This window comes from Abramis brama, assembly GCF_963993115.1.
Source record: "Abramis brama genome assembly, chromosome: 8".
Lineage (NCBI taxonomy): Eukaryota > Metazoa > Chordata > Actinopteri > Cypriniformes > Leuciscidae > Abramis > Abramis brama.
The window spans coordinates 15,286,574-15,430,752 of record NC_139970.1 but is presented as its reverse complement, the minus strand read 5'-3'; the positions used below and the strand labels follow the sequence as shown (position 1 = coordinate 15,430,752).

General features: G+C 40.1%; 1 protein-coding gene across 1 annotated transcript; it reads right to left on the bottom strand.

Moving 5' to 3' along the window:
• Positions 1 to 40,083: 40,083 nt before the first annotated feature.
• On the bottom strand, positions 40,084 to 94,136 carry LOC311087845 (coiled-coil domain-containing protein 148-like; the record flags this gene model as incomplete). Its single annotated transcript, XM_084121315.1, has 13 exons — positions 40,084 to 40,381; positions 46,450 to 46,584; positions 46,742 to 46,859; positions 47,471 to 47,589; positions 48,179 to 48,319; positions 70,599 to 70,805; positions 78,176 to 78,314; positions 79,464 to 79,651; positions 83,075 to 83,170; positions 84,147 to 84,292; positions 84,601 to 84,695; positions 90,977 to 91,714; positions 94,072 to 94,136. The coding sequence occupies 13 exons, from the start codon at positions 94,134 to 94,136 to the stop codon at positions 40,235 to 40,237; spliced, it is 2,334 nt and encodes a 777-aa protein (XP_083977441.1). The 3' UTR covers positions 40,084 to 40,234.
• Between the last annotated feature and the right edge of the window lie 50,043 nt (positions 94,137 to 144,179).

The following is a 144,179-nucleotide window of genomic DNA, read 5'->3' as shown; positions in this document are numbered from 1 at the left end:
ATGTGTCCAGGACAGAACGCTTATCAAAAGTGTGAAGTTTGGGGCAGATTGGACATTCCATGCCTGAGTTACAGCAAATTCATATTTAATTGCAGTAATATCATTCTTTAGCACTTAGCTAAGTGTTTGCTAGTATGTTTTAGCATGTCTCTAGTATGTTGGTAGGATGTTTAGCACCTACTGGCATTTTTTTATGTTATTAGGAGTCAAGAACAGTGTGAAACGTCACTTCCTGTTGCCAGCAGGTGGCGCTATGACTATAACTAAATATTAGCATGGACATGTGTTCAAGAGATAACTCTTATCAAACGTGTGAAGTTTGGGGTAGATTGTACATTGCCTTCTTGAGTAACAACAAAGTCCTGTTTCATTGAATTAGCATGCTTTAGCAGTTAGCTAAGTATTGCTAGCATGTTTTAACATGTTTCTAGCATGTTTAGAACTCAATGGCATTTTTAACATGTTGCTAGAACGGCATCAACGTGTTAAACATGTCACTTCCTGTTGCCAGTAGGTGGCGCTATTACTATAACTGAATTTGAGCATAGACATGTGTTCAGGCCATGATTCTTATCAAACGTGTGAAGTTTGGGGCAGATTGGACATTCCATGCCTGAGTTACAGCAAATTCCTATTTAATTGCAGTAATAGCATGCTTTAGCACTTAGCTAAGTGTTTGCTAGCATGTTTCTAGTATGTTGCTAACCTGCTTAGCACTTGCTGGCTCTTTTTTATATGTTATTAGGAGACCACAACACTGTTAAACATGTCACTTCCTGTTGACAGCAGGTGGCGCTATTACTATAACTGAATATTCTCATGTAGATGTGTTCAGGCCATGACTCTTATCAAACGTGTGAAGTTTGGGGCAGATTGGACATTCCATGCCTGTGTTACAGCAAATTCCTATTTAATTGCAGCAATAGCATGCTTTAGCACTTAGCTAAGTGTTTGCTAGCATGTTTTAGCATGTTTCTAGTATGTTGTTAGCATGTTTAGCACTTGCTGGCACTTTTTTTATATGTTTTTATATGTCCACAACAGTGTTTAACATGTCACTTCCTGTTCCCAGCAGGTGGCACTATGACTGTAACTGAATATGAGCATGGTCATGTGTTCAGGACAGAACGTTTATTAAAAGTGTGAAGTTTGGCGCAGATTGGACATTGCCTTCTTGAGTAACAACAACATTGTTCATTGAATTAGCATGCTTTAGCACTTAGCTAAGTATTGCTAGCATGTTTTAACATGTTTCTAGCATGTTTAGAAGTCAATGGCATTTTTAACATGTTGCTAGAATGGCATCAACGTGTTAAACATGACACTTCCTGTTACCAGTAGGTGGCGCTATTACTATAACTGAATATTCTCATGTAGATGTGTTCAGGACAGAACGCTTATCAAAAGTGTGAAGTTTGGGGCAGATTGGACATTCCATGCCTGAGTTACAGCAAATTCCTATTTAATTGCAATAATAGCATGCTTTAGCACTTAGCTAAGAGTTTGCTAGCATGTTTTAGCATGCTTCTAGTATGTTGTTAGCATGTTTAGCACTTGCTGGCACTTTTTTATATGTTATTAGGAGTCCATAACAGTGTTAAACATGTCACTTCCTGTTGCCAGTAGGTGGCGCTATGGCTATAACTGAATATGAGCATGGTCATGTGTTCAGGACAGAACTCTTATCAAACGTGTGAAGTTTGGGGCAGATTGGACATTCCATGCCTGAGTTACAGCAACTTCCTGTTTCATGGCGAAACATCAAAATTTGTCAGGCCGCCGAGGACCCGCCCTTCGACGAAAACTCAAGATCTTCGCAATTTAACGTCGCAAAGGCCTTAAGATTACACTCACCAAATTTGAAGATGATCAGATTAAAACTGTAGGAGGAGTTCGTTAAAGTACGAGGCCTGAAAATGGCAAAAACTGCACAAAAATCTGAGAGGAAGTTCAAAATGGCTGACTTCCTGTTGGGTTTAGGGCTATGCTCCAAGAGACTTTTTTGTAGGTATTAGGTCATTACATGTATGTACCGAATTTCGTGCACGTACGTGGAACGTTGCGGGAGGCGCACTCCGTTGAACTTTTATAGGTGGCGCTATCGGGCCATTTTGCCCCGTCCAATTCTGAAACCTATATCAGATGTAAATTTTCGCCAGTTCTGACGCGTGTGCAAAGTTTTGTGAGTTTTCGAGCATGTTTAGGCCCTCAAAAATGCAATTAAATGCGGAGAAGAATAATAATAATAATTAAAGCTGCAAGCAGCGATGAAAGGGCCCTCGCACCCGTGCCATCAACACTCGGTGGCTTTAGGAAGACAGAGCATGGTTGGGAAATGTACATTTAAGGAGGTATATATAGTAAGAGTATGTCAAAGTCAGTTACAAAATGTTTTGTATAATGGTGATAATAGCATGCTTCATGACTCAGCTAAGTGTTGCTAGCATGTTTAGTCTGTTTCTAGCATGCTCAGTACACAATAATTATGTGGTTAGTACTGCATTACTGTGTTAACCATGTCAGTTTCTGTTGCCAGTAGGTTGTGTTATGACTATAACTGAATATGAGCATGGATGTGTGTTCAGGACAGAACTCTTATCAAACGTGTGAAGTTTGGTGCAAATTGGACATTGCCTTCTTGAGTAACAACAAAGTCATGTTTCATTGAATTATATTCTTTAGCACGTAGCTAAGCATTGTTAGCATGTTTTAACATGTTTCTAGCATGTTTAGAACTCAATGGCATTTTTAACATGTTGCTAGAACGGCATAAACGTGTTAAACATGTCACTTCCTGTTGCCAGTAGGTGGCGCTATTACTATAACTGAACATTCTCATGTAGATGTGTTCAGGCCATGACTCTTATCAAAAGTGTGAAGTTTGGGGCAGACTGGACATTCCATGCCTGAGTTACAGCAAATTCCTATTTAATTGCAATAATAGCATGATTTAGCACTTAGCTAAGAGTTTGCTAGCATGTTTTAGCATGTTTCTAGTATGTTGTTAGCATGTTTAACACTTGCTGGCACTTTTTTATATGTTATTAGGAGTCCATAACAGTGTTAAACATGTCACTTCCTGTTGCCAGCAGGTGGCGCTATGACTGTAACTGAATATAAGCATGGTCATGTGTCCAGGACAGAACGCTTATCAAAAGTGTGAAGTTTGGGGCAGATTGGACATTCCATGCCTGAGTTACAGCAAATTCCTATTTAATTGCAGTAATAGCATGCTTTAGCACTTAGCTAAGTGTTTGCTAGCATGTTTCTAGTATGTTGCTAACCTGCTTAGCACTTGCTGGCTCTTTTTTATATGTTATTAGGAGACCACAACACTGTTAAACATGTCACTTCCTGTTGACAGCAGGTGGCGCTATTACTATAACTGAATATTCTCATGTAGATGTGTTCAGGCCATGACTCTTATCAAACGTGTGAAGTTTGGGGCAGATTGGACATTCCATGCCTGTGTTACAGCAAATTCCTATTTAATTGCAATAATAGCATGCTTTAGCACTTAGCTAAGAGTTTGCTAGCATGTTTTAGCATGCTTCTAGTATGTTGTTAGCATGTTTAGCACTTGCTGGCACTTTTTTTATATGTTTTTATATGTCCACAACAGTGTTTAACATGTCACTTCCTGTTCCCAGCAGGTGGCACTATGACTGTAACTGAATATGAGCATGGTCATGTGTTCAGGACAGAACGTTTATTAAAAGTGTGAAGTTTGGCGCAGATTGGACATTGCCTTCTTGAGTAACAACAACATTGTTCATTGAATTAGCATGCTTTAGCACTTAGCTAAGTATTGCTAGCATGTTTTAACATGTTTCTAGCATGTTTAGAAGTCAATGGCATTTTTAACATGTTGCTAGAATGGCATCAACGTGTTAAACATGACACTTCCTGTTACCAGTAGGTGGCGCTATTACTATAACTGAATATTCTCATGTAGATGTGTTCAGGACAGAACGCTTATCAAAAGTGTGAAGTTTGGGGCAGATTGGACATTCCATGCCTGAGTTACAGCAAATTCCTATTTAATTGCAATAATAGCATGCTAAGAGCATGCTAAGAGTTTGCTAGCATGTTTTAGCATGCTTCTAGTATGTTGTTAGCATGTTTAGCACTTGCTGGCACTTTTTTATATGTTATTAGGAGTCCATAACAGTGTTAAACATGTCACTTCCTGTTGCCAGTAGGTGGCGCTATGGCTATAACTGAATATGAGCATGGTCATGTGTTCAGGACAGAACTCTTATCAAACGTGTGAAGTTTGGGGCAGATTGGACATTCCATGCCTGAGTTACAGCAACTTCCTGTTTCATGGCGAAACATCAAAATTTGTCAGGCCGCCGAGGACCCGCCCTTCGACGAAAACTCAAGATCTTCGCAATTTAACGTCGCAAAGGCCTTAAGATTACACTCACCACATTTGAAGATGATCAGATTAAAACTGTAGGAGGAGTTCGTTAAAGTACGAGGCCTGAAAATGGCAAAAACTGCACAAAAATCTGAGAGGAAGTTCAAAATGGCTGACTTCCTGTTGGGTTTAGGGCTATGCTCCAAGAGACTTTTTTGTAGGTATTAGGTCATTACATGTATGTACCGAATTTCGTGCACGTACGTGGAACGTTGCGGGAGGCGCACTCCGTTGAACTTTTATAGGTGGCGCTATCGGGCCATTTTGCCCCGTCCAATTCTGAAACCTATATCAGATGTAAATTTTCGCCAGTTCTGACGCGTGTGCAAAGTTTTGTGAGTTTTCGAGCATGTTTAGGCCCTCAAAAATGCAATTAAATGCGGAGAAGAATAATAATAATAATAATAATAATAAACAGAGCAATTCCAAGAGGGTCCTCACACCATCGGTGCTCGGGCCCTAATAATAAACAGAGCAATTCCAAGAGGGTCCTCACACCATCGGTGCTCGGGCCCTAATTAAAGCTGCAAGCAGCGATGAAAGGGCCCTCGCACCCGTGCCATCAACACTCGGTGGCTTTAGGAAGACAGAGCATGGTTGGGAAATGTACATTTAAGGAGGTATATATAGTAAGAGTATGTCAAAGTCAGTTACAAAATGTTTTGTATAATGGTGATAATAGCATGCTTCATGACTCAGCTAAGTGTTGCTAGCATGTTTAGTCTGTTTCTAGCATGCTTAGTACACAATAATTATGTGGTTAGTACTGCATTACTGTGTTAACCATGTCAGTTTCTGTTGCCAGTAGGTGGCGTTATGACTATAACTGAATATGAGCATGGATGTGTGTTCAGGACAGAACTCTTATCAAACGTGTGAAGTTTGGTGCAAATTGGACATTGCCTTCTTGAGTAACAACAAAGTCATGTTTCATTGAATTAGCATTCTTTAGCACTTAGCTAAGCATTGTTAGCATGTTTTAACATGTTTCTAGCATGTTTAGAACTCAATGGCATTTTTAACATGTTGCTAGAACGGCATCAACGTGTTAAACATGTCACTTCCTGTTGCCAGTAGGTGGCGCTATTACTATAACTGAACATTCTCATGTAGATGTGTTCAGGCCATGATTCTTATCAAAAGTGTGAAGTTTGGGGCAGATTGGACATTCCATGCCTGAGTTACAGCAAATTCATATTTAATTGCAGTAATATCATTCTTTAGCACTTAGCTAAGTGTTTGCTAGTATGTTTTAGCATGTCTCTAGTATGTTGGTAGGATGTTTAGCACCTACTGGCATTTTTTTATATGTTATTAGGAGTCAAGAACAGTGTTAAACGTCACTTCCTGTTGCCAGCAGGTGGCGCTATGACTATAACTAAATATGAGCATGGACATGTGTTCAAGAGATAACTCTTATCAAACGTGTGAAGTTTGGGGTAGATTGTACATTGCCTTCTTGAGTAACAACAAAGTCCTGTTTCATTGAATTAGCATGCTTTAGCACTTAGCTAAGTATTGCTAGCATGTTTTAACATGTTTCTAGCATGTTTAGAACTCAATGGCATTTTTAACATGTTGCTAGAACGGCATCAACGTGTTAAACATGTCACTTCCTGTTGCCAGTAGGTGGCGCTATTACTGTAACTGAATTTGAGCATAGACATGTGTTCAGGCCATGATTCTTATCAAACGTGTGAAGTTTGGGGCAGATTGGACATTCCGTGCCTGAGTTACAGCAAATTCCTATTTAATTGCAGTAATAGCATGCTTTAGCACTTAGCTAAGTGTTTGCTAGCATGTTTCTAGTATGTTGATAACCTGTTTAGCACTTGCTGGCTCTTTTTTATATGTTATTAGGAGACCACAACACTGTTAAACATGTCACTTCCTGTTGACAGCAGGTGGCGCTATTACTATAACTGAATATTCTCATGTAGATGTGTTCAGGCCATGACTCTTATCAAACGTGTGAAGTTTGGGGCAGATTGGACATTCCATGCCTGTGTTACAGCAAATTCCTATTAAATTGCAGCAATAGCATGCTTTAGCACTTAGCTAAGTGTTTGCTAGCATGTTTTAGCATGTTTCTAGTATGTTGTTAGCATGTTTAGCACTTGCTGGCACTTTTTTATATGTTTTTATATGTCCACAACAGTGTTTAACATGTCACTTCCTGTTGCCAGCAGGTGGCACTATGACTGTAACTGAATATGAGCATGGTCATGTGTTCAGGACAGAATGTTTATTAAAAGTGTGAAGTTTGGCGCAGATTGGACATTGCCTTCTTGAGTAACAACAACATCCTGTTTCATTGAATTAGCATGCTTTAGCACTTAGCTAAGTATTGCTAGCATGTTTTAACATGTTTCTAGCATGTTTAGAAGTCAATGGCATTTTTAACATGTTGCTAGAATGGCATCAACGTGTTAAACATGACACTTCCTGTTACCAGTAGGTGGCGCTATTACTATAACTGAATATTCTCATGTAGATGTGTTCAGGACAGAACGCTTATCAAAAGTGTGAAGTTTGGGGCAGATTGGACATTCCATGCCTGAGTTACAGCAAATTCCTATTTAATTGCAATAATAGCATGCTTTAGCACTTAGCTAAGAGTTTGCTAGTATGTTTTAGCATGCTTCTAGTATGTTGTTAGCATGTTTAGCACTTGCTGGCACTTTTTTATATGTTATTAGGAGTCCATAACAGTGTTAAACATGTCACTTCCTGTTGCCAGCAGGTGGCGCTATGACTATAACTGAATATGAGCATGGTCATGTGTTCAGGACAGAACTCTTATCAAACGTGTGAAGTTTGGGGCAGATTGGACATTCCATGCCTGAGTTACAGCAACTTCCTGTTTCATGGCGAAACATCGAAATTTGTCAGGCCGCCGAGTACCCGCCCTTCGACGAAAACTCAAGATCTTCGCAATTTAACGTCGCAAAGGCCTTAAGATTACACTCACCAAATTTGAAGATGATCAGATTAAAACTGTAGGAGGAGTTCGTTAAAGTATGAGGCCTGAAAATGGCAAAAACTGCACAAAAATCTGAGAGGAAGTTCAAAATGGCTGACTTCCTGTTGTGTTTAGGGCTACGCTCCAAGAGACTTTTTGGTAGGTATTAGGTCATTACATGTATGTACCGAATTTCGTGCACATACGTGGAACGTTGCGGGAGGCGCACTCCGTTGAACTTTTATAGGTGGCGCTATCGAGCCATTTTGCCCTGTCCAATTCTGAAACCTATATCAGATGTAAATTTTCGCCAGTTCTGACGCGTGTGCAAAGTTTCGTGAGTTTTCGAGCATGTTTAGGCCCTCAAAAATGCAATTAAATGCGGAGAAGAATAATAATAATAATAATAATAATAATAATAATAATAAACAGAGCAATTCCAAGAGGGTCCTCACACCATCGGTGCTCGGGCCCTAATTAAAGCTGCAAGCAGCGATGAAAGGGCCCTCGCACCCGTGCCATCGTCACTCGGTGGCTTTAGGAAGACAGAGCATGGTTGGGCAATGTGCATTTAAGGAGGTATATATAGTAGTTGCTAGCATGTTTAGTATGTTTCTAGCATGCTTAGTACACAATAGTTATGTGGTTAGTTCTGCATTACTGTGTTAACCATGTCAGTTTTTGTTGCCAGTAGGTGGGGCTATGTCTATATCTGAATATCGCTATTTAGATGTGTTCAGTGCAGGACTTTTATCAAACATGTGAAGTTTGGGGCAGATTGGACATTGTATACTTGAGTTACAACAACTTCCTTTAGCATTTCTAGCATGTTTTAGAACTTAGCTATGTGTTGCTAGCATGGTTCTTGCATGTTACATATTAAGTTTGGGGCAGATTGGACATTCCATGCCTGAGTTACAGCAAATTCCTATTTAATTGCAGTAATAGCATGCTTTAGCACTTAGCTAAGTGTTTGCTAGCATATTTTAGCATGTTTCTAGTATGTTGTTAGCATGTTTAGCACTTGCTGGCACTTTTTTATATGTTATCAGGAGTTCACAACAGTGTTAAACATGCCACTTCCTGTTGCCAGCAGGCGGCACTATGACTGTAACTGAATATGAGCATGGTCATGTGTTTAGGACAGAACGTTTATCAAAAGTGTGAAGTTTGGCGCAGATTAGACATTGCCTTCTTGAGTAACAACAACATCCTGTTTCATTGAATTAGCATGCTTTAGCACTTAGCTAAGTATTGCTAGCATGTTTTAACATGTTTCTAGCATGTTTAGAAGTCAATGGCATTTTTAACATGTTGCTAGAACAGCATCAACGTGTTAAACATGTCACTTCCTGTTGCCAGTAGGTGGCGCTATTACTATAACTGAATTTGAGCATGGACATGTGTTCAGGCCATGATTCTTATCAAATGTGTGAAGTTTGGGGCAGATTGGACATTCCATGCCTGAGTTACAGCAAATTCCTATTTAATTGCAGTAATAGCATGCTTTAGCACTTAGCTAAGTGTTTGCTAGCATGTTTTAGCATGTTTCTAGTATGTTGTTAGCATGTTTAGCACTTGCTGGCACTTTTTTATATGTTATTAGGAGTCCACAACAGTGTTAAACATGTCACTTCCTGTTGCCAGCAGGTGGCGCTATGACTGTAACTGAATATAAGCATGGTCATGTGTTCAGGACAGAACGCTTATCAAAAGTGTGAAGTTTGGGGCAGATTGGACATTCCATGCCTGAGTTACAGCAAATTCATATTTAATTGCAGTAATATCATTCTTTAGCACTTAGCTAAGTGTTTGCTAGTATGTTTTAGCATGTCTCTAGTATGTTGGTAGGATGTTTAGCACCTACTGGCATTTTTTTATATGTTTTTAGGAGTCAAGAACAGTGTTAAATGTCACTTCCTGTTGCCAGCAGGTGGTCCTATGACTATAACTAAATATGAGCATGGACATGTGTTCAAGAGATAACTCTTATCAAAAGTGTGAAGTTTGGGGTAGATTGTACATTGCCTTCTTGAGTAACAACAAAGTCCTGTTTCATTGAATTAGCATGCTTTAGCACTTAGCTAAGTATTGCTAGCATGTTTTAATATGTTTCTAGCATGTTTAGAACTCAATGGCATTTTTAACATGTTGCTAGAACGGCATCAACGTGTTAAACATGTCACTTCCTGTTGCCAGTAGGTGGCGCTATTACTATAACTGAATTTGAGCATAGACATGTGTTCAGGCCATGATTCTTATCAAACGTGTGAAGTTTGGGGCAGATTGGACATTCCATGCCTGAGTTACAGCAAATTCCTATTTAATTGCAGTAATAGCATGCTTTAGCACTTAGCTAAGTGTTTGCTAGCATGTTTCTAGTATGTTGCTAACCTGTTTAGCACTTGCTGGCTCTTTTTTATATGTTATTAGGAGACCACAACAGTGTTAAACATGTCACTTCCTGTTGACAGTAGGTGGCGCTATTACTATAACTGAATATTCTCATGTAGATGTGTTCAGGCCATGACTCTTATCAAACGTGTGAAGTTTGGGGCAGATTGGACATTCCATGCCTGTGTTACAGCAAATTCCTATTTAATTGCAGCAATAGCATGCTTTAGCACTTAGCTAAGAGTTTGCTAGCATGTTTTAGCATGCTTCTAGTATGTTGTTAGCATGTTTAGCACTTGTTGGCACTTTTTTATATGTTATTAGGAGTCCATAACAGTGTTAAACATGTCACTTCCTGTTGCCAGCAGGTGGCGCTATGACTATAACTGAATATGAGCATGGTCATGTGTTCAGGACAGAACTCTTATCATATGTGTGAAGTTTGGGGCAGATTGGACATTCCATGCCTGAGTTACAGCAACTTCCTGTTTCATGGCGAAACATCGAAATTTGTCAGGCCGCCGAGGACCCGCCCTTCGACGAAAACTCAAGATCTTCGCAATTTAACGTTGCAAAGGCCTTAAGATTACACTCACCAAATTTGAAGATGATCAGATTAAAACTGTAGGAGGAGTTCGTTAAAGTACGAGGCCTGAAAATGGCAAGAACTGCACAAAAATCTGAGAGGAAGTTCAAAATGGCTGACTTCCTGTTGTGTTTAGGGCTATGCTCCAAGAGACTTTTTTGTAGGTATTAGGTCATTACATGTATGTACCGAATTTCGTGCACGTACGTGGAACGTTGCGGGAGGCGCACTCCGTTGAACTTTTATAGGTGGCGCTATCGAGCCATTTTGCCCCGTCCAATTCTGAAACCTATATCAGATGTAAATTTTCGCCAGTTCTGACGCGTGTGCAAAGTTTTGTGAGTTTTCGAGCATGTTTAGGCCTTCAAAAATGCAATTAAATGCGGAGAAGAATAATAATAATAATTAAAGCTGCAAGCAGCGATGAAAGGGCCCTCGCACCCGTGCCATCGTCACTCGGTGGCTTTAGGAAGACAGAGCATGGTTCGGCAATGTGCATTTAAGGAGGTATAGTTGTTGCTAGCATGTTTAGTATGTTTCTAGCATGCTTAGTACACAATAGTTATGTGGTTAGTTCTGCATTACTGTGTTAACCATGTCAGTTTTTGTTGCCAGTAGGTGGGGCTATGTCTATATCTGAATATCGCTATGTAGATGTGTTCAGTGCAGGACTTTTATCAAACGTGTGAAGTTTGGGCCAGATTGGACATTGTATGCTTGAGTTACAGCAGTTCCTATTTAATTGCAGTAATAGCATGCTTAGCACTTAGCTAAGTGTTTGCTAGCATGTTTTAGCATGTTTCTAGTATGTTGTTAGCATGTTTAGCACTTGCTGGCACTTTTTTATATGTTATCAGGAGTTCACAACAGGGTTAAACATGCCACTTCCTGTTGCCAGCAGGTGGCGCTATGACTGTAACTGAATATGTGCATGGTCATGAGTTCAGGACAAAACGCTTATCAAAAGTGTGAAGTTTGGCGCAGATTGGACATTGCCTTCTTGAGTAACAACAACATCCTGTTTCATTGAATTAGCATGCTTTAGCACTTAGCTAAGTATTGCTAGCATGTTTTAACATGTTTCTAGCATGTTTATAAGACAATGGCATTTTTAACATGTTGCTAGAACGGCATCAACGTGTTAAACATGACACTTCCTGTTACCAGTAGGTGGCGCTATTACTATAACTGAATATTCTCATGTAGATGTGTTCAGGCCATGACTCTTATCAAACGTGTGAAGTTTGGGGCAGATTGGACATTCCGTGCCTGAGTTACAGCAAATTCCTATTTAATTGCAGTAATAGCATGCTTTAGCACTTAGTTAAGTGTTTGCTAGCATGTTTTAGCTTCTAGTATGTTGTTAGCATGTTTAGCACTTGCTGGCACTTTTATATATGTTATCAGGAGTCCACAACAGTGTTTAACATGTCACTTCCTGTTGCCAGCAGGTGGCGCTATAAATGTAACTGAATATGAGCATGGTCATGTGTTCAGGACAGAACGCTTATCAAAAGTGTGAAGTTTGACGCAGATTGGAAACGTGTTAAACATGACACTTCCTGTTACCCAGGGCCGTGCACAGACATTTTGAGGGGCAGTGGCTTAAACCAAAAAAGGGGGCACTGTAAGGAGTTTGAATGAGGCAGTATCATCTTAATACAGAAAATTAAAAACAACTATTTTATATGGGCAATAAGATTACAATTAGGATTTAGTGCAAAATCAAGTTATGTTGTTATAATTACTCTTCCAATTAAATAATTCAATGTCAATGCCAGTTTAACTGTCTGATGCTCAGTGGGTTCTCACTCTCTGAGCTGCCTCATCCTATGGAAGTAGTATAGACATTTAATTTAATATTATACACTTAAAGTATAAATTGAAATGATATACAGGTTACAACAGTTATAAAGTCACACCGGGGTAAAATGAGCATTTGACTTAATTCTCTTTTATACCACTCAATGGCACAAATTCTGCTCAGCACTTTTTTTCATAAACGCTTTTGATGATGGACTTGGAAATTTGGCTGATCATTGACTTGATCAAAGTTGATTCTGTGCTAATTTAATCTACTATTTTATGTATATTTTTTTATGTTTTAGACTTATGTAGCAATTTAAATACAAAGATCTCAAGAATCTTGTTTCTGTATTTTTAAAATGAAAATTATGACAGATAGCCTATATTTATTGAACAAACATTTATTATTTAATTTATCAAAATAACTCCAAAATTGTTATAAACTTTACTAAAGTGATTGGTTTGAACAAGTATCAACTTAGACATTATTAAAAGCATATTAATTTAGCTTAAGTATTTTTATCAATACTGTGTGTCTTACCATGCTGGTTTTACCCCGTGTGTACCTCCTTGCCACCTCATACATTAATAAGATTTTTAAACAAACCACCTTTCTGATTTATTTTCACACAAAATCTGTTGCTCCATAAATTTTCAAACATTGTTCTGCAGTCATACACTGGGAGTAGTGAAAATTAGAATTCTTGTTCAATCAAATTATTTACTGATCTAATCTAATATAAATAACACTAATAAATAAATCACAAATAAATAAATAACATTTTCTGTTGTTTGCAGATTTTGTAGACAAAAAAACAATGCCTTCACAAAATTAGAAGAACAGAGTGAGAAAGAGCAAAGACAAAGCCTATTCAACATGGCAAAAATTGAATCAAAGTTCTAGAAAGCCAGAGGGTAAATCATTATGTATAGAATATTTAGCAGACAGTTTTTCACACTTTAACTCCTGTAAATATATTTCCCATTATAATCAGTTGCCTTAGTTGATATAGTATCTATCTATAACATACATCATATTTATAATATTTTAATGAGACCATATTAACATTATACATAATAAAAAGATAATATACTATATATTATCTAAATGTGTTCTAATCTAAATTAATAGTACTTTAGTATAGTAGGTTACAAGGTGGCTAACGGCACAAAACACATTTGCTTTTCTTCCAAGAACATGGATGTTGCACGAGTTGTAACTTGTTAGCACTATTTGAAGACCAGGAGCAAAACATTTTGCGACAGAAATACAAAAACATATTACCAAAATACTAATTTTGTGGATCGATTACTATCTGTAATGTGGATTGTAATTTGTAATCGACCTGTGAATGGGACGAAATTCTATTCTGAAACTGTCGTCGGAGAGCGGGCACATGCTTGTCTACGAGTGACGCTGCGGAGCGAGCAGGAAAACACGGAGCGGATTAGCGGAATCAGTGGATCTTTAGCGGAGCGATAACAGAACGTTTTTATGGGAATCTTCTGGAGGGTTAGGGAGGGGTCGAGAGGGGCACCTCAGCTGATGAGGGCAGAAGGGCAGTGGCTCTAGCCACCGGGCCACCCCCCTGTGCACGGCCCTGCTGTTACCAGTAGGTGGCGCTATTACTATAACTGAATATTCTCATGTAGATGTGTTCAGGCCATGACTCTTATCAAACGTGTGAAGTTTGGGGCAGATTGGACATTCCGTGCCTGAGTTACAGCAAATTCCTATTTAATTGCAGTAATAGCATGCTTTAGCACTTAGTTAAGTGTTTGCTAGCATGTTTTAGCTTCTAGTATGTTGTTAGCATGTTTAGCACTTGCTGGCACTTTTATATATGTTATCAGGAGTCCACAACAGTGTTTAACATGTCACTTCCTGTTGCCAGCAGGTGGCGCTATAAATGTAACTGAATATGAGCATGGTCATGTGTTCAGGACAGAACGCTTATCAAAAGTGTGAAGTTTGACGCAGATTGGAAACGTGTTAAACATGACACTTCCTGTTACCAGTAGGTGGCGCTATTACTATAACTGAATATTCTCATGTAGATGTGTTCAGGCCATGACTCTTATCAAACGTGTGAAGTTTGGGGCAGATTGGACATTCCGTGCCTGAGTTACAGCAAATTCCTATTTAATTGCAGTAATAGCATGCTTTAGCACTTAGTTAAGTGTTTGCTAGCATGTTTTAGCTTCTAGTATGTTGTTAGCATGTTTAGCACTTGCTGGCACTTTTTTATATGTTATCAGGAGTCCACAACAGTGTTTAACATGTCACTTCCTGTTGCCAGCAGGTGGCGCTATAAATGTAACTGAATATGAGCATGGTCATGTGTTTAGGACAGAACGCTTATCAAAAGTGTGAAGTTTGACGCAGATTGGACATTGCCTTCTTGAGTAACAACAACATCCTGTTTCATTGAATTAGCATGCTTTAGCACTTAGCTAAGTATTGCTAGCATGTTTTAACATGTTTCTAGCATGTTTAGAACTCAATGGCATTTTTAACATGTTGCTAGAACAGCATCAACGTGTTAAACATGTCACTTCCTGTTGTCAGTAGGTGGCGCTATTACTATAACTGAATTTGAGCATGGACATGTGTTCAGGCCATGATTCTTATCAAACGTGTGAAGTTTTGGGCAGATTGGACATTCCATGCCTGAGTTACAGCAAATTCCTATTCAATTGCAGTAATAGCATGCTTTAGCACTTAGCTAAGAGTTTGCTAGCATGTTTTAGCATGCTTCTAGTATGTTGTTAGCATGTTTAGCACTTGCTGGCACTTTTTTATATGTTATTAGGAGTCCATAACAGTGTTAAACATGTCACTTCCTGTTGCCAGCAGGTGGCGCTATGACTGTAACTGAATATGAGCATGGTCATGTGTTCAGGACAGAACTCTTATCAAACGTGTGAAGTTTGGGGCAGATTGGACATTCCATGCCTGAGTTACAGCAACTTCCTGTTTCATGGCGAAACATCGAAATTTGTCAGGCCGCCGAGGACCCGCCCTTCGACGAAAACTCAAGATCTTCGCAATTTAACGTCGCAAAGGCCTTAAGATTACACTCACCAAATTTGAAGATGATCAGATTAAAACTGTAGGAGGAGTTCGTTAAAGTACGAGGCCTGAAAATGGCAAAAACTGCACAAAAATCTGAGAGGAAGTTCAAAATGGCTGACTTCCTGTTGTGTTTAGGGCTATGCTCCAAGAGACTTTTTTGTAGGTATTAGGTCATTACATGTATGTACCGAATTTCATGCACGTACGTGGAACGTTGCGGGAGGCGCACTCCGTTGAACTTTTATAGGTGGCGCTATCGAGCCATTTTGCCCCGTCCAATTCTGAAACCTATATCAGATGTAAATTTTCGCCAGTTCTGACGCGTGTGCAAAGTTTTGTGAGTTTTCAAACATGTTTAGGCCCTCAAAAATGCAATTAAATGCGGAGAAGAATAATAATAATAATAATAATAATAATAAATATAGCTGCGAGCAGCGATTACGGGCCCAAGCCGGTGGCACCGCAACCCCGGTGCCTTTAGTTACCTAAAGGCACCGGGGTGGCGGTACCGCCGGCTTTGGCCCTCCATCGCTGCTCGCAGCTATATTTATATATATATATATATATATATATATACACACACATACATATATATATATATATATATATATATATATATATATACACACACATACATATATATATATATATATATATATATATATATATATATATATATATTATTGTTCAAAAGTTTGGGGTCAGTAAGATTTTTAATGTTTTTAGGAGAAGTCTCTTCTGCTCACCAAGGCTGCATTTATTGATTAAAAATACAAACAAAAACAGTAATATTGTGAAATATTATTCCAATTTAAAACAGCTGTTTTCAATTTTTAAATATTTTACATAGTAATTCATTTCTGTGATCAAAGTTGAGTTTTCAGCATCATTACTCCACTCTTCAGTGTCACATGATCCTTCAGAAATCATACTAATATGATGATTGATGCTCAATAAATATTCATTATTATTTTCAATGTTGAAAACAGTTGTGTACAGATTTTTTTTTTTTTCAAAATGCTTTGATGAATGTAAAGTTCAAAAGAACAGCATATATTTCAAATATATATATTTTTAACATTATAAATGTCTTTACTGTAACTGTTGATCAGTTTAACTCATCCTTCATAAATAAAAGTACTGATTTATTTTATTTATTTCCCCAAAAAATAAAATTTTAATTATTACTAACCCAAAACTTTTGAGCGGTAGTGTTTAACGTTACAAAAGCTTTAGATTTCAGATAAATGCTGTTCTTTTGAACTTTCTATTCATCAAAGACTGTACACAACTGTTTTCGACATTTAAAATAATAATGAATGTTTCTTGAGTATCAATCATCATATTAGAATAATTTCTGAAGGATCATGTGACAGTGACGACTGGAGTAATGATGCTGAAAACTCAGCTTTGATCACAGGAATAAATAACAGTTTAAAATATATTAAAATAGAAAGCAGCTGTTTTAAATTGGAATAATATTTTACAATATTACTGTTTTTGTTTGTATTTTTAATCAAATAAATGCAGCCTTGGTGAGCAGAAGAAACTTCTCTGTTATGTGCGCGCCACAGACTGCACGCACGTCCGCTTAGAGTTCCGCCTTTTGCCTTCCGTCAATATTACGTTATTAGAAAAATATTTTTTTAGAGAATCGATTTTTTGACATTTGTGAATCGATTCAGAATCGTCCACGTCCGCATCGCGATGCATCTAAGAATAAATTTTTTCTCCCACCCCTAGATTTCATACAACAGGTTAATAAACAGTTACAATTAAGTCACTTACATTTTAGATGCAATGTTGACTGTTTTTGTTCTGTTTCAGCAGCGAAAATAGTTAAACAAAGATCACGGCAGAACCATCACGCATCACGTGTTTTCTCATAACTGAACGATTCAGCATTTTTAACGAATCGGTTGACTCAAAGATTGAATGATCAATCCATAAACATCTGTCTTAATCATGATCGACTCATTCGAACGAATCGTTTGAACGAATGAATCAATGACTCGCTTATTAAGATGGATGCCTGGCGACACCTAATGGCGGTTTAGTGTTGTTTAAAAGCATCATTCTTTCCCACATGTGTGTGATTTGTGTGTGCAACATTATCATTATTTTTCTTACACTATTATATTAGCGATTTAAAAGCACCCACTCGTGTCACACGTCGATTAACCGGTGGGAAAATATCCTCAGACACATACCTAATACATGTATATTTAAATACAATATTGGCCTACCTGGTAAAAAGTTTTATATACTATTTTGATGTCCTTTTGGACACAAGAGGGCAGTATAGCCCTATGTTTGCTTTTTTGTTGAACCAAATAGCACTAAATAGCCTGTTTTAACTTTTTCATTCTTCTTGAATTGCAAAAACAGAATAAAATGGGTTTAGTTGTGATATTTGTATACTTTTATATAGAAATAAATGGTATATAATTACATTTTTAGAAGATTTTTAGTGTTTCCTTTTTGGACATTATTTAATCCCTCGCCATAGCAAAACCGTTTGAGATATTTATTATCCATTCACAATTTAGCATATTTAATGTAGTTTCATCATGTTGAAAAAGTTTGGTACGAATAAAATAAATAGTTTAAGAGGAGTGGCTAAAAATTCAGAGGCTGATTTTGCAAAAAAATCCACATTCAGACCAAAATATCTGACTTCCTGATGGCCAGAGCTATTGAATGTAAATTAGAAAGTTGTCCGGCTTGATGAGAACAATATACAAACTATTTTTTCTTTACTGTAGTTAAAACTAACCCCCCCACTTTTGTCAAAAGCATGTTGAAAGTGACACACTTCCTGCTGCCAGTTGGTGGCGCTATAACTTTGACTCACAATAGCTACATCCATCTGATCGGCCTCTTACCACGAACACACTGCTGAAGTTTCATCAAGATCAGTTAATGTATGCAGAAGTTATTCCACTTCCGTGTTTCTCTTTTCTCGCCATAAATTCGATTCCTCGCCACAGCCAAACCGTTCGAGATATCAAAAATCCGTCCGCAATTTAGCATCCTCAATGTCTTGACTACATCCACACCGAGTTTGAAGGGGGCACGGTGAATTTTCTAGGAGGAGTATTTCACATTCCACAGCAAGCGTTTTCCAAACAACCCATAATAGCCGACTTCCTGTTGGGCTGGCGTAAAACTTGACCGGGGTAAAGTTGTTCGGCCCGATGAGATCTATATGTGTACCGAGTTTCATATTAATTCATGCGAGCGTGTTTGATATATGGATCAAGTTTTAGAACCCCGTTCAAGGGGGCGCTGTTGAGCCCCCCAGCCACGCCCGGGTCCCAGCTTCAGCCCGGCCCTGATGGCCGTGGGTTCTGACCTGTGTGCAAAGTTTCAAGAGTTTTTGAGCACGTTAAGGACCCCAAAAGCCCCTGAAACCTTGATTAACAATATAAAAGCAATAGTCAAATCCCCCCCTCCCCTCACACACACACAGACACAGAGAGTGAGAGAAAATTCTTCAGAAAATCCACATTCAAACCAAAATATCTCTCTTCCTGTTGGTCAGAGATGGTTCATGTAAATTAGAAAGTTGTCCGTCTTGATGAGAACAATACACATACCAAGTTTTGTTACTGTTGATAAAACTAACACCCCCACTTATGACTAAAGGTGGCGCTACTGAGCCCCTCACCACGCCCGTTTCTGAAACTTTGCACATGTCTACTGGATAATAAATGTGATGTGTCTGTCGAGTTTCATGCAATTTCAAGTATGTTAAGAGTCTCAAAAGCATAAAAAAAGAATATTAAAGTTTGATGCGTTGCCACGGCAACAGTATCTAAGATATCAATAATCCTTTCACAGGTTTACATCTGCCGTGTGTCTACATTGTACACATAAAGTTTGAAGCAAATCTGGTAAAAATAAGACAGTGATTTCAAAGCATTTTAATAGTGATGTACTTCCTGCTGCCTGTTGGTGGCGCTATAACTTTGACTCACAATAGTCACATCTGTGCGATCGGCCTCTTACAACGAACACACTGCTGAAGTTTCATCAAGATCAGTTAATGTATGCAGAAGTTATAACACACTTCCTGTTTCATTTTTTCGCCATAAATTCGTTTCCTCGCCACGGCCAAACCGTTCGAGATATCAAAAATCCGTCCGCAATTTAGCATCCTCAATGTCTTGACTTCATGCACACCGAGTTTGGAGGCGAATCGATGAATTCCCTAGGAGGAGTACATTAAATTCCACAGCATGCGTTTCCAAACAACCCTAAATAGCCGACTTCCTGTTGGGCTGGCGTAAAACTTAGAGCACGAAAGTTGTTCGGCCCGATGAGTTCTATATGTGTACCGAGTTTCATATTATTACATGCAAGCGTGTCTGATTTATGGACAAGTGTTCGGATCCCGTTCCAGGGGGCGCTGTCGAGCCCCCCTGCCACGCCCGGGTACCAGCTTCAGTCCGGCCCTGATGGCCGCGGGTTCTGACCTGTGTGCAAAATTTCAAGAGTTTTCGAGCATGTTAAGGGCCCCAAAAGTGGCCGAAAGGTTGACAAAATAATAATAATAATAATAATAATAATCCTACCGAAAACAATAGGGCCTTCGCCCTTTCAGGGCTTGGGCCCTAATAATAATAATAATAATAATCCTACCGAAAACAATAGGGCCTTCGCCCTTTCAGGGCTTGGGCCCTAATAATAAATAATCCTACCGAAAACAATAGGGCCTTCGCCCTTTCAGGGCTTGGGCCCTAATAATCCTAACGAAAACAATAGGGCCTTCGCCCCTTCAGGGCTTGGGCCCTAATAATAATAATAATAATAATAATAATCCTAACGAAAACAATAGGGCCTTCGCCCCTTCAGGGCTTGGGCCCTAATAATAATAATAATCCTAACGAAAACAATAGGGCCTTCGCCCCTTCAGGGCTTGGGCCCTAATAATCCTAACGAAAACAATAGGGCCTTCGCCCTTTCAGGGCTTGGGCCCTAATAATCCTAACGAAAACAATAGGGCCTTCGCCCTTTCAGGGCTTGGGCCCTAATAATCCTACCGAAAACAATAGGGCCTTCGCCCTTTCAGGGCTTGGGCCCTAATAATAATAATAATAATAATAATCCTACCGAAAACAATAGGGCCTTCGCCCTTTCAGGGCTTGGGCCCTAATAATAATAATCCTAACGAAAACAATAGGGCCTTCGCCCTTTCAGGGCTTGGGCCCTAATAATCCTAACGAAAACAATAGGGCCTTCGCCCTTTCAGGGCTTGGGCCCTAATAATAATAATCCTAACGAAAACAATAGGGCCTTCGCCCCTTCAGGGCTTGGGCCCTAATAAATATATATGTGTGTGTGTGTGTGTGTATATATATATATAAATATAGCTGCGAGCAGCGATTACGGGCCCAAGCCGGTGGCACCGCAACCCCGGTGCCTTTAGTTACCTAAAGGCACCGGGGATGGCGGTGCCGCCGGCTTTGGCCCTCCATCGCTGCTCGCAGCTATATTTATATATATATACACACACACACACACACACATATATATATATATATATATATATATATATATATATATATATACGTATATATATATATATAAGACAGAAAATATTACTTGTCTTACCTTATTCTGATTTTATGATACACTCAAAATATTCCACAACAAATCCTTTAAATTTAATGTAAAAATAAAAACAAAAGTAAGCAGTGTTGGTCTCACGTAACCCTCTCATTAGAATCAAAAAGTTTCAATATTTGCGATGTATTTGGATGCTAAACTATTTCTTTATTATAGGCTTTGTACTTCACTCGTGTTCCAATATCGATGGAAAAAAATCATCCTCTTCACACGCGCAAAAATGTGCTTGGAAACATCACAGTGGAGCTCTGCTTACTGTGAATGGTACAAATTGTACTACTGACTATTTAAACAGAGCAGTGTAATTCGTTTATGTTAGGTTGACTATTTTTATTATTATATTGTATTAGGGCTATAATAAACAGGCTGCGATGTCAAGATTGCAATTCTGGAATGTGTGTGTGTGTGTAACGCGGTTGCGGTTGAACAGTGGACACAAAAACATAAATAAAATGTTTTAGTTAATTCCTACATCCATAGGAATACATTGAAAATGCTCGCTCTACTCCGCACCATTATCAATGTCTGTGCGGACGTCTGTATTTTACTAGTATATAGTATACTATAGTTAGCGATTTAAAAGCCCTCAGCGGTGTCACACGTCGATTAATCGGTGGGAAAATTTTATCACAGTCACATCCCTAATATATTTATATATAAATACAATAGGCCTACCTGAAAGAGAATTTTACTTGCCCGACCAGAGTATATCCTGATTAGAACGTCAATAACAAAAAAATAACTTGGGAATCACTAAAACGAGAGATTATTCTAATTTCATTGCATTCATTTTAAGTTGCAATCAGCAGTTAATAATAAATGTATTACTGATCAATGGTAACAAGGTTGCACTGCTGAGGCTCATGCAGCTTCTCCAGGAGAATTGTAAACAAATGAGCGCAGCACACAAAAAAGCAACCCAGTTAACAACATACTGACTATAAAAATTACAAATATGGAGTTTTTATATATTTTATAACATATGATAGAGTTAAGTAACCTCACTTGACGAGTAGGCAACTATTTCCTGAATACAATCACGATTGAAACTGTGACATTGATTTCATACAACAGGTTAATAAACAGTTACAATTAAGTCACTTACATTTTAGATGCAATATTGACTGTTTTTGTTCTGTTTCAGCAGCAAAAATAGTTAAACAAAGATCACAGCAGAACCATCGCGCATCTCACAGCAACATGTTTTCTCATTACTGAATGATTCAGCATTTTGAACGAATCGGTTGACTCAAAGATTCAATGGTCAATCCATAAACATCTGTCTCAATCATGAATGACTCAGTCATTGGAACGAATCGTTTGAACGAATGAATCAATGACTCGCTCATTAAGATGGTCGCCTGGCGACACCTAATGGCGGTTTAGTGTTATGTTTAAAAGTATCATTCTTTCCAACGTGCACCATTATCAATGTCCGTGCGGACGTCCGTTTTTTACTTTCACTTTTATATTAGCGATTTAAAAGCACTAAATATAAATATAATTTCGTGTCACACGTCGATTAACCGATGGGAAAATATCCTCACAGTCATATACCTAATAAATTTATATTTAAATACAATAGGCCTACCTAGTAAAACGTTTTATATTTTTTATAAACGTTTTAAAACTTTTGGACACAAGAGGGCAGTATAGCCCTATGTTTGCTTTTTTGTTGAACCAAATAGCACTAAATAGCCTGTTTTTAACTTTTTCATACTCCTTGAATTGCAAAAACAGAATAAAATGGGTTTAGTTCTAATATTTGTATAATTTTATATAAAAATAAATGGTGTATAATTACATTTTTAGAAGTTATGAGATGTTTCCTGCTTCCTTTTTGACATTAATTTAATCCCTCGCCATAGCAAAACCGTTTGAGATATTCAATATCCGTTTACAATTTAGCATCATTAATATATTTTTATCATGTTGAAAAAGTTTGGTGGGAATAAAATAAACCTTTTAGGAGGAGTAACTAAAAACTCAGAGGCTGATTTTGCAAAAAAATCCACATTCAGACCAAAATATCTGACTTCCTGATGGTCGGAGCTAATAAATGTAAATTAGAAAGTTGTCCGGCTCGATGAGAGCAATATACAAACTATTTTTTTTTTACTGTAGTTAAAACTAACCCCCCCACTTTTGTCAAAATAATTTTGAAAGTGACACACTTCCTGCTGCCAGTTGGTGGCGCTATAACTTTGACTCACAATAGTTACATCCATCTGATCGGCCTCTTACCACGAACACACTGCTGAAGTTTCATCAAGATCAGTTAATGTATGCTGAAGTTATAACACACTTCCTGTTTCATTGTTTCGCCATAAATTCGTTTCCTCGCCACGGCCAAACCGTTCGAGATATTCAAAATCCGTCCGCAATTTAGCATCCTCAATGTCTTGACTTCATGCTGACCGAGTTTGGAGGCGAATGGATGAATTCCCTAGGAGGAGTACATTAAATTCCACAGCATGTGTTTCCAAACAACGCTAAATAGCCGACTTCCTGTTGGGCTAGCGTAAAACTTAGAGCACGAAAGTTGTTTGGCCCGAGGAGATCTATGTGTGTACCGAGTTTCATATTATTACATGCAAATGTGTTTGATTTATGGACACGTGTTCGGATCCCGTTCCAGGGGGCGCTGTCGAGCCCCCCTGCCACGCCCGGGTACCAGCTTCAGCCCGGCCCTGATGGCCGTTGGTTCTGACCTGTGTGCAAAGTTTCAAGAGTTTTCGAGCACGTTAAGGGCCCCAAAAGCCCCTGAAACCTTGAAAAACAAAAAAGCAAATCTCACCCAACAGACAAATCCCTCCCACCCCTCACACACACACAGACAGAGAGAGAGAGAGAGAAAATTCTCCCAAAAAATCACATTCAAACCAAAATATCTGACTTCCTCTTGGTCTGAGATAATGACTGTAAATTAGAAAGTTGTCCGGCTTGATGAGAACAATATACGTACCAAGTTTTGTGATTCTAGGAAAAACTAAGCCCCCATTTTTGACTAAAGGTGGCGCTACTGAGCCATTCCACCACGCCCCTTTCTGAAACTTTGCACATGTCTACTGGCTAATAAATGTGATGTGTCTGTCGAGTTTCATGCAATTTCAAGTATGTTAAGAGTCTCAAAAGCATCAAAAAAGAATATTAAAGTTTGATGTGTTGCCACGGCAACAGTATCTAAGATATCAATAATCCTTTCACAGGTCTACATCTGCCGTGTGTCTACATTGTACACATAAAGTTTGAAGCAAATCGGGTAAAAATAAGACAGTGATTTCAAAGCATTTTGAAAATGACAAACTTCCTGCTGCCAGTTGGTGGCGCTATAACTTTGACTCACAATAGTTAAATCCATGTGATCGGCCTCTTACAACGAACACACTGCTGAAGTTTCATCAAGATCAGTCAATGTATGCAGAAGTTATAACACATTTCCTGTGTCCCTTATTCGCCATAAATTCGTTTCCTCGCCACGGCCAAACCGTTTGAGATATCAAAAATCCGTCCGCAATTTAGCATCCTCAATGCCTTGTCTTCATGCTGACCGAGTTTGGTTGCGATTGGACGAATTTTCTAGGAGGAGTATTTCAAATTCCAGAGGATGCGTTTTTCAAACAACCCATAATAGTTGACTTCCTGTTGGGCTTTTGTAAAACTTAGAGCACGAAAGTTGTTCGGCCCGATGAGATCTATATGTGTACTGAGTTTCATATTATTATATGCAAGCGTGTTTGATTTATGGACCAAGTTTTCGGACACCATTCCAGGGGGCGCTGTCGAGCCCCCCTGCCACGCCCGGGTACCAGCTTCAGTCCGGCCCTGATGGCCGCAGGTTCTGACGTGTGTGCAAAATTTCAAGAGTTTTTGAGCATGTTAAGGGTCCCAAAAGTGGCAAAAAGGCAAAAAAATAAATAAATATAGCTGCGAGCAGCGATTACGGGCCCAAGCCGGTGGCACCGCAACCCCGGTGCCTTTAGTTACCTAAAGGCACCGGGGTGACGGGGCCGCCGGCTTTGGCCCTTCATTGGCCCTTCATATATATATATATATATATATATATATATATATATATATATATATATATATATAGAAGACAGAAAATATTACTTGTCTTACTTTATTCTGATTTTATGATACACTCAAAATATTCCACAACATTGATTAACCCGTTGATTAATCGGTGGTAAAATATTCTCACCGTCACATACCTAGTATATTTTTATATAGATACAATAGGCCTACCTGATTTTGAACACAAGAGGGCAGTATAGCCCTATGTATGACTTGACTTTTATGGGACTAAAGAGTACAATTGCTATTTTTAAACGTATAAGTAATTCTTAAATTGAAAAAAAAAAGAATAAAATGGGTTTAGTTGTGATATTTGTATACTTTTATATAGAAATAAATGGTGTATAATTACATTTTTAGAAGATGAGGCTTTTAGCGTTTCCTTTTTGTACATTAATTTAATCCCTCACTATATCAAAACCGTTTGAAATATTTAATATCCGTTCACAATTTAGCATCTTTAATGTATTTTCATCGTGTTGAAAAAGTTTGGTGTGAAAAAAATAAACCAGTTAGGAGGAGTAGCTAAAATATCCCAAAAATCCACATTCAGACCTAAATATCTGACTTCCTGTTGGTCGGAGCTAATTACTTTAAATTAGAAAGTTGTCCGGCTCGATGAGACCAATGTACGTACTGATTTTTGTTACTGTATATACAACTAACCCCCCCACTTTTGTCAAAGGCATTTTGAAAGTGACACACTTCCTGCTGCCAGTTGGTGGCGCTATAACTTTGACTCACAATAGTTACATCCATCTGATCGGCCTCTTACCACGAACACACTGGTGAAGTTTCATCAAGATCAGTTAATGTATGCAGAAGTTATACCGCTTCGTGTTTCTCTTTTCTCGCCATAAATTCGTTTCCTCGCCACGGCCAAACCGTTCGAGATATCAAAAATCCTTGCGCAATTTAGCATCCTCAATGACTTGACTTCATGCACACCGAGTTTGGTGGGGATTGGATGAATTCTCTAGGAGGAGTACTTCGCATTCCACAGCGAGCGTTTTCCAAACAACCCATAATAGCCGACTTCCTGTTGGGCTGGCGTAAAACTTGACCGGGGAAAAGATGTTCGGCCCGATGAGATCTATATGTGTACCGAGTTTCATATTAATTCATGCAAGCGTGTTTGATCTATGGACTAAGTTTTCAGACCCAGTTCAAGGGGGCGCTGTTGAGCCCCCCTGCCACGCCCGGGTACCAGCTTCAGCCCGGCCCTGATGCCAGGGGGTTCTGACTTGTGTGCAAAGTTTCAAGAGTTTTTGAGCACGTTAAGGACCCCAAAAGCCCCTGAAACCTTGATTAACAATATAAAAGCAATAGTCAAATCCCCCCCTCCCCTCACACACACAGAGACACAGAGAGAGGGAGAGAAAATTCTCCAGAAAATCCACATTCAAACCAAAATATCTCTCTTCCTCTTGGTCTGAGCTAGTTACTGTAAATTAGAAAGTTGTCCGTCTTGATGAGAACAATACACATACCAAGTTTTGTTGCTGTTGATAAAACTAACCCCCCCACTTTTGACTAAAGGTGGCGCTACTGAGCCCCTCACCACGCCCGTTTCTGAAACTTTGCACATGTCTACTGGCTAATAAATGTGATGTGTCTGTCGAGTTTCATGCAATTTCAAGCATCTTAAAAGTCTCAAAAGCATCCTAAAAGAATAATAAAGTTTGAAAAGTTGCCACGGCAACAGTATTTAAGATATCAATAATCCTTTCACAGGTCTACATCTGCCGTGTGTCTACATTATACACATAAAGTTTGAAGCAAATCGGGTAAAAATAAGAGGGTGATTTCAAAGCATTTTGAAAGTGACATATTCCTGCTGCCAGTTGGTGGCGCTATAACTTTTACTCACAATAGTCACATCCATGTGATCGGCCTCTTACAACGAACACACTTCTGAAGTTTCATCAAGATCAGTTAATGTATGCAGAAGTTATAACACACTTCCTGTTTCATTTTTTCGCCATAAATTCGTTTCCTTGCCACGGCCAAACCGTTCGAGATATCAAAAATCCGTCCGCAATTTAGCATTCTCAATGTCTTGACTTCATGCACACCGAGGTTGGTGGGGATTGGATGAATTCTCTAGGAGGAGTACTTCACATTCCACAGCAAGCGTTTTCCAAACAACCCATAATAGCTGACTTCTTGTTGGGCTGGCGTGTAACTTAAGAGTGCGAAAGTTGTTCGGCCCGATGAGATCTATATGTGTACCGAGTTTCATATTAATTCATGCAAGCGTGTTTGATCTATGGACCAAGTTTTCAGACCCCGTTCAAGGGGGCGCTGTTGAGCCCCCCTGCCACGCCCGGGTACCAGCTTCAGCCCGGCCCTGATGGCCGCAGGTTCTGACCTGTGTGTAAAGTTTCAAGAGTTTTTGAGCACGTTAAGGGCCTCAAATGCCCCTGGAACCTTGAAAAACAATTATAAAAGCAATCTCCTAACAGACAAATCCCCCCCACACACACAGAGAGGCAGAGAGAAAGAGAGAATTCTCCAAAAATTCACATTCAAACCAAAATATCTGACTTCCTTTTGGTCGTAGCTAATGACTTTAAATTAGAAAGTTGTCCGGCTCGATGAGACCAATATACAAACCAAGTTTTGTGATTTTAAGTAAAACTAAGCCCCCATTTTTGACAAAAGGTGGCGCTACTGAGCCCCTCACCACGCCCGTTTCTGAAACTTTGCACGTCTACTAGGTAATAAATGTAATGTGTCTGTCGAGTTTCATGCAATTTCAAGCATGCTAAGAGTCTCAAAAGTATCAAAAAAGAATATTAAAGTTTGATGCATTGCCATGGCAACAGTATTAAAGATATCAAAAATCCTTTCACAGGTCTACATCTGCCGTGTGTTTACATTATACACATAAAGTTTGAAGCAAATCAGGTAAAATTAAGAGGATGATTTCAAAGCATTTTGAAAGTGACACACTTCCTGCTGCCAGTTGGTGGCGCTATAACTTTGACTCACAATAGTCACATCCATGTGATCGGCCTTTTACCACGAACACACTGCTGAAGTTTCATCAAGATCAGTTAATGTATGCAGAATTTATAACACACTTCCTGTTTCTATTTTCTCGCCGTAAATTTGTTTCCTCGCCACGGCCAAACCGTTCGAGATATCAAAAATCCGTCCGCAATTTATCATCCTCAATGTCTTAACTTCATGCACACCGAGTTTGGAGGCTAATGGATGAATTTCCTAGGAGGAGTACATTAAATTCCACAGCATGCGTTTTTCAAACAACCCATAATAGCCGACTTCCTGTTGGGCGGAGCTAATAACTTAGAGTGCGGAAGTTGTTCAGCCCAATGAGATCTATATGTGTACCGAGTTTCATATTAATTCATGCAAGCGTGTTTGATTTATGGACCAAGTTTTCGGACACCATTCCAGGGGGCGCTGTCGAGCCCCCCTGCCACGCCCGGGTACCAGCTTCAGTCCGGCCCTGATGGCCGCGGGTTCTGACCCGTGTGCAAAGTTTCAAGAGTTTTCGAGCATGTTAAGGGCCCCAAAAGTGCCCGAAAGTTTGACAGAAAAATAATAATTTTAGTTACCTAAAGGCACCGGGGTGGCGGTACCGCCGGCTTTGGCCCTTCATCGCTGCTCGCAGCTATATTTATATATATACATATATATATATATATATATATACCTGTATGTATATATATATATATATATATATATATATATATATATATATAAGACAGAAAATATTACTTGACTTACCTTATTCTGATTTTATGATACACTCAAAATATTCCACAACAATTCCTTTAAATTTAATGTAAAAGTAAAAACGAAAGTAAGCATTGTTGGGCTCACGTAACCCTCTCATTAGAATCAAAATGTTTCAACATTTGCGGTGTATTTGGATGCTAAACTATTCTTTATCATAGGCTTTGTACACAAGAGGGCAGTATAGCCCTATGTATGACTTGATTTTTTTTTTACTATTACTGTTTTTCAACTTAGAATAAAGTTAGAATTTTTTTTAAAGAATAAAATGGGTTTAGTTCTGATATTTCTATAATTTTATAAAGAAATAAATGGTGTATAATTACATTTTTAGAAGGTATGAGGCTTTTAGTTTTTCCTTTTTTGACATTCTTTTAATCCCTCGCCATAGCAAAACCGTTTGAGATATTTAATATCCGTTCACAATTTAGCATTTTTAATGTATTTTCATCATGTTGAAAAAGTTTGGTGTGAATAAAATAAACCACTTAGCAGGAGTGGGTAAAAATGCAGAGGCTGAATTTGCAAATAAATCCACATTCAAACCAAAATATCTGACTTCCTGTTGGTCCAAGCTAATGACTGTAAATTAGAAAGTTGTCCAGCTCGATGAGACCAATATACTTACTGATTTTTGTAATTGTGGGTAAACCTAACCCCCCCACTTTTGTCAAAAACATTTAGAAAGTGACACACTTCCTGCTGCCAGTTGGTGGCGCTATAACTTTGACTCACAATAGTTACATCCATCTGATCGGCCTCTTACCACGAACACACTGCTGAAGTTTCATCAAGATCAGTTAATGTATGCAGAAGTTATACCACTTCGTGTTTCTCTTTTCTCACCATAAATGCGTTTCCTCACCACGACCAAACCGTTCGAGATATCAAAAATCCGTCCGCAATTTAGAATCCTCAATGTCTTGACTTCATGCACACCGAGTTTGGTGACAATTTAATTAATTTTCTAGGAGGAGTGTTTCAAATTCCACAGCAAGCGTTCTCCAAACAACCCATAATAGCTGACTTCCTGTTGGGCTGGCGTGAAACTTGACAGAGGGAAAGTTGTTCGGCCCGATGAGATCTATATGTGTACCGAGTTTCATATTAATTCATGCAAGCGTGTTTGATATATGGACCATGTTTTCAGACCCCATTCATGGGGGCGCTGTTGAGCCCCCCTGCCACGCCCGTTTCTGAAACTTTGCACATGTCTACTGGATAATAAATGTGATGTGTCTGTCGAGTTTCATGCATTTTCAAGCATGTGAAGAGTCTCAAAAGCATCTGAAAATAATATTAAAGTTTGATGCGTTGCCACGACAACAGTATCTAAGATATCAATAATCCTTTCACAGGTCTACATCTGCCGTGTGTCTACATTATACACATAAAGTTTGAAGCAAATCGGGTAAATATAAGAGGGGGATTTCAAAGCATTTTGAAAGTGACACACTTCCTGCTGCCAGTTAGTGGCGCTATAACTTTGACTTCCTCCGTCCGCAATTTAGCCTCCTCAATGTCTTGTCTTCATGCACACCAAGTTTGGTTGCGATTGGACGAATTTTCTAGGAGGAGTATTTCAAATTCCAGAGGATGCGTTTTTCAAACAACCCATAATAGTTGACTTCCTGTTGGGCTTTTGTAAAACTTAGAGCACGAAAGTTGTTCGGCCCGATGAGATATACAGGTGCTGGTCATATAATTAGAATATCATCAAAAAGTTGATTTATTTCAGTAATTCCATTAAAAAAGTGAAACTTGTATATTATATAGACTCATTACATGCAAAGTGAGATATCTCAAGCCTTTATTTGTTATAATTTTGATGATTATAGCTTACAGCTTGTGAAAACCACAAAATCAAAATCTCAGAAAATTAGAATATTACATGAAATCACACAGTAATTACACAGTGATACCATAGTCATTGAACCAGGTTTTGGTTATTTTGGCAGTGTGGGCAGGTGCAAATCCTGCTGGAAAATGAAGGAAGCATCTCCATAAAGCTTGTCTGCTGAAGGAAGCATGAAGTGCTCTGGAAATGTCCTGGTAGACGGCTGCGTTGAGTGGACAGCACAGTGGACCAACACCAGCCGATGACATGGCTCCCCAAACCAACACAGACTGTGGAAACTTCACACTGGACTTCAAGCATCTTGGATTGTGTGCCTCTCCATTCTTCCTCCAGACTCTGGGACCTTGGTTTCCAAATGAGATGCAAAATTTGCTCTCATCAGAAAAGAGGACTTTGGTCCGCTGTGCTTTATTAAATCCAGAGTCAATGCAGCCGTCTACCAGGACATTTTCAGAGCACTTCATGCTTCCTTCATTTTCCAGCAGGATTTGCACCTGCCCACACTGCCAAAAGAACCAAAACCTGGTTCAATGACCATGGGATTACTGTGTAATTACTGTGTGATTTCATGTAATATTCTAATTTTCTGAGATTTTGATTTTGTGGTTTTCACAAGCTGTAAGCTATAATCATCAAAATTATAACAAATAAAGGCTTGAGATATCTCACTTTGCATGTAATGAGTCTATATAATATACAAGTTTCACTTTTTTTAATGGAATTACTGAAATAAATCAACTTTTTGATGATATTCTAATTATATGACCAGCACCTGTATATATGTACCGAGTTTCATATTATTATATGCAAGCGTGTTTGATTTATGGACCAAGTTTTCGGACACCATTCCAGGGGGCGCTGTCGAGCCCCCCTGCCACGCCCGGGTACCAGCTTCAGTCGGGCCCTGATGGCCGCGGGTTCTGACGTGTGTGCAAAATTTCAAGAGTTTTTGAGTATGTTAAGGGCCCCAAAAGTGGCAAAAAGGCAAAAAAATAATAATAATAAAATATAGCTGCGAGCAGCGATTGCGGGCCCAAGCCGGTGGCACCGCCACCCAGGTGCCATTAGTTACACTAAAGGCACCGGGGTGGCGGTGTCACCGGCTTGGGCCCTCCATCGCTGCTCGCAGCTATATTTATATATATATATATTAGTGCTGTCAAACGATTAAAATATTTAATCGCGATTAATCGCATTAATGTCATAGTTAACTCGCGATTAATCGCACATTTTTATCTATTCTAAATGTCTCTTGATTTCTTTTTGTCCCATTATTTTTTCTCATTTTAATGCTCTTATCAACATGGAAAAGTGGATCGGCTTGCTTTGAGCAAATGTTTCTTTTTGAAATCAACATTGGCATACTGTAGTGTTCAATTTCACACTAACATTCTCACTTGGAGCAAATAATCTCTCACACAATGTAACACTGTCCATCAATAAAAGGGTGAAAGAAATCTTTTGAACTTTCTATTCATCAAAGAATTAAAAAAAATATTGTACACAACTGTTTTAACACTGAAAATAATAATGAATGTTTTTTGAGCAGCAAATCATCATATGTAACAATGTAACACTGTCCATCAATAAAAGGGTGAAAGAAATACTGACGAGGTCCTAATATTGACGAGGGGGTGGAGAATTCGCATCAGCGAATCAGTGTGCTTGGCCATCAAGTAGTAGGCCATTTCAGACTGGACGTGCTGCAATGATAGCTCAGTTCACAATGACAAAACACACAGATCACTTTGGTCTTGTCAACTGAAACATTTTGGCCACTTTTTTAAAATTAAACTTTTCATTCAGAATCTTATTGGCATCCATTTCGGCGTCTCGCGCTCATCATCATTCATCCACTCAAAACATAATGTTAAAGGGGGTCGCACACTGGACGAGAAGCGAAGCGCAGCGCCTCGTATTTAAAATTCGAACACATTATTCTCTATGAGTGTACACACACCTTTTATTGCTGGCCATAAACTGAGAAAGTACGCGTCCGATGTGCGATACAAGTTGTCCATAGACGCGGCTTCTCGTCCACTCTTTGGCCGGCTCGCAAGCCCAAACAAGTGTGTGCAGCGTGCCTGTTGTTTTGTTTCCGGTCTAGCTAGATCCGGTGGTGTTGTACTAACGTTACTAGTTGTTGCAAAAGCATGTCAAAAAAGAAAAAAAACTACAAAGTTTGCTAGGCGTTAATCGCGCGATAAAAAAATTGACGCCGTTAAAATGGGTTTGCGTTAACGCCGTTAATAACGCGTTTAACTGACAGCCCTAATATATATATATATATATATATATATATATTCGGACAAGTAATATTCTCTGTCTTGTCACTTTAAAATATATATATATATATATATATATATATATAAAATTCAGAGGCCGATTTTGCAAATAAATCCACATTCAAACCAAAATATCTGACTTCCTGTTGGTCAGAGCTAATGACTGTAAATTAGAAACTTGTCCGGCTCGATGAGACCAATATATGTACTTATTTTTGTAACTGTGGGTAAAAGTAACCCCCCCATTTTGTCAAAAGCATTTTGAAAGTGACACAGTTCCTGTTGCCAGTTGGTGGCGCTATAACTTTGACTCACAATAGTTGCATCCATCTGACCGGCCTCTTATCATGAACACACTGCTGAAGTTTCATCAAGATCAGTTAATGTATGCAGAAGTTATAACACTTTGTGTTTCTCTTTTCTCGCCATAAATTCGTTTCCTCGCCACGGCCAAACCGTTCGAGATATCAAAAATCTGTCCGCAATTTAGCATCCTCAATGTCTTGACTTCATGCACACCGAGTTTGGTGGGGATGGGATGAATTTTCTAGGAGGTGTATTTCACATTCCACAGCAAGCGTTTTCCAAACAACCCATAATAGCTGACTTCCTGTTGGGCTGGCGTGAAACTTGACAGAGGGAAAGTTGTTCGGCCCGATGAGATCTATATGTGTACCAAGTTTCATATTAATTCATGCAAGCAGGTTTGATATATGGACCAAGTTTTCAGACCCCGTTCAAGGGGGTGCTGTTGAGCCCCCCTGCCACGCCCGTTTCTGAAACTTTTCACATGTCTACTGGCTAATAAATGGGATGTATCTGTCGAGTTTCATCCAATTTCAAGCATGCTAAGAGTCTCAAACGCATCCGAAAAGAATATTAAAGTTTGATGCGTTGCCACGGCAACAGTATCTAAGATATCAATAATCCTTTCACAGGTCTACATCTGCCGTGTGTCTACATTATACACATAAAGTTTGAAGCAAATCGGGTAAACATAAGAGGGTGACTTCAAAGAATTTTGAAAGTGACACTCTTCCTGCTGCCAGTTGGTGGCGCTATAACTTTGACTCACAATAGTCACATCAATGTGATCGGCCTCTGAAAACGAACACACTGCTGAAGTTTTATCAAGATCAGTTAATGTATGCAGAAGTTATAACACACTTCCTGTTTCTCTTTTCTCGCCATAAATTTGTTTCCTCGCCACGGCCAAACCGTTCGAGATATCAAAAATCCGTCCGCAATTTAGCATCCTCCATGTCTTGACTTCACGCTGACCGAGTTTGGTGGGGATCGGATGAATTCTGTAGGAGGAGTACATTAAATTCCAGAGGATGCGTTTTTCAAACAACGCATAATAGCTGACTTCCTGTTGGGCGGAGCTAATAATATAGAGCGCGGAAGTTGTTCGGCCCGATGAGATCTATATGTGTACCGAGTTTCATATTAATTCATCCAAGCGTGTTTGATATATGGACCAAGATTTCGGACCCCATTCAAGGTGGCGCTGTTGAGCCCCCCTGCCACGCCCTGGTACCAGCTTCAGCCCGGCCCTGATGGCCGCGGGTTCTGACCTGTGTGCAAAGTTTCAAGAGTTTTCGAGCATGTTAAGGCCCCCAAAAGTGCCCGAGAAGTAGAAAAAAAATAATAAATATAGCTGCGAGCAGCGATTACGGGCCCAAGCCGGTGGCACCGCAACCCCGATGCCTTTAGTTACCTAAAGGCACCGGGGTGGAGGTGCCGCCGGCTTGGGCCCTCCATCGCTGCTCGCAGCTATATTTATATATATATATAACAAAAGATATATACATTATATATCAGACAAGTAATATTCTCTGTCTTGTCACTTCACAAAAAAATTTTACAAATTATACTACTGACTATTTAAACAGAGCAGTGTAATTTTGATAAGTTAGGTTGACTATTTTATAATTATATTTTATTAGGGCTATAATGAACAGGCTGCGATGTCAAGATTGCAATGCTGGTGTGTGTGTGTGTGTGTGTGTGTGTGTGTGTGTGTGTGTGTGTGTGTGTGTGTGTGTGTGTGTCGTGGGCGTGATTGAACAGTGGAGACATAAAAATATACTTTATGGTGCTAACTTTAAAATTGAAATAAAATGCTCACGGCTGCACGGGAATTCATTCCTACTTCCATAGGAATTCATTGAAAAAGCTCGCTCTGCTCCCAACCATAATCAATGTCAGTGCGGACGAACATATTTTACTTTCGTTTTTAAGTTAGCGATTCAAAAGCCCCCAGCGGTGTCACACGTCAATTAACCGGTGGTAAAATTATATTCTCACTGTCACATACATAGTATAGGCCGCCTACCTGAAAGAGAGTTTAGCTTGCCCGACCATAGTAGCCTGATTAGAACGTCAATGACAAAAAAATAACTTGGGAATCACTAAAACAAGAGATTATTCTAATTATATTACATTAATTTTAAGTTGCAATCAACAGTTGATAATAAATGTATTACTGATCAATGGTAACAAGTTTGCGCTGCTGAGGCTCGTGCAGCTTCTCCAGGAGAAACGTAAACAACTGAGCGCAGCACACAAAAAAGAAACCCAGTTAACAACATACTGACTATAAAAATTACAAATATGGAGTTTTTATATATTTTATAACATATGATAAGAGCAACCTCACTTGACGAGTAGGCTGTGTTTCCTGAATACAATCACGATTGAAACTGCGACATTGATTTCATCAACAGGTTAATAAACAGTTACAATTAAGTCACTTACATTTAAGATGCAATATTGACTGTTTTTGTTCTGTTTCAGCAGCAAAAATAGTTAAACCAAGATCACAGCAGAACCATCGCGCATCTCACAGCAACTTGTTTTCTCATTTCTGAATGATTCAGCATTTTGAACGAATCGGTTGACTCAAAGATTCAATGACCAATCCATAAACATCTGTCTCAATCATGAATGACTCAGTCATTCGAACGAATCGTCTGAACGAATTAATTAATGACTCGCTCATTAAGACGATCGCCTGGCGACACCTAATGGCGGTTTAGTGTTATGTTTAAAAGTATCATTCTTTCCAACGTGTGTGCACCATTATCAATGTCTGTGCGGACGTCTTTACTTTCACTTTTATATTAGCGATTTAAAAGCAACCGCTCGTGTCACACATCGATTAACCAATGGGAAAATATCCTCACAGTCATATACATAATAAATATATATTTAAATACAATAGGCCTACCTAGTAAAACGTTTTATATACTATTTGGATATCCTTTTGGACACAAGAGGGCAGTATAGCCCTATGTTTGCTTTTTTGTTGAACCAAATAGCACTAAATAGCCTGTTCATAACTTTTTCATACTTCTTGAATTGCAAAAACAGAATAAAATGGGTTTAGTTCTAATATTTGTATAATTTTATATAAAAATAAATGGTGTATAATTACATTTTTCTAAATTACATTACAAAACCGTTTGAGATATTTATTATCCATTCACAGTTTAGCATATTTAATATATTTTCATCATGTTGAAAAAGTTTGGTGGGAATAAAATAAATAGTTTAAGAGGAGTGGCTAAAAATTCAGAGGCTGATTTTGCAAAAGAATCCACATTCAGACCAAAATATCTGACTTCCTAATGGGCGGAGCTAATGAATGTAAATTAGAGAGTTGTCCGGCTTGATGAGAACAATATACAAACTAATTTTTTTTACTGTAGTTAAAACTACCCCCCCCCCCCCCACACACTTTTGTCAAAAGCATTTTGAAAGTGACACACTTCCTGCTGCCAGTTAGTGGCGCTATAACTTTGACTCACAATAGTTACATCCATCTGACCGGCCTCTTACCACGAACACACTGCTGAAGTTTCATCAAGATCAGTTAATGTATGCAGAAGTTATAACACTTTGTGTTTCTCTTTTCTCGCCATAAATTCGTTTCCTCGCCACGACCAAACCGTTCGAGATATCAAAAATCTGTCCGCAATTTAGCATCCTCAATGTCTTGACTTCACACTGACCGAGTTTGGTGGGGATCGGATGAATTCTCTAGGATGAGTACTTAAATTCCACAGCATGCGTTTTTCAAACAACGCATAATAGCTGACTTCCTGTTGGGCGGAGCTAATAACATAGAGCGCGGAAGTTGTTCAGCCCGATGAGATCTATATGTGTACCGAGTTTCATATTAATTCATCCAAGCGTGTTTGATATATGGACCAAGTTTTCGGACACCATTCAAGGGGGCGCTGTTGAGCCCCCCTGCCACTCCCGGGTACCAGCTTCAGCCCGGCCCTGATGGCCGCGGGTTCTGACCTGTGTGCAAAGTTTCAAGAGTTTTCGAGCACGTTAAGGGCCCCAAAAGCCCCTGAAACCTTGAAAAACAAAGATTAAATGGAATAGACAAATCCCCCCCACCCCCTCCACACACACACACACACAGAGAGAGAGAGAAAATTCTCCAGAAAATCCACATTCAAACCAAAATATCTGACTTCCTGTTGGTCTGAGCTAATGACAATAAATTACAAAGTTGTCCGGCCTGATGAGAACAATATACGTACCAAGTTTTGCGATTCTAGGAAAAACTAAGCCCCCATTTTTGGCTAAAGGTGGCGCTACTGAGCCATTCCACCACGCCCATTTCTGAAACTTTGCACATGTCTACTGGATAATAAATGTGATGTGTCTGTCGAGTTTCATGCAATTTCAAGTATGTTAAGAGTCTCAAAAGCTTAAAAAAAGAATATTAAAGTTTGAAGCATTGCCACGGCAACAGTATCTAAGATATCAATAATCCTTTCACAGGTCTACATCTGCCGTGTGTCTACATTATACACATAAAGTTTGAAGCAAATCGGGTAAAAATAAGAGAGTGATTTCAAAGCATTTTGAAAGTGACAAACTTCCTGCTGCCAGTTGGTGGCGCTATAACTTTGACTCACAATAGTCACATCCATGTGATCGGCCTCTTACAACGAACACACTGCTGAAGTTTCATCAAGATCAGTTAATGTATGCAGAAGTTATAACACACTTCCTGTTTCCATTATTCGCCATAAATTCGTTTCCTCGCCACGGCCAAACCGTTCGAGATATCAAAAATCCGTTCGCAATTTAGCATCCTCAATGTCTTGACTTCATGCTGACCGCGTTTGGAGGTGAATGGATGAATTTCCTAGAAGGAGTACATCAAAATCCACAGCATGCGTTTCCAAACAACCCATAATAGCCGACTTCCTGTTGGGCTGGCGTAAAAAGTAAAAGTACGAAAGTTGTTCCGCCCGATGAGATCTATATGTGTACTGAGTTTCATATTATTACATGCAAGCGTGTCTGATTCATGGACCAAATTTTCGGACTTCGTTCAAGGGGGCGCTGTTGAGCCCCCCTGCCACGCCCGGGTACCAGCTTCAGCCCGGCCCTGATGGCCGCGGGTTCTGACCCGTGTGCAAAGTTTCAAGAGTTTTCGAGCATGTTAAGGGCCCCAAAAGTGCCCGAAAGGTTGACAAAAAAATAATAATAATAAATAATCCTACCGAAAACAATAGGGCCTTCGCCCTTTCAGGGCTTGGGCCCTAATAATAAAAATAATCCTAACGAAAACAATAGGGCCTTCGCCCTTTCAGGGCTTGGGCCCTAAAAAGAAAAAGAAAAATAATCCTACCGGAAACAATAGGGCCTTCGCCCTTTCAGGGCTTGGGCCCTAATAATAATAATCCTACCGAAAACAATAGGGCCTTCGCCCTTTCAGGGCTTGGGCCCTAATAATAATAAATAATCCTACCGGAAACAATAGGGCCTTCGCCCTTTCAGGGCTTGGGCCCTAATAATAATAGAAAAAAAGAATCCTACCGAAAACAATAGGGCCTTCGCCCTTTCAGGGCTTGGGCCCTAATAATCCTACCGGAAACAATAGGGCCTTCGCCCTTTCAGGGCTTGGGCCCTAATAATAATCCTACCGAAAACAATAGGGCCTTCGCCCTTTCAGGGCTTGGGCCCTAATAATCCTACCGAAAACAATAGGGCTCTGCGCCCTTTCAGGGCTTGGGCCCTAATAATAAACAATAATCCTACCGAAAACAATAGGGCCTTCGCCCTTTCAGGGCTTGGGCCCTAATAATAATAATAGAAAAAAAAAGAATCCTACCGAAAACAATAGGGCCTTCGAAAACAATTTAAGCTCCTTATTAAGTAGCCGAATCTGTGCTGGTTTGTATTGGCCGCCTCCAGTTTTTCCTTTGTTTTGCCACCAGGTAACGCCATAACGTAACTGTGACGTCGGCTCGAAATTGGTCTATAGACAGCTACGCAACTACATGTACCACTTTGACGCTCAAAACGTTCATAAAGAAATCGCAAAACTAATCCAAGCTGACTAGCCTATATATCCGCTAATATGAATTGAGCGGTTTAGTCCAAATTTTCTGAAGAGACTCGATCGATGAATAGATTGAATTTAGACTTTTATTCACATTTAAACATTGATCAGCGAACATAAACTGAAGCTCAACCGAACCTGCTTGATGTGCAAGACCAAACCTCATTGGTTCTGGCAGAAGCTCGAGAATGAACCTCATTAGTTCTTGCTGAAGCTGAAATGTGCTGCGTAACACGAGAATGAACCTCATTGGTTCTCACACGTTAAGCGAACATGCTTGAGCAGTTTGCCACAACTGATGTTTGAGTTGATGAATGTGTTATATGTTTTATTCACATAAAAATGGGAATAAAAGCCTAAATTCAATCTGTTCATCTTATAAAGCAGCGTGACCTCTAAATATATAACACAAAACATAACATACAACATATATATTGTATAATAATTCAAGTATTACATCTACAGCTAATTTTATTCAGTTTCTATTCTATTCTGTTTTCCCTAATCAATTAAACTAATTAGTGGATCTATTTAAATCACATTTCAAAAATACTTTACACATATAGCGATACCAAAGATGAGACGAAGAAAGACAAACTCGACTAGCTACATTTAAATTGCAGTGATACAGGCAATACCTTTTTTAAAGGTCTATGTCATTATAAAATTCCCAATATATTTACTTACATATTTACTTTACGATGTGGACTGACAACTGCAGACATGCATATATATATATATATATATATATATATATATATATATATATATATACACACACACACACCTGGGATAAATAAATATATTACTGGAATAAAGTGTCCAGTGTGAATATGTACTTTAATTTAATTCTAAGGGTCAGACAGGGTTGAAAATCATTAAAAATTAAAATATGACATAGCTCAAAAAGTCACCAACATGTGGAACATATGTTTTTATAGTATTTTAAAATTATGTTATATGTGAAAAGATTAATATATTCATTTATTTAATGTTCAGGTTCTGAAGGCAGTGGATTCCATGTCTCGTCTGGGTGGTTTTGGAGGTTGGATCTCAGACAGAATCAGTTTTGCATAAGGGGTGTTATGGAGACCAGCAGCTCTGAGCGCCTGTTCAATACGAACTCTGGGATCAGACACAATCTGAAAGACAGACAAAATAAGAAGAAAAAAGATAAGAGCATCTTTCAATTATTCATAGAATTATTGATTCATTGCAAATCCATATAAGTCACCACGATCAAGCCTTCAAAGTGAAATGCTCAAGCAAAAGTCAGGGAAGTAATATAAATAGAATTCTTTTAATAGTTAAATGTTTTTTTGTAACAGGATTTCCTGTTGACCGGTTGATCTGCTTTGACATTACCAAGGTTAAAGTCAGTAACTTATCTCAGTTTTATGTTTACAGGATGTGATATTAAACCTCCATGTTATGAAACAAAAGTCTGGAAAAAAAAGCTGTTTCACAGTTTGGCCTTGGCCAATAACTTTGTAAAGGCCAGAGTCCCAAAATGTCATCACAGGTTAACCATTATTATTGGCAGAAACATAATGTCCCATGTACATGACAGTCAGAAGCACTGCAGCTGCAGGTCTACCCTGAGCAACAAACACTGAACCAGACTATTACTCTGAACTCTGGGGTCTAAGGTGTTTTTGGGGTCCTTGAGATGTTCTGACATGCCCTGACATTTGTGCTTTTTTCAGTTGCTTATAAACATATTAATGGCAAATGTGTAATTACACTCTATTTAGCACAAACAGGGCTACCATAATATGTGAGCAACATGTTTGTACATGTTTGTATTTTTGAGAGAATAATGTTTATGCATGGTTATTGAAAAAACTAAAAAATAAAGCTCCTGAAATAAGGCCACAAAACACATACTAAATATGTGTCCACAAGACTTCTGAATAATGCATTTTGTCGCCTATAGTTTTTTCATCAAAATGATCTGAAAATCATCCTGCCTAATCATTCACATAAAACAATACATTGATTTAAATTTTGCAAGACACTTTCTGTTTGGAAAGGCAATATGCGAGAGGGCGTCAACGATCCAATACCATCAGGAAAAATGAGTAATTCACATCTGAGAAGACAATGGCCCCGCATACATAATGAGCCATTCATTCAGGTGTGTCACTGAGCCACAAGAAAGAATGCAAGAGCAATATGTATATATTCTACCAAATTGGTTCACAGTTGGAAGCATCTCATTTTTTTTTATTTTTCCACAAATTGTGCTTGCAAATTGTATAATATCCAAGGAAAACATGTCTAGTAACTGTGCAGTTAATTCTCATACTGTATTTTCAGTTTTGGAATATGTATCCTCTCCCCAAATTTGTCACTAATAAAACACAATAAAAATTATTTAAAAAAAAGGCTTATATTTACCTTTTAATAGTTTGTTTACATCTACCTTGTAAATATATATTTTTTTATTAAAAAGGTTACAATTACAACAACAATTCAAGTGTAATCTTCCTTTGTAAAAATTAAAGTATACATTTTATCATAAATATTTCAAAGTTAAGGATTCATTACAATAGAATATAGCCTACATTGGAACAAACACATAATAACATATTATTTGATTACTTTATTTTTGACAAAACATACTATATTTAACATATGAGAAAAAAATGGCAAACAAAAGCTTATTTGAGGTGGCAGATATTTAACAGTAAAAATGTATAATCTATCCAAAACTAGTCAACGAAATGTTGTCTTTCATATGTCTGTAACATAGGTCTTTCGTTTTTATTATAATAAATATAAATGTTAATTTGCAGTTTAATACGTTGCTTATACAAATACATTTTATTTCAACATATTTCAGTCGATTTTTACTCATCTCAGACAGTATAGCAATACAGTTTGCTAAAAGCGGATCATTCATTCACACACAGAAACGCGATTCAAATTTAAACCGTCTTTTTGCGAGTTGTGGTAAACAGCACACATCTCTGTCGTTCATTAATTCACACACAGAAATGCGATTCACTTGAGAATGAAAAAAACTTACTACAGTATTCCTCAGCTCAGCTGCATCCTCTCCTCGAAATACCAGCACTTCTGAGGTACATTTTCCATTATTATTATTACGATAGATAGTATTATTCCTCACAGCGCTGCGAGACGGTGTAAACAAGTACAATGATCTGATTAAACTTGATGTGTTTTCTCGAGCTGATATGGGGCAAATCACAGTTTGCTTTTAAAAATGTTTATTTTTCTTTATTTGGAAAAAAGCACTTTGTTTTTATTGTGAGTATACTCAAAAATAATACACACTTAACAGGATCGATTGATGTATGAAACTGGTTTGTAAGATCAAAGTCAACAGAGTATTTTGAGTCTCGTTTGAACTGATAAGAAAAAAGCGAGCAAATCACGCCGGCACGATTGTCGACCCCAGGGGGTTAAATGGTGAGCAGTAAATAAAGGACTGGCTGTGAGATCAGCAGAGGCCAATCATCTTGTGCCATGCGGTAATGATGTGACTGCTTGCAGATTGCATGTAAAGGACTTATCAGCCTGCGCCCTCTGGAGTTTCACGACTGAACTAGACACGTATGTAAATTTCAGCACATAGACATAGACATCAAAGTTTGAATTTGTTAATTATATAATAAATAATTACATTGAAAAATTAAATTGTGAAAGTAAAGTGAAAAAAGTAAAATAGTCCACCATTCCACTATCTACATTTTTCCTACACCTCATGACGCTTTGCGCAAATTATAGGAGTAACTATGAGAACACACACACACACAAAGAATACTTATTTATTAAACAAAGAGAAAACATTAGGAGATAGATATAGCAATATGACATTCACATAAACAATACCGAACATGGAACAGACTCAACTAAAGGCTTATCTTCACAAGGGAGTAATCAGCGAAAAATCTACAGGTGTAGAACTAATTAACAACCTTGAAAACAAACAAGGAACTAGAACTCAGGCAAACGGGCACAGGGAAAACTAAACTAAAACACAATGAACTGACAGAACTAAACATAACTGTATCATTACCCCCACCCCAATGTCCTCGTGCCATAAACAAACGGATGAAAGGCTCTGGAGGAGGGCGAGGGACTGGTGAAGGACAGGGAACAGGAAATGCCAGCAGGAGAAACTAAGGCGGAGAAGATGGAGGGAGGAGTGGCGAGCAGGAGGACCCAGACCACAGCCAGGACGAAGTCCCATGAGTCGAAGGAGGGAGGGACCCAGGCGGACCTCCGTCTGCATCATTTTACTCATTCCCAGAGCTGGACAGTAACTGAGTACATTTACTTGAGTACAGTACTTAAGTACAATTTTGAGGGATCTGTACTTTACTCGAGTATCATTTTTGGGGAGTACTCATGACTTTACTCAAGTACATTTGAGAGGCAAATATTGTACTCTTTACTCCACTACATTTCTATCCATAACTGTGAGTACCCGTTACTTCTTCTAAAAAAAAAAAAAAAAAAGGAAAAAATAAACATCTCGGAAACCCTCTCAAATGTGATTGGATTGTGCAGGCGCCACTGATTGGGACAGCCTATCAGCAATCCGCTTTCCGCCAAAGTCAACTCCATGGTCATATTTAGATAAGAGACGAAACCATGGACGAAACAATGGATGGAGACGCAGCAGGTCCATCCCGGGAGCAATATTTTTTTTCCCAGGATGGTAGGGGAAGACTCATGAATATTCATTAGGGAAGTCACCCCTGATTGGTCTTAACCCAAGTGACGGGTAGGTTTAGGGGTGGGGTTAGGGGTAGGTCATCAGACCAATCAGGGATGACTTCCCTAATGAATATTCATGAGTCTTCCCCTACCATCCTGGGGAAAAAAATATCGCATCCCGGGAATGTGCCAAACCGTGGCCCCACCTCGCCAGACTATTTTAATTTTCTGAACAAGTTAATGATAGTTTTCACTTCAAGTGTTTGCTGTGTTTACCAATGTAAGCACTGTGGCAGTAGTAATGCAATATTTAGAAAATGTACTCTTGTACTCTTGATACTCAAGTACTTTTAAAAACAATTACTTTAGTACTTTTACTTAAGTAGACATCTGACTGTAGTACGTTTACTTGTACTTGAGTAAAATTTAGCAAGGGGTATCTGTACTTTTACTCAAGTAATGTAGCTGTGTACTCTGTCCGCCTCTGCTCATTCCTCCAAAAGTGTGCATGCATATACGTGCTTGTACTAAATTTTGTTATTTTTCGCTGCTTTATATATTATGCTTAAACAGTCAAATACACACAAAATAATGACAAAATGCTGGTCTTGGCGAGTATTCAGTAATCATAAGATGCGCAATATATCGGGAGACATAATTTTTACCACATTAAGTTTTGTTTTGTATAAAACCTCTTTAAAGTGAATTTGGTTTTGTATAAATTGTATCTTAATTTTAATCAATGTTTCATCAACCAATTGCCAATTAATAAATAAGAAGCAAATATAGCAGACAATTTAATCAGGACATGGAGGCACCGGCGCGATATAACTTGCATTGCTCGTGAACTGAGCTTGTCTCATAAATGAACCGAAACTCAGAAATATATCTATAGAAAGCTTGAAATGTCTATTTTAAACAAAACAATTCAAAACGAAAAGAAACAGACAGCTCTCTTATGTAATCCGTATGAAGTGTGCATTTCTCTCTATAGGCACATTCACAATACTGCAAAGGTGGCGAGTCAGCATCGTCCAACATCTTCAGCCGAGACTGACACAGAAAACACTAGTTTATTTATATAAACAATTAAAATGTCTCCTTGCTATATTTGACACATTCATAATGATTACTTTTGCCGGTTCTTTGTGGCAAACTTTATGCGTCCGCTAACTATGATTTTGTACCAGGCCATTTATGGTTGTTCATATTGTTCAATAAAGTTCCTGATAAAAAATAAAATAAAAAAAGAAGCTACTGTGCCTAATATTATTGTTGTATACATGCATGCTCTAAGTCTTCTTCTCCGTTTTTAGTGTATGTCTGTGGCAGAATTACAGCGCCACATACTGGTCTGGCATGTATACTACATAGTTTTAAGTCGGTTTCAATGGTTTCGTGTGTACGCAGATATTTCTTGAGACGCCGCCGTGTTTACGGATTTTTTTTTTTGAACAGGAAAAAAAAAACATTGGATAGGGAAAGCTCTGGCTTCGTGTGGATGTGGCCTTAGATTGTTCAAATAAAGCCTATGCGACCTCTTTAAGAATAGAGCTGAGCGCAGCCGTCGAGCCCCCGTCTTCCTTAACGTCACCAACTTCCCTTGAGCCGACTTCGCTAGCGTGGTCTCTCTGCCCCTTTTCAATTTCTAATGTACTTGGATTTCGGGGATTATATTTGGCCGATATCAGAGCTGTGTCTTACGCTACCATTCTGTATCCCACACCACCAAAAGTCTGATAGATATACTTAATAATACATTCTAAAAATAAAAAAAAAATCATAATAAGGAATTTACTGTATTTTGAAGTGACCACGATAACAATATTGTGCATGTTCTTTATTGCTAGGTAAAGCACTCACATGTGCATTCCAGTGAATTATTAATGGGATATATTGTAAATTAAATCGGGAGAGCAGACCACAAATGTGCAATATATGTTGTCCTTTTTCATACTGTTACAGCGGAATACAAAAGGAAAATGGAAATAATCAGGAGGAATAGAATGCAGCAACTGAAAAGAGCTCTTGCCATAGATAGTCTTGTCATAACACGTCACTTTAAAATACCAAGCGTTATTTTATTCTTTTAAAACTTTGCAGCTCATTTAGACAAATGGACGGATATGGATTATTTGGATTAACCGTATGATTTGAAATGATTTGTTTCAGTCTGTTTGAGTGGAACTTCCCCAAACCGGAAGTGCCACCTATAATCTTAAACACGGTAGGCTTGTTAGGAAAAAGGTGAATAAAAATCATTTATTTAATGTATTATTTATTTTTGATTTATTTAATTTATTTAACATATGGAATATAAATTATAGATTAACATATAATGTTTCTGGAAATAGCCTATATTTCATGTGCATGATTGTTTTTCTGGTTCAACACAAAGGTTGGTTGGATTATTGGTCTCAGTGTAATAAAAGGCTTCATGTGTGTTTGTGTGAGGGAGGTGAATGTGTGTGTGCGATAGGTATCTACAGTATGTGCTGTGTGTTTTGTGTGCATGTGCTACCTGTTTATCTGTGTATGTATTTAGCGGGTACAGTGGTTTTTGCAAAGCAAAGACTTCTTCTGGAAGTTGACGAACTCTCCATGCCTCTGTGTTTCCCATCATCCTCTCTGGATTGGCCTCAGCTACTTTAGAGACCTGTAAACCAAACAAATACGCACAACGAGCTGTCACTGCTTAACAAAAATTATGCTCTAACCCCTGATAAAATGAAAATGATGCCCTGATACAAACATTAGATTAGATTAGTCATTTGCATGTGTAAAATGCATGTGCAAACTGCATGTGCGTGTACCTGGTTGCATAAAGCTTGTAGTCTCTCCTCTCTGACCTTATCATCCTTCTGTTTTTGTTTTTCTTTAATTTCATGCATCTGCAGCTTTTGCTGTAACAGTTCTTTCCTGAACTTCACCCTGCACAACATATCCAACCAATGATACAGCTGAAACAATTATATGATAACATTCTGATTACATTTTTCAGCATTTTGACAATACTCTGCGTACAGTATTTCTCAATATTGTATTTGCTCTGAAAAGGCTTAAAAGTTGTTGGGGTTTTTTTCAATTAGAGGAATCATAATCATTATATAAGCAACAAAGTTTCCTAGTAGATTCAAAATATTGAAAGCAAAAAGTAAAATACAGTTTAAAAAAGAATATATGTATATTTAAGATAATTAAAAAAAGTCCACTCTTTCACTGAATAAACATAATGAAGAATACAATTTTATTTAAAAAAATGTATTTGACATAATACTATACACAGTATTATTACATAATAACTTGTTAAAACAAATGTGTTAAAACATACATTAATTGTACTGTTTAATGGCAAGATTTTGAAAGGAATGCAGATCGTATATTTGGTGGAAATGTACTGTATGAAATCTTTGTTCTTATAATATGATTCATGATAATAGTTTGTCTGATCCACAGTATCTGTAGCTGCAAGGCTGGTACTAAAGGTTTGCTGGTTATTTGGCCTTTTTTGTCAAATTGTTTCTCCAACCAAAGTACTTTACCTTTCTTTATCTCTCTGCATCTGTTCTTCCATCTCTCTTCTCAGTTCTGCAAGCCTCTTCATATCCCTCTTTCTCTGCTCATCTCTTCTCCTCTGCTTCTCTGCATGGAACCTATTTATCTGAGAGAGAAAGAAAGAAAAGCCATGTGATTTGTATTAAACTAGATTTTTTTTTTTGACTGAACCATAAGCTAAAAACAAAAATGTACAGACTTCAGACATTTGTGTAGTTTTAGATTAAAAATTATGTAGACATTTAGAGATGAATTTATGTGTTGTGTGAATGGAGAACGTACGAAGATCGCTATTATAATCTATTTCTTTCTCATAAACGTCATTAATCAGGGACAAAACACAGCTCTGCAGGAAGTGAAGGGAAGCAGGAACACACACACAAATTTACATTCTCATTACATTTATCAAGCTAATGGGCTGAGGACAGAGCCTTGGGGTTCCCCTAAGTATTTTACTAATGCTCACACTGGACTACACTGAGTTTTTCAGAGTGCTCTGATAAATGATAATGTAATAATGACTTACAAGTGTTAATAAAAATGAAAATTCATGAAAATGGCTCATACAAATTGTATTCAATAATTCTGTTTTTATTAAAATTACATCACATCATGGAAATAGTTTGGTTTTCACGCTGACTTTAAATAATGATGACATCACATGTACTGTCATTTAAGTTTTCATTAAAATGTACCTGCTGTGTCAGTTGAGCTCTTCTAGTTTTTTCTCTCTGTTGTTCTTTCCTCAATGTCTCCTCTTCCTCTTTGTGCCAATAAGCAGCAAGAGCAGCCTCCAACTCCGCAGCCTCCTCCTGCTGAATGCGCCACTGCTGGAGCTAAACCCACACAGAGAGACAGGTAATTTCAGCAGCAATTTCTCTGTAGTGTTTAGACCACTGAAGTGTTAAGCTGGAACTATGTACAGTAGACTGGAGATACAGTGTGTACTTTACTGATCCATCAAAAAAAAACAAAAAAAAACATAGCAAACCTCTGTAGGCACGCACAGTATTAAAATATGATTACACACTCAAATTAGAGAAACTGAGTCTTAAACACTCACACATGCACATGGATGGAATACTTGCATGGATCACTCGTCACTGCATACTATATCTATATATGTATAAAATAGTATATGAAAGAGTATGCAAAATGATAAAACAATGAAGAATAGTATGTTACAGTGTTAACACTGAGTGGTGTTCTGGTTATCATCTACAGCAGGGGTTCTGAACTCTGGCCTTCGAGATCCACTTTCCTGCAGAGTGTACTTCCAAACTTAATTAAACTCACCTACACACAACTTTTTAGTAATCCTGAAGACTTTGGCCGTTTCTCAATACCAAGTATGCAAACTTCGGACTTGCGTCCTTGGTAGTTCGGACTTGCCAAGATCGACTCAGGAGAACGAACTCCCGAGGACGAGAGGACGCGAGTCCGGTTATTCTGCAAATGGAACAGCAGCGTTCTTGATCGCGTCACTCAGCTCGCTCTGGCTACTCTGGTCATCTCTTTATGTATATATTAGGCAACAACAAAACGAAATATGGCATAAAATACAACTCTGCCTCTTTTCATTTAAAAAAAATCTTAAACATATTAATGGCCACATAAATTTGGTTCAGGAAAACGCGTACATTTATTATCTTCACTGCATATATTTATAACAACACGAAATATAAAACACAACCCTGCTTCTTTTTGTTTTCATTTTAATATATTGATCAATAAAACTGAAATTTAACAAACAGAGACAGGGTTGTGTCATTTTATTTTATTATACATGTGCATACAGTGAAGAGAATGTACTAAAATAAATATAAAAAATATTCTATATATTTTAAAATATTAAAAATAAATTACACAACCCTGTCTCTTTTTGTTAAATGTCAGTTTTAATGATCAATAATATCCAGTATAAAAGTATAAGTAGCCTAAAAGGTATAAGCTTTACAATGAGAAATAAAGCAAACAATTCAGTCAAACATAAGTCAGTTCTCTAATAGGCTACAAAGTTAAAGTTAAATAGCCTAAATATATAAAGTTGTGAAACTTCACTTTGCCAAAACGATTTGCCATGGAACAAACTATAGATTAATGAGATCAAAGATCGACTTATAGCCTACACAAGACGAATAATATCTCATGTTTAACCAATAGACTATAGAGACATCAGAGCCAGCGGCAAACATCAGAAGCACTAGCCGAGGAAAAGCTGTTCCAGTCGGGGTTAATGAGCGCTGAACGCCCGGTGTTCGCCTGGATCTCACAACTCCGAAAAACGTCAGATGTATTTTTTAAATAGGCGCTATCTTTATAAATAAACCACAGATTCGAGCTTTAAACAATTACATTCTCGCCTGAAACACTCTTAAAATTACATTTTGTGACACAATAACAGTAGTATTTTGATATTACGCGGGTTTTCTCCTCTGCTATTGACGCTTGCTGGTTGGTGCGACATGCATTCTGGGATACTTGGCTGTCTCAAGTCCGCACAAGTCACCTCTCAATGCATCCTCGGTAAAAGGGGCGGATCAAGAACACATCCGGGGATTTGAACTGGACTTGGCTAGATGTGAACTTTGAATTGGAACAGTACTTGGGCAGCGACTGATGATGTTTCACAAGTCCACAAGAACACAAGTACAGACAAGAACGCATATTGAGAAACGGTCTTTGATTTGTTTGTTCAGGTGTGTTTCATTAGGGTTGGAACTAAAGCCTGGAAAGTGGACCTCGAGGGCCAGAGATGATATTCCCTGATCCGACAACAAATCCTAAAACAGTGGTTCCCGAACTGGGGGTACATGGGAGGTGACAGAGGGGGTCTGCAAACAAAATGCGGAGTATTGTCATTCATTTAATTCTACCCCATCTTAAAATAACATTAAAACTAAGCATGTGTTTCCAGCAGACAAAATGTCGCCTCTAGTCAAGTCAAGTCACATTCATTTATATAGTGCTTTTTACATTACAGAATGTTTCAAAGCAGCTTTACTGTGATAATAGGAAATTAATGCAAATAAGATTGTTTAGGCTGTACAGCAGCTCTAAAAAAAGTCATTATCCAGCTTAAGTAAGTTTTTGATTGATTCATTTTTTGTTGTAAAAATCATTAGTAATTAAAGGGGCTGCTTACACAACACCATTTTCAATTGAAAATAGAAAGCTTTTAATGCGTTCTGGCCGTTCATTTACGACAACAGCGTACTGGTGGCCTGAGAACGCAAACTTTGAATTTTTTTTTTTTTTTTTACATATAATATATATATATATATATATATATATATATATATATATATATATATATATATATGAATCAAAAGAGCCATGAATGTTTGTTAAACAAGTTTAAATGTAGGCAATATTTTAAGAAATGGTAAAAACAGTATAAAATAAGCTGTATTACAGTTTTTCTGAATTGCTAAAACACAAAACCCCATTCTCTGAACCAAATTCACAACAGCCTAAAGCAATTTGTCGAATAAATCACTCTTTCTGTGAAACATTAAACAAATTCAGGTAGTTAAAACACTGTTTGCAAATCTCTTGCACTCTTTTTGCAAAATTCTAAACACATTTCGCACTGTGATGCACTTATGTTTCAAAATGCACCGGCAGAAAAAAAGTTAAACCAGCTACAACACAGCTGTCATCGTTTACAAACAACGACTCAAAATTGTTCACACTTATTTCTAATGATGTGACCAAACCAACTGTACACAAGTCAGTTCAGAGTTCAGCACTGACTCAAAATGTTGCACTGAATGTTGAGACCAACAATGGATGGCAACAATATACTGTAAGAAGAGAGAGGAGGAAGAGTATGAGGAAGAGGAGGTGAACAAGGAGGAAGGAGGAGGATGAGAAAGAGCAAGGTGTGGAGAATGTTGTCAAGGCTGGATCTGGCTTTAGGGTTTTTCCCTTTGCCTGCAGAGATTACATTGTCTGTGATGTTGGACAAAGTCCTCCGGCCGGACCCAACATGAAGACATGAAGTCATGATCCTGAAGCAAATTAAGCGTATTTAAGTGTACTATACTTTTTTACGTAATTGCGAAATTTGTTTACTTTGTTACAATATTTTTTTTTTCTGTAACTGCATGCTTCTGTGGTCTCCATTTCTTGGTGTAGTGTTTAACGAATGATCTGTAGTGTTTATGTACTGTAATATTGACTCGCTGTGTGTATGATCTGAAAGCATTGTTTGATTTTGAGCACAGATAAAATGGTTTTGAGGCAATTGTTTGATTTTGCCGGAAGAGTCAGAGGTTTTCTGAATAAGGTTTGAAATTTTGATTTTGTGTTTAAGGTTTTGAGAAAGTGAGTGATGGTTTCAAGAAATGTGTTTTAGCAATTCAGAAAAACTAAGAACTGTATCAAAAATAAAGGAAAATGTCATAAACCAGTGGTTGTGTTATGTATTTTACAAATGTTAGAAAAGATCAGTGATTCCCAACAGGGGGTACTTGTGCGGGTTCTATGGGGTACGTGAAAAGATTTAGGTTTGTTCAGGGCTGTCGCAAATGGTGTAAATATACTGAAAAATATATGAAATAATATATTGCAGTAATATAATGCTCTTCATATATTGAAACATTTATTTACAATATATTTACACTGTAAAATGTAATTAGTTGAGTGTTTTACTTAGAAAACATGGACAATTATTGCCTTAAATTGGATGTTTTACTCAAAGTTGCAAGTTTCTACTATAAAAACATACAAAAGAGTGTCAGGACAATGACAGACGGTGTGCATTAAATTGTATTTATTAAACAGAAACTTATTTGAACAAATAATAAATAAAAAACATCAACATAACAAAGTTAAAAGAAATGACTGCAATAGACTGCATTTTAAATAAACCAACATGCAGCATATCATCAGTGTTTCTTGGTCTTCTCCTGGGCTTTAACCACAGGCTCTACTCTTCAACACAATTGTGACCCATAAAACTCAGACAACAGAAACCCTTTAAATCTTAACAAAACATTAAACACTAACATATCTCTCAAAATCTCAGCAGAGGAGCGTTAAACAACAAACACTTTTAAAATATTGTATTATAAACACTGCAAAACTATAACAGGAGACCTGACTTTGTTGATTATTTTTTGAACACAATGAGCAAATAATATTTTGAACTTATTTAATATTTAGTCACACAAAGACAACAAGAATCAGTATATGAATCTCAACAACGGTAACATGATTAATTCTGCTATGCATTCTGGGAGCTACCATAGTAAAAAAACTCATCCATGGTTCCCAGCATGCATTGCAGCATGAAGAATGTCACCATTGTTGAGATTCATATGCTAGTTCTTGATGTCTCTGTGTGCCTAAAATTGGCAATTGAACTAAATGTGTTGTGCACAATGTGTTTAAAAAAAAATAATAACATTTGTATCTAATAACTGCAACAATGTTTGATCTCTTTCACAGTGTTTTAAATTTTATGATTTGACCAAACTTTTGTAATACACCTTAGAATGAGATCACTACTTTATGTATTGCTTAATACTGGCAGCATTTGTCTGTACAAGAATAAAGTTCAACATAAGCCTATACTATTAGTTAGAGTGGTCTCCTCCTAAGGAGCCAGCACCGAACAGACTCGACGGCTGTTTTCTTCATCGCCGCCGCTGATCGCCAGCTTCCAGAACCACGCCTTTCCTGCCTGAGCTCCACAGCGAGCTTTCTAAGTCGTGGAATGCACCGGTTTCCGCGAGGGTCTCTTCACACGCCTCATCAATGCTCTCACAGGTTGACGGCGCCGCTGAGAAGGGGTATAATGCCATTCCCCCTGTGGAAGAGGCTGTAGCAGCGCACCTTTGCCCGCCTTCTCGTTGGCGCTCAAAGCCTGCCCTCCCGTCTAAGCCCTGCAGGACTACATCAGCCCTTGTCGGCCGCGCTTTCTCCGCCGCCGGTCAAGCTGCTTCTGTCCTTCACTCTATGGCCGTGCTGCAGATTCTCCAAGCCAATCTCCTCCGTGATCTGGATGAGAAAGGTCTGGAATCTGCTTCCATTACGGATCTAAGAAGCGCGACGGACCTTTCCCTTCGCGCTATGAAATCCGCTGCCCAGGCCATCGGACGGTGCATGGCTTCTCTGACTGTTACAGAGAGGCATCTCTGGTTGACGCTCGACGACATGAGGGAGTCTGAGCGTGCGGTGTTTCTGAACGCCCCTCTCTCCCCCACCGGCCTGTTCGGCCCAGCGGTTAGCGGGATCGTTGACCGCTTCTCGGAGGTACAGAAGACTACACAGGCTATGAATCTCTTTCTGCCTCGACGCTCTAGCTCTGCCGCACGCCGTCCTCGCGACCAGCCTGCGCAAAGTTCCACCCAGCGTCCAGCTCGACCTCCGTCCTCGCAGCGACGACAGGGCGGCCGCCCTAGATCGCGCTCTTCCAGCCGAAACAGACCGCCTCCTCCCCGGGTACCCCGGCAGAGGATTACGGTGAAACCTGAGCCCGCAAAGACCTCCTAGCCCGAGGAGAGAAGCGACGGCTGTGTCCCGCTGCGGCCGGACCGCCGTTAAAGCTTCATGTCCTGTCAGTCCCCGTTGCCACGGTTACTGCGGACACTCATTTCGCAGCCAACGAGCCGGTAATTTCACCCTCTCGCCTGCATACAACCGCCGTTCTCACGGCGACCCAGAGAAATGTCAAAAAGAGCATTATGTCTGGTTGCACGGCTCGCGCCGCATGTGTTTCAAATGCAGTGAATGTGCCCACTTTTCTGTGTTCACCCCTGCACACAAGCACTATAAATCCCGTGTCTCTCACAGAGCCCACTCTCATAAAGCGAGTAGAATCCGTTCGAGTGTTGAAAGTAGGTCACGTGTCCAGAAGCGTGGGAAGCTATCCCAGGTGCATCAGAATGGGTGCTAAACACAGTAAAACAGGGCTATACTCTGCAGTTCGCTCGCCGCCCCCCGCGCTTTCAGGCGCGTACCGAGACGAGAGTGAATGGGGAAGTAGCACATCTACTTCGAGCAGAAATAGCGACACTTCTGTGCAAAGGGGCTATAGAACCGGTTCCCCCTTCTATGAGCGAGTCGGGCTTTTACAGCCGTTATTTCCTCGTTCCCAAGAAGGACGGAGCTCTCAGACCGATTTTGGATCTGAGATATTTGAACAAAGCTCTCATGAGAAGACCGTTCAAAATGCTCACAACCAGGCAGATCCTCGCGCAAATTCGCCCGAGGGATTGGTTTATCTCTCTCGATCTAAAAGACGCATACTTTCAGATCCAGATAATACCCCGTCACAGGCCATTCTTGAGATTCGCCTTCGACGGTCAGGTATATCAATACACCGTCCTACCGTTCGGCCTGTCTCTAGCACCCCGTACATTCACGAAGTGCATGGACACGGCTCTCGCTCCCCTGAGAGGTCGGGGAATGCGGATTTTGAATTATTTGGACGATTGGCTGATCCTAGCACAGTCAGAGGCCGAGCTCATCGCTCACAGAACAGTGCTCCTCAGCCACCTGGAAAGCCTGGGGCTTACGGTCAACTGGATCAAGAGCTCATTAGTGCCCAGTCGTTCAACCTCCTTTCTGGGTTTGGATCTGGACTCTGTGGCAATGACGGCCCGTCTGTCGACACAGCGCGCGCGTTGCATTCGACGCCTGGCCGCTTCCTTCCGGTCGGGCAGCACCGCTCCTCTCAAGACATTTCAGAGGATGCTGGGTTGCATGGCCTCAGCTGCAGCAGTGCTTCAGCTGGGTCTATTGCGTATGCGCCCGCTTCAACGCTGGTTGAACGCCCGAGTGCCTCACAGAGCCTGGGCTTCCGGCGGCATTCGAATCAGAGTGACTCAGAGCTGTGTTTCAGCACTGAAGCCCTGGTTAGCGGCCGACTGGTACCAGCGGGGAGTGACAATGGGAGCCGTCTCGCACCGCAAAGTTATCTCGACGGACGCTTCCACCTCAGGTTGGGGCGCTCTTTTCGAGGGCAAGCCGGCCTTTGGCCTGTGGTCGGACCAGGAGAAATGCCTCCACATAAATTGTTTGGAGATGATAGCGGTCGAGAACGCGCTCAAGCGCTTCCTCCCATTCATACGGGATCACCATGTGTTAGTCCGCTCGGACAACATGTCCGTGGTATCCTATGTGAACCGACAGGGCAGTGTCAGATCCAAGAGCCTGTGCAAACTGACAGAACGCCTTCTCGTGTGGGCTCACCGCTCGTTGCACTCGCTGAGAGCCGCGCACGTGCCGGGCCACTTGAATGTGGGCCCAGACAGACTGTCCAGGGACATCATTTCCCCGGGAGATTGGTCCCTGCATCCTCAGACAGTCCAGCTCCTCTGGCGCCTATTCGGCAGGGCGGAGGTCGACCTCTTTGCATCGAAAGACAACGCTCACTGCCCGATATTTTTCTCGAAAAGCGAGGACGCGCTGTCCCAGACCTGGCCCAGCCTCCCGCTGTACGCTTTTCCCCCGATCTCCCTGTTACCACAGGTTTTAACAAGGATCAGGGAAACACAGCACCCAGTGCTCCTTATAGCCCCGCGCTGGGAGAACCAGATTTGGTACCCGGAGCTGGTGAGGCTGTCGCACTCACCCCCATGACCTCTCTCAAGCCGGTGGGTCAATCTGGCATCCCCATCCGGAGCGATGTTCTCTGCATGCATGGGTAATCAACGGATACCCGTTGACCTGCCAGAAGGGGTCGTGAACACGATCACGCAGTCTAGAGCTCCCTCCACGAGACGGCTCTATGCGTCTAAATGGTCTGTGTTCTCTAAATGGTGCGCTACTAAGAGCTTTGATCCACGCACATGTGGGGTTCCGCAAGTGCTCTCCTTCCTACAGGAGCTGTTGGAAAAGGGCAGGGCCCCTTCCACGCTCAAAGTGTATGTGGCGGCTATTGCAGCGTTCGCTGAGACGACGCACAGCAGGGCAATCGGAAGGAATGAGCTTATTATCCGTTTCCTCAGAGGAGTCAGGCGGATGAATCCCCCGCGGCCCCCCTCGGTTCCTATTTGGGATCTGTCCTTGGTCCTGGAGGCCCTGAAAGCTTTTCCTTTTGAACCGCTTGAATCTGTGGATCCTAAGTACCTTTCGCTCAAAACCGTTTTTCTGATAGCTCTGTCTTCAGTAAAACGCGTGGGGGATCTGCACGCGCTATCTATTAGCCCTGCATGTCTTGAGTTCGGACCGAATGACTCTAAAGTCATTCTCAGACCGAGACACGGGTATATTCCCAAAGCGATTGGTACCCCCTTTAGGGCACAAATCATCTCCCTCTCGGCTCTGCCAATATCCGATAACGGGGACAGTGATAACCTCCTATGCCCTGTAAGGGCGCTGAGAGTTTACATCACGCGTTCCGCCGCTTTCAGGCGGTCCGAGCAGCTCTTTGTTTCTTTTGGCGGACGCACCAAGGGTCTCGCCGCCTCGAAACAGAGCCTGTCCAGGTGGATAGTGGACACGATTGCAGCAGCTTACGCCTCCAAACACCTGCAGTGTCCTTTGGGTGTCAGAGCCCACTCCACTAGAGGCATGGCCTCTTCGTGGGCCTGGTCCAGCGGAATTTCTATTCACGATATTTGTATGGCGGCGGGCTGGGCCTCCCCATCTACATTCGTGAGGTTTTATAACCTGGAAGTTCCCGCCCTGCAGGCTAAACTGTTATCAGTATAAGTGGCATGTATGCTGCCCAGTCGCTTATGCGCAGACTACGTCCACATACTGGTTAATTTTCTGGTTGGCACCAGGGGAAGGATTCTTTTCCACAAATAGACCAGTGTTTCCGCTCTATTCCCTTTCCCTATACGTGTTTATGCACTGTGTGGGCCCGCGCTGCCGGCCACACCATTTACACTGATGTATATAGACCGGCTATGCCGCTCTATCTTATATGTGAAGTGAAGTGCTTGGTACAGGTGTTGGCCCGACCAGCCACCTGTTTCAACGTTATGTTTTTCCCCGGTCTCCCTGGGATTCATGTGTTGGATGCTCGGCACGCACGGCGTTGACAATGGGTTCCCGAAGCGTAAGCTACTTACGCAATACGAGAGAACCTCTCGTAAGAGAACGTACTCGGTTACCTAATGTAACCTCGGTTCTCTCTAGAAGAGGGAACGAGTATTGCGTAACCTGCCGTGACGCGCCACGAGCTTTGCGCTTCAGACTATGAAAACCAGAGTTCAGCCTATGAGCCCTCCTTATATACACACTGGCCACACCCATCTTGACGGTTAGAAGGGTGTGGAGGGCGCGAAGCCCTCATTGGGTGTGACGTCAAACCGGGCTCACTGGTAGGCTTAAGCAGTTGCCGCCTGGCAGCCAATGAGCACGCTTATACAGCTTGCTTTGGTCTGCCTGCCGCTGCACTGCGTTGACAATAAATGCAAAATTAAGGATAATTTTTTTGGCTTCAGATCTCGAAGAAAGAGAACTTTCCCGAAGTGTAAGCTACTTACGCAATACTCGTTCCCTCTTCTAGAGAGAACCGAGGTTACATTAGGTAACCGAGTACGGTTTCTCTTATGTCTTTGTGTAGCTGCTTACAACTTTGAGTAAAACCTCCTTTTTCCACGTTTTCGAAGTACACTCATCCAGTGACATTTTACGGTGTAAATATATTGCAATTATATTTTACAATATATGAAAAACGGCAATTCCTTATGTATTATTAAATATTTTGTATTATATAACACAATATATTAATGCAGTATATTATTTCATATATTTTTTAGTATTTACACCATATATTGATCATAAATCTCTGAGCAAGGGGCGCAGTCAATTACCCCAGCTTCACCTCAACCTGGTGCTAATCGCTGAAAATGTGTCTATTTAAAATGTGATTTTGGAGCACTGAGTATTGTAGCCAAGCACGGCTATGATGTTGAAAATAATGGGCAATCAGAGGTGTTTAAGTTACCGGTCGACTGCGAGATTTAGCTCAATATCCCTCAAAATACTGAATAAGTTTCTGTTTAGTGCCAGTTTAATAAGTCCTACATGCTCACAAATCCTCTCATAAAAAACAAAGCGTAGTAGACACATTGTAATTTATTGTGCATTTTAGTCAAATGGGAATTCAAATGGGAGTTTTTGCAAGTGTGCCAACCAACAGCTTCAGGGCGCATTAAGGGAGCGCTCGTTAATTGCTAGCTTTCTATGTAATTAATTCGTAATTTGAAGAAAAGTTATTATTTTTCACAAGACAGTGACTTTTCCTACTTAAGTACAAAAAGTGCTGAACTTTGACAACTGAATTTTAAACCTAGTGATTTTATAATGTCTAGCCTAATTATAAATTCAAAAGCAAAACCGGTTGGAAAGTGGAAATGGCTATTATGAGCCAATAAGTGCTCCTCTGCTGCCATCTACTGGTTTATAGTGATATTTTTTTTGTCTTTATTTTTCAATAAAAGTATTTGTTTTCCATTAAATGTTGGATTTCCTACATCTCGAAACTTTCAGTTTTACAAATGGGGACAATCTCAGAAGGATGAATAAATAAAGTGTTTTGTCATTTTCAAAATAACATTTAAAGTGCTGGAATATCCAATTACAAACACTGTGTTTCTTATTCAAATGTTCCCATTATCTTCAAGTCTGACTTGCAATCGATAAAACTGGTTCATTGGCAAATTAGGTAATTGTGGCAACTGCATTAAAATATAAATGTAAAAATATCAACCCTTTATGCTGGGTAAATAACCCAATTTGCTGGGTAAAATTAACGCAACGTGTTCTGTCCTATCAGTTCAGACTTACCCAGCCCTTGGGCTAAAAACAAACCAAAATATACACATGAAAGGAGAATGTATGTGTGTGAGAGTAGACATGTATGTGAAGGGAGAATGTATGTGTGTGAGAGTAGAAATATACATGTGAAAGGAGAATTTAAGTTTGTGAGAGTAGAAAAATATATATGTGAAAGGAGAATATAAGTGAGTGAGAATAGAAATATATATATATATATATATATATATATATATATATATATATATATATATATATATATGTAAAAGGAGAATGTAAGAGTGTGAGAGTGCCAGAATGAATTATGGCTTGTACGGCCCCTCATAGTCTTTCTTTACAAAGTGACATTGCCAATTATTTACCTAATTAATGCTCTAAAAACAGGAAATATCGCATGTTGTTTGAAAACCCAGCTGTAATACGATCTCATGCATAATACAGCGCAGTGATTGGGTTAAAAGAGTTCATTTGCTTGAATAAATGCAGTGAAACGATAGACGTCAGCTCGACTTCTTTCGTTTAGTAAACCTAACTCTTACGTTTTACATTACAGTTTTTCCTTGACGGTAATCTACTGGCAGCTGTGGTTGACAGTAAATTGCTGTTTTTATACAGTTTGATGCCGTAAATTAATTTACAGTTGATTACCGTTAAATTACGTTTCACTCTTCACTTTTTTTATTTGACACATTTAACCCTTTTAACCCCACTGCAAAATCTTCAGTTTTAAATTAAAGGAACACTTCGACTTTTTGGGACTTTAGCTTATTCACCTTATCCCCCAGAGTTAGATAAGTCCATACATACATTTTTCATCTCCGTGCGTGCTGTAACTCTGTCTCACCGCTAGCCTAGCACAAAGACTGGAGGTAAACGGCTACAGCTAGCATACTGCTCCCAATAAGTGACAATATAACGCCAACGTTTTCCTATTTACATGTTGTGATTTGTATAGTCACAGCGTGTACGAATAACAAGGTCACATGAGACACAACCATCTTTTAACCGTATACATACTGGGAACTATATTATCAGAAGACGAAGCACTGTTACTTCTGCGGAGTGATTTACTCCAATTCTGAGCGAACTCTGCTCCTCACCACGGGGCTTCTCAGGCGCTGCGAGCAAATCACTCCGCCCAAGTTAGCAGTGCTTTGCCTTCTGAGAATATGTGACCATGTTATTTGTACACGCTGTGACTATACAAATCACAACATGTAAATAGGAAAATGTTGGCGTTATTTTGTCACTTATTGGGAGCAGTCGGGTCAATTTTTTTTTTTTTTTTTTTTTTTACAGATTGGGCTTTGGTCGGACTCGGGCTCATTTAGCTTTTCTCCTTTCATCGTGCCCATAATATACGTGCAGAGCGCAGGCTACTGTATGGAATATTGTTATATTGATAGGCTAATATTATAAATATGCAACGCAATATGGGATCACGCGAGTAACGCGACGCGCGTGCAATGCATTAGGTGACAGTTGAACATGCAGAGCATCAGGGAGAAGTTGGAGCGTAAGGAGTCACTAAAAGTTCCCAATACTTCAGGAAAAGCTGCATTTTGAAAGAGTTTTGATTTGATTACCGAGCCTGAAGCCTTCAACGGTGGATGCTATTCTTTTTCTTCACAACGATCACAAATAAACAGTGAATGAACCTACTCAGTTCAACCGATTTTTTTTTCTTTATTATATTTTTATTATTATTTAACGTTAGCCAGTTGGCGAAGAGTTCTTTGAAACGTTGTTCTTCAGTAAAGTTACTTGACATCAAAAAAAGGTAGGCCATAAATCTTTATTTACTGCTGGATCACATTTGGCTATATAATATTCTCTACTGCATGCTTATGCTTCTCTGTAATGGACCGTCTGTATTAATATTTGTGGGCATAATTGTCGGTGGTGGTAGTTATGTTTGAGGCCTATAATAAAATTGTACCTAGTAGCGTGTGTGTGTATGTGTGTGCGTCTAGCAGAGACAGCGCGCATCAGAGAGTGCGCGTCAGAGAGAGCTCAAAGTGATATTGATGTTGGTCTCGGGTTGGGTTCGGGCTGAAAAATTGCAGACGTTTTCGGGCTGGGGCCAGATTAGGGCTTGAACACCACGGGCCAGGTCTCGGTTAGGGCTGGATGTTTTGCCCCATGCAGGGCTCTAGGCAGTATGCTAGCTGTAGCCGTTTACCTCCAGTCTTTGTGCTAAGCTAGGCTAGCGGTGGGTGCGTCAGACAGAGTTACGGCACGCACGGAGATGAAAAAGGTATGTATGGACTTATCTAACTATGGGAGATATGGTGAATAAGCCAAAGTCCCAAAAAGTCGAAGTGTTCCTTTAACACTTGAGTGTCCACACTACAGAGTGTTGGAGTAACACTGAAGCAGTGTTGAAGTTAATGATATAATTCAGTGATTAATTAACAGATGATTGAGCATGATGAACACCTGATTAACAAGCAGAATCACTGAAGGACGAGGAACAACAAGAACTACAACTACGGAAGAGGATTAGGGCCAGGCAATAATAAAAAAATAAAACCATCGCGAGATTAAACTCGTTAAGTTTAAACTCTGTTGTCTTTCAGCTTTATTGCCATAGCAACTGTATTTGCTGAATACCATCATGGTAACATCAAATGAAAAAAAAAATGAAAAAAACATCTAAACCTCTGTCACCTTTCAATAAGAACTTGATAGAAATAAAGTCACTCTGTTAGTAATAAGTGAAGCTGGTAATGCTGTTTGTGGAGTTGTTTAATCCTCCTCTGTTAAGATCTTCAGAGATGTTATGTCTTTTATCTTCAGTTGATTTCATCTTTTTTTCTGTTCTTCTTGTTCCTCATTCCTTAAGTGATTCTGCTTGTTAACAGCAGGTGTTCATCCGTGTCTGAATTAACTCACTTGTTTTTATTCACTCCATATAGTCCAAGTGGACATTGGTGAACAGGGATATACAGGGAATAGTGAATGAGAGTATAGGGTGTGATTTAGAACACAGCCTCTGAGTGTCGACTTTGAGTGCTGTCAATTCACAGTATATTCCAGTAGGCTACTTTCTTGAAAACAAAAAATATCACCCAGAATGCTTTTTTTTTTATCGTTAGTTTGACGTGTTCACCGACAACAGATTTTACCTCTGACGAAATTCTGGCAGTGTCAGAAGATATGGCTCACAGTCCTGCAGAGTGACTTCTCCTACGACGACCGTCAAATTGTCTTCGTTTTTTCAAGACAATAATCAATGACCATGAACAAAATAAACATTAGAGATTTCTTTGTAGCCACCATTTCAATCCTGTGTGTAATGCAGCTCACATCACTGAACTTGTCATTGATTGATGATGTAAAACTCCTTAACTGATGATTAAGCATTAGTGATGAACACCTGGGGCCCTATCATACACCCGGCGCAATGCAGCGCCAAGTGCGACGCAAGTGTGTTTTGCTGGTTTCAGTCTGACGCAGTTATCATTTTTACGTCCTGCGCCAAGTTGTTTAAATAGCAAATGCATTTTACGGCAACTGAAATAGACTGAACCATTGACCAACAAAAACCTGGTCTAAAGTCAATGGTGCAATTTTATTTTTGTTATTTAAAGAGCACGTTAGTAATGTGCGCCTATATTAAAAAGCCAAATATTTAAAAATAAAAGGATTACAATGTAAAAGATTAATATAGTGTACATAAAGATATGGTGGAATCCAGTTTGTCCCATAGATGGTCTGCTTGCTTGCGTCTACCTCGTGCAGGAGCAGATCAGTTTGCACTCTGGAGACGTGTTCTGTCTTTCCGCTTGCAAATTCCGTCATGTAAATAAGCAATCTGACATGGCGCGAGCGCAACTGGCTTTTAAAGGGAATGGGAGATGAGACTCTGGTTGGCTTATCTCACGTTACACCCAAAACACACCCATTTACTCATTAAGAGAATAGGGACAACCCTTTTAGACCGCACCAATTTTTTTCATACGTCTACACCGTATTATACATATCTCCACCGAGGCCCTGGTGTTCTCAAGTGCTGAATACTGTGCTCCGGCCTGGTGCTGTAGCCCCCATGTCATTAAGATGGACACTGCCCTTAACAATGCCCTACGGACTATATCCGGTTGCCTACGAGCCACTCCAACCAACCAACTGCCCGTCCTCTGAGGAATTGCCCCTGCAGAGGTCAGGTGAGAAAGAGCAATGCTGGCTCTCGCTCGAGAGGCACAGATGAGGGAATCCCACCTCCTTCACAAAATCGCCACGGAGACACCACAGCGGATTCGCCTCAAGTCCCGGCGACCTTTTCCCACACACGCCCAAGAACTGCTCCGCACTACACCAGCCGACATCTGCAAGGCTGCCTAGGTCTAGGCGAAATGGAGGGACCAGTGGAAGTCAGCGACCCCACGGACGTTCCTGGCCAGCACCTGCCCAGAAAGCAGTGGACAATCCTCAACCGCCTGAGGACAGGTGTGGGGCACTTCGGGGCAGCAATGATGAAGTGGGGCATTGCGGATAGTCCTCAATGCGAGTGCTCAGACCCACTACAAACTGTGGAACACATTTTAACTAGCTGCCCCATATATCGGCCACCAGAACGGCGAATGCTGTTTAATTGATCTTGATCATAGGACGCTGGACTGGCTCGCCTCAACAGAACTGAAGGTCTAAGGACACACGCCAGAGAGAGAGAGAGAGATACGTCTACAGAAAATCCTATTGAGAATTAACAGAGGTTTAGATGTTGTTTTGTTTCATTTGACGTTACCATTATGGAGATCAGTGTTTGCTTTAGTTGGGCTATTGACTCTTGATGTTTTATTGTTTTTGGCTGCTGTAAGTTTTTAAGCCAACAAAAATTAGATCAGGTGTTGCTGATTATATTTTTGATTATGACATCGCATAATGTTTGATTCATTGATCTCATCCAGTGTCTAATCTCTTATTAAATGTGTTGTTTTAATACACCATAATTTTATATTACCACCACTGTGAAACTACAGCAAAAGATCTAAGTTATGAAGGATTTTTAAAATCATCATTCACAAAGAAGTTTTGAACTACGACATAATTTAGACGCACACAGACATCAAGAATCAGCAAATGAATCTCAGCAATGGTGACAATCAACAAAAAGGATAACATCAAATCTGAACATCCCAAAACACGCTACTAAAAGTCAACACAAAACCAAGAGCAAAAATAAAAACAAATAGTGAAAAATAAAGAAAATAACCAGACAACTTGATCGTACAGAATTAGTCACTTACAGGCCGATCTAGAAAATCTACCTTTTCAGTCAAAGATACTAGAAAAGGCAGTATCCTCACAACTATGTTCCTTTTTAGAAAGAAATGATGTCTGCGAGGATTTTCAGTCAGGATTTAGACCATACCATAGTACTGAGACTGCTCTCATTAGAGTTACAAATGATTTGCTCTTCTCATCCGATTGTGATTGTATCTCGCAGTTAGTTACACTACATCCTTATGCATCGCTTTCTGTCAGGACTTTTACGTGCTTTTCTCAACTCAGTGAAGTGACGTCGGTGTCCGGGTTAGCAGTAGCATGAGCCGTCAGGCAAGTGTTATTTAAATAAACTCCTGATACAAACTTTCCAATGCCTCGTTTTATGAGTACAGAACCTATTTGTACTACTGTAGAAGTTTGGTACCATTCTGGGCATTATTAGTGGGGTAATTTACGAGATACAAATTTGGAGCCAATAGTGCCTGCACTAAGCCATTCGGCTGATATCTCTAAATAAGCTCTAACTTTAAAAATGTTCAACCAAGGGAAAAAAGGCTACTATGGGGGTGCTTGGCTCAGTGTCATGGTGCAAAGGACACTAGGTTGATTTTACTCCGAACCATCCCTTGTGGGTGCTGATCTGAGAGAAAGGGATAGATCATTCCAGAGTTTTGGAGCTATCGCAACAAAAGCTCGATCTCCACTTCTCCGTTTAGTAAGGAGTCGTTAAAACCAGCTGGTCAGCTGACCTTAAAGACCATCTTGGTTCATATTTCTCAATCAAATTCACCAAATACAAAGAAGCCATACCATGCAATGATTTCACGAGTTCACATGTTAATGAAATCTGATGTAATATTATAATGCGTATTTGGCTTGCTGTCCGGGGGGAGGGCTCCGAGCTCGGAATTCGGCCCGACCCCAGAGTACTCCCCCCTATGAATGTATAGATCATAGGTATCTATGAGCAGGCCCATCTGAATGTGAGGTGATGGGGTGGTGGCGGGATGCTGAGAAATTTGTCATGAGACAGGAGGTAAGGGAAGGCTTTATTTATACTGGCTTCTACTTGTGCTGATTGGATGATTACCTGAACATGCTCCTCCCGAACTTTGTTACATAAAACTTCATTTATAAACAAAAAACAAAATTTTAAACTTTATTCTGTAATCGATTGGTAGCCATTGTAAAAACTCAATACTGGAGTAATATGGTCTCTCTTACGAGTACCTGTCAAAAGCCTCGCAGTAGCATTTTGGACCAGTTGTAAGCGGTAAAGCAATGATTTATTTATGCCGACAAATAGTAAGTTGCAGTAATCTAGCCTTGTAAATACAAAAGCATGAATGAGTTTTTCAGAGATCACGCGTGGACAAAAATGGTTTCACCTTTGCTATTAATCTCAAGTGATAAAAACAAGATCTAACCACAGAATAAATCTGTTTCTCAAACTTAAGATCACTGTCAAGAAGAACTCCTAAATTTCGCACTAATGGCTTACAGAAGGGGGCTAAACCACCCAGATCAACAAAATTATTTGGAAGTTGACTTTGATCTCTAGGTTTTTAAATGTTATGTGGTGTCAACACCTTAAAAATAATTGACTTATTTTTAGGAAAAAGGTCGGATTCTACTTTTAAAAAAAAGAAAAAAAGTAAACTCACAAATAAAGTCCTTATTGTGTATAGGCGGTCGATATATTCTGGCACAATACTGATTAGTCACATTTAATAAAAAACAACTGCAGTTGACAGATAATGGTTGACACGAAAACTGTTCTTAAAGTCCAACTGAAATCAAAATTGACCCTATTTACTTTGTTAGCGCATATTACTAGTTTTGTGGTGAAAAATTAATCCGTGCAAGTTAATACACAGAAAAAAATTGTTTGCCGTGGTAATCTTTAATCAACATCTGAAAAGTTACTTCCGGTCTGGAATGGTGTTCCTTCTCTGATGATGTAGGTTTGACGGCTTGGGTTGAGAAACGATTAACCACTCCCCTCAAACCGTTAGTCTGTTATGAGCAGAGATGGAGAGGAGGAGCACTAGAGTAAAACCCTGCCCTCTGTTCAATATTCCGTTTCACTGGGTCACAACACTGGAGAAAAGTCGTTTGCAACTTCCGGTTCACGCGGACTTTAAAAATAGATGTCAGGCTTCCACCATGGCTTGTGGTGTGTGGAGTATTCAAGAAACCACAAACACACCAAGCCGACGGACGGCCGTCGGGCAGTTTTTGTGCGTCGGCCGACTAAGTGTGTGTGTTCCGCACGGTGTTTGGTGTTTTTAGCCCCCACCGTGCCTTCCAGGCAGCGAGGGGATGGGTAGGTTTAAAGTCCGCGTGAACCGGAAGTTGCAAAGGACTTTTCTCCAGTGTTGTGACGTATTTCCCAGTGAAACGGAATATTGAACAGAGGGCAGGGTTTTACTCTAGCGCTCCTCCTCTCCATCTCTCGCTCATAACAGACTAACGGTTTGAGGGGAGTGGTTAAGCGTTTTCAAACCCAAGCCGTCAAACCTACATCATCAGAGAAGGAACGCCATTCCAGACTGGAAGTAACTTTCCAAACTTTGATTAAAGATTACGGCGGAAAACAATTTTTTACTGTGTATTAACTTGCACGGATTAATTTTTCACCACAAGACTAGTAATATGCGCTAACAAAGTAAATAGGGTCAAAGTAAATTTTGATTTCAGTTGGACTTTAAGGTTGAGGTTAGGGTTAGCTGCCTGGAAGGAGCCATTGGGGGCTAAAAACACCATTGATCGTTCCGCACAGTCGGCTGAAACTTGGATTCAACTGAATCGGCGTCGGGCCGTCGGTGAAAGAGGGAACTCTGATTGGCTGTTCAGCTTAGTCAAAACAGTTCAGATAGAAGGCTGTTCTAATGTTACGTCATCCTACCTGAGTGTTCCTTGGCGAATATTTCTATATTAACAGCGGAGCGGAGTGGAATAAAGAAAGTGTTTAGCAGGATTGATATTCAAAAAGGTAAGCACGCACTGTTTTTTTTTTATGGTTTGTGTATCTACAGCCTGCAGCGTCAGTTTCCCTTTTTGAATGACGAATATAGACGAATATATCTGCAGAAATCTAGACAGTTGATTTACACGAAGGCGCAGAACGCGCATTCTAGCTAACATTCGGCAGTAGTTCTCTTGGTGTGTTCAAGTGCAGCTTTTTACCCCGACGCGAGGAGACAACACAGTCGGCTTTCATCAGCGCTAGTTCATCGGCGTCGGCTTGGTGTGTTCCAGGCTTAAGGGGGAGCGCACAGTGGTCGGCACAGGTGGAACGGGAGCGAGTACCCAGATAGGTAATTGGTGCCATATCCTTTCTGCGTGCAAAAGCTTGCTCTGTCCATTGATGATATATTATCCAAACGCATTTGCCGGTCATAAGTTAACAAGACAGAGGAGTTTATCACACAAAGAGAAATAATCACGAAGATATGACCACAAGTGTTGGAAGAGATTGTCTGATTGGCATCAAGATTGGTTCTCTGTTCCTTTATCTACCTTTCTTATGTGCAGTGTTGTGGGATGTATTTGATAGCAGATTTTACAGGTTTGGCGTTTTGTGCAGGCTTTATTCATGTGGCCTTGAACAAGACAGCCAAAACATGTTCCTTTTTACTTTATGATTTGGATTTTGTCTTTGTGCATTTTCTTTTTAACCCTTAAAATGGCGGGACTATAAAGAGAAATCAGAAAATGTATTTATTGCTATTTTCCATCTTATGACACAAATAATAAAATTTCATATTTATTTATTTTTAAACATTGACTTTTGTTTTATTTTAATGTTTGTATCCCCCAGGATACGTCGCCAGTTTGATGGTATAAATTAATTGAAAACAGAATGCTTGTTTGGCAATGTGTATTGCAACATTTTAGCTAAATATCTAAAACATGTATTCTCTCATAGCTTAAACTAAACATTCTTTGTAAAATTCTGTTAAACAATAAGTATAATGTCTATTTATAAATATATTACAGCCTACTGTATCATATTTAATATGCACATTTCTAAGGCCTATAAAATATCAATATGACCAACACTTTGCTGAAAAACCTGTTTTACATAATCTACTTCATGCCTTCTGTCCTCTGATTGATATTTTATACTTTTTTTTATTAAGTAAAGTCTTTTTTGCTCAGAAATCTTTAACCATTTTTATAAAGTAAAAGTAAGATAAACATTTACTGGCACGCCCATCAAAATTATTTAGCCTGTCGAAAGATAGCTTATTACCTCTACATTTTTAATGTAATCTTGATAACATTATATGTGGACCTCAGAGATTTTTTTAAATTTTAAATTTTTATTTTTTATTACGCAGTTCATGACACCCTTAAACTGTAAAAAAAAAACATTGGCCTGGTTTCACAGACAGGACAGATTAAGCCAGAATTATGCCTTAGTTCCCTTAGGACATTTAAGTAGCTATAATAAATGTGCCCTAGAAGAAAAAAAAAACAGTACTTATGGGCATCTTGAGACAAAACAATGGCAGTGACATGTTTTAAGATATGTCAGTGCATGTTGCTTTCAGTTAAAGGTCCCGTATTATGCCCCTTTTCACAAGATGTAAAATAAGTCTCTGATGTCCCCAGAGTGTGTATGTGAAGTTTTAGCTCAAAATACCCAACAGATCATTTTTTACAGCATGTTTAAATTGTCATTTTTGGGGGCTCAGAAAAACGCGTTGTTTTAGTGTGTGCCCTTTAAATGCAAATAAGCTGCTGCTGGACGGCACAGGGGGCGGAGCTTCAATGGCTCGCGCTCAGTCTCTCAGGACAATTTCATCTCACGGAATGATGATAATATCAGAAACTCTCAGTAACAGTGTTCATTTCGAGTCGGACAATAATGCCTACAGAGTCAGAGTGCTGTATAGAGATGGAACAGGTATAGTTTAGTAGTTTAATTATGGTTATAACGTATTTGTCATCTGCTTGTATGTATCCATTATTAATAGCCTACAAGTCTGCTGTTTCGGACCAGGTCCGAATGATGATCAAACATATACTGATGAGTTTAATAAAGTTTATTGTACATCACACAAGATGAAGCGTCAGTTTTACTTCAGAAAATCACCGTAAGAGCTGAGTAAACACAGTAAGTTATAAGAAGTGCGCAAGCACATAAACGAATTTCGGTAGAGTTGAGGGAGCATTTTCTTTAAAAACAAAATAATTCCACCTCGCCTTGGCTGCCTCAGATTTCGGGAGTAAATAGAGAGAGCTATGTGGATTAATACATCCAGCCACACAACACCTACAACGCTTGGGAGACATCAGGGCGGGTCTATGTTGAAACGGCAGTGTCTGTCAACACTCGTGGGCGGGGCCTGTGCTTAGTGACGTCACTAAAACAGCATTCTGAAAACAGGTCGTTGGGAGACACTGCTGATGATTTATGGGGATTAATAAAAAAGGAGTGAGTGGATTTTTATCACTATTGGTTGGTTGTGTACACACACTGCCAACACACATTTATGTCCAAACAGCATGCAAAAGTGAATTTTGCATAATAGGGGACCTTTAAAACAGCTCAAACATGAAACGGGGATTAAAATACAAAGTATTCTCATACTACAATACACTTTACAGTATTGTCTGAAAATTACTCATCAGGTAAAAGCACAGAGTTCTGAGATATAGAGAGGACAAGAGTGAGAAAGAGTCAAAGAGAGAGCCAGACTAGTGAAGTGTAGACATGTTGGACTGCTACAAAGAGACTGCAAACTATAATCCTGCTCTGTGTGTTCCTAATCCACTAAATGGAATTGCAAAATTAATGATTTCCAAACAGGATTCTTAAACTCTCCTCCCCACAGCCACACTAAACTTTGCGCTCCACTGACTTCCAGTTACAGGAGACAGGAAACATAAGCTCATGTGAAGATACGTATTCCATTGAGTTTGGTGAATTGTGACCTCAAAAAGACGTGACTCATCTAAACTTCAAAGATTGACCTCTTGACTGAATTTCAAAGATCACAAACTTTAAAGGTTGAAGGTTTGAAGTTATGTTTTAATTTCACATTTTAACTGTATTATTTTTGATGTATTACTTATTAAAACAGAAGACCTAGTGTGGCAGTGTCTTAAGATGTAGGTAAATGTAAAAACCTTTTCTCTGAGCTTGAGGCAGATGTTCTGCTGGTGTGAACGCTGGTTCTGAAGTTCTTGCTGCTGTATGCGAGAAATCCTGCAGTCCTCTAACACACTCAGCGCCCTCAGGAACAGTTCTGAGTGATCCCGCTGCCAGCCCTGCAGTACCAGACTCTTCTGTGTCATGCTGAAATGATACCAGTCACTCCAACGCTCATGTGCACTCTGCAATATAACAAACACCCACAAATTCAATAACTGTTGCACAAGCATATCCAAGAAACACAGTGACATATTCAGAAACAAGTATTCAGACCCCAGCTTAGTTGACAAACATTTGGCAGCGATTGAAGCTATAAGTCTTTTTATGACGCAAAAAGCTTCCCTGCTGAAAAATCCAGCTCACACCAGCATGGATTCCATGCTGGTCCAGGCTGGTTTATGCTAGTATAGTGCTGATCTAACTGTTGTACCAGCATATTTCTGCTGTTCTAAAGCAAAACGGAGCTGGTGAAGCTGGTTCACCAGCATGATCTTGTGGAGTTGAGTGTGAGTATGCCAACTGTCTGTATGCAAGACGTTTTTTGGAGACAAGCATTGTTTTTGTTTGCATATTTCTATATTTAAAACATTAATGATGCAAAGGAAAAACAATATAAGGTTAAAACATATGATATATTGAATTATGTGATTATAACTTTGTAATTTCTTTTGCTCCATCTGCTGAAAGGAGAACAGAACATTTAAATTGTTTTAGTTATGATTACACTGTCACAGTTACCAGCTGGTGTGCCCAGGTTGACCACCAGAGGGCACTCCTTCTCTGATCTTTGCCACTCAGCCATGAACTTCAGTTCCCATAATCCTTTGCCTGGACTCATCACTAATTATTGCATTCACCTGTGTGTCATTACATTGTTTGTCTCTTTTGTAATTGTAACACGGCATTTCTGAGCACTCTCCCTTGTCTTCTGCTCTTCTGTGGATTGTTTGCAAGTGTTTTTGACTCTTTGCCTGGCATGACTATGATTCTGGATTTTCCAATAAAGCTGCGCTTGGATCTCACCTAATCTCAGAGCTATCCGTGACATCAATGTCACTGGTAAACTAGTAAAACGTTTCAAAGGATCAAAGGAATTGTCTCCTGTTTCAAAAGGTCTGTACACAAATCAGTTAAAACCAATTAAAAGGAGCTTGTGTACATTGAAAAACAAAACCATTTAGAGATAAAATCCATTGCTGTCATTGCAGTCAGGTGCATGAAATATTGTAGACAATAGTGATAGCATGCACTTTTAACAATTGCTGAAAGAGAATCGTCGACCACTTTGAAGGAAAGGAACGGAAAGCAGCATCACGTTTTCATAATAGTTTGAAGCCAAAATAAATCAAAAACTAAGCTAAAACGCAGCTCTAAATCATTCTTGAAAGCAAGGGGGTGCTAAGTAACAGTTTCATATTAACATTAATTACACAGACGGCAGCAGGTTTATAAGGTTACTATCACTTTAAGACAATGCATGGATCCAATATATTGTTTTACATGCAATTTACTTCACAACTGTTTATGATCACTTCAGACATAAACAACTATGTATTTGACCATTTAGATGTGAACCTGAAGCCCAAAGTATACTTTGCTTATTCGTGTTCCACACCGACTCGGAGTGCACGCACAGAAAGTTTAATGCAGTTTTATTAACTCTTTTTATTAGCAAGCACATCCGGCAGTTTAGAAACAGTATGCATCTAGGATACTGTTAGAATACTGTTCCATCACAGTGCTTAATTTGAAACAGATCCTGCAGTTTTCAGTTCAACTCAAGCTTAACTTCCATAGGAATTAATTGAAAACGCTTGTGTGCACGCACTGTGAAAGACAGAGCGAGACAGAGTTAATGCAGATGTATTTGGAGATTTTTTCTCATTGGTTGGTGCTTACTGCTGATTGTTTTGCATGCAGTAAAGCATAAAGTTTGGCGATACACCTGATGAATTATTCTAATAAAAAAAAGTTAGTATCGCCAAAATGTTCATATCCACGAGTAAAGCTGATGCTGTTTCTGATCAAAAGAGATCCCGAAGATGGAACGGCTAATAATTAGGATAGCGGGAGACACGAACAATGGGTTTGATCAGTCAGAATCAGAAAAGGCAACAACGTTGTCGGTGAGAGAATTTCACTGATTAGTTGAATGATGTTTGGTCTAAACGTAGATATATACATGACAGAATAATACACTTGGCTGAAGTTAGGGCCATGCAGAAACTTGTGAACAATGCTCTTACAGTTGTGCCATCACCGTTTAGTGACATCATTGTATGTTCTTGGAAAACTTAAGTTGTATGGTCAGTGTCGGTCACAGCGCCTTTTAATTGCTGTTTTTGATCCAGCAAATATTCATTTACAAATTAAGCACTGGTTCCATCATAAATTAATAACTACACAGGAACAAATGAGTAACACAAAGTTAACACTCTAGTAACTACTTTTAACTAACAAGAAACTCTGATTAACGGAATTAGTAAGTATAGTGCTAGTTGAAATTGGTAGTTCACTATTTGCTAATCAATAAATACTATTTTTTTCATACCTCCAAGAGGACTACTAAGAACTACTATATCCAGGTTCATAATTATCATGAATAATAAATAATGTATAATTCATTTTAAAGTGAAGGAAATAGTTACCCACTAGTAATGACTCAATTACCAAATCCTTCAGAAGGAATAAAAAAAAAAAATGTATCAGTACCCTAAAATGAAAAGCATGATAACTCCTCAGTAATGACTTAAGTCTTTGTAAGCTTTTGAGTTTTTTGTAATTTTTTAAATTGTAATTCCTTCTAATGGATTTGGTAACACTTGAGTCATTAGTGGGTTACCATGATCTTCACTTTAGAATACTGATTCAAATAATTAGTAATTCCATTAGAAGGATGTAACACTTAATTATTATAGTTATTGATTAGCTAATAGTAAACTACCACAATCGACTAAGCACTATTACTTATTCGTTAATCAGTGTTTCTTGTTAGATAACAGTAGTTACTAGAATGTTAATAGTGCATTACTTAATAATGCAATTATGCATTAATGACGGAACAGTATTCTAAAGTTTTACCATTTATTACCATTGAATGTAGTGAAGCAATTTTAGCTGTGCATAGAAAAATTGTCTTGCAAGTTTTGCGTCATCTAATCGGCTCTTCTGATTGCCTCTTTATAGAGACCACCAATCAAACTATATAAAATGATCAACAACCGACGCCCGATCAATTGGAGGACCCTTACACATTGTGTACTCAGGATTACAATTATAAAATGAGTTTCTGCTCTGCTCCATACAGCAAGAGCTGCAGACTCACAGCATAGTGTAGCAGAAGTCCGATTTCACTTATCATGTGAAGAAAGTACGGAGAGATGACTGACAGGATGATGGCAGAGGATTTGGTGTGCAACAGATCCTGAGCGTCATTGACATATAATATGCCAAATTATATATTATATAATATATTTAATTATTTCCTTTCTGAATGCATATATATAATTATTTTCCTTTCCGAATGAGGTATTCAGCTTCAGGCACATCCCTACTCCAGTACATTCAAAACTCTGCTGCAAAGGTTCTTCTCACCATTTCCAAAAAGTCTTCTCAAATGACCAAGTGGTTGCCTGTTTCCAACCAAAACCCATATAAAATCCCCTTTACCACTTTCAAAGCTCTCCACTGCCTTGCTCCACTAATATATCTCTGATTTCCTTCACCCCTACTCTTAGCTTTACTTGCTTAGGTCCTCCAGTAAGGGTTCTCTTGCCACTTTAAGCTGTCAATATTTGGAGGAATGACGTTTAGCATTGCTGCCTCCAAATTACAGTGGAGAAAATAATGATTTGATCCCCTGCTGATTTTGTAAGTTTGTCCACAAATAAATGAAGGGTCAATATTTTCTATGGTAGGTTTATTTTAATGGTTAGAGACAGAATATCAACCAAAAAATCCAGAAAAAACACATTACATATACATTATAAATTGATTTGCATTTCAGTGAGTGAAATAAGTATTTGATCCCCCCCAAGCAAAACATAATTTAGTATTTGGTGGAGAAACCCTTGTTGGCAAGCACCGAGGTAAGATGTTTCTTGTAGCTGGTCAGCAGGTTTGCACACAACTCAGGAGGTATTTTGGTCCATTCCTCTTTACAGATCCTCTCTAAATCCTTAAGGTTTCTTGGCTGTCGCTTTGCAACTCGAAGTTTCAGCTCCTTCCAAAGATTTTCTATAGAATTAAGATCTGGAGACACAAATTGCTGTAAAATTTATAGCAACTTACTGGCAATTTTGGTTGCCAGTAAGCCTGTAAATTTTACAAGATTACCGTAAATCATAAACTATAATTATACTGTAAAATTATACAGCACACCTGTAAAAGCAGCAAAACAAGAGCAGCTGTGAATTTACAGTTATTTAAAGTAATCTTTACGGTATGTTACTGTTATTAATAATGCACTGAATTAAAACCTGAGATAACTCATTTCATTTGAGGAAATTGAATTGGTCAATTGCCATTAAATATTTATACTGTGAGCTATTTCATTTGAGTCCACTAAGAAAATACTTAAATGAGTTAATTAGAAACATCAATTTAACTAAATCCTACTAGTTAACAACAGCACAATTAAAAGGTCCCCTGACATTTATTATTTTTTTATTTTTTAATGTTTCCTGGGGTGCCCTTATAATGTTAGTATGTTTTTAAAATAATTTTTTTTAATAATTTAGAAATAAAAGGCATTTTTCCTATTTTAGTCTCTGATTTGAACACTCTGTTTAAAGGATGCCCCTGCTGTGAGACTTCAGTGTAAACGCCCACTGCTGTGATTAGCTGACATGCTTGCATATGAAATAGCTAGCATTACATGTGGAACTTTCTCGAATACTTTTACTATTACAGCTATTATACGTTTTTACTATTACAGCTATCGAGATTAATTAATCGTGAGAAGTTTTTAGGTATCTATTCCCATCACATAAAAGGTTGCAGTGATGAGCATTGAGCAGATGACAGCCTGTTGATCGCGTGAATGAAGATCTTATCATTGTAACGCAGATTCTGCACTCTCACTAATGATTTCACCAATGCAAACATGAGATAAGTACAGTAAGAGCTTTGTTGTGCAGCGTAACAGCGTCATTGATTTCATAACGAGTTTTGGCAAGTGTCCAGATAAACTTGCGCTGTGTGATTGACAGCTTGGGTGATTGGAAAGGGATTGTTATTTGATTGCTTTCTGTATATATTTTAATCACAGTTTAAATAAGATTATTTTCCTCCTACCAAGAGAAACGATGTGAAGTTGATATTTTAGTCACTGGCTTGATTTACTGATGCATAAAGAGTATTGAACGATTTTGAGAGAAAGATTATCTGTCTTGGAAAGACAGTCAATCTGGTTCGTAATAAGTGAAGCTGGTAATGCTGTTTGTGGAGTTGTTTAATCCTCCTTTGCTGAGATCTTGAGAGATTTAATGTCTTCTTTTATCTTCAGTTGATTTCATCTAAGGCGGTGGCTGGAAGTCAGTAGTTTACTGTAAAATCTAAGTTAAATTTACTGAACAAAATAAGTTATTTTCTCTCTGAATGTATTTATGTGAACATAAATGTGAAATGTGAATATATATTTATGTGAATGACTAGTACTCATGAGAGTAAATGTTGAAATTAAGTGTTATTTTATGTGTTTTTGCACATAATGATATAGTGGAAATCTGTTAGTGTTTAATGATCTGTTGGGATTTAAAGCGTTTCTGTTGAGTTTTTTTGTCACCATTGTGTTGAAGAGTAGAGCCTGTGCTTCAGTCCAGGATGAGCACAGGAACATTGATGATATGCTGCATGTTGCTGTTTTTTAAAGACAATTTAAGTTCTTTACCTCATGCATGTGTGCTGTTGTGAACTAACAATTATCTGCAAGAGGATTGAGTTAAATTGATGTTTTGTAAACACATTTAAATTAATTTTATTTTTTTAGAAACAATATTTTTTTAGTGGACTCAAATGAAATAAGATCACAGTATAAATATGAAATGGCAATTGACCAACTTAAGATAATCGGTGTCCTCACATGAAATGAGTTTACACAGGTTTTAATTCATATTGTAAAGATTACAGTAAAGAACTGTAAATTCACAGCTGCTATTTACAGGTGTGCTGTATTTTTACAGTTTAATTGTAGTTGATGATTTATGGTAATCTTGTAAAATTTACAGGCTTACTGGCAACCAAAACTGCCAGTAAGTTGCTGTAAATTTTACAGTATTTTTTTTACAGTGTAGGCCACTCCAAGACCTTAATGTGCTTCTTCTTGAGCCACTCCTTTGTTGCCTTGGCAGTATGTTCTGGGTCATTGTCATGCTGGAAGACCCATCCACAACCAATCTTCAGTGTTCTGGCTGAAGTAAGGAGGTTCTCGTCCAAGATTTTCCGGTGCATTGCTCCGTCCATCAGCTCCTCAATACGGTGAAGTCGTCCCGTACCCTTAGCAGAGAAACAGCCACAGAGCATAATGTTTCCACCTTCGTGCTTGACTGTAAGGATGGTGTTCTTGGGGTCATAGTCAGCATTTCTCTTCCTCCAAATACGACGAGTTGAGTTGATGCCAAAGAGCTAAATTTTGGTCTCATCTGACCACAGCACTGTCTCCCAAGCCTTATCTGAATCATTAGATGTTCATTAGCAAACTTCAGACAGACTTGTACATGTGCAGATGTGCGGGTGCTGCAGGATTTCAATTCATTGCGGCGTAGTGTGTTACCAATGCTTTGCTTGGTGACAGGTGTCCCAACTGCCTTGAGATCATTAACAAGCTCCTCCCATGTAGTTCTGGGCTGATCCCTCACCTTTCTCATGATCATCCTTACTCCATGAGGTGAGATCTTGCATAGAGATCTTGCATGGAGCATGAGGTGAGCGATTGATAGATATTTTGTATTTCTTCCATTTCCGAATAATGAAACCAACAGTTGTCTCCTTCTCACCAAACTTCTTGCTGATGGTCTTGTAGCCCATTCCAGCCTTGTGTAGGTATACAATCTTGTCCCTGATGTCCTTTGACAGCTCTGTGGTCTTGCCCATGGTGGTGGAGAGGTTGGAATGGAAGATAGAGATTCTGTGGACAGATGTCTTTTATACACATTACGAGCTGACATAGGAGTACTTTCTTAAAGTGGATCAAATACTTATTTCACTCGTTCAAATGCTAATCAATTTATAAACTTTACATAATGTGTTTTTTCTGGATTTTTTGGTTGATATTCTGTCTCTATCCATTAAAATAAACCTACCATAAAAATGATAGACCCTTAATTTCTTTGTAAGTGGGCAAACTTACAAAATCATCAGGGGATCAAATAATTATTTTCTCCACTGTATGTGATTCCCCAATCCCTCTGGGACATCTATTTATGATTTCAAGAGAGAACTGAAAACCCACCTTTTTCTTAAATTCTATTCTTATCTAAAATAAAATAAACATTATTATAATTATAATTATTATTGTTATTATTATTATTTTACAGTATGTATGAGTACTAACCAGTTCCTGCTGGGTTATATGTGGAAGCAATCTCTGCAGCATGTCAATGTAAAGTGAGCGCTGGTTCCTCAGACTTGGGGAATACTGGCTCATTATGTGCTGGAACCACTCATGATCTGCTGCATTCCAGCCACAATTCCTGAGACAAAAAGACACACAGTAAAAATGACTCTTCTCAGATAATACTTCCTAGACTACACAGGTTAAATTCCATACTATGGATGCTTACTTCTGCCTCAGAGTAAAATAAATAAATAAAATAAAATAAATAATAATAATACTAACAGAATAAAAAGTTAATTGCAACATTATTTTTGTAATTGTGAATTTATATTTCAAAATATTACTTTATATCTCACGATTTAACTTCATATTTACCAATGTGATTTTAACTGTGACTTGATGTCTTATAATAATTATTCTCAAAATTGTCTTGTGTTTGCAAATTCCTTCTCTCCACATCTCACAATGTAACCTTTTCTCACAATTACCTACTTCATTTCTTACTCTGACATTTATCATATGACTGGTGTACTATATACAAAGTCTTCTGAGAGGGTTTTGTGAGTAACCGGCATTAATTTAATTATTTGTCGTTTCCCACCACCATAGCTAATCTACTGCCGTGATTGGTCATCTGATACATGAGAATCAGTGGCATTTGGTACATTTGATGTCAAACTTGGTGTGACATCTTAATGTGGCATAATTATATATATACAACCACAAATAAGATTTGAGATGTGTGGCAGAGGAGAAGATTATCAATGATTAACCATTTAAAAGTCAGTCTGTTGACTTGAAAAATGTATGTACCACTGTTTTGTCCTTTTGGGATCTTACCAACATTTTGTGGTCGACATTTACTGTATGGAAAAGAGCAGCATAAGCATTCTTCAGAATTCATCTTTTTGTGCTCCATGGAAAGAAGTCATATGGTTTGGATCCTGGCCTGCTGTTGACATTGACTCTGTTGAACTGTCTATCTGGCTCTGACCCTCACCTACCCTTTCACAATTTCTATAATCATCTGAATTTACTTGGCATAGGCTAAGTTTTGGCTGAAATAAAGAAATTGGCTGAAATCTTGTTAGCTAGTACTTATTAGAATATTTCTGTCAGGACCACTATCGCCAAAGATGACAGACATTTAGCATACAGTTTGGATTGGCGGTATGGTTCTGTTCTGGGCAAGTAAAAAAACACTCATATTTTACATACATTTTAACATGTCCACTACATATAGATTATAACAGATTATAAAAGAGATGATAATTAAGAATGTTACTTTTCCAGGCCCTTCATTCTGCTCTCCACTATTGCTAGTCTGAGTTTATTTTTCTCAGTAAGAGAGTGGAAGCTGTGAATAAGATCTGATCTGAGGTCAGGGTACGGGCAGTCTGCAGTGAAGATCTCCTCTGGAACCTTTTCCAAATATGCTACATGGCTTCCCATTGCTGCAGACTGTAGGTGCTCCTGTAGGACAAACAGTTTTATCTTCCAACATGGCTAATGAAATGTTTTACTACAATTTAATTACAACTTGAACACATTTTTGTATACTTTTCCACAACAAAACTCACTGATTAATGTATCATTGAAGACACAGTTGAATCAAAATTAAAGCTTTGTAGCAGTCAATGTCTTTTTGAAATAATCTATATGCTAGCACATTCCTGAAATATAAGCTTATGTGTTTAAAATTGACAGTCTGTCTCTCTCAGGAAAACGGACCAAAAATATTGATGACATCATGTTGGACTTAAGAATGTCCCTCCCCCAGACCTTTTACCACACGTCCAGAAATAGCCAGTAGTCAATTGTAGTCATGTAACTAATGGCAATTAATTTAATATACAGTATCTTACTAAAGTGAGTACACCCCTCACATTTCAGCAAACGTTTAGTATATCTTCTCAAGGGACAATACTATATTAAATATCTGGCAACAAAAGTGAGTACACCCTAAGTGAACATGTCAAAACTGTGTCCAAAGTGTCAATATTTTGTGTAAGCACCATTGATATCTAGCATTGCCTTAATCCTCCTAGGCATGGAATTCACCAGAGCTGCACAGGTTGCTGCTGGGATACTCTTCTACTCCTCCATAATGACATCATGGAGCTGCTGGATGTGAGACATAGGGTGCTTCTCCACCTTCTGCTTGAGGATTCCCCACAGGTGCTCAATAGGGTTCAGGTCTGGAAAAAATACCTGGCCACTCCATCACCTTCAACTTCAGAGTCCTCAGCAAGGCAGTTGTCATCTTGGTGGTGTGTTTGGGGTCGTTATCATGTCGTTCAGCCTAGTTTCTGAAGGGAGGGCAACATGTTCTTCTTCAGAATGTCACAGTACATGTTGGAATCCATGTTTCCCTCAATGAAGCACAGCTCCCCAGTACCAGCAGCACTCATGCAGCCCCAGACCAGGGTGTCGCCACACATGTTGGACACCATCTGAGCCAAACAAGTTTATCTTAATCTCATCAGACCACAGGACATGGTTCCAGTAATGTATAATCTTGGACAGGTTGCTTTCAGCAAACTGTTTGCGGGCTTTCTTGTGAGCCAGCTTCAGTAGAGGCTTCCTTCTGGGACGACGGCCATGCAAACCGACTTGTTGCAGTGTGCAGCGTATGGTCTGAGCACTGACAAATTGACCTTCCGCTTCCGACGCACAGCACGAGGACTCAACTTCTTTGATCGACCCTTGTGAGGCCTGTTCCGAATGGAACCCGTCTTGGAAAACCTCTGTATGACCCTGGCCTGTATTGTAACTCAGTTTCAGGGTGTTACCAATCTTCTTAGGCCATCTTTTTGGAGAGCAACAATTCAAATTCTCAAATCCTTAGAGAGTTATTTGCCACGAGGTGCCATGTTGAACATCCAGTGGTCAGTATGAGAGAATTGTACTGGCTGTATGTTGAGTTATTTTCAGAGGACAGTAAATATATTGCTATTCAAGCAGCACATTGACTACTCTAAAATATATCCAAGTTTCATTTCTATAGTATATATAGTATTATATAGTATATATATATATATATATATATATATATATATATAGTAGTCCCTTGAGAAGATATACTAAAATGTTTGCTGAAATGTGAGGGGTGTACACACTTTTGTGAGATGTATATAAATATAAGTATATAAATTCAAGTATATATATACATCTATCTATCTATCTGCATACAGTGGGGAGAACAAGTATTTGATACACTGCCGATTTTGCAGGTTTTCTCACTGTGAGTGATGGAATCTAAAACAAAAATCCAGAAAATCACTTTGTATGATTTTTAAGTAATTAATTTGCATTTTATTGCATGATATAAGTATTTGATACATCAGAAAAGCAGAACTTAATATTTGGTACAGAAACCTTTGTTTGCAGTTACAGAGATCATAGGTTTCCTGTAGTTCTTGACCAGGTTTGCACACACTGCAGCAGGGATTTTGGCCCATTCCTCCATACAAACCTTCTCCAGATCCTTCAGGTTTCGGGGCTGTTGCTGGGCAATACGGACTTTCAGCTTCCTCCAAAGATGTTCTATTGGTTTCAGGTCTGGAGACTTACTGAGGGAAGGAGGTTGTTGGCCAAGATCTTGCGATACATGGCCCCATCCATCCTCCCCTCAATACGGTGCAGTCGTCCTGTCCCCTTTGCAGAAAAGCATCCCCAAAGAAGGATGTTTCCACCTCCATGCTTCACGGTTGGGATGGTGTTCTTGGGGTTGTACTCATCCTTCTTCTTCCTCCAAACACGGCGAGTGGAGTTAAGACCAAAAAGCTTTATTTTTGTCTCATAAGACCACATGACCTTCTCCCATTCCTCCTCTGGATCATCCAGATGGTCATTGGCAAACTTCAGACGGGCCTGGACATGCACTGGCTAGAGCAGGGGGACCTTGCATGTGCTGCAGAATTTTAATCCATGACTGCGAAGTGTGTTACTAATGGTTTTCTTTGAGACTGTGGTCCCAGCTCTCTTCAGGTCATTGACCAGGTCTTGCCATGTAGTTCTGGGCTGATCCCTCACCTTCCTCATGATCATTGATACCCCACGAGGTGAGATCTTGCATGGTGCCCCAGACCGAGGGAGATTGACCACGATCTTGAACTTCTTCCATTTTCTAATAATTGCACCAACAGTTGTTGCCTTCTCACCAAGCTGCTTGCCTATTGTCCTGTAGCCCATCCCAGCCTTGTGCAGGTCTACAATTTTATCCCTGATGTCCTTACACAGCTCTCTGGTCTTGGCCATTGTGGAGAGGTTGGTGTCTGTTTGATTGAGTGAGTGTGTGGACAGGTGTCTTTTATACAGGTAACAAGTTCAAACAGGTGCAGTTAATACAGGTAATGATTGGAGAACAGGAGGGCTTCTTAAAGAAAAACTAACAGGTCTGTGAGAGCTGGAATTCTTACTGGTTGGTAGGTGATCAAATACTTATGTCATGCAATAAAATGCAAATTAATTATAAAAAAATCATACAATGTGATTTTCTGGATTTTTGTTTTAGATTCCGTCTCTCACAGTTGAAGTGTACTTATGATAAAAATTACAGACCTCTACATGCTTTGTAAGTAGAAAAACCTGCAAAATCGGCAGTGTATAAAATACTTGTTCTCCCCACTGTACATACATATATATATATATATATATATATATATATATATATATATATATATATCATATACATCAGGCATTCATAAATATAAATACATATTAAAAATATTATAAAGCCCATTAAAATCAGCTTTTTAGAAGCCACATAGAAAATGACAACAGATGTGGAAGGCTACCGTAAAATACTAAGACTGACCTAAAAACATTACAGGTTACCAACATTTTAATGTTCAGTGAAAAGTGTATAGGCCTGTAGTAGAAATCTAAAGTGACCTTGAGTTCATTAACACAGATGTCCTGCTGTAGAGATTCACATTCACATTGCAGTCTGTTCATCACCTCCTGTTGCTGCTGTCTGACAGACAGAACCTAAAACACAACGAGACAGGGTTAATCAAAGTTAGAAAATTATGTATATTATATATGAAATATATACACACATAGATTGCTTCTTCTTAGAGCAGCCAGATCTCTCTCTCTCTCTCTCTCTCTCTCACACACACACACACACACAAACACACACACACGTTGGGTTCCATGTTTTATGGGGACTTTCCATAGGTATAATAATATTTATACTGTATAAACTGTATATTATATACCCTAACTCTACCCCTAAACCTATACATCACAGAAAACTTTTCAAATGAATCATGAATCATTTTCAAAAAACATAATTCTGTATATTTTATAAGCGTGTTCCTCATGGGGACAAAAAAAATAATAATTTCCACAAGGTCAAAAATTACTGGTAGTACTATCTTTGTGGAGAAATAACGTAGGGTTTACCAGGACCACACACACACACACACACACAATGGTACCTTATCATTATGAGGACTTTCTGCAGGCGTAATGGTTTTTATGCTGACCTAACCCTAACCCTGATTTTTTACATTATTGAAAAAAACAATGTTTAGTATGTGTATTTAGTCTTTTCAACTCTTTTGAATTTTGGGGACAGCTGGATGTACTCATAATCTAGTGCAGGGGTGCCCAATCCTACTCCTGCCAATCGACTGTCCTGCACAGTTCATCTCCAACCCTAATCAAACACACCTGAAGCAACCAATTAAGGTCTTCAGGATCACTTGAAAATTAAAGGAAGGTGTGTTTGATTAGGGTTGGAGATGAACTGTGCAGGACAGTCGATCGGCAGGAGCAGGATTGGGCACCCCTGATCTAGGGGAAGTGGCCAGAAACCTGAATACACACAATATTATGAGGAAATTGGGTGAAGTACACACACACACACACACACACACACAGTTGATTAACACCATTGTCCAAAATGGATGTGTATGCTCAATAAAAAATGTGTGTATTGCTTATTGTGATTGGGTACCTGTGGTAAGACTTCCTCTAGCTCACTGATGTGGTTGGCTATAGAGCAGTGTGATATCAGTCTGTACTGCAGATCATCTTTTAGGTGATAAACAGGTTCTGCTGTGGTTAATCTAAACTTTTCACGTTCCTTTTCCAGCTCCAATTCTAGACACATACAAAACATGCACTTCAAGTAATATAATGCAAGTTAAATAATATCAAATATTCTGAATAAGAAAATGCTGGTCCTAGATCTAGTCAGGCTGGTCTAGTTTGATAGAAGGGTTATAGAGGGGTTTTGGAAACCAGTTTTGGCTAGCTAGCACATTAGCCAATGTGAACCCAATGTGAAGTGGCAATACATATGGTAATGTATCATTATATTCAATTTATATTGTGATTTCAATATGAATATGTAGCTAACAGTATTTCACGTGTTTCAATATTCCAACAAAAACCAAAGTGAACTTTACCATATTCCTGTAACTGAGAAAGGATATCTATGTCTGCTTCCTCTTCAAGTCCAACTCCACGAAGAAAATGTTGAAATTCTTTCTCAGTCTTGTGCCTGAAACATTCAATAAACATCACAGTTTATAGAGATTACAATTTATATGAGATTTTCAAGTGCCAGAAATGAAGTTACAAATTACGAGTTGCAAGAGTCACAAGTGCATGTCTACTGCAGTGGGAAAAATCTCAGTGCTCTCATAGGAATTAATTGAAAACATCTGTTTGGCTTAATTTACTCCAGACCAGTGGACATGCACTAAACTAGATCAGGATATGCCTGTTTTGCAGTAGATATGTGTCTTCATCTTAACGTGATGGTCGAAGCAGGTTCTGAAAAGTGACTTTTAAAGATACTATATGTGAAACAGTTTGAAACAATAAGCATTTTTTAATAGTAGTAGGCCACATACAGTATGTAACCTTAGGTTCCCCCACATAACCGTCAAATGGTGCCCTCTCTTTATACTGAACTCTATCCTCTATTTTATTTTATTTATTTATTTATACAGGTAAGTTGACTGAGAACGAGTTCTCATTTACAGCAACGACCTGTGTAGGTCACAAAAAAAGAGAAATGCAGCCAGGAATGCAATATACAGTAAAACAAGCTAAATAAATTAGCTAAAATAATAAATGTTACCATCACATTTACTCCATCTACTGTATCAGGAGCCTGATTCCTTTTATTAATTGCGAAGTATTGTTTGCTTGGTCAGCAATTTTGAGCTTCAAATTTCCAATCAGTCCAATCAAGTAATTAGTCAGGAATGAGATCATGGAAATCACAGGTAATATTGGATATTATGGATAATATTACTGCTGGTTCATATGTATACACACACACATACACACGAGATAACAAGGACTCTCGCTGGTAAGAGATTGTGTATTAAATATACATTTAATGTATAAATGTCCATGCATGTTAGATTTGGTAGGGTCTGTGACCCTTTTTTCTAGGACCTTGTATGGATTAAATCCAATGATCCAATGTTTTTTCTGGTATATCTATTTGTATTCACTACCTTTTTGTGTAACGGGTATAGAAATTATACTGTTAAATGTATGTATTGTTAAGTATAATTCACACAAAATTGTTCATTTTCATATTCCTGATGTAGCTGCCTGATTGAAATGTGACTGCTTTCCCCTTTAATTGTTGTGATGTCATGAGCCAACATAACTTCCGGTTCTGTCAAGTCAAGTCAAGTCATCTTCATTTATATAGCGCTTTTAACAATGTAGATTGTTTCAAAGCAGCTTTACAGAGATAAACGTATTTTAAATTTAGGCAATGTCAAGGGCAATTCACTCAAAGAGGCTGCTTATTTGGTCTCTTGTAAGAGGTATGTTTTCCTGATTATACTATTTTCCTGTTTAATGTGATTTTTCTTTACTCAATTTGTTTCATTCTCTTTATTGGCCCTTTTGCATTGTAACTGAATTGGAAACGTCTAGGTTACTGTAACCTCTGTTCCCTGAGAACAGGGAACGAGAAACTGCGTCAATTGACACTAAGGGGAATGTCTCAGGTGTGACAGGTGTCTGAAATCACAATCAAATCACGGTAATCCTATTGACCGGCGACAGCCCATGAATCATTAACGTGCGACCTGGAAGTACATAAGGGCGCCTTGCAAACAAGATAATCACCTTTTCGTCTGAAGGGACTGTTTGGTAGGCAGGCCCCGAGGCATGGCGAAAAGACGCAGTGTCTCGTTCCCTGTTCTCAGGGAACAGAGGTTACAGTCGTAACCTAGACGTTCCCTTTCGAAAGGGAACTCGCACTGCGTGGATTGACGCTAAGGGGAACGATATACCAATGCCACCATGCTAAGGGGAGTGGATACCCATTGGCAGAGACAACTGTCAGAAGCTGCAAATTCAAATGAAATGCCAGAACCACTCACCCTCTGGTCACACTGGGCGGTCATAGCCCATGCTATACATATAACAGGAAAACCTCCATAAACATTGTTTAATGAAAGGCCTACCTGGGCCTGCTCAAGGGCCTAGGACCACAGCTTCAAATTTGAAACATCTGTGCCGTTCATTCATTCACACACAGACACACAATTCATATTTAAACAGTCTTTTTGCGGTTTACAGACACTATTGCTTATCGCGATTAGAACAAAGCACTGAAGAATAAAGAACTTACAATTCACAATCCTCAAGCTGGATCCGTTGCTCCTCGAAGTGAAACTAAACCAGCATATCTGAGGTAAATTTCCCAGGATTATTTCTCACAGCGAAGCAAGGCGACGTAAAGTGCATGAGTTTGATTTGTTGCGTGAAACTTGATGCATTTTATCCAGCTGATGTGGGCGTTGACACGTTTGCATGGATTGCCTCAGATCATTTGCGTTTGAATAGCGCTTTCCGTGGGCATGTCACATTAGCACATAACGAGCTATAATGAGCTGAAATGAGAACGACTGACATCTCTCTCTTTTCATACAGATGATGACATAAACTGAGAATATTTGTTTTTTATATAAACTAGAAAAATGCATTTCCGGGGGAACTGCAAAGTGTGCTTGCTCGGGTGCGGTTCACTAACGTTAGCAGGTAGTGGATAAGGGTGCGTTGAAGTTTGCTTGATCTTAGAATTTCAGCAATAGTACTTTTTTCAAGATTGTGCAAAAAGGTGAAAAGTTATGTGCATTAAGAGACATGCCTGCAATGTAGACTAGTGCCAATGGCATTGTTTATGTGGCTTGGTTGTTGGTTTTGAAATAATTGGTTATGAATATACAGCAGAGAGTGGGAGTGTTTTGGGTGATGAAATAGTATTGAAAAGAAGTTGACAGTCTTAATTTACTGTATCCAATAAGCCAATACAAAACTCACCCAGCTGTTCTGTGGTTGAGTGTTCCCTTTAATTAGGAACAAATTTACTATCTCAAATTAAGGTCTACCGTAATTAGCGATGCTTTGATTGCTGCTGTCAAGATGGTTGTCATCACCTACAAAGAAACGCTGATTTTTATAACTTACCGTCAGTCCTCATATTGTAATTAAATGAAAAACGCTATCAGTTTCACTATTAGCTTATTCTGGCGATGCTTATTCTGGCGATGCAATCGCAACAACATGGATAACGCTGTTTGGCCTTGCCTAACTTTATATGACAAATATATTCGCTTCATCTCAGAGCAAATGATTAAAAAATAAATTCACAGATGCGAGAAAAAAGATGTCAAACTGTCTTTTATTATTGGCCCATATTGATTTTTTTATCTTGTCCATCCTCACATTGGAGTCTCGAGTTAATGTACAAAATTTGGTTTCGATACGTGACAGCGTTCCTGAAATATGAACTACTTCCTGTTTTGGCGACTACGCCACTGATTTCGTTTGGCTGTGACGGGCAAACGCTTCCGAAAATCAAAAATCCTTCTAGTAACTTTTGTGAGGCTTGGTCCAAGGATCATGTACATCCAGTTTCGTGAAGTTCGGACCAAATTTGTGACCTGTGAAAATTTAGTTTCGCTTTCTGTTCAATCCACTATGGCGGACGAACGACATGGACTCGTGATGTCATCTTCGCGAGCAACTTACACCGGTACTGACCGTGCGTTTTAAAGTTGGAACGGTGTCTCTGTCTCAAAGGGCCTAGGCGCAGGAGCTGGCCAAAATGTATCTCCCGGGAATAATAATAATAAGAAGAAGAAGAAGAAAACTTAAGAAGAACAATAAGTGTGCTGCTTTCAGTAAGCACACTTAATAATAATAAGAAGAAGAAGAAGAAAACTTAAGAAGAACAATAAGTGTGCTGCTTTCAGCAAGCACACTTAATAATAAAAATAAGAAAACTTAAGAAGAACAATAAGTGTGCTGCTTTCAGCAAGCACACTTAATTACTTCTTTTAAAAGAAGATAATTCAAGCTTTATGCCTGTGTGACTTTATGCCTGAGTATTCGCTGAGTTACAGTTCATTTTCGGACGCGTTTCAGAATGGACTTCACTGACAGAGAGAAGGCAGAACTCTTATCATGTTTATTTTTCTTTATTTGGCAAAAAGCAGTACACACAAAAAAATAGACACTTAACAGGATCAAATGATGCATAACACTTATACACTCACCTAAAGGATTATTAGGAACACCATACTAATACTGTGTTTGACCCCCTTTCGCCTTCAGAACTGCCTTAATTCTACGTGGCATTGATTCAACAAGGTGCTGAAAGCATTCTTTAGAAATGTTGGCCCATATTGATAGGATAGCATCTTGCAGTTGATGGAGATTTGTGGGATGCACATCCAGGGCACGAAGCTCTCGTTCCACCACATCCCAAAGATGCTCTATTGGGTTGAGATCTGGTGACTGTGGGGGCCATTTTAGTACAGTGAACTCATTGTCATGTTTAAGAAACCAATTTGAAATGATTCGAGCTTTGTGACATGGTGCATTATTCTGCTGGAAGTAGCCATCAGAGGATGGGTACATGGTGGTCATAAAGGGATGGACATGGTCAGAAACAATGCTCAGGTAGGCCGTGGCATTTAAACGATGCCCAATTGGCACTAAGGGGCCTAAAGTGTGCCAAGAAAACATCCCCCACACCATTACACCACCACCACCAGCCTGCACAGTGGTAACAAGGCATGATGGATCCATGTTCTCATTCTGTTTACGCCAAATTCTGACTCTACCATCTGAATGTCTCAACAGAAATCGAGACTCATCAGACCAGGCAACATTTTTCCAGTCTTCAACTGTCCAATTTTGGTGAGCTCGTGCAAATTGTAGCCTCTTTTTCCTATTTGTAGTGGAGATGAGTGGTACCCGGTGGGGTCTTCTGCTGTTGTAGCCCATCCGCCTCAAGGTTGTGCGTGTTGTGGCTTCACAAATGCTTTGCTGCATACCTCGGTTGTAACGAGTGGTTATTTCAGTCAAAGTTGCTCTTCTATCAGCTTGAATCAGTCGGCCCATTCTCCTCTGACCTCTAGCATCAACAAGGCATTTTCGCCCACAGGACTGCCGCATACTGGATGTTTTTCCCTTTTCACACCATTCTTTGTAAACCCTAGAAATGGTTGTGAGTGAAAATCCCAGTAACTGAGCAGATTGTGAAATACTCAGACCGGCCCGTCTGGCACCAACAACCATGCCACGCTCAAAATTGCTTAAATCACCTTTCTTTCCCATTCTGACATTCAGTTTGGAGTTCAGGAGATTGTCTTGACCAGGACCACACCCCTAAATGCATTGAAGAAACTGCCATGTGATTGGTTGATTAGATAATTGCATTAATGAGAAATTGAACAGGTGTTCCTAATAATTCTTTAGGTGAGTGTATGTAAGATCAAAATCGACAGAATATTTTGAGTCTCTTTAGCACTGATAAGAAAAAAAGCGAGCAGATCACGCCGGCGTGATCGCCGACCCCAGGGGGTTAATAACTAATGATCTTTGCAACGGAAGTGAATCAATCAATCAAAACTAACTTTAGCTGGACAATAACTTTATGATAGAGCTGCTGTAAAGCCAAAACAATCTCTGTTACTGTAATTTCCCATTATCACTGAAAGCTGCTTTGAAACAATCTATATTATTAACAGCGCTATATAAATGAAGGTGACTTGACTTGACTAAATCGTCCCGGGTTATGACTGTAACCCAGGGAACGAGATGCTGCATCGAGAAATTGACACATTGGGGAATGCCTTTCAGCATGATACGTCTGAAGCCTGTATGGAACTAGTCCAATCTCGATTGGTGTTGTCATTACGTCATTTGTGACATTGCATGTGACGGCGATGCGGAAGCTATAAAAGGACGGCAAGTCGATCTCAGAAGCGCAGGAAGTGTGGCCGAGGGACGCAGTGTCACATTCCCTTCTCAAGACGAGAGAACTTGTGAACCCGGTGTAGAGGGCAGATCCAGACTATAATGTTTTATGAAGGTGTGTGGGGAGGCCCAGCTGGCAGCATCACAGACCTCTTGGAGGGAAACCCCTGCTAGCAGGGCTTTAGAGGATGCCACTCGTCTAGTTGAGTGGGCTCTTATCAGGAGAGGCGAAGGCAAATTGCACGCCTCGTAAGCTGAAGAAATTGCCTCCACTATCCATCTGCTAATAGTTTGTTTAGAGGCAGGGGAACCCTTCTCAGGTGACCCAAAACACACAAGCATCTGGTCCGACTTCCTCCAGCCTGAGGACCTGTGTACGTAGGCCTCCAGAGCTCGGACCGGGCATAAAAGATGTAGCTTAGCTTGATCAGTCGACACATGCGGTGGAGGATGGAATGCCTGCAAGATTACAGACCGTGCCACATTTGCAGGCACCTTAGGCACATAACCGGGTCTAGGGTGGAGAATGCCTCTCACTTTGCCAGGAGCAAACTCGAAGCAAGAGGGAGCAACAGATAGCGCCTGCAGGTCCAGGCCTTTTGTGGGGGAGCACGAGAGGCAACACTCTCCTTCTGCTGCTGTAGGTGCGAGGAGCTGGCGGCTGCCTCGTGGGACTGCACCCTGGCAGCAGACCCACGGGATCTGGAGTGACGGCGGGGGATTAGCTGTTTAAATGTAGCTGACTGTCGCTTCGCCTCCTGAAACCGTCTCATTTCGACAACAGTATTGACTGCGTCACCGAAAAGGCCAGAAGGCGAAAATAGGGCATCGAGGAGGAAGCCCCTGTCCTTCTCCCCGATGCCCGACAGGTTCAGCCACAGGTGTCTCTCCGTAGCTACTAATGCTGCCATAAAGCGGTCGATGGCACGGGCCGTCTCTTTAGTAGCACAGAGAGACAAGTCAACCGCTCGACAAAGTTCAGTAACCTCGATGCCCAAAATATCTAACTCCTCGGAGCCAAATAGTTTGAGCATCGGGTCCTCGTTCTGGGCGGAAGAAGCCGCAGAGCGGGCTTCCGACTCCTGAACGGGACCAATAGAGCTGGCTGCTGATTGCTGAGAAGGGGCCAAAGCCGTCTCAACATCATCCACAAGCTCCATCTGCGAACCCCATGAGTGAAGACGACGCGCTGCCTCAACAGACGGGGGTCCCGACCCACGGGGAACGCGAGCCTGGCCTGACTCATCGAACAGGGCCAGCCAGGACCGGAGCGTCCTGAGAGGCAGCAAATCACAGTTTGCACAGATAGCGCCCTCGAGCGGTGCCCGTGCATGCTGCACTCCCAGACAAACAACACAAAGCGAGTGTTTGTCACCCTCGCTCAAATAGCGCGGGCAAGGGGACGCTCACTGCCTGAATTGTTTATCCTTATCTGCTATATATATATAGTTTTATATATTTATATTTATATATATATATATATATATATATAGAGAGAGAGAGAGAGAGAGAGAGAGTGTTGGAGATTTTCCTTTGCCTCATGTAAAAGTCTGTATTTCTGTGTCTCAGTCAGAACCCAGGTTAAATCAGGATACATCAGGTCAAATTAGGTCAAGTGGTCTGTGAGGATGAAAGAGTACCTAACAAGCTCAGAGAGAAGATGTGTATAGGTAGCTGATAAGATGGTACTAAAAACGTTAATTAAAAATGATGGATGGTATTACAACACTGCAGGTGCATTGAATCATGTGACCAAAGATATTCTTTAAAAATGGGTATGACCAAAGATTTTTCCACCAATAGAATAATGTCTCCGGGAAAGATGATGCTAATGGTAGCGAGATCTTGATAGCTGATTGGCTACCTAGTGATAAGAAAAGGTATAAGACCTGAGGTTCTGACCATTGCAGATCAGATGAACAGCTGCATCTCACTTTGTTGCTTGTCAATAAAGTTACTTCTTCTGAAACCTGGAACTTTGACTCTTGAGAGATTTCTTCGAGACCCGATTTGAGGACTTAGAATTTGCTACAACATAATTGGCGAGCGAAGCCAGGAGTGGCGAAGGGGTCGAGGAGTGACCGGGGGAGCTCGCTGGCAGAGGCCTCACAAAACAAAGGCGCGCCATAAAATCAGGTAAGCAACTTTTTGCTTATATTTGTTTTGTGTGGCTCCTTGGAAGCTAGCACCTGGTTGGTAACGGCCTTAAATAAAAGACCCCACCAAAAAGAACCTAAAATTGATAAGGAATCAAAAGGAGGGTAATTTCCAGGTCTCAAGAAGGAGCGCATGCGTAAGTAGGCCTAAAGCAAGAAGTGCTTAAAAGGCAAGAAGTGCCTAAACGCAAGAAGTGCGAAATAAAGCAAGAAGTGCTTAAAAGGCAAGAAGTGCCTAAACGCAAGAAGTGCGAAATAAAGCAAGAAGTGCTTAAAACGCAAGAAGTGCGTCAGTTAGATAAGATAAAGCGTTTAATAAATTCCGGAGCATAAAATTGGCTTTAAGAAAAATTTATAAAAGGCCAGGATCCAGAGATAAAGTTTCTTTTGGTTGTGCTGTGATCACAGATTGCGCTGCTGTAAACTGCTCTGCTTTAACACTAATTGCGCTGTGTTAAACTGTTTTGCTTTGCCACTAACTACGCTACTTTAAACTGCTCTGCCTGATAATTAACCGTGTTGCTTTGAGCTGTTTTGTGTTGGCACTGACCACGCTGCTTTGAACTGCCCTAATTAAGAGAAGAGAAGTCACTCCTGAGATAAGACTGAGATAAGTGACTGAGAGAAGCTGAGACAGTGAAAGTGTATGAGAATATTATGTGAGATCTATAAAGATGGAGAGACGAGACTGATGAAATTCTATGGACAGTGAAAAGCAAATTAATATAAAGAATATAAGAAAATATAGAATTCATAAAAACACTCCCAGATACTGGGTTTGTAGACTGTTTGGTCACGTTCCAGATTGCAGATTCTGTGATCCAGATAGAGAAACACAGCCCATACTGAACAGAAATTGAATGAATTAACTTTGTCTCTCCATTTGTTATAAGGAAAAATAACTGTGTGTGTGTGTATGTATGTACGTACGTATGTGTGTGAATGAAATCTCGGGTGTATGAATGAATATACTAACAAACTAAGTATATTTGGATTGAGATAAAGAAGTAGGGAGGGAGAAAGGTGATAGCAATAAAACAACTGATTATATTTTTTTTGAAGCTTGAAGAAGAAAACACATGTTTGACCAGGGCACGAAATCATTATGAGGAAGAAGATAGGAGGGAATCGAGAGAAAGAAAAGAGGGAAATGACTTTAAACAGGCATTAAGACAAACCAAAGGCATCAAAAATCATTTTTGGTTAGAAAAAAAATTCATAGATGATGAAGGACAGAGACAAGAATTGACGATTCAAAAGAAAAATTAATTCTTACAAAAATTGACAAAAATCACAAATCTGAGTCAACTTGAGGATGAGTGGCCCTTAGTGGATTGGGTTAAAGCGATCAAAAGACAGATAACCTTTGAAGTCTTAAGACCACACTTGAACAGATTTGACCTTCCCAAAACTACCCTTTTGGAATCATTGCTGATTAAATCAAAAATAAATCTGAATCCATTGTATATCCCATACCTGAAAAGAGATGTGTGGTACACTTGGCCTCGGGGTTTGGGAGGAGCCACAATTTTGATGAACATGTATATGGTAGTGAGCTCAAGCCCAGAACAGTGGGAAAGTGAGACAATCGTTAAAGTCGGACAGGGAGGAGAAATCAGACCAGCACTGGTAGATAACTGGACACTGGAAAAACTAGTGGTAGTGGTAGTTTTGAGGAGCAACCCCAACCATACCAGTCATATGTGGGTAGAAATTCATGAAAAAGACAGAAGAGCAGTCAGTTGTCAAAAAAGAGCAGTCAGTAACAACTGATAATGTTGCAACGATGGACAAATAGGAGGGGCAGGAGAGGAAATGGGGAGACAAATCTTAAACAAAAAGAAAAAAATTTGATTGATTTAATTAGAAATAATTCTGCTTTGTCTCTTCATCATTACAATAAAAAAATAATGAGTAAAAGTGTGTGTGTGTGTGTGTGTGCGCGTCAAATGCACATATTAGGACTGTTTGTAAATAACTATATTCATTTACAAAGAGAAACTAGAATTATGAAAGAACACTTGTTTCTCTCTCATATAGCAAAAGCAGACAGTGACTGTGATATGAGAAAGAGAGGCAGAAAGGAGGGGCTGCCTCTGATAGAGAGAGGAAGGGCTGCAAGAAGAAAGTGAGACAGCATGTGTGTATGTGTGTGTGTGCATGTGAAGAAGGAAAGGAGGGAGACAGAGAGAAAGAGTTCACCTTTTCTAGTTCTGACTAGCTTATGAACCAGAAAGTGAGTAACCATTTCCAACATACACTCTAAACAACTTTGAGAAATTTTATTTGTAACTGTCATCCCCACCAGTGGACCTGTAATAGAGGAACTGCCTTTTTAAAATATCTGAGAAAGACTAATCAAATATCTTAATAAACAGCTGACCATCTTGCTGAAAACTAGTTAAGAATAGATGCAAGCTGGGTTAGTAAGGTAAACTAAAAAGGTATGAAACACACTGATAATAATTAAGATTATAATGACATCAACACCTGTAGAAGATACCAAGATCAAAATATTAATTTTGCAGAGATACTCTAGGACAACCCTCCAAAAATGTAGAAAGCCTAAAAACAAAGTGGCCAGCAGAGGGAACATTTGATTTGGCTATGTGCAGGAAAATGGGAGCGATAATAAAAAAAAACACAAAGCACATGATAAAAGCAAGAAAAGAGATGAGAAAAGGGAAAAAGAGCAGGAGGTGTTGAATTTATTTAGAAGTCAGGGAGCAAAATTGTTAAAGGATAAACAAGCTAATGGAAAAATAGAGAAGAAAGATGAAACAATAGAAACCCCACCCCCTTATGCACCACCCTATGATTTAACTGGTAAACAACTGCCACTTATAAATGCCAAAGTAACAGTACAGGGCAAGGTGGACTTTGAAGATGACCCAGATGAAGAAGGAGATGGAGGAGAAAGACGAGGGGATCCTGGCCACAGGGAGATAACTGGCTCAATCTTTGACACTCCGACTCTAATGAATCAAGACATCCCAAGCTTTGAAAGACACCAAGACAGTAGACCAAGTATGAGACATCTGGCCAGGGCAAACACAGACCCAACCCTAAACAATCCCTATCACCATGCAGACCAAGCCCTCCGAGAACTTAAAGAAAACCTGGAAAAGGAGAAGGAAGAAGACAGCCTACTGATCACAGCTGAACGAGAACAGCTAGAAAGAGACATTCACATAACTGAAGAAGCGATTTGACGAGAAACTGACTCCATGCGACGAGCCTTGAAAGAAGCCTCACAGAGAGATCGTCAGAGACTTCAAAGTCACCCAAGGAGCAGATCCCGCTCAGTCAGCCCTTACTACAAGAATGTATCAGGAACTCTCCTTCTGGAGGACCCCTCCCACAACCAGCCACATTGGAGAAGAGGGCACAATTTGAGGAACAGGTCAGTGAGCGGATTATGCCTGCACAAAGAAGAAGGGGATCAACAAAAAGAAGAACAGAAACAATGCCCCATCCTGATAAAGGGACAACAAGGACAATATGTGCCATGGGTGGGACAGGATCTGGACGGACTGATAGCCCGCCTCCCTGACATACATGAGGGGGCTTGCAAATGGATTCGACTGTTGGAGGAGGAGACGATGGGTAAGATCCTGGCCATCGGAGATATCAAAGCCCTGCTGGCGAAATGCGTGGGAGGTGCAAAAACGAATGAAATCCTTGCCGATGCAGGACTTAACCGAGGAATCGACTCCATAACAATGGACGCCATACCACTCGACCATAACAGAACCACAATGTGGCAGGCCCTAAGGGAACATTATCCAACTCAAATGGATCTAAAGCTGTTAAGAGGGGAACCAATGGGAGAAGCAGAAAACCCAACTACTTACAGTATGTCCAGAGACAATCAAGAAGATGGAAACAAGAGCTGGAAAGAGATCCTGAGCGGGATCCGGTGATAGCAACACTGTTCAGGATTGCCATACTGGAAGCCATGCCTTCTGCCGTGAAAATGTGCACTTTCATGTGGTGGGACTGAACTCAAAGACAACAAAGGAATTCTGTGACCACGTGACTCATGCAGTAGAACAATACAGAAAGAACGAACAAAAGTTGAAGAATCAAGAAAGAGAACTTCAAAGAAGACTCAGCTGCAACTCTTCTGATTATTCTTTTCACTCCTCTATCAGAAATCTTGCGAGGAGCACTGGTCGAGGCAAATTTATGGTGAAATTATTGTCTTTCCACTTCCGTATTATGGCCCCAAAAGTGCTCACTGGATCATTCAGAAGCTTAGAATGGCGCCTATAACCAATGCCATCATTATGTTTTGCAACAATTAGGTTGCGAAGGTCTTGAGACAGCTCTTTGCTTTTACCCATCATGAGATGTGTCTTGTGTGACACCTTGGCAATGAGACCTTTTTGTAGGCCATCATTTGGGACTGAACCAGCTGTTATTAATTTCCACTGACAGGGGGCTAGATTGTTCTTGTTCTTGAAGTTTTCAGCAGTTGTCTTGGCTTTCAGTGCCTTTTTGCGCCTCTCTTTCTTCATGTGTTCAATACTTTTTCCCTGTGTCATTTCACATTATTACACATAACTTAATTTCTGAACTTATTTTTGTTTGTTTCTTTGTATGTATGGCTTACTTGGGTTGTTACCAACATCTGGTGAAAATTCCATAGCACCTTTGGAAATATATTTACTGAGAAAAATGATGACGTGTTCAATACTTATTTTCCCCGCTGTATATAGACAACACTGGCATAAAACAAATGGCAGTAGTAGGAAATAGCTCTCTACAGGAACCACAAGCCAGTATATTTTGGATAGGAAATCTAGATAGTGGAGTGGAGGAAATACTTGAGAAGTGGGGAAAGTACATAAAAGAACAGCTTAGAAAACCACGCCTACCAGAAACTGAGTTTCATTGTACTATGAGGTATGATCCCCTTAGAAGCCCAGAACTGGAAAAAGACTGGTTAGAAAAGACACAGGGACAAACTGTACAATTGACCTCAGATTATTTAATTGTAGGATCAGCAGGAGCAGCATTGCACATTGAAGAGTGTGATTTCACCAAAACATGGTTTAAAATAGAAGGCTCAACCCCACATGTTACTCTGTACCTAAATGAGGGATATCAAGCAAAAGACTTAGGACCAATGATGCTAAGAGTCAAAGGAAAACAATGGGAAGCTACTTAAAACCCTTTAATTTTTCAAACAGCAGATAGGACATACCTTAAAATCTTGTGCACAGCTAGCATGATAGGGACTCCCAAATTAATAGTAGATATGAAAGAAAAACAGGAATCAAGGTCAAAAATGGAGGAATTAATGTTAGAGATGGAACAGAAAGTACCCATGCAATTATGGTCCAAACATGATACAGATGTAGGACTGGTAAAATCAGCAAATCCTATCAGAATTAGAGTAAAATCAGGAATGCAGTTGCCAAGAAAACAACAGTATCCATTGAAACGTGAAGCAGTAGAGGGAATAAGAAAAACAATAGAAGGATTAGTAAAGGCTGGAGTATTGATTGAAACTACTAGTTATTGTAACACTCCCATCTTGCCAGTTGAAAAAGCCAACAAGTCAAAGTGGAGGTTAGTGCATGACTTAAGAGCAGTTAATGAAATAGTTGAAGATTGGCCCGCGGAAGTCCCAAATCCACATACGCTGTTGACAAATGTTCCACCTGCTGCTAACTATTTCACTGTGATTGATCTTACCTCTGCTTTTTTCTCAGTCCCTCTAGCGGAAGAAAGCAGGCACCTTTTTTCATTCACTTACCAAGGTAAACAATAGGAGGATCTTTGTTGACATCTTTGTACGCATGCGCGAGTGGTTGTGTGGCAACAAAACAAACAGTATTGCGGGCTGTAAAGACGCAACGAGCACTTTCAAGAGAGTTAGCGGGCGAAATCCACAATATATAGAATAGAATAGAATAGAATAGAATAGAATAAATCTTTATTGTCCACCGAAGTGGAAATTTTTCTTTGGCTCACCAGACTAAAAGACAAATACAATAGACATGCAAACAACAGCTCGTACAAAAGAGAATATTTCTAAAAAAATAAATGATACAATTAAAAAATCATGCTGAAGATAAATATACTTAAATACATCAAGTTAGCTCCTTTGTTGTTGTCACTTAATTTGATTAAGAATACTAATGGCATTCGGAACTTCAAAAGTTCAAACTCACTAGCGAGGGGGTGAGTACTATCTATTGTGATCTTTCTTGCTTTTTTACTCATTGTCAATATATATTTGATTCAATTGTTTTTGTGGTTTTCCTACTATCTTACTAGCCATTAACACTATCCTGTTAAGCTTTTTCTTAAGCTTACAGTTTAAATGGTCAAACCAAGCAGAAAGATGAAAAGTTAGAACACTTTCAATGTGTGTGATATACACAAGCTCAATAATCTTAGTACTAACACCCAAACAGTTCAATTTTCTGAGCAGACTTAGACGTTGTGTGCATTTCTTGTAAATAAAATCTGTATTTTCTAAAAAACTCAGGTGATTATCAAGAACTGTACCTAAATACTTAAAAGTTCCCACTGTTTCAACTACTTGACCATTAAGTAACACTGGCTCTGTTATTATGTCTTGTTTTTTACAGAAAATTAACTCATTTGTCTTCGCCACATTAATTTCTAGCTGGCTGTCTTTGCACCATAATTCAAGGGCCTTAATATGTGCTAAATAGTAGGCTTCATCAAAGGGATTCGTTTTTTGTAAAAGGCCTACTAAGGCCATATCGTCTGCATATTTTATTAATTTAAAAGTGCTATTGTTTATAGAGAAATCATTCGTAAATAATGAAAAAAGCATAGGGGAAAGAACACTGCCTTGTGGACAACCTGTACTAATAGTATGCACTCCTGACAAAAAGTCATTTACACATACCCTCTGAGTGCGACAGGAGAGAAAGTCTCTGATCCATATAATCAAGCCTCTATCTATATTAATATTAGCTAGTTTTTGCAGGAGAATGTGTAACTTCATAGAATTAAATGCTGCACTGAAGTCTATGAATAAAACTCTAGCAAGGCCTTTAGAAAGTGCAAGTTGTTTTGAAATAGAATCTAAGAGGATCAGCACAGCATCATCAGTCCCTCTGTCACTTCTATACGTGAACTGCAGCGGATCTAGCACGCCGCTTACTTGAGAGGTCAGGAGATCTACTAGAACCCTCTCCATTGTTTTGCACAATATGGAGGTAATGGCTATGGGTCGAAAATCTTCAGGCTTACTTGCACCAGGCTTCTTAGGTATAGGCCTTATTAAGGAGAATTTCCAGGACGTGGGTACACCTGCAGCTAAAAGAAAATTAAAAAGCCTTGAAAAAACACCTTTTAATTGTAAGGCACAGTCTTTAAGTAAGCGGGCTTTCAAGCCATCTGGGCCAGTGGCCTTATTCGGCTTTAATTTGGTGAGGCTTTTGGCAACAGCTTCTTCTGTGATAATTATTGATGAACCTATGGGAAGATTTTTACAGATGTCATCACACTCATCCTCATCATCCACAGTGTAGGATTGAGTGCGAAACAAACACAAATGAATCTTCCAGGTGAATTGTTCAAACATAATTTCTCACAGAACTGAACATTCCAGACACCAAATCACCAACCCCAGAGCCATAAAAGAAGGCTCCAGCCAGCCAGTCTCCGTTGACCAACGAAAACCCCCAGCTAAGAACTTTATGGCCATGCAAGCTTCAAAGAAGATGAGCCCAACTAAAGAAAGAACTGGTCAATGTAAGATAGCTTGGAAAAGAATGATTGGCTCAGAGATAGCACAATTCAGCCCGATCAAGATAACAGCAGAAGCTGCTCGAGCCCACAACATTCCAGACTCCCCCCTCCGTAAGGACCTCTGATAGACCTCAGGGTGTAAAATCGTTTCAAACCACAGAGCTGAGATTTTACCTATAACATAAATAAAATCATTCAAGAACAATTTTCAATGGACTTATAGATCAAGCATCATGCAACGACATGATTCTATATTGTTCCTACAATAGATGGGTGTATCTGATATGCTTAGATGCCATACAATTCATGTAATTGTTATAATTGTTAGATTTTTGAATGAAAATGTGTTGTTTCATATCGATATGATCGTATGTTCTTAATTCAAAGGATGGCTTGATTGAAATCTGTGGAAAATGTTTCGGATTCTTATAATAGTAATAATGTCTTAGCTGTGGCCTCTGTACTCTTTGCTAGAGCTTAGAGAGTAAGGAGAGCACAGATAAGCTTGATTTATGATAAGAAGTGAAGAAAACGCCACCTCCTAAACAAAGACAGTGTCTAATTGGTTAGAACTGATCCAGGAGGCTGGGCGGACATTTGAGTTTAAAATCTTAACACCAGAACAAAGTTTAGAGTTTCAGTGCAGAACCAAAAAATGCAGCGGGAGATGAAGATCTAAGACAGACAAGTAACCATGTAAAACGCGCAGACGAAATAACCCAAATCAAGATCTGAAGAACATGGGTTAAACAGCTTCATTCAAGCCATCATCTACTCTTCTCAATTTCCTTTCTTTTCTTAGTTTCCTTTCTTTTCCGTTGTGAGTCTCGGTTCTAAGTTAAGTTTTGCGACAAGATTTCGAGCCACGTTTCTTCTGCAAAGCCAGCTTCAAACAAAGACTTTCATTCCGCCAGCACGCCACGTGACTGACCACGTGACCCAGACATCAGGCACGGAGACCAGCCAACGAACGGACCGGGAAAACCCTTTACACGCAACAAAAAGGGAATCCCCAAAAGCAAAGACAAGCAAGTACTGCCTCCAGACTCTTAAACTGAACTGGTGTATTTGATACTGATTTAATAACCTAGGAAACGATAAAAGGGTTAAACTAATGATTGATGGTTCATTCAGGTTGTGTTTTATAAGTGCATAGAAACTTGGGATTACATCATCTCACTCTTAAACTCACTCTTAAAACTTAATCTTTCCTTACTCTCTTTCTTTCTGCAACGCGTATGAATGTGTGTGTCTGTGTTAGATATTAGTTGTATGTGTTAGAATAATCAATAAAGTCTTGTTTGTATTTTAAAGAGAAATATTACTTGTGTTATTGTGCTTACAAATTTAATGTCTTAAACTTCTGATCTAAGTTACCTTGCTAACTATATAGTGTTTCACTATAGTTCGGATATTTATATCCGTTGCAGAGTTGATAATTGCAGCCAGTTCAAATGAACCGCGAACGAGTCATTTGCTCGGTTGTAATAAGTGACTCTTTTGAATTCCCTATAAATTAATTAATAATTCCTTTGAGCTAAATTGTAATCACTACAAATTACAAATATCTTACATATTGGTGGAGAATGCGGGCAGTTTAACCTAAAATTGTAAGCATATACGAAGTAATTATATTTTCATAGTAGCCTATGCGGAGAGATCCGAACCTCCGAGTCTGTGTGTATGAGGTATGCAGCGCGCGCCGCGCGCTCTGTTTGAATGAATGACCTGCTGCTTGAGCTGTTACTCTAGTCTAGTCTGCCTCCCCATTTTATTCTTTTTATTTGTTATTTTATTCAAACTGCAGTAAAATAACCCAAGATATAAGATCCCACGCAACGATAAGGTAACAATTGAGCGTGTCCCTCGATTCTGAAATACTTTAATTATAGCTTAAGACATCTGCGTGTTCCAGAGTCTTTCAAATAGCTATAACGTTATGTGTGTTTGTATCAGTCAGAGAGATGAATTAAATTAAAACTGCAGTAATTAAAATAACCATGTAAAGGACGGACGAGCGTGTCCCTCGTCTAACGTGAACGTTAGTCCTTATTTATCTGATCGTCACTCAGTGCGTGTTCCACTGGGACGAATATTCTCCTCACAGATTAGTCTTTGTTTCTCAGGTTGTCTGTGCGTGTCCCACGGCAATCCCGTGATAAACTATAAGCTTATCTGTGTCTGTTCAATTAATTCTCGTGTAAACACTGCGTATGTCCGAGTATAGTTGAATAGGAATTATTTAAAGTTGTGTTCAAGTAAAGCTTGACGTTGAAACTCAACCAACAGTTAAAAAACCCTGTTGTTTTTGTGTGCTCAGATAACATTGCACAGAGACGATCCACTGAGATCGTTATTCCATCTATTATACAGCGAAAAGCTGCTGTTGCTTCCTTTAAAGTTAAAACTCACTCTAAAAAAAAAAAAAAGGAAAAACTGAGTGAAGCCCCACGTCGTAAAACAGCTACGAGTGGCGTCCCATTTGTACAGGTTGAAATGCGCCGACGTTTCACGTAATATTATCAACTGTACGTGCATATTTCTTTGAACATTGTTGAAATGCGCCGACATTTCATGTAACATGCATTACTGTTACAAACTGTAATTCACATGTTTGCCACTAGAGTTTGTTTTGTCGCCATAGTTACAATCGTGACACGGAAGTCTTAACCAACGCTTCCGGAAGAACTCTGAACCCAACAAACTTCTTTGGTGGCTAGGCTAGCTAAGCTAAAGCTAAGCTAAGTAGCTGTTTACCATTGAGGCCTAAACTATGCTAAAGCCTCGAGCATTATTTACGGTTATCATTAATATTAACATCTGTGGTTAATGTGTCTGTTTGAACAACGTTAAAGTGATTTAACCATTTAAACACCTCGACTGTTACACCTGTTGGTCTTTTCTCTTCTTTCCTATTTTACCTGTCTCATACTTTACCCATATTTTTTTTCCTGTGAAAAGGAAATTTCGGTTCACAATTATTAATTTCATTTACCTGCATTTTACTTGAAAAGAAAATACTGGTTTATGATTATTAATTGCCAAATTCTAATTTGATTTAAAAAAGGAAATATTAAATCAAGATTGAAGTTTTATTTTTCTAAACAGGTAATTTCTAACGATTTCTAGATTTATTTTTAATAAATCTAATTTCATAATTTTCATAATTTCTAAATTTCTCTTTTGATTCCTAGCTTGGGAGTGAAAAACCTGAGCCTCAATAGGAGACATTGGCATCTCACTACAAGTTTCAAATAAATCAGAGATAAACCTCTCTTACAAAGTTTTATTTTTGAATGTTTAGTTGTTGGCAACTATCAATTCTATACTCGTAGTTCGACAAAGGCTCCAGAGCCATTTGTGGATCCAATCTCCTTCCCTCCTTTCCTTCTTACATCCTTCCTGTTCTGTCCTGCGTTCCCATCCTTCACATTTGTGGGAAACAAACCTGGAAGAGAACCATCAATCGAGTCTAAAGAAAGAGAAAGATAATTTTTCCAAAGAAAACAATTATTAGGTATTTGATTGGTAATCAAACCCTCTCTTGTTCTCCATACTCTCTCTGTCTTTGTAAACACAATTTACAATTTAACATCTTATCCAAGATTAATTAACAGAGACAAGTGTTGAGCAATCGTCGCCTTCATAGCATCCCGGCTGTAAGCGGTCCAACTGACGGTGTGTGGTGTCAATCCTGTAAAACTCGGAAAAAGGTATCCGCATTATTATTGTATTATTTTTCCTAGTAAACATAAACAATAATATTGTTTACCTTTCTGGAAATAGATTCTCACCGATAGGAAGCATTTACGAGAAAAATAATATTTCTCCTACTTAAGAATTTTCTTTCTTGTTTTATTGAAATTGGTTTTAACCTCTCTCTCTTTTCCCCTTTTCTCAGTGACACATCACAAGTTTAAACCAGCTTTTCATTGATAGAAAATATTTATAAAAATATTTCTCCCATTGAAAAAAAAATCCTTTCAATTGAGATTTGTTTTAACCTTTTTCTCTCTTTTTCCCTCACTCAGTTGAGTGACGAAGTTTCCACATCACTAACCTACCTGTCTACACTGAGACCAACACTTAGACATTACAACACTTCACTATTTGTTGTACAGTCACTTAAACGACACTTAGCTGTTCAACCACATAGGCTTACACCCCACACAGATCTGTGTCAGTCTCTTCACCCCAGCGTGCCAACATGTCGCGGACAACAAACCCCACTGACGTGGACGCCATGCTCAGAGGCATTACAAACTGCCTCACACCAAAGACAATTGAACTGTTATTATTTTTAATAATAATCATAATTCTGAGAAGACTCCTGACACATGATTCAAGCCAGAATCAGAACCACAACCACGTGGAACTAACCAAGATCATCTGTTCCCTAAGCAATGCCTTCACAGCCCAGCTGACACTAAGCGACAAGCACATCACCCACCTTCAGGAGGAGCTGACACGTGCCCAGAGCCGCATGGACAAGCTGGAAGTGAAAGTCCAGGACGACTTCAAGCGTCAGACCACTGAGTTCCTGAGAGAGCTGATGCACACTCAACGCTGCACAGACCAGCTCAAAACGAAAGCTCAAGACAAACTCATGCCTGATGTAGTGGAGCAAGAAACAAAGAAGCAAGTTGACAGGCTCCAAGAAGCCCTTGCAGTCACTGAATATGACAAACAAGAATTAAAGACTGTCCAGATGCACCTGGTAAAACAACTCCAGTCTGCTGAACATCAGCTAGAGAAAGCTAAAGCTGACATTAAAGACAAGAACTCTAAAATTAATGCTCTGAAAGACAACCTGGAAAGGTGCAGTGCTGACATTGATCGTATGACCCAACAGCGAGATGACGCCAACGACGAGCTCTACGCGGTCAGAGATGAACTCCAGCACATTTTCCAACAGAAACCAGAGCCAAGAAGGGAGAGACCTCCCTCAGCATCACCACTGCTGAACAGAACAGAGTCCTCCGTCCAAGAACTGCCACACAACAGAAAAGGTGAATGGCCGCAACCCAGAACATCACCAGCCTTCACCACAGAACCGTTCACTGCCAACAAGCAACGAGAACTCATCCAGGCAGACTCCAAAGCTGCACAGGGGATGACCTTTAAAGATCTCAACCAGCTGGTTAAGAATATCACTCAGTTCAACCCGAACTCCACGGAATGCCCAGACATCCAGTCCCACATCCGAGATATCAACTTCCACCTAGAGGTGAGACCACATGTGACTGACAGAGACAGGTTCTACCTCCTCAGATCGACATCCAGTTCAGAGGTACGAAGCTTCCTAGACCGACAACCTGCTCATGTCAAGTCAAATTACCAGCTACTATGTGAGATACTGATAAAAGAATTCACAGGCCCAGAGTTGGAACACGGTGTGTTAATCGCTTTGGAAACCAAACAAGGTCGACAAGAGACTCCTCAAGCCTACTACCACCGTTTTCGACAAGCCTTCTTTGGTGCACATAACTCACCTGAACAAGAAGAGGATGTGCACTTCAAAAACCTCTTTCTGAGAAACCTGCACCCTGGATTAAGTCATCATCTTGGTCTCGAGGCCTGTGCAGACACAATGACAATTCAGCAGCTACGTGACCTGACACACAAGGCCCACATCAAACAGAAGATGTCCTCAAAGAAAGGTTTGAAAACATCCACAGTGTCAAACTCCTTCAGCCAAGACACAAGCTATGCACTGGAAGACACCCAGTGGCATGACAACACCACAGTCCTTCGCAAGGTGCACAGAGAACGTGACCCCCAGGCCAATGACGGCTACCACACCAACCGCATGGAAAAGCCATGGGACCAGCCACGCTTCTCAATGAACCCACAAGAAGGAAACAACTGGAATCCTAACTGGATATCCAAAGGCTGTCAACCAACGCATCCAAATGCATTTAATGTGAGTAATCGACGACGAAACTCACCCCGGCACCACTCAGTCAACAAACACAACACTGAGTGTGCCCAAGAACAAGACAGTTTACCCTCAGAAGACATGGAGCAACTAATGAGGCAAATGAAAGTGTTCATAGAAAACAAGCTGAACACGAATGACCAACAAGATGAGTCAAATTCACTATGACTAGCGATGGAACGGAAGACCAATGATCATCTGGTACACCTTCATAATGAAGATGACGACCACCTGTTCTACAACAACACAGAACAGAGGGGTCTCTCACAGCCAACCACTGACAAACACCCAGAGGTACCAGAAAACACCACACTGGCTTCCCATCACTCACAAAGAAACCATCACACAAGCTCCAAACTCAAGAACCACGTGTGTGCTACAGTAACCACAGTAAGCACAGAAGGTCAGAAAGTCTGTCACAACCAGAAGGCATCACAAGAGGAGTACAACAACGGAGACAAAGTTTTGCACCACAGCTTCACGCATCCATGCCAAACTGCCTCCCAATGTCTGCCAGAGAACTTCCTGCCTTACTGGACTGACCCCCAGCAGATCATAGAAGATCCCTTTCCTAAGGCAAAGATGCAACAAGCCAATCTTCATCTAAGCTCATCAAAGCTAAGCCAAGAAGCACGTGGGCAAGCCTTCAAGAAAAGGGGGGAGCCAAACAGACTGAGACAGATCTGACCATACATACATACATACATACATACATGCATTACCCTACGCCACTAACATGCTCACTAACACGTAGAGGTTAACCACATCTACCATGGAAAACATTCAACAAACATGTTTTCCCCACAGGTAGAAAACTAACTTCAGAAACTAGCTTAACGACTTAGCTACACTTACCATAGGAAACATACTAGCTATCCATCCAACAAGTAGAACACCTCTCATTACCCTGTGATACCTGACACCTTAGCTGCACAACAGTAGTTATAAGCCATACTAGGAACACTCAATTGTTTTGTTTTACCTCTTCCTTAACTTTCCTTCTTCTTGTATTAGGTAAAATGCATGTCTACCCCCTTAAGGGTCAAGGTCATGGTAGTAGGATTGACGCACCACGCCTGACACTTGTAAGCCGCCTTAAAACGAATGTGAGCCAGAGAGCTCCATGCATGATGGTTCACATAATTGTTACCACAAATTATGTCACCAGAAAATAAAAGGTAAAACGTCTTAACGTAAAACAACTTAGAAGAGAAGATAACAAACAAACGTAATCACAGAATTTGATCAAAGAATCACCGTACCGAAACAAATTAGAATAACAATCCCAAAATTTAAACTATATATAATATATAATAGACCATATTGAGAGAATGAACTTGAACTTTTAATACTTAAGTAATCTAATGCCCTGCACCAGTACAGTGACCAGTCATGGAGGTGTTGTCTTGTTGTTTGCTTTGTATGTGTCTGTTTCTTCTACCCGTGTTTCTCCAGCGTTCACCGATGTCTTCATCTTAACACATCGCCGTACGAAGAGGGGATATGTAGGATTGAGTGCGAAACAAACACAAATGAATCTTCCAGGTGAATTGTTCAAACATAATTTCTCACAGAACTGAACATTCCAGACACCAAATCACCAACCCCAGAGCCATAAAAGAAGGCTCCAGCCAGCCAGTCTCCGTTGACCAACGAAAACCCCCAGCTAAGAACTTTATGGCCATGCAAGCTTCAAAGAAGATGAGCCCAACTAAAGAAAGAACTGGTCAATGTAAGATAGCTTGGAAAAGAATGATTGGCTCAGAGATAGCACAATTCAGCCCGATCAAGATAACAGCAGAAGCTGCTCGAGCCCACAACATTCCAGACTCCCCCCTCCGTAAGGACCTCTGATAGACCTCAGGGTGTAAAATCGTTTCAAACCACAGAGCTGAGATTTTACCTATAACATAAATAAAATCATTCAAGAACAATTTTCAATGGACTTATAGATCAAGCATCATGCAACGACATGATTCTATATTGTTCCTACAATAGATGGGTGTATCTGATATGCTTAGATGCCATACAATTCATGTAATTGTTATAATTGTTAGATTTTTGAATGAAAATGTGTTGTTTCATATCGATATGATCGTATGTTCTTAATTCAAAGGATGGCTTGATTGAAATCTGTGGAAAATGTTTCGGATTCTTATAATAGTAATAATGTCTTAGCTGTGGCCTCTGTACTCTTTGCTAGAGCTTAGAGAGTAAGGAGAGCACAGATAAGCTTGATTTATGATAAGAAGTGAAGAAAACGCCACCTCCTAAACAAAGACAGTGTCTAATTGGTTAGAACTGATCCAGGAGGCTGGGCGGACATTTGAGTTTAAAATCTTAACACCAGAACAAAGTTTAGAGTTTCAGTGCAGAACCAAAAAATGCAGCGGGAGATGAAGATCTAAGACAGACAAGTAACCATGTAAAACGCGCAGACGAAATAACCCAAATCAAGATCTGAAGAACATGGGTTAAACAGCTTCATTCAAGCCATCATCTACTCTTCTCAATTTCCTTTCTTTTCTTAGTTTCCTTTCTTTTCCGTTGTGAGTCTCGGTTCTAAGTTAAGTTTTGCGACAAGATTTCGAGCCACGTTTCTTCTGCAAAGCCAGCTTCAAACAAAGACTTTCATTCCGCCAGCACGCCACGTGACTGACCACGTGACCCAGACATCAGGCACGGAGACCAGCCAACGAACGGACCGGGAAAACCCTTTACACGCAACAAAAAGGGAATCCCCAAAAGCAAAGACAAGCAAGTACTGCCTCCAGACTCTTAAACTGAACTGGTGTATTTGATACTGATTTAATAACCTAGGAAACGATAAAAGGGTTAAACTAATGATTGATGGTTCATTCAGGTTGTGTTTTATAAGTGCATAGAAACTTGGGATTACATCATCTCACTCTTAAACTCACTCTTAAAACTTAATCTTTCCTTACTCTCTTTCTTTCTGCAACGCGTATGAATGTGTGTGTCTGTGTTAGATATTAGTTGTATGTGTTAGAATAATCAATAAAGTCTTGTTTGTATTTTAAAGAGAAATATTACTTGTGTTATTGTGCTTACAAATTTAATGTCTTAAACTTCTGATCTAAGTTACCTTGCTAACTATATAGTGTTTCACTATAGTTCGGATATTTATATCCGTTGCAGAGTTGATAATTGCAGCCAGTTCAAATGAACCGCGAACGAGTCATTTGCTCGGTTGTAATAAGTGACTCTTTTGAATTCCCTATAAATTAATTAATAATTCCTTTGAGCTAAATTGTAATCACTACAAATTACAAATATCTTACAACAGTGTCAAACCTGCAGAAGAACGTGTTCATTTCGTCTACCAAACTAAGACTGCAAGCTGCAGGACTATTGCTTTTATTGCAACTTTTTCCCATTAAAATATTCAAGCCCTCCCAAGCGTGTTTTATATTCCCACTGAAAAATTTACTCTCTATTGTGTTTTTATATTAAATTTTTGCCTTGAGGATATCCCCCTTTAATTGTTTCCTTTTTTCCTGTTCTAATTCCAAGTTGCCTGAACAAAAGGCTATCTTTCTTTCATTAAGGCAGATTTTTAATTTTTTAGAAACCCAGGGTTTATTATTTGGGAATATTCTAATAGTTTTTGTTTCAGACACACAGTCCTCACAGAACTTAATGTATGATGTTAAAGTGTCCGTAAGTTCATTCCCATCCTGGCAGGATTCAAAGAAGGTGTCCCAGTTTGTATTATCAAAACAGTCCCTTAGTTGATCTCTATTTGTTTCAGACCACGTCTGTATCTGCTTGACAACTGGTTTTGTCCTTTTAAGCAAAGCTTTATATTTCGGCAAAAGATGGATTACATTGTGATCGGATTTCCCTAGGGGTGGTCTGCACAATGCTTTATATGCCTCAGGAACATTCCCATAGCAACGGTCAAGGGTCTGATTTAGCCGTGTAGGACAGTCAACATATTGTGAGACAGTGGGCAAATGCGTAGACCAATTACATGAATTAAAATCTCCGAGGACAAAGACAGGCTGATCCGCAGAGCGGGCGAGTGCATCATTGTAGCTCTCTGTTATTTTTTCCCCCGCTACTGCGTCATTCGGTCCGGGCACATACACAAGAATAATAGTAATTTGACCGAACTCTCGCGGGAGATAGAATGGTCGGAAAGATACAGTCAATATTTCATAGTCCGGTGTGCACACCTGTTCCCGAACACAATACTGTGTAGCCCAGCGATTGTCAACAAATAAACACAGCCCTCCTCCGATTGATTTGCGTGAGCTTCGCTCATTTCGGTCAGCTCTTATAGTAGTGTATCCAGACAAAGTTGGAGTATCATGATAGTCTTTAAGCCATGATTCCGTCAAACACACAAGATTGCTCTGTCTGAATTCACAATCATATTCTGCTCTCAACGCCAGTTCATCAAGTTTGTTGCTTACCGATCGAACGCTGGTCAAGGTAATGACAGGCAAACGGAATCTATTACCGCGTCTCCAAAGTCGGTGCCTTACACCTCCCCTTGAGCCTCGCTTTTTCTTTACTTTCTTCCTCCTCTCTGGCCATTCAGCAGGCCGTCGAATTTCCATGAAGTCGGCAGGAAGAGTTGGTGGAGCTACGCCAGTTGCTCGTAAAGAGAGCAGGTGCTCACGAGTATAGGTGAGGTAGTCTTGACGGCCTGGTACACAATCCCCGATTCCAAATGCCAATAAACAAAGTAGTATCCATAGTAAGGCGATTTTCATCACGAAAATATCCATAGCGAATTGCTATTTTAAGGGACTATTTAAAATGCTATTTTAGCAAATAAAAACTAATCACAATAAAAACTACTCACAAACAAACAAACAAACGAACGGTGAGCACAGGGTCAGCAGCAGGCCGCGCCCCCGGAAGTCTCCGCATCTGAATACCGGAGGAGGTTTGGAGAGAAGCTCAAAATTTGTATTGGTGACAAAATCGAAGTTATTCAAAGCCCATATGAGATCTGGGATGACAAAAAACGTTGGTCAGACTCGCCCGTGTCTTGGCCACCAATCTGCTGGGGAGACATTTATTCTTATTTAATAGAAACCCCTGGACCCTTCACTCATGAAAGATTAAAGGCTTTCAAAAGTCTGGAGGCCTATGATTATTTTGTTTCTCGAAAAGTTGGGCCGATCTTTTCTGCCAAACAGAAAGCAGTGATCGTGCTAAAAGCAGAGGTTAGACCTGGCCAAGCAGAGTCACAGCATCTCCGATTCGCATCTCCCGTGGGTGATCGCCAAAGAGAACGGCGAAATAATCACTGCTCACTGCGACTGCAAAGCCGGGTAAGTCTTCATTGATCAGTGTTCTTATTTATTTATTTATTTATTGAAAATGTAGTGACTGTTGTACCAATTCAATTGTGTTCAGTGTGAGACTTTCAATGGCGTCTGTACTATGGTGAAAAATTGTATATCACAGCTTACACATTTCTCCTTCTTTCAAATCTAGTCTTGGAGAAACATGCAGTCATGTAGCAGCTTTAATGTTTAAAGTAGAAGCAGCTGTCAGGATAGGACTTACAAATGCTGCATGTACTAGTGAGGCTTGCAGGTATCAAAGCACAGCTACAGAATGTAATATTTTGTTATTCTGATAAGATTAACTAGATATGGACACTCTTGTCAATATGAATTAGGTTAAAAAAAAAAAAAAACAATAATAATTTTTTAAAAATTGCGTCTAATATTATATGAATCCAGAAATAAACAGCCTATTCTGCTTTTCAATGTTTCAGATGGAATCAAGTTTTTGGAAACAACTCCCTGACAGCACCTGCAGATGAAATCAACTTCCACCCCAGTAATAAAAAAGAGACTGCTCCACGGCCAGCATGTGAGAAGAAGGGTAGAATTCCGCTGGCTTGTACCAGAGGGGATGAGGGATACATGGAGACATATAGGGGTTTTATCAGCGAGTTGAAAGAAATTTGCCCCACTGCTTGCGTATTTAAGTCCTTGCCAAGATTGGACCCAGAAGAGACTGATACAGCAAACAGCGAGACAAATGACACTGAAGATGAAGGTAAAAATTGGCGCTTGACATTTACCAATTAGTTTCAATAATGAGAAAAATGAGAATCTGAGGCATATCTGGATTTAATAGAGGCCTATGCATTTTGACTTGCATCTTCATCAGGGCAGTATGACACGCATGTGTAAAGCATGGCATTTAAATACAGGTCATTGTGTGATCAGTCATATGACAGCTATGCATGCAGTAGAATTAACAATGCAAAACAGCACTAATATTTATATATACATGCGATATATTCAGGAGGATAAGAATGCAGCAAGAACATGGCATCAGATATTGGCTATATACAAAATAGGGTTGCACTACTACAGAATAGCATAATACATATGGGAGACAGTCTTCCATGTTCCAGCTGCATTGCATGCATTGCATTGTAAACTATATTGCATGCATAGCTGATTGTGACTGATCACACCTGTGTCATACTGCCCTCATGAAGACTAATGTCGAAGCGCATTGGTATCTGTTAAATCCAGATGTGACTTAGATTTTATTTTTGGTATATGTTGCGCCTAGCACGTCCTGCCTTTCCTCTTTTCATAAATATTCATTATTCTGTTTTACAGATATGGACGTTCCAGCACACGTGGAGAATGCTGGTGAACCCTACCAGGTGTCCGTAACACCACATCAGGAACCACTGCTCGACCATCTACTTGCCAAGGAGTCTCCTGGTCCACCACCTTTCCCATTTAGTGGCACTAGGCTCCAAAGGTGGGGAGAGACTCCAGAAGAGATCTCAGCTCAGCATAAAGTTTACATAGATTCACTCTCTGTGACATATGATCAGGCAAATAAACTTCAGAATGAAACAAAACAACAGGCTGATTGTCCCAAATGGTTTCTTCTGAAATACTCAAGACTCACTGCTTCAAATTTTGGAAAAATTTGCAAGAAAATGAGCAGTAAAAAAGCCAAACCAGAACTTGTTGCACGTGACATGCTTCATCCAAAGCCCCCCACTGATTTCCAAAAAAAAATGCTCTCTTGGGGAAAAGAAAATGAAAGCGTCGCCATTCAAGTTTACAAAGGACTAGCACAGAGAAGACATGTCATAGTACATGAATGTGGCTTGTACATCAGCCCAGAAGAACCCATTTTAGCCGCCACTCCTGACAGAGTTTGTTATGACAGCACAGAGGTCAGCAAGTGGGGAATCATTGAGGTGAAATGTCCATACAGTGTGCGAGACAAACCCCCAAGTGAGGCAGCAAAATCTGACAACTTCATGAGCAAATTGCATGATGGGGCCCCAGAACTCAAACACGACCATGAGTACTACCACCAAGTACAAGGACAAATGGCCATTACTGGCGCTCAGTGGTGCGATTTTGTCATTTACACAAAAGCTGGCATTGCTATTCAGAGAATTCCATTTAACCCCCAGTTTTGGATGTCAGCTGCTTGCAGATTACATAGCTTCTTCTATTCCTACTTTCTACCCATGTTCATTGTATCACAAGAGTCTGCGAAGTAATGTAAACAAAACAGTGATATGCAAGGATACTGGAGGAAAACCTTTATTTCACTAGTGGAGGTAGCAGATTAACAAGTGCAGCAATTATTGTTACTATGTTGTCTGCACTCTTGACCAGTCCGAGTTCCCATGTTGTGTTCAGAATCCGGAATTTTTTCATCCGACCAATGGCCCGTTCTACCTGTTAAAAGAAAGGAATATAGTAGAATATATATTTTAATCAGCTGATGTGTAAATTTGAAGTACTTTGCATTTTATTTGTGTTGGCTATTTTCAACAGAGCACTTTGGCAAAAACAATGCACTTTTTTATTTTATTTAAGAATGTCTATTTTTCGAGGCAAGACTGAATGTTCTTAAATTATTAATGGATTTCTGCCTTAAAATGTTATTAAAATAATTGCTGGTTATAATTGCAAGCGTATGTTTGTGTAAGTTTGAAGCCTAGTTTGTATTCTTCAGATCATAGGTTTATGAATCTAGACTGAATATTACAAAAGTTAATAGAAGACATCTTAAATACATTTTAGTTATTCTTTCTTTATCCCCCTCAAGTCAAATGTTTTGGAAATAAGTATTCATAAAACAGGAAACTTTTTTGACTATAAATTGAATGTAGAGTAACAGTTTCAACTTACGTGAATTCTGACATTGGCAGTTTTCCTTGAGTCGATGACTTCCTTGTGGCTAAGCTGATTTTTTCCCTTTGTGAATGCAGGGATGACGAGGCTTGCTCCTCTGCAGAGAAGTTCTTCTCGAATGAGGAATCCTCGATCTGCCATAACCTTCAACACAATCATAAAAAAAATTAAATTATGCTACAACTATTTTATTTATTTGAGAGGGAGGGTTTGGAGGGGGATAGATTTACATGTTATAAAAAGAAGCAATTTACCTGGTCCCCATGCTCCAGCTGTTCCAGGAATCCAATGTTGATTGTCAGCTCCTTGTCTGATACCCGGCCACCCCAGCACTTGGACAGAAAGCAAACTGCTCCCACCAACAGCTTCAACGTGTTGTGATGTTTGTATGTGGAGTATGTAACATTTCGAGCTAGTAAATTAGATGGCCGCTGTATGAAGATCTCACTGCAGTCAATTATGACACAAGTCTTTTTGTATCTTCTAGTTTTCTTAAAAGCTTTAGGCAGGTTTCTTATTATCGCCCCTTTTTCTGGCCACACTATCAGGAACTTCAGGGCATCAGCCATTACAGAGCTTCCGATGTTCACTATCTTTGTTACTTGGTCAGCACTTATCTTGAACCTGAAGAAAGATAAGAAAACATTAATGAATAGAAATCATGATTAATTATATTTGCAATGTTAAAAAAAGTGGATAACTTCTAAATGGTTTATTTTTGTGATGACAATCAAACACCACAGTTACAGGCAATGAATCTCACCTGTATGCTAGGTCCTTGTTCTGCAGTCCCAGCCTCAGCTTCATTAAAAGAAGAAGGACCTTGTCTGTGATGCTCAATTTCTCACAGAAGTAGGGCAGTTGACGAGCAGACACCACTTTAACTATCCAATCAAATAGTTTCCGACTTCTGAGGCCTTCAACAAAAAGTGGTAGTAATTTGGATTGTCACCTACATCGGGTGTAGATTGGATGCTGATAGACATATTTATTAACCAGTCCAAGTGCATGCGCCGCAAAAAGTGATGAAAACATGTACAATTTTAATAATATATATCATTGCATTATAAATCTCAATTTCATTCATTTTCATTTATTTTATCTGCTCAAATCAAGGGCAAATAAACTTTAAATAAAATTGTACTTATTTTTACATCATATATTGCAGTGTTCAGTCATATTGAACTAAAAAGCACATACCTGTGTAATACTTGAGTTGTTTTTCGCTCAGATTGTTTACAGTGAATTCTTCTTTATTTAGAGCTTATTGGCGTTTCGTGCTCTTCTCATTGTAGTACACAGCTGCTCGTTGCTGTGCCAGAAGTTCTTCTGCCAGTCTCTTGGTCTCTGCCTCGAGCTGCTGTATTTTCGCTGCCTGGTCAGAGCAACTGGCGCTAGTTTCTGTGGTCATTTCGTTGTCAGCAGAAGTGGGATCGGGGTCAACACTGACGGTCACTTCACAGTCCATGCTAACATCATCATGACCACCCAGGTCCGGAACCGTAGCGGAAGTAGAAGTGGAAGGCATTGCGGATGGAAGGCGTTGCCTCTTGATCCTCCGTTCGTATCGCTGAACAGCCTTTTCTTTTGCTTTCAAGTTTTGCGATCCAGAATAGCCCATTTTGATGTGAGGAACATAGTCTGGGTGCTGTGGATCGCGGTTTGGGACACCCGAATCAGAACGCGAAAACATATGACTCGGTTGATTTGACTCAGTTTTATTTATTTTTTTTATTCAATCTTCTATAAATACATAGTCACTAAGACTTACCATGAACAAAATGAGCCTCACAAACTCGATCAGTAGCTGCAGGAATCCAGGCTTTCTTCGGAGCGTCCAGGTTCAATCGCCTAATTGCACGCAACCATTTCTTTCGTTTTTCGCGATCCTTTTCGGAGGGAATTCGAAAAAACTTTTTATCAGGCCCCCAACGAGCCGTACAATCGACCACACAGCAAGAGTGAACCATCCTCTTCTCTAAATCCTCCTCCAAACGTGCAAAACAATCAAATTACAGGTATCTAGCGGTGTTTCCTGCCACACGATTCCCATGATGCAACGCGACAAACATAAACAATGACGTCACAAAAGATCCGCCTATATACATACACGAGAATGGCCCAAGGTTTTAAACACTCACCCCATATATTTAATCAAATCCTGAAGCAGGATTTGGAGGATCTGAGAATGGATAGCACATTGATTCAGTATGTAGATGACTTATTAATATGCTCACCAACGCTTGAACAGTGCCATCAGGATTCAATCAAAGTGCTCACTAAATTAGCAGAAGGCGGTCACAAGGCTTCAAAAGAAAAATTACAATATTGCTTGTCTCAGGTAGAATACTTGGGTCGAATTATTGCACATCAAACAAGGGCAATATCACCCAATCAATTGGAGGGAATCAGCAAAGCACCGCAACCGCAAACTGTGGGACAGATGATGACGTTTCTGGGAATGACAGGGTTTAGTGCTGATTGGATAGAGGACTATACTGTTAAAACAGCCCCTCTGCGAGCCTTATTGAAACAAGCAGGACAGCAGAATCTTAGAGCGCACTTGACATGGGATTCTGAGGCACTGTTGGCGTTTGAGTCTTTAAAAAAGGAATTGCAATCTGCCCCAACATTAGCCACACCTAATTATGATAAAGACTTTTATCTATACGTAGCAAATAGAAAAGATGGATTTGCTTCTGCTGTACTTATGCAGGAAACATGTAGCGGTAGGAAAAAACAACCTATCGCATACTATAGTACAAAGTTGGATAATGTTGCTCAAGGCTACCCACCGTTATCAACAAGGCTTAGCTGCTGTATATTTCGCTTAAGATAAAGCTTCTGCCATTACAATGGGCTATCCAGTCATAATTTACACCCATCATAAGATTGCTGAATTACTTGAGCAAGGACGATTTGTTTTAACTCAAGCCAGATGCTTAGAATACTCCACCCTACTAACTTATCCTGACATCACAATCAAAAGATGCACCACAACAAACCCAGCAAATTTTGTCTTGTTAGAAGGGGAAGGAACACCTCATGAATGTGTTTCTGCCTCTCTGGCTTTTACTCGTCTGAGACCAGATTTGGAATCAACACCAATTGTTGATGCAGACGTAGTCTACTTTGTAGATGGCTCTTGTTTTAGAGACCACTTAGGCAATCATGCTGGCTTTGCTGTTGTACAAAAGGATGGGGAAAATTTCAATCCTGTTGTGACGCAGCATTGTGAACAACCTTGCTCGGCACAATTGGCCGAACTAAAGGCACTTACTGAAGCTTGTATACTGGCCAAAAACAGAGTCGCCAACATTTATACAGACTCTGCTTATGCCCATGGTGTATGTCACCTCTTTGGTGCAGTATGGAAACAAAGAGGATTTAAAAAAGTGATGGAACCCCAATCCAACATGGGGACCAAATTGCTAAATTGTTAGTTTCCTACTAAGTTAGCCATCATCAAATGTCAGGCTCATAAAAAAGGTAATGACTTTGTGATTAAAGGAAATAATGAAGCTGACATCCTAGCTAAAAAGGCTTCAGGGTGTAAACTGGCAGTCATGGCCCCGTCTGTCCTCATCCAGCCCCTCCCCACTGTAGATAGCATTGCCCAAATGCAATCCAGAGCCTCTCCAGCTGAACTACACCTATGGCAGCAACGAGGGGCAACGAGAGATGCTAATAATATCTGGAGATCCCACAAAGGCCATATGATAGCCCCAACCCCTTTACTTAATATTCTAATTCCAGATGCGCATGGTTTTGACCATTGCGCAAGGGGGGAGATTCTGAAAAAGATTAAAAGACAAGGATTCTGGTCACCATATCTGCAAGCAAGAGTAGATGAATTTCTAAGCGAATGTGAAATCTGTGCACAAAACAATGTCAGAAAAGGAATAGGACCCCAATAGGCTCTATCCCAGTCCCTGAAGGACCGTTCAAACACTTGGTGATGGACTATGTGGACATGATAAAATCAGTAAGGGGAAAAAGATATATGTTAGTTATCATAGACGGATTTAGTAGATGGGTCGAAGCAGAACCCTCAGCAGAACAAGGAGCGCAAACAGTGATCAAGTTCTTAACCAGAGAAGTCATTCCAAGATTTGGTATCCCATCCCAGATTAGTTCTGACAATGGATCTGCATTTATCCAAAAGACAGCGAAAGCAGTAATACAACAGTTAAGAATAAAACAAAGACTCGGCTGCATTTATAGGCCGCAAGCACAAGGGATGGTTGAGAGGGTTAATGGGACGCTTAAGGCTAAAATCAACAAAATCTGTGCAGACACTAAACTCAACTGGGTAGATGCGTTACCTCTTGCCCTGATGAGCTACCGTATGCAAACTAATAGAATCACCAACTTGACTCCACATGAAATGTTAACAGGCAGACCCATGCCTGTGCCCCACCTGAGAGGTCCGTATGAAGGGCCGCCGTTAGAACAATTGCAGATGGAATTAAGGACATATATGAGACAATTGACTGCTATACATGAAGCTATTCATTCACAGGAACAAAACAGGGGGCCCAGGGAAGAAGAGAAAACTCCATGTCCAGTAGTCCCTGGGGACCAAGTATATTTAAGAGTCTTTAGGAGGAAGTGGAATGAGCCCAGGAGAGAAGGACCGTATACTGTAGTAAGAGCAACACCAACAGCAGTGCAGGTAGAGGGTAGCACAACATGGTACCACTTGAACCACTGCACCAGGGTCCCAAGACTGAGGCCTAGAAAGCAGGGGGAGGAACTAGATAGCTCAGAGGGAAGCAGTGAGGAAACAGAGCAGAATGCCCAAGAAGATCAAAGAGCTGAAGGAGAAGGTAATAATGCTGCTGAACCTCATTCTAGGGAAACTGAGCACACTGGACCAAGAGATGAAATGCCAATACAGAATGATGCACTCCTTCCAGAGGATCCAGAGCATGAAGGTGAGAGAGCTCTTAACACTGATCCTAGTATTGATACATCTGCTGCAGCAGTTGCCTCAAGCTCAAGGCCTCCAGAGGAACAGTCACCTGAATCCGGGCCCTCCACCAGAGAATCACACCAGCAGCAAGAGCTTGCTAAACTCAACCTTCAGGACATTGATCTCCCCAACATTGATTTCCCCGACATCAACTTCTCCAATGTTGAATGGGATGAGTTACCATAACATGACTGAACCAACTCAAGGTAATAAGAGAAGCAGACACAATGTAAAAAGAGATTTGAAATGGACTTGGGCCACTGATGAGAACTATACCAAAATTGAATATGACTTTGAATCAGAACTAGGAAAGGAGAAACTATTGGATACAGCTTATCACAATGAATGGTACAGGTGGGCAGAATACACGGTAAAACAGACGACAAAGAGTACTTGTGTGTTATGCTCACCCTCGCCTTTGAAAAAGTTAACGATCGTGCCAAACCAATATGACAACGTACACTGTGCCAGATTCTATTCGCAGTATTGTGACAACCAAACTGGTAAAATAACTCCATATTGCCCAGCGGAATGTCTAGCCATGTTGGGGAGCCAATATTACCATAAATTTTATAATCAGAAAGGGTGGGGAAGTGAATGTAAAAAACTTGATGTAAGAATAGACCCAGCCAAACGAGAAACTCCAAAAAACTATGTACTAGATACATCATTTGAATATGAATGTTTTAATAAGACTAAGGGAAGGCAAGATATGGGGACATTCCAAGGCAAGTGTTCAATAATATGGCATCTAGATCGAGAAATGTATTATGACCCAGATGTGTATAAATCTTTCAGCATAATATATGCCACAGCAACAGTAAACAACAACATGACGATAACGATTGTTAAAGACAATTGTAAGAACGCTTCATTGACTTTTCCTTTAATAGAACCCTTTGAAAGTCAAAATGAAGCAATAGCTGATTACTTTTGGTTATGTGGAGGCAGAAGACTGAGAGCCACCTTAGTCGATTGGAAAGGACTCTATGTCAGAGTAAGACTGGCTCAGGAAGTTGGAATTATAGACTGGGATCTCAATGAAACAAAAGACCTGGAGAGCATCAACAAACAAAAACGCAGAGTTAAAAGAGCGTATACCCCAGACCCTAAAGTAACAATAGATTCCATAGGACAACCAAGAGGGATACCCCATGAATTTAAAGCCAGAGATGAGGTAGCAGCAGGCTGGGAATCCATATTTGTGTGGATATTACCAAATAAGAATCAAGAATGGATTAATTACATTTATTATAACCAACAGAGATTCATTAATTACACAGACGACGCACTTGATGCCTTAGGCCATCAATTAAGGTATACTAGCAAAATGACATGGCAAAACAGGCAAGCTCTGGATTGGCTACTGGCAGAAAAAGGAGGAGTATGTGTGATGTTTGGAACTGATTGTTGTACCTTTATTCCAAATAATACAGCCCCTGATGGAGCTTTTACTAGAGCCATGAAGAAACTGAAGCAACTAAGACAAGAGGTTACTGAAAATGCGGGAAGAGACAGAAACATTGGATACTGGTTAGACTCTTTGTTTGGTTCCTGGAAGGAATGGTTCATTAAGGTGGGAATGATAATAGTTGTGGTTGTTGTTGTTTTCCTTTTGCTGTTCTGTTGTGTTGTGCCTTTCCTCAGATCTATGATAGCCAACGCAGCTGCCAAACAGATGATTAATGTGTCAGTCAAACGTTCGGGAATTGACTTCGGGTGCACAAACTCAGGAGTGTACCCTATTGGGCCAGGTCTGGACGAGTTGGATGACTTCCTGTGAACAGTACTGATGAAGGAGTAAAGAAGAGTAGTCCTTGGGCCAAGACCCAAAATTTCACGTATTGGTACCATCTGGGTGGGCAAATTCTAGTTGCGATTTTTTACATCATATGCATCCCTAGATAATGTTTTGACATGATAACCCTTGCCAACTGGCAGCTTAGTAGTGGTTATGACCGCTTGAAGTGACTGACCCCTGTAAGCGGAAAAAATGGCAAAAGTACCTTCCATGGAAATAATCTGGTTCATCCAGTTGATAATTCATCAAGTGGTTCATTCATCACAAATAAAGTAGGTTCCAAATTAGTGAAATCATGAGATAAAGGCAATAATTCCAAAATAAATTGCTAAAAATTGGTAAATTTGGGAGTTTTAGCATGTCAAACCGTAATACCCCAATGTCATGAAATAGTCTAGTAGCCAACTAGGTGAACCCGGAAATGTTGAGTACACCAAAGTTTTATTGCAGGAATGTGAAGTATGGGTCCCCATACAGAAACTGCTGGATGCTAATTTGCATAATTTGCATAATTATGTTGAGCAATTTGCATGATTAGCATAATTAGCATTATTAGCTTAATCATTCATTTTCACCAGATATTTTGCTTTGTTAGGATTTGTTAGGCTGAATGTTATGCATTTCTGGAGGAAAAATCAATGCGGGTATTTAACATAACTTGGATCCTGCCACTGTACGATACATATTAATGGGGTAGGTCTTTAAGACACCCATTGAGATGACATCACCTAAACCCATCACCATGTGTGATCAACAAACTATGTACAAATATACACTATGCCATACAAGACAGGCCCCGCAAGTCGCTAGGGCAACGCCCGAATGGCAGAAGGGCTGCCCAGGTTCGTCCGCAAGTCGCAAGATCCAACGAGGACCCAGTTAAAACTCTGTAGGACGCAAGAGTTAAAACTGAGTCTGGGCAACCCGGGTCAGCCCGCCAGACGCAAGGCTAACCAAGAGGGCCTCACCTCCACACCACACAAAGCACACACTGGCTACCACCTTTAGGCAAACTGCTATACCTCACAATTAATGAACAAACGGCAGCCTCATCATATTCACTGTTCGTCTGTTCTGTCATCATCTTCTCCAGATCTTTCATCCCTCTCTTTGTGTTCTTGGTGTTGTGTAAGTATGTTGCAGCATATACCATAACTGCCTTTGCAGGAACAGGTCTATAATAGTTATTATGTTGATGAACGTTTAAAATATTTTTTTTTGGTTCAAATGTTTGAGGTCAGGGTAGATTTTTACTAAGCAAGGCTGCATTTTACCAAAATTTAAATTTTAAATAAATAAATAATTTGACAAAAGGTTTTGAATTTAGTTTGAAGTTTTAGTTTAGTTTTGAATATTTAATTTTTTAATATATATATTATTAATTAAAGTGAGTTAAAAGTTTCTGTCGCAATATCAAGTTCTTCTAAGCTATCTGGGATGCTGAGATGATGAAACTGATCAGAAAGATTATTAATAAAGCAATCTTTAGTGGCAGAAGTGATAGTTCTAACATATTTGAAACACGGAGTCGACTTTGCAACCTTGGCTAAATGAAGTTTACATGAGACTAGATAATGATCTGAGATATCATCGCTCTACGGCATCAACACTGATTCCATGTGATAGTATTAGATCTAGAGTATGATTACGAGAATGAGTAGGTCCTGACACGTGTTGTCTAACTCCAATAGAGTTAAGAATATCTTTAAATGCCAATCCCAATGCATTTTTTTCGTTATCTACATGTATATTAAAATCACCAACAATTAGGATTATATCTGCAGCCAGTACTAACTCTGATAGAAAGTTCTCAAATTCTTTGATAAAGTCTGTATGGTGTCCTGGTGGCCTGTTTACATTAGCCAGCACAAATTCAAACGTGATTTATCATTTACACTCGATGTTGTTACATTAAGCACCAACACTTCAAAAGAATTATATTTGAAACTAGTAATTTTGAAAGTATTATTATAAATTACAGCAACACCACCCCCTTTGCCTTTCAGATGAGGCTCATGTTTATAACAGTAATCTTGGGGGGTGGACTCATTTAAAGTAATGAAATCGTCTGGTTTTAGCCAGGTTTTTGTCAAACACAGCACATCTAGGTTATAGTCTGTAATCATATCATTAACAATAAGTGCTTTTGAAGTAAGGGATCGAATATTCAGCAATATTCGAATATTCAGCAAACCGAGCTTTATCATTTGCTCAATTGTATTATATCTGTGTTTTTTTATTTGTTGAACATCAATAAATATTTTACCCTTAGATGGGTTTGGGAGTTTTTTGTATTTCCTAATTCGGGGAACAGACACAGTCTCTATATGATGATAGCTAGGTGAAAGAGGCTCTATGTGATGGGATTTATCTGACCTTGGTGACGTGAGACAGCTAGCAGACGGTCGGTTTAGCCAGTCTGTCTGCTTCCTGACCTGAACCCCAGATTGTCATGTTTGAGCTCTAAGACTATGAGCCATATTACTAGAGAGAAGAGCAGCACCATCCCAGGAGGGATGAATACCATCTCTTTTCAACACTAGTCAGGTTTGCCCAAAAAATCTTTTCCAATTGTCTATGAACTCTATATTATTTTCCGGACACCATTTAGACAGCCAGCGATTCAGTGAACACAATCTACTAACTATCTCATCACTCCTGCGAACAGGAAGGGGGCCAGAGCAACTTACAGTACCTGACATCGTACTTGCGAGTTCACACACCTCTTTAACGTTAATTTTGGTGATCTCCGACTGGCGGAGTCGAACATCATTAGTGCTGACGTGAATAATAATTTTAGAAAATAATTTTAGAAAAAACGATTAGCATAAGCAGCACTTTTAAATTTTCTTTGATGTCAGGCGCTCTGGCTCCAGGCAAACGTGACTATGGTGGCTGGTGTCTCTATTTTCACGTTCCGTGTAATAGATGTCCTTGTACACATCAAAGACAACATCTATACGCTGGCTCTCCCCCCCTTCGTGCAGCTCTTTGTCCAGAGCTGAGACAGCCAACTGCGCAAAGGAATTGTCTTGGTCCTTCAGTTTCTGTAACAGGCTCATTCCATCAATGGCGATTGTTGATGGCTCTGGGATTTCCTCAGCTGGGGACACGCTCTTCTCCAACTCTCTGGCCAAAGCTGCCTTGTTGGTCTTGCGTAGAGACCCATCCTTGTTAGCTAGGGCCCAAGGCAGAGGTCCCAGAGGATGAGCCAAGACGTCACTCATGTGTAGTTGTAGGCTCTGTGCCACCAAGATCATGTGACCAAAGAGGTTTCTTTTGGCCTACAATACTACCTGCTTGGCTTGCTCCTGGCTGTGTTGCTTCTTCTTGATCTCTGAGAATGTTTTTAATTTTTTTCTTGTTGTAGAAAAGTATCACTCTTGTTTCCAGATATTCTGTCTTGAAATTTTGGTAAACCTCTTCTCCAATCTTCTTGGCCTCAAGAGTTCATTTGCCACATCAGGTGGGGCTACAGTTACAATTGACAGACTGACAAACTCTTCTTGTTCTGGACTGAACGGATTCTGCCAGCAATTTTCCAGGAGATCAAAGATGGACTGGACAATCTGCCTCATCTCTTCTGAACCTGGGCGGCTGTAGTTCTGGATGATTCAGCAGAGAATCACCCCAACCGACCATCTCTCTCAGCTTTCTTAGGTATGCGCTGCGGTACTCTGCTGTCAGGTAGTACTTCGGGAAGCCCTTTGTTCCTCCTGCTGTCTGTGTGTCCTGGTTGATGGTCTCCTCAGTGGTCTGGTTGACTGCATCCACTGGAAGAAACAACTTAACGTAGCATCACAAAATATGCAAGTGTAGGTGAAGGCCTGTTGGTTTGCAAGTTTGTGCACAAAGCTAAAATATCACAATGGATCCAATGTCCGTGACTGTTTGCCGAATGACCGCGAGCTGTCCGGTAGTTAATCTTTTAGATTGACATCGGAGCTGTTTATTTTATGGTTAGAAAACGGCATAATATAATAGCAATGAAGGTTGTGACCAAGATAAACACAGATTTTGGAATAAAATGGGGTTTCTGGGCATACAGTGGGTACGGAAAGTATTCATACCCCCGGTAAATATGATCAAAAATGGCTGTAAAAAATAAATCTTTCATTAAAAAAATTGGATCTTTCGTTCAAAAAATTGGCAAAAATCTAACCTTTCATTGAAGTAAAAGAATTGAAAATCCCCATTTTGACCATCAGGGCAATAATTAAGAAGTTATAATCAAGTAAAAATGTTACAAATCTGCCAGGAAGAGGACGTGTGTCTATATTATCTTAATGCACAGTGAGGAGGATGGTTTGAGTGGCCAAAGACTCTTCAAGGATCATAGATGGAGAATTGCAGAGATTAGTTGAGTCTTGGGGTCAGAAAGCCTATAAAAAAATCAACCCCTACATCCCCACATGTTGTTTGGGAGGGTTTCAAGAAAAATGCTCCTCGCTCCTCCAAGAACAAACTCCAGCATACAGTGAGGAAAATAAGTATTTGAACACCCTGCTATTTTGCAAGTTCTCCCACTTAGAAATCATGGAGGGTCTGAAATTGTCATCGTAGGTGCATGTCCACTGTGAGAGACATAATCTAAAAATAAAAATCCAGAAATCACAATGTATGATTTTTTAACTATTTATTTGTATGATACAGCTGCAAATAAGTATTTGAACACCTGAGAAAATCAATGTTAATATTTGGTACAGTAGCCTTTGTTTGCAATTACAGAGGTCAAACGTTTCCTGTAGTTTTTCACCAGGTTTGCACACACTGCAGGAGGGATTTTGGCCCACTCCTCCACACAGATCTTCTCTAGATCAGTCAGGTTTCTGGGCTGTCGCTGAGAAACACGGAGTTTGAGCTCCCTCCAAAGATTCTCTATTGGGTTTAGGTCTGGAGACTGGCTAGGCCACTCCAGAACCTTGATATGCTTCTTACAGAGCCACTCCTTGGTTATCCTGGCTGTGTGCTTCGGGTCATTGTCATGTTGGAAGACCCAGCCTCGACCCATCTTCAATGCTCTAACTGAGGGAAGGAGGTTGTTCCCCAAAATCTCGCAATACATGGCCCCGGTCATCCTCTCCTTAATACAGTGCAGTCGCCCTGTCCCATGTGCAGAAAAACACCCCCAAAGCATGATGCTACCACCCCCATGCTTCACAGTAGGGATGGTGTTCTTGGGATGGTACTCATCATTCTTATCCTCCAAACACGTTTAGTGGAATTATGACCAAAAAGTTATATTTTGGTCTCATCTGACCACATGACTTTCTTACATGACTCCTCTGGATCATCCAAATGGTCATTGGCAAACTTAAGATGGGCCTTGACATGTGCTGGTTTCAGCAGGGGAACCTTCCGTGCCATGCATGATTTCAAACCATGACGTCTTAGTGTATTACCAACAGTAACCTTGGAAACGGTGGTCCCAGCTCTTTTCAGGTCATTGACCAGCTCCTCCCGTGTAGTTCTGGGCTGATTTCTCACCTTTCTTAGGATCATTGAGACCCCACGAGGTGAGATCTTGCATGGAGCCCCAGTCCGAGGGAGATTGACAGTCATGTTTAGCTTCTTCCATTTTCTAATGATTGCTCCAAAAGTGGACCTTTTTTCACCAAGCTGCTTGGCAATTTCCCCGTAGCCCTTTCCAGCCTTGTGGAGGTGTACAATTTTGTCTCTAGTGTCTTTGTACAGCTCTTTGGTCTTGGCCATGTTAGTAGTTGGATTCTTACTGATTGTATGGGGTGGACAGGTGTCTTTATGCAGCTAACGACCTCAAACAGGTGCATCTAATTTAGGATAATAAATGGAGTGGAGGTGGACATTTTAAAGGCAGACTAACAGGTCTTTGAGGGTCAGAATTCTAGCTGATAGACAGGTGTTCAAATACTTATTTGCAGCTGTATCATACAAATAAATAGTTAAAAAATCATATATTGTGATTTCTGGATTTTTTTTTTTAGATTGTCTCTCACAGTGGACATGCACCTACGATGACAATTTCAGACCCCTCCATGATTTCCAAGTGGGAGAACTTGCAAAATAGCAAGGTGTTCAAATACTTATTTTCCTCACTGTATTCAGTTGTCAGACACGACTGGAACTTCAAACGGCACAGGCTTCTGTGGTCAGATGAAATTAAAAAAGAGCTTTTTGGCAGCAAACACGCTAGATGGGTTTGGTGCACACAAGGATAAAAATTACCCCATGTGTACAATTTAATATACCACTGGATCTTTAATGTTGTGGGCCTATTTTTCTGCTGGAGGTCCTGGATTTCTTATTCAGATACATGGCATTGTGGATTCTATCAAATATCAACAGATAAAAAATCAAAACCTGATGCCTTCTGCTAGAAATCTTATAATGGGCCGTGGTCGGATCTTCCATTAGGACAACGATCCAAAACAAACATCAAAATCAACACAAAAATGTGTTAGGGAGCACAAAATGAAGCATCTGCCATGAGCGAAGGAATGGTCGCTGATCTCTTGTCAGGTGTTCTCCAAACTCATCAGGCATTATAGGAGAAAACTCAGAGCTGTTATCTTGGCAAAAGGAGGTTGCAAAAGGTATTTACTAAAAGGGTATGAATAATTGTGGCCAACGTGTTTTGGAGAAAAACATTTATTTCACATTTATCACATTTTCATAATGTGATTCCCCCCACCCCCCACCCCCCACCCCCCAATTTGAATTCTTTTACTTTAATGAAAGGTTAGAATTTTGCCAATTTTTTTAACGAATGATCAATTTTTTTGAATGAAAGATTTATTTTTGATCATATTTACCGGGGGTATGAATACTTTTCATACCCACTGTATGTGGTAATATCTACCTGAAATTCAACGTTTCTTATTTTCTTGTGTTACAAAGCTGTTACCTAATACATTCCACATGAACCTGAAAACAAAACTTATTGAAATATATTATACAAAAATTAAGAACAAATCGTATGTACATTTTATGACTTTCCAATGGTAGACAGTAGAGTCGACAATACATGTGTTATTTTTCTTTTCTTTTATATTTTTTACAGCTCAAAACAACAAAATATCAGTGTAAATTCAAAGATATCGACTTTATTATGCCTGTTAATATTTACAAATATTTTAGTTTGCTTGGTATTAATATTAGATCACTGTTATTGTGGTATTGGACGTTTGTGTATTTTTCAAAAATAATTCTAATACATAAAAGTAGGAAAATTACCAATTCTAAAAAAAAGTATAAAAAGCTGGGACTGTGGCAAGGTTATCACATTAAAATGAACTTATATTAACCCCATAAACAATTTAGTACAGGTAAGGTTTTGCCCACCCAGATGGTACCAATATCTGGTCTGGCCCATGGACTAGAGAGTGCCTTGTTACTTTTATTTTCTGATTATTGATTTTCACAATTTGACACTGTTTTTGATAGAGAGGGAGGTAGCCCCACTGTGTATTTTATTTTTGGGGTAAAATTAGGTAGATCATTAGAAAATGGGTAGAGTAGGGAGTTAGTTAGAGGGGTTATTTTTTGTTTTTTGTTTTGTTTTGAAACAAGGGCTCCTTCCAGAGTATATTCTTACATATAATCCTACATATATTTTTACATATAATCCTACTGAGTATATTTTATATAATCACACTAATTGTTCACAAAAGATGAATATGTGAATGAGAGGGGACGATACAAGGTTTAAAGCAGGTCATTGCCCGTGGTACGAGGTAATGCAACCAGATATAAAGGGAAAAGATAAGAATGTTGTTATTACTTTTTAATCACTTTTATCACTTTTTAATCACTTTATAAAAGAGTTATTTTTAATATTTTAAAGTTTTCTTTATGAAATAAATGTGAAGTAAATGCCTTAGGCAACTGGAAAATGTTTTTGCGGGGCAAAAGAGGAATTAATTACAAGCGCGGTCACCGATTGCCGGACCAGCAAGGGCAGACTCAACTGGTGGTTTAAAAACCCGCTGTCTGCTCCAACACCAGATAGCACCCTAAGCAGGACCAGGGGCACCTCTGGCAACGATGGAGCAACCCAGATAGCACTCCAGGCCACCGGAAGTGCCTGTGCAGTTCCTCTGGCACCGTGGGACAACTCTACCCTCAAGTCTGTACACTAAGAAATGTTGATTACAAATTGATAACAGATGTTCATCTCTCCCTCAAGAATGATAACAGAAAAGGAAGGTGAGATCTTTTACTCCGCTCTAGTCAAAGGGGGGCGGAGATGTTTGGTCTCACTATTCCTCCAGAGTGTACTTTTGTGACAAAAGCCTATTGATAAGAAAGACGGATGGTCTATTTTTGGCCATGATTGATAGATAACGGAAGGAGGCTTGCGCATGAAGACACATTCAGGGACAAACATGAAGGTGGGACTGGAATAAGTCCCAAAGGGGGGATGTGTTGGAGATTTTCCTTTGCCTCATGTAAAAGTCTGTATTTCTGTGTCTCAGTCAGAACCCAGGTTAAATCAGGATACATCAGGTCAAATTAGGTCAAGTGGTCTGTGAGGATGAAAGAGTACCTAACAAACAAAATTCAGAAGCTGACAGACAACACTTTTTTTCCTCACATACTTGTACACCAAAATAAACGTCTCCAGAGAAAAGGTCTCATTGCACCTCATAAAAACATTGCTTACAACTTCAAACAAAGGTTGTAGTCTACAACAATTCATGAACACATGAAAAATGGTTTCTCTAGTAGAGAAAAAAGGACATCCAGAGTCAACCTCAGGGTTTAAAACTGAAACAAAAGCGTTAACCGCAACAGCGCCATGAATGATCTTCCATTGTAAATCACCTGTTCTCTTGGTCAACGGTGGTTTATACAAAGACCTCCACTCAGGCTTTATGCCTTCATCCAGTTTAAAAACAGCACGCCAGGGAGTATCAACTCTTGCACTTAAGACATTTTTGCTAAACACCAAAACACAAGACCTGTACAAAGATTTACCAGCACTTAAAAAAAAGTCTTTACACAGAGATGCAGAATTTTAAAAAAAGGGGAAATAATCCCTTCAACATTTATAGACAAAGATAAACAAGGAAAAGAGTCTTTGGGATTTGCAACACAAGAGCCTTCACAATATTCCGTTAACAATTCCATTTCAGTTGTTTCAAGAGCAGCTTTCCATTTCATAAGCAACTGGGTAACCAGACGAATAGACCTGATTCCCAAGTGTTGAGCTAGAGCTACTTCATCCTTGAAATCCGGCCCTACAATGTTCAGTAGCTAACTCAGAGTGATAACGTCATGTCCCACCAGCACCCTATTGAGTCCAGGAAAAAAGGAACTGTCCGTTAAATCCAACCGAGCGCCATAGATTAAAGGCTCCTCCAGTAACCAGAAAAGAGAAGGTGAGTTTTCTGGACGTTGAACAACAAAGAGACTCCAAACTTTAAAAGTATTCCTATAAAAAAATTGGCAACTTAGAGGTGTCCAGTTTTAGGGGATCCATTAGGAAAAGTGCTTTGTCCAGTCCCAAACCTGCAAAACTCTGTAGAATCAGGCATGAAACAGCGCGCCAGTTACAGTCTGAAGGTCCATCCAGCAATCTTTGCACAAACTGCAACCGAAAGGCTGCAATTCTGCTTTGAAGATGCATTAGTCCTTGGCCACCCTCCTCCTTAGGTAAAAACAAAACATTTTGTGAAACCCAATGTAACCTATCCCAAAAAAAGTTCACCATGAGAGTCTGAATTTTTACAAGTAATTGCAAAGGAGGATCTAGCCTACACAGGCAAACCTATGCCATAAGGAAGACGCCACCAAGTTGTTAACAATTAAAATGCGTCCTCTATATGACAATTTTGGAGACAAATACTTCCACTTGTCTAGGCGTCCTTTGACTTTTTCAATTAAACCTTCCCAGTTTTTCTGTACTACTGTCTCCTCACCCAGAAAAAAACCCAAATATCGAAATAGAAGGGAGTTGTGGTTTTCCACTTTCCCAGCTTCCTATCAGAAGGGCTTCACTCTTATTCCAATTTACATTAGCAGAAGACAAGGTTTTAAAATCTCCAAGCAATTCGAATAAAACCTGCACATCACTTTGCTTACTAAACATTTTGCTTACTTATCAGCATACGCTGATAATGAAAAGTTGCAATTACACGTTGGCAAAGAAATACCTTCAAGTTTCAACCTAATTTGCTGTAATAAAGGCTCTATGACCAAAGAATAGAGCATACCAGAAAGGGAACACCCCTGTCTAATACCTCTGCAGGCTTTAAAGGGAGCACACAAACCACTGTTAACCTTGAGAATGCTCTGAACGTCACTATAGAGAACTTTCACCTGATCTATAAATGTTTTGCAAAAACCAAAGGCTTCCAGAACTCTCCATAAATAAGTGTGCTCAACGCGATCAAAGGCTTTCTCTTGATCTAATGATATTAAGCCATAATCTAAATTTAGCCTCTTAGAGACATCAAGAAGATCAGGAATCAGAAAAACATTATCAAAAATTGACCTCCCGGGGACGCAGTATGTCTGGTCAGGATGAATTACCTGGTCCATAACCTCTGCCAATCGATTAGCTAAGACCTTAGAAAGCAGCTTGTAGTTGCCGCACAGGAGGGAGACCGACCGCCAGCACCTGATGTCCGTCAGATCACCCTTCTTGGGTAGGAGAGTCAGGACCGCTCTGCGGCAACTCAACGGCAGAAGCCCTCCGGCTAAACTGTCATTCAGTACCTAGCAAGTCCTCTCTAATCTCTGACCAAAGGGACTTATAAAAGTCAACAGGCAGACCATCAATCCCTGGTGCTTTTCCCAACGCCATGCCTTGGAGGGCTTTAACCAGTTCCCCCATGGTAACAGCACCTGAGATCTTTACGTTGACTTCCTCTGCCACTTGAGGAAGATTTTCAAAAAAAGCACTGTCACACCTATAATCTGGACCCAGTTCATTTTTATATAAAGACTCATAAAAATTGGCTGCTCTCTTACGGATATCCTAAGGGTCAGTCAGCAATGCTCCAGATTCAGAACGTAAGGCATGAATAACTCTGTTCTGCCCATTTTTCCTTTCCAAGCTAAAGAAAAACCTTGATGCATCCATTTCATTTATGCTTAGAAAACGTGACCTGACCAGAGCACCCTGCGTTTTAACCCCTAAAAGGTCAGATAACTGAGTCTTCTTATTTTTTATAAGAGACTCCACCTCAGGCAAGTGAGCCAATTCTTGCAATTTTAAAATATCAGTCTCTAAGGAGCTCAAACTCAGGGTTACCTCTCTAGTGACATTCTGAGAGTATTGCTGACATAGTCGCTTTATCTGGACTTTCCCAAAGTCCCACCATTGCTGCAGTGTTCTAAAATAATTCTTTGTAGTTTTAAACATACTCCAAAAATATTTAAAACTTTCCCTAAAACACTTGTCGTCCAATAAAGTGGTATTTAAGTGCCAATAGGCACTCTTTGGCTTGATAGAATTTAAACAGATACCACACTGCACCATACTATGATCCGAAAGACCTGATGGAATAATAGAACAGCTCTCAACAATACTGCCATGATGTTTAAAAACATAAAACTTATCCAGTCTTGCTAAAGAAATTGTATTACCATGAACATGAGACTAAGGCCCTGTCCCATTTCTCCCCCCTTAAAACTTCCACTTGGTTTTGAGTGCCCTCAAAAGTAAAGTCCCCTCAACGAGGGGGTGGAGTTGAAGATCTTTCCCTATGAAATGGGACACCACTATATGCAAATTATATACATGCACATAACTATGATCAGGATATAAGTATCCATAATAATATGCTAGAAATCTAAGTAATTAAATGTAAAATAACACAGCATAGTTTATTATAGATAGATTAATGCTCATTAAAGCTAAAGTTATTCATTCAAGAGCTGGGAGAAATTTTCTCTTTGCCTTTAGTTGTTTTATTCACATTAAAGGTGTAATCATTCGCAGGTTTATTAGACGCTGCCACTTTAAGACCGAATGCAGATCTAATAATACACATTTTCTCCCAACTATTCCACAACCAACTCCCATTTAAGACATAAACTGTGTTAAAGTGAATCTCCAAACCGGTCATTTAGCCATATTTTTGTCTGTATTTGATCGTTTAGACGCGCACATGAAACCCAAAGTATAGTTTGCTTGTCTAGTTGCAGTCCGTTTCCGAACGCGCGCCGCCATGGGAACAGGGTCAACGCCTCTTGCGCGGATCATTGTGCTTATAATTTTAATAGCTCTTTTTACAATCAAACACCTCCCGCAATTTATAATCAGCAGACACTGCATTTTACAACCATCACTGATTGTGCTCAGTGCTGTTTGGGTTTAACGTTAGGGAGAAGTGACAGCGCGCTGTGAAGAAAACTGCTCTAATAGCACTAGACGAACGCGGCTATTTTTTAATAGTTTTACCTCACGTCTTCTTTTTATAATAACTGGAAGCCAACATCGAAAATAAAATTAGATTAACTACCCAGATAAGATGTATATTTGATGGGCAGACTCTCTTGAAGCACTCGGCAGATATATCAACATCGTATAGATAGCTTCGTGAAATATTTTTTAACATTAGTGTTCAAAACTTTACAGTCCATTGGATGTGCATCAAACTAACATATTCCAACATATTTAGAAATTTTAACATGCTTATTTGCGAAAATATAATTACAATTCAATTGTTCCTTTCCAGCGGTGTCCGCCATCTTGTTTAAAAAAATTACCGGCTTGCTGAGCCCGCAAGGTATCCTGGGTAATTTCATCTTCCACTTCGTTTTAAGCCTGCATCGGACCGCACTATGTTTTGAGGGTTGATTTTAAGGGGAGAATAGCACTCCCCCTTGCTCTTTAGAGTATTGGGACACCCTACCCCTACACGAGAACGCGCAAAAACTAGGGTTAGTGCAGAAATCTAGGGTAAGGGGAGGTATTGGGACAGGCCCCAAGTGTATTGCCTTTTTTCTCCATTAAAGGGACACTCCACCCATTTGCATTAAGCTTTGCATTGTTAGAAACCCAGTCATACTGTTGAATGGTCGTGCAACACTCTCTCATTTTCCCCTGAGACGGGAGAAATCCGTTATTTACCTCTTACACTTCCTCCTACAATGACGCAAAAATCGTCATTTTGCGTCATTGTAGGAGGAAGTGTAAGGGGGGGGGATTTCTGTTGAGACTACAGACACTCGTTCCTCATCTTTCCCAGGGGGCGGGAACCGCTCACGCTACAGACCTATTACAGATCAGTGGGTGGGACTTTACTCTCTGAAACTGAAAGCAATATCCTCCATCTTGTTTGAAGCTAAGCTAACAGGCGCTGTGGAGACAGATGTAAAGTTATGACAAAGCAGAGGAGAGTGCTCAATATGATATAGAAGAAGAGGATTTCGGAATTCTGATGCTTGAATCAGGTGTTTGTGGCTACCTTTACAAGCCGCATTATAGCGAAGAGCAGCCGAGGCAGAAGACCTGCCTGCCGCGGACGAGGAGCCCGGACTGGCTCGAGTTAGGGCGGACTGGTGGCGCCGGTGATCTCACTATGCAACTACGAACCGCTACGAACACAGAGATAGAGTCCGTCTGCGGCAAATAATTTCAACGATGACAATTTCTCCTGGATGAAATCTCTGAATCAGACGAGGACACGGACGTTTGTGTTGTGAACTATCCTAGTTTCGCACCGCATATGTTCTGACTGAACATCCAGGTACCATGCAATAATTCACCTTTTCGAAAGAAATACAAACGAGGAGTAATGCACTAATGAGTTCGCCAACTAACTAGACATTTTGTGTGAAATGAATTTCAAGCTCTGGTGGTAGCTAGCCTTGTAGACGGAAGAGTGATTTCTCTTATAGGCAGATATGCGCTGTTCTGGATTAGTGGGAGTGGCCTGCGGAGCTGTGCAATGTGGTGCATTGTGGGAGTTGTTGTCTTTCATACAAATGCGTCCTGAAGTTATTTTTTGTCTTTCCTCGGTCACGAAGGCACCAAATTCAAAATTTATTTTACATTTCGACTACATATATGACCCACTTTAAATAAAAAACAATGTTCAAATGGGTGAAATGCCCCTTTAAGCTGCCTCCAAATATCAATTAATTCATGTGTTTTTTTTAACTGAACAAGACGCTGACATGAGGGTACATGAGGTTCCACATGATTTCTGTCCAAATTAGACTCAGACAAATTAGACAAATTAGACTGTGCACTTAAAATCACCACCCAAAATTAAGTACTCGTCAACAGCAACATTTTGTAAGACAGAAGACAAAGTACTTTAAAAAAGCATTCTCTCAACAGCTGAAGTTGGTATATACACACAAATAAAAACAAAGACAACATTTTCAAAAGAGGCTCTTACTTTTAAAAGTCTACCTTTAATAACCTCTTCAACCTGATAAGAGTGTGGGCTGAAACCCTTAGCGAAGAGAACAGCAACTCCGCCACTAATTGTGGTATTGTGACTTAGAACAGCAACCCCATTCCATTCCACTGCCCAATCAGCAGCATTATTAAAATCAGTATGTGTCTCTTGTAACAGCATAACATCAATTTTTTTCTGATGAATTACTTCAAATAATGCTGCTCTTTTATACATATCTCTGGCACCATTCAGATTCAGAGTAGCAACATTAGCGTGACACATACTTAAAGAAAAGAAAAAAAAGAAAAACAATGCCCACAGAAAAGACCCACCAAAAGTCATGGAATTAGGTTTCCCCCCTATCCTCATTACTACGCTCAGAGTTAAGTTTCCTCACTATTTTTTTTAACCTGTAGACCTCTTTATTTTTAAAGGATCCCTCCATCATAAAAGCCTTAGTATTCTCAACAAACTGCTCTGTATTAGGAAAAAATTCATTAATGCACACACCCCTCTTATTCTTAGTAGCTCTAAGAAACAGTTTAATATCATCAACCTCATAATGACCAGAAAAATCACTCTGAGAAAGACAAACACTTGAATCAGATGATGCACTATCACTTTCCGTGTCATCATACAACTCACTTGTATCTGATTTTTTCGCGTGTCTATCAATCCCAGTTCTACCAGGCTTCCTCCTCTTTAACGGGACTTTAAAATCTGCCTGCACCGTCTCCATTGGAATGACGTCACCTATGTTCTCCACAGTAGGCTGCAGCTCAACATCGAGAGCATCGTTTAAATGCTTCTCCGTCTCAATAACGGCTCCCCCCGCCTGAACATTAGACACAACTAATGTAACACCAGAAACTGTACTTTCAAGCGCAGTTTCTTCAGTTACAGCGATCACAGGAACAACATCACTTCTAGCCTCTGAGACGTGTAACCCTGTCCCTGACCCACCCGGAGCCTCGTCAACCGGCCCTGCTTCAGCACTAACATCAACATCACTTCTGACGTCACCACCACCTGACACATTGTTTGAATTTTTCCCGGGACAAGCACAAATTAAATGACCAGTTTGGCCACAACTAAAACATCTCATGTTTCCCGATGTCACGTAAATGATATAATCATAATCATCCGCCCGAAAGTGCAAAGACAGAACCATATCAGCATTAGGGCTGTGCAAAAATATCGATACAGCTTACTATCGCGATATTTTTTTTCACGATAGTGTATCGATATTTCAACCTCTAGTATCGATATAAAAAAAAATAATAATAATAATAAAATGTTTTATCAAATCCCTCTGTGTGCGTCACCATGTCCTCCGCCTCTGCTGTAGTTGTCGCTCTCGCTGTCCAATTGTCTGTCATATACGGCCAATGTCTCAGAAGTTAGCGGGAGTGAGAAAATGGCGGAAAATTTAAAAACGCCTGCTGCTTTCAGAGCCGACGTCTGGAAGCACTTTGGTTTTAAAAGTAAGTCGGGCAGTAATGAACTGGATAAAAACAATGTAAGCTTTGCCTAGCTACAATTAAATTTTCAGGAAACACAACCAACTTGCGTTTTCACCTAACAAGGCACCACGCAGTTGAAATAGCAGGACTGCAACCTCAACAGAAACCTGTTGATTTAAGGCAAACTACTCTGGATACCATCAACAAGCTGCCGTCAACCTCAGCTCGCGCAAAGAATATAACGGCGTCAGTGGTTTATTTCATATGTAAAGATTTGCGGCCATATAGTGTAGTAGAAAACCCCGGCTTCAGACATATGGTGAACACTATGGAGCCCCGCTATGTGATCCCGACTCGCAGACACATAACGGACGTAGCAGTTCCCGGGATATACGAAGAGGTAAAGATAAGTGTAAAAACATCGCTTGCATCTGCAGAGAGAGTCACCCTGACGTGCGATGCGTGGACCTCTCGAGCGACCGAGTCGTATGTAACGATTACGTCACACCACATTTCAGAGGAGTGGGAGCTTGTTTCACATGTTTTGCAGACACGAGTAATGTATGAGAGCCATACTGGCAGTAACATTGCAGAGTTACTGAAAACTGCAATGGAGGAATGGGACATAAAAGGGAAGGACCCAGCCATCGTAACAGACAACGCGTCAAACATGAACATAGCAGCGCAGCTGGCCGGCATTCCACATGTAAAATGTTTCGCGCACACCATCAATTTAGCTTCAAAGCGCGCGCTGAAGCTCCCATCAGTCGCACGCTTGTTGGGAAGAGTGAGACGCATAGCCAGCTTTTTTAGACGCAGCACTACAGCCAGCCATGTACTACGGCAAAAACAAAAGCTACTACAGCTACCCGAACATAAACTGATGATTGATTGATTGGTTACTAGATGGAATAGTGCTTTTGACATGCTGCAGCGATTTCTTGAGCAGCAGCCAGCCATCTGTGCAGCCCTCCTCTCAGGTGAAGTGAGGAAGACTGAGAAGGAAGTCTGCACCCTCAGTGAGGCAGACATAACTTCTGCTGAAGAAATTGTCAACGCTTTGAAACCCATGAAGGTAGCAACACTTGTGATGTCAGAGGAGAGCAGCCCAACAATATCAGTTGTGGCACCACTCCATGCTCAGCTAATCCATGATCTACAAGAGAGCTCCAGTGATTCCACCATGACAAAAGAAATGAAATCTGCCATATGCCTGGATTTCAGCAAGAGGTACTTGGATGATGAGCAGAAGGAGATTCTTTACATGGCCTCAGCTATTGATCCAAGGTTTAAGGCTTTGCCCTTCCTGTCTGAGGACAAACGGCAGGACATCTATGTGAGAGTCATTGCAGAAGCTGCAAGGTAAGCTTTGTCAAATACATTAGACTGCTTTGTCGATAGTAAAAGAGCTTAATGGCCGAGAATTGTCATTGTTTGTATTTGGGACTATTTACTGATTCACTAATACCCACAGAATCAAAAGCTAATTTGATGTTGTTTTGCTGTTTTTCAGCAGAGAGAGACTGATGCGGATATAGTGCCACTGCCAAATGTAGAGGACATTCCTGTGCAAGAGGACATCTCCGCAGGCCCATCCAAAAGACCAAGGGATTCTTTCACTCTAGCTGACCTACTTGGACAAACATATGGTGGTGCAGTGAGACCCTCACACAAAAAAAACACACATGACCAGGCAGAGGAGGAGATGACCAGATACAAGGAGGCAGCTCCCATGTCACTTGCTGGAGCTAATCCACTGGATTGGTGGAAGCAACACCAGAGCGAGTATCCACTCTTGTCCCACCTCGCAAAAAGATACCTGTGTATCCCGGGCACGAGTGTCTCCTCAGAGAGAGTGTTCTCTACCGCAGGGGATATAATCACAACACAGAGGAGTGCACTTAGCCCGGAACATGTTGATGAAATTCTGTTCCTGAACAAAAATTTTAAGATGAAGTAGCCCTGCTATTGTTGTATCCTTGTTGTTTGTTCAGTGTTCACTTCAGATGGGCCTAAAGTTACTCAGGAACTGTAAAGTTACTCACATTGGATACTTAAAATGTAATAATTTATGAGTTTATGTACATTTACTTAATGCACTATTTTTTTATTTACAAGTTACTATTTCAGATTTAAAAATGTTGTTTACTTGATGCACTTTATTTTGTATAATTTTTGTGCCATCTACATTTTTAGTTTTTAGTGATATGTCTTTTATACATTTCAGTGTGTTCACTGTTCAGTGACTGTACAATGCAATACCTTTGCGAATAAATTGGAATTTAAGTTTGTGTCTGCTGAGTTGTCAATATAATGTGATACACATACCAGAATACCCCAGGTGGTACATAGCAATTTGTATATTCAGCTCAATTTATTTTATTTTTTTTACATTTTTTATTTAAAAAAAAAAAAGTATTGCAATATATCGCAATATGTATCGTATTGTATCGTATCGTGATATATCGTATCGTGACCCATGTATCGTGATATGTATCGTACCGTGAGGCCCTTGCCAATACCCAGCCCTAATCAGCATCATCATTCACTACCATGTAGACTGTCACGATCTGCTCCGAGACACAAAGGTTTAGATCCAAACGCAGCTTTATTGTATGGGGCAATCCAGAGGCGTAATCCAATGTTCAGGCAAGAGTCATACACAGACACGCAGTCAAAACAAAGAAACAAAGAAACAAAACAGGCAGGGACCAGAGGCAAGAGAGTAATCCAGGGAACAGGGCAAGATATCCAAAACCAAGAGACAAGAAAACCAGGAGAATGCTCAGAAATGCAGTGTAACACTTAAACAAGACTTTGCGGTGAGTGAATGAATGAACATGGTATAAATAGACTGAGACTAACAGGATGATGAGACACAGGTGAATGCAATCAGTGAATGATGTACAGGTGAATGTGATCAGTAGTAAGTGATGATGAGTCCGGGCAGTGAGTTATGGGAAATGTAGTTTGTGAGTGATAATAGTCTTATGTGAAGTGCCCTCTGGTGGCTCTCAAGGGCACTCCAGCTGGTGACTGTTACATAGCCCCCCCTCTAAGGAGCGGATTCCAGACGCTCCTAAAATTGTCCAGGAGGGAGGTGGAGCGGAGGCGGACCTGGGGACGCAGGCTGTGCAGGCGACCAGGGCGGAGCAGGCTGTGAAGGCGACCAGGGTGGAGCAGGCTGAGCATCGGGTGGCCACGGCGGAGCAGGCAGTGCAGGCGACCAGGGCGGAGCAGGCAGTGCAGGCGACCAGGCCGGAGCAGGCAGTGCAGGCGACCAGGCCGGAGCAGGCAGTGCAGGCGACCAGGGAGGAGGCGACCCTTCAGGCGGCCAGGGAGGAGACGAACCTTCAGGCGGCCAGGGCGGAGCAGACGGTTCAGGATGCCAGGGAGGAGACGACCCTTCAGGCGGCCAGGGCGGAGACGACCCTTCAGGCGGCCACGGCGGAGACGACACCTCAGGCGCCCAGGGCAGAGACGACCCTTCAGGCGGCCAGGGCGGAGACGAACCTTCAGGCGGCCAGGGAGGAGACGAACCTTCAGGCGGCCAGGGCGGAGCAGACGGTTCAGGATGCCAGGGAGGAGACGACCCTTCAGGCGGCCAGGGCGGAGACGACCCTTCAGGCGGCCAGGGCGGAGGAGACGACCCTTCGGGCGGCCATGGCACAGGAACAGACACCGGCTCAGGAACTGGAACAGACACCACCGGCTCAGGAACTGGAACAGACACCACCGGCTCAGGAACTGGAACAGACACCACCGGCTCAGGAACAGACACCGGCTCGGCGGCGGCCATCTTGTCCGAAGACACAGACTCGGCAGACATGACGTGAACAGGCTCGGCGGCGACCCTCTTGTCCGCAGATACTGGATCCGGCTCGGCAGCGGCCATCTTGTCCGAAGACACAGGCGTGGAGTCGGCCATCTTGTCCGAAGACACAGGCGTGGAGTCGGCCATCTTGTCCGAAGACACAGGCGTGGAGTCGGCCATCTTGTCCGAAGACACAGGCGTGGAGTCGGCCATCTTGTCTGGAGACACTGGCACGCGAAGAGGAAGAGGAACAGATTCAGGCTCAGTATCAGGATCAGATTCAGGCTCAGGAACAGATTCAGTCTCGGCGGGACGAGACTCTTGACAGGCAGACGTGACGTGAAGCTCAGTCTCTGGATCGGCAGAAGTGACGTGAAGCTCTGGCTCTGGCTCGGCAGGACTGACGTGAACAGTCTCTGAATCGGCAGGCAGGAAGTGAAGCGTCTCTGAGCTTGACGGGACCAGTGGCGGCGAGGGCTTTGAGCTGGGTAGGACCAGCGGCGAAGAGGACTCTGAGCTGGTTAGGACCAGCGATGAAGAGGGCTCTGAACTGGACGGAACCAGCGGCGAAGAGGGCTTTGAGCTGGGCAGGACCAGCGATGAAGAGGGCTCTGAACTGGACGGAACCAGCGGCGAAGAGGGCTTTGAGCTGGGCAGGACCAGCGGCGAAGAGGGCTCTGAGCTGGACGGAACCAGCGATGAAGAGGGCTCTGTGCTGGACGGGACCAACAGTGAAGGCTCTGTGCTGGACGGGACCAGCGGTGAAGAAGGCTCTGTGCTGGACGAGACCAGCGGTGAAGAGGGCTCTGTGCTGGACGGGACCAGCGGTGAAGAGGGCTCTGTGCTGGACGGGACCAGCGGTGAAGGCTCTAGCTTGGCGGGCATGTCGCTTGCTGTCTCAGGCGCGGCGGGCATGACGCTCTCAGTCTCAGGGGCGGCGGGCATGGCGCATACTGCCTTGGCTTCGGCAGATTTGGCGTGAAGTGCGGGCTCGGCTGGACTGGCGTGAATTGCAGGCTCGGCTGGACTGGTTTGAAGTGCAGGCTCGGCTGGACTGGCGTGAAGTGCAGACGGTGACATGGCGTGTCACGGAAGGAAGCTCTCCAGACATCTGGAGAGTGCCTCTCTCCAATTCAGACCGGAGAGATCGGGGAGCTCCCTCGGGTCGACCTCCTTAGCCCCCAGCCGGTAACACAACTTAATTGCCTCGTCACCCAGAGAGCAAGAGGCAGCGAGAGGAACAAACCCCCAGGTGTACTGGAACAGATCGAGGCTATCCAGGGCCAAGGCCGCGATCTGTCCAGCGAACTCCCGGCTCATGCTGGGAAGATCAGGCGAGATCCGTACTGCTGGATTCCTGGAGGTCATAGCTGCTGAATCTGGGTGCGGCGAAGTCTTCTGTCACGATCTGCTCCGAGACACAAAGGTTTAGATCCAAACGCAGCTTTATTGTATGGGGCAATCCAGAGGCGTAATCCAATGTTCAGGCAAGAGTCATACACAGACAGGCAGTCAAAACAAAGAAACAAACAAACAAAACAGGCAGGGACCAGAGGTAGTGATGTGACATTTGAAGCGAGGCGTCGGAGCTTGTGTCGAGAAAAAGTGGGCGTGCCAGATGAAGCCGCGATTCGAGGCTTGTGTTGTTAACGTGAAAATCACGTGACTAATGACAAACGAGGCCTCGGTTTGTGTAAATACGTCATCGGTTCGGTCTGAGTGTCGCTTCCGGATAAAAGGCGGTTCGAAACTCGCGCCACCTTGTGGGTGTTGCAGGAGTAGTAGAAGCAGTTGTAGTAATGTCAGAGTTGTGTAGTAATGCATGCCACAACATTGTTGTGTCATATGTGAGGGCTGTATATTATTACATTATCAGGTTAGAATAGTTATAGTATATTGTTATTATAGTAGGCCTAGCTATATTATAGCCTTGTTATATTAATTAGATAAGATTATTTGGATTGCTCTGGATTTTTGCATCTGGACTGGACTGCTTTTTGATTTGGATTGCCCTTTTGGATTTGTTTGCTTTTTGTGACTCTTCCTTTTCCTGGTAATGGAGCAGCAAGAAAGAGGGAATCCTCCCCTGTCTGGGCTCAACAGAAGCATCAGTGTCCTCATTTGTACCACTGCCATTTTTTTACGTTCCCCTGCATCCTCTGTTCCTTGTGAAAGGATCTTTTCCAAGGCTAGAGAGATTTTGTCCAAGAAGAGGAATCGTCTAAACCCCAACACACTTGAAATAATTGTTTTTTGTTTCTCAATAAAAAATCTATTGTAATTCTTCCTTCCGGACTATTCTGTTGCAGTTTACTTTATTACACTCCCTCTACATAAGCACTGCACTCAACACAGTGTCACTGTTGTTGTTCATACTGTCACTATCCAAACAATTTATGAATAATTAATTAACTGTGTGTGTGACTCTGCACAAGTAAATTCAGACAGAGAAAGATACATATTGTATATTATACACAGTAATGGACAAATGTCTGATGATGTCTTTTTATTATTGCAAATGAAAGGTTACAGACATCAACAGTGAGTACAAAATAAATAAATAAATATTTTTTTTATAAAAATATTTTTATAAAATATACATTTAAATATAAATATACAAATAAATATAAATATTTATTTGTATATTTACATTACAAATAAATATTTTTATTTCTAAAAGTATTTTTATAAAATATATATTTTTTTTATAAAAAAACATTTTTTTTTATAAAATTAGGGAGGGAGGGAGGGAGGGCACGACACTGGTTCAGAATGAATTCATTTGTCTGCTATTTCTTTGCCCAGTAGCTAGGTGTCACTAGTGAGCAATGCTGAATGAAGCTTCGAGTAGTGAACCTTTGGCTGAAGCAATGGACTGCGAGGTCTCAGTGGTTCAGGAAGCCTCATTTTGCCATCACTAACCAGAGGCAAGAGAGTAATCCAGGGAACAGGGCAAGATATCCAAAACCAAGAGACAAGAAAACCAGGAGAATGCTCAGAAATGCAGTGTAACACTTAAACAAGACTTCGCGGTGAGTGAATGAATGAACATGGTATAAATAGACTGAGACTAACAGGATGATGAGACACAGGTGAATGCAATCAGTGAATGAGGTACAGGTGAATGTGATCAGTGATAAGTGATGATGAGTCCGGGCAGTGAGTTATGGGAAATGTAGTTTGTGAGTGATAATAGTCTTATGTGAAGTGCCCTCTGGTGGCTCTCAAGGGCACTCCAGCTGGTGACCGTTACATAGACGAACCGGCTAAATGAAACAACATGCTTCAATAAAGGCGATCCACCAACGATAGGGATCTTTTTAATGGGAGAGACAAG